This window comes from Cervus elaphus, chromosome 33, assembly GCF_910594005.1.
Source record: "Cervus elaphus chromosome 33, mCerEla1.1, whole genome shotgun sequence".
Lineage (NCBI taxonomy): Eukaryota > Metazoa > Chordata > Mammalia > Artiodactyla > Cervidae > Cervus > Cervus elaphus.
In genome coordinates, this window is record NC_057847.1 from 24,315,146 (window position 1) to 24,459,324 (window position 144,179).

General features: G+C 36.2%; 1 protein-coding gene and 2 non-coding genes across 5 annotated transcripts; 2 read left to right on the plus strand and 1 right to left on the minus strand.

The window, feature by feature from the left end:
- The first annotated feature begins 28,061 nt into the window (after window positions 1-28,061).
- On the plus strand, window positions 28,062-115,500 carry LNPK (lunapark, ER junction formation factor). 3 transcript variants are annotated; one of them, XM_043894142.1, is made up of 14 exons: window positions 28,062-28,198; window positions 33,411-33,499; window positions 35,059-35,100; window positions 35,851-36,038; window positions 49,932-49,990; window positions 53,837-53,877; window positions 64,910-64,993; window positions 65,073-65,124; window positions 96,275-96,487; window positions 104,421-104,526; window positions 105,954-106,024; window positions 106,792-106,962; window positions 108,513-108,595; window positions 114,485-114,616. In XM_043894142.1, exons 2-14 carry the CDS (start codon window positions 33,473-33,475, stop codon window positions 114,491-114,493), a joined length of 1,146 nt encoding a protein of 381 aa, XP_043750077.1. In that variant the 5' UTR covers window positions 28,062-28,198; window positions 33,411-33,472; the 3' UTR covers window positions 114,494-114,616. The 3 variants fall into 3 exon arrangements, with proteins under 3 accessions (XP_043750077.1, XP_043750075.1, XP_043750076.1); XM_043894141.1 differs by lacking the exon at window positions 108,513-108,595 and adding an exon at window positions 31,185-31,212 and having other exon boundaries at window positions 28,071-28,198; window positions 114,485-115,500; XM_043894140.1 differs by lacking the exon at window positions 108,513-108,595 and having other exon boundaries at window positions 114,485-115,500.
- TRNAG-UCC lies at window positions 66,471-66,543 on the plus strand. Its single transcript has one exon. It is a non-coding gene; the product is annotated as a tRNA-Gly (tRNA).
- LOC122688828 lies at window positions 100,032-100,138 on the minus strand. Its single transcript, XR_006339574.1, has one exon. It is a non-coding gene; the product is annotated as a U6 spliceosomal RNA (small nuclear RNA).
- Window positions 115,501-144,179: the final 28,679 nt, after the last annotated feature.

A 144,179-nucleotide genomic window follows, 5' to 3' on the forward strand; every position in this document is an offset into this window, starting at 1 on the left:
TTTTGGCTTGTGGGAGTGTTACCCAGGCTACTAGTCCTTCATTAGCAACCCAAGAACTTTGGTTTTACTACGTAGTTTTTCTTTCTGTGTTAGATGTATTTGTGATCATTTGTCAACTATTATAGGCGCGTATTACTTGAATCTGGTCAATCTGGACTAAACCTTTTTCCATGACAGGAAGTGAAGGTATAAAAAGAATGAGTGACTTGCCCAGAGCATTTTTCTATTCATATTCGATTTTTTCCCCCTTCTTGGAGCCTGGTTTTGGGGTATGAAATAAAAACCAGGTGAAATTAGCAATAAAACTTACCTCTAAAGATCCCAGAAAAGATGCCTGGATTCTATTGGTAGTGTTTGATTTATAATTTTTTGTTTTGGTTGCTAAGTGAAGTAAGGATTCACGCAAAGGACCCAGGATATTCCTGACTCCTCCAGTTGCCCCCTCCCACCCCACCAAAGTACTTGCTGGATTTCCTGAAGCTGGGACAGCAATTGGACCCATAAAATGAAGTTCATTAATGAAAACTAATTGAAAATTAATTCACCACAACTCCAGGGAAGAGCTTGCATTTAAAATGTTGTGTTGTTAGCGAGCAAGTCTCTAATCATCAGAGCATGGCAAAATACTTCAGAATGACATATAGGTTAATGAGGTGGTGAAGCATCAGAAGAACAAAGTCTTGTAATACTAAAATAGCCACCAGGCCTGAAAGGACTGCCATGCCCCTCCCTCTGACTTCCCTTTGTGCTTTATTCCACCTTCTTGTTTCATTGTCACTGGACAGAACAGACCCCATATTGTTATCCCTTCCCCCAAAAAGTCTTTCCTTGAGATGAAATCCCACAATAATCTCCAAGTTTTGGTTACTAAATATGAATTTTGTATATGCCACTTTACACTGCAAATCCTGAGGAATACACTTTTTCACTTTTTAAATATTTATTATGGAAGATTTCAAACCTATACAAGAGAGAAAAATGAAAAACTTTACCTGACTCTAATAGTTATCTACCATGTATCCATTGAAAAATACATTTTAGTAAACTTGAAAGAGCAAATATTTAGATTTATAGTATTTTCTTTCTCACAAAATAGATACTGTGCTGTAATAGACTTGCTTTTCTTCTTTCTTTCTCATTCATCTAACAAAATATTCGTTAATTATGTGCAAGATGAAACTAAGAAAGATTGGACAGTTATTCTTTAAAAATTCCACCCATATCTCTTCTAAAAAATCATCTAGGATCCTCTTGAAGCATCTTTACATGCAAATAGTTTCTAATCTTATATTTATATTTATGGATTTTTTTTCTCTGTTAGGTCTCAGTTCTCATTAACATTTTGTCATCTTTTGGGCACTCCAAGTGGGATTGTTGTCCACGAAAATATCTACATACATATTTTCATTTTGCTCTTAACACAATTCATAGTTATGCTGGTATTAAAAATATTGGTAAACTGGTATGTGAAAGAATCTGATGAATCACTGCCTTTCCTCTCTATAGTATTATTTTATTACTTTTGAAAATGATAAATTAAGGGAAGAATTTTGAAGATAAATCCTTTCTCTCCATTTGGTTGTTACTAGAGTCAATTTATATTTCCTTTATCGTTATTTCTTTCAGCAAATCTCATCTCTTAACTTGTCCAAAATTTATTATTCAAGTATTCTAGCTTCAATCTCAATCCAAAGAAGATAATAAATACAATCTCTTTGTTATATCTCTTAGAAAATTTTTAAGAAAGCTATTCAAAACTATCCAACTATTCTGGAATTCTTTCAAAGGATGGAGTTTACATGTACTTTCACAGTAGAGCACGGCCCTCTTAAAATTCCTTCTTCACATCCTCCTGTATATGAGTTTAATTTTTCACTTCTTACAATATTATTTCAGAACAATTCTGCTTTGGTATCTTCTTTTTCAGATTTCTTTTTATTTTTGTATTTCCTCCCATATCATATCATTCTGATTTTTCCAACTAAAGGGTTTAGGCAAACATATATTTGTGATATGGCTGTACTGTTATAATGTTTTGAAATAGGAACATTTTAAGTGGAGAAAAGGAAACTAGACAGTAAAAAGTTAACCAGCCTATGAAAACACCTAGCACTGCCCCAGGTGGCCAAAGAGGTTGGTATTGGGCTCTGTGATTTTGTTATTTATTTAATTACGAAGAAAAGGTCTTGTGTAATTCAGTTTTCAAAAGAAGGTTTGATATAAAACTAGCATCCACAACCTTATTAGTACTATAGCCAGTTTCAGAGGGAAAGTGGAGACATGAACCAGACACAGATTATCTCAATTTGAATACGTCAATTTAATATACTGGGTCAGGTATTTTCCTCCTTTGGCTGAATTTCTTCTGCATTTTCTAGTTATTGATTGAAAGGAGGATTACATAGTCTATTTTGGGTTCCTTCCTTGCTCTGCTATGCAAGTATACTAGGCTTAGTAAGAAACAATGTGATGAGTTAACAAGAATCCTGCAACCGGAAGAGAAGTAAACTGTTTAACTGAAGGGATCCATTATAAGAGAGGAGCCCAAGATCGGATGCAAGAAGCAGCACATAAACTTGTCTTCTCCTTCAGAGAAATACGCGCTTAACCACCCCATGTGTACTAAATGAAACACATGCACACAACATTTCTTGAATTTTTGCACTAGTCTTTAGTTTCTAAAAGTCATACCCATTTTCTGTCAAGTTCCTTGGCAGTGGCCAATGAGGGGAATTTTAGGATATGAGCAAAGTTTTTGAATGACGGTATCAAAGAAAGCTTGAGTGTTTTCCTTTATTAACAACTAGTTAATTAAATATCTCTAATTTTCCTTAGATAACTTACAGTGGAACTTATAGCTCAGACTTGATCTTGTAAAAAAAATTTTAACTGTAAAAAACAAAATAGAAAACAGCAAAAAAAGAATCCTTGGCTTAATTTGAGTTTGAGCATTTCAAAGCTGGTATTTGCAAACTCAGAAAAGAGCTTTTCATTAATCCATGATTTTGGAAACAGTTACTTTAACCCACAACCACATACAAATACAAAAATCCTAATGGGACTATTTTCTTACTAAGCCTGTAACAGTTTACATTCACCTAATGGCCTGGGGTTATGAGCAAACTACTCAATTAGAGAATTTAGGCTGGTTGCCCACATATTTTAGAGCAAATTATCCTTTCACAAATGCAGAACCCCCTATATAAAACGCCTAACCAGTATTTCCTGTAAAAAAATACTATTCCCTAAATTCCCACCTTGAACCTACTAAGAATTTCCCTTTTTGCTAGGGCAAAGATTTTATGGAAATATTTGTTTTTATATCACATACCTTACTGTCGGTCTTCCTGTGGGCTTGTGTTTTTGACCTTAAAGCAGTTAAGAATTTATAATCAAAACACTTCTAAATAAGATATTTCTTTTCTAAGTACTTTTGCTGAGTACTTAAGCTAAGAACCTTAAGTTGGAAGGTGTAGAATCCTGCCAATTCTTTGATAACAGATCTTCTGCTTGGGGGGTTAAATGAATTTCATGGTTATCCTTAACACTTACTATTTCTTCTTAGGCTTCTTTCATTTAAAAGGGGGTCGATGCTTCCAATCTATAAACACCTATTAAAAGTTCTCCACCCTTTTATACTTGGCTGCTGGTCTTAATTGTCTGCAGATGGGTGGATCACTGCATTTTTATTTCAAAGGTAGAGATTTGCAAAATGTAAACGAGCCTATTAAAAGTTCTAAATCAAGACTCTCAACATCCATTAAAGGGATCCATGTGTAAATGGGGATAGAACTCAGTCTGAAAGTGTCTTTTTGTAACAAATGTTTTCACCCACATCTAAGTAAGAGTGCCTGTTACCATCCGTGTGTCGCACATGTATTCAATACAAACAGTGCATCACTAGAGGGGTATTTAAAAATTTCCTGCAAAATTTGGAACTAAGGAAAATATGTCTGAAAATAATTTTCCCTTTTATAATAGTTGATAGATAAGAGATGCCATATAACTTATTCTACATTATAAGTTTTCACTGGGTTGAAAAGAAGCAAAAATACTTTTTACATTTTATTCAACAAAATAAAAAATCAATACCATATAAACCTATAGTACCAAGAAATATTTTATTGCCCTTACTATGAAATCTCAAAATATGACTGTTTTCAGTTCACCTACTAAATTATTATTATTTCCCCTCCTGGTAAAATTCTTTTTTAAAAATTGAACTTCAGTTCACAGTGTTGCTTGTGATGGAGAACTGAAACCTGAGCTAGCTGTTCTTGGCATTGTGGTGTTCTGGCTTATCTTGCCTAAGGGACTGACAGTTTATCTCAGATTCTACGGTTTCTTCCATCCTTCTTTCACTAGCATTTCCCCTTAGTCTTGCTTTTCATTAGCCCACCCTGATGGCCAGCCACTTCTAATCTATAAATTAAACAAAACAAAAACACAAAAGTATGCTTCTTTTATCTCTGGAAATCAAACCCATCACAAACGCGATTTAGTTGGAGTTCTTTAGGTCCAAAACAAGATATTACAAGTAGCACAAAATGTTGCTAGAAAGCCTGCACTTAAAAACCAGCCTGAGATACTAACCTTGCAATGGAGGATGTAATGAAATTGCTTTGGACTACTTTATTAACTTTGGCTTTGAGCCCCACAATCTGTATCCAGTAGTCAAATCAAGGTTTGAACATCTGACAACTATATTTCCTTCATACTTTCTCTAAATGCAAGACACAGTTTATTTAATTTTAGAAGAATGGTATTTTCCAGTTTTAATATACAGATTACAGTGACAATATTTCAGACACGGTCCAATCTTTAAAACTCCACTTTCTTTTCTTAATTGTTCTCTGTTACAAAAAGGGAAGCAGAAGTTGGGTATCTAAATAGAAACAATAAGACAATTCAACTCTTTCTCCTTCAACTTGCAAACATACATTTACAAGCTCTCAACAAAATTTTACTTTTAAAAGCCATTTTAATATTTGTTATCTTTTTCTGAGTAAAATAAGCTGATGCTTTTACATGTGGATCTTATTAAGTGAAAAGCTGTCTAAGTCTGCCATTGAACATAATCATATGAATTACGAACTGTGACTTTATTTCTTTTATAATCTTTGTAGTTTTTGCCATTACTTTTACATGTCTATGTCTGGCATTATGTAGCTTTGAAACTATGCCAAAAATATTTATTGTCGTATATCTGGCATTCTCATACTATGTGGCTGAGTTTGGTTTCCAAGCTAGGCAAAACTTACTAGCAGATACAGTTCTTGGCATTTGTTTGAAAAAAAATCATATGTAATTTAGTCCTGCTCCCCGCCCCCAATACAACCTTTGCACTCTTCAAACACATATGGAGTTGAAATTCCAGTTTGAGCTGTCTCTTTTTCCAATTTTGAAAATTCCTCAGTTTTAAAGTATATAACATGGAGCAAAATAATGACAACAAAAGAAAACAGAAAATAAAAGAACAAATTTAACTGCAAACCAGGACAAGTGTTTTGAAATACTTGTACGGATGATCTCTGTAAAATATTTTCCTAGTATGCAAATCCTAGGAAGCTAGGGAAGGGTCTGAATGATACACTGCAGTGCTGGTACTTTGTTACATGAACTAACAATAGTGATAAAAAGCAAAATAGTAATAAAAAAGCTCCTTTAGTACTCTCTTTGTAGCTTGACTAATAAAATTCTTTAAAGAAGTATAGTCAGTTCCTGCTTAGGCACAGCATACTGCTCATGTAGTTTATTCTCATATATCTTCATATACATAAATAGACTATTAGCTTTATTTAAGATGTTTTTAAGGTATTAAAGCATACTTTCTAGAAGAAAGTAGTCATGATTCATACAAATACAAATACCTATCAAATATTTAACGCATTGATTAGTGAAGGAAACTGTAGAAAGTTACAAGCGATTCAAAGAAGAATTCAAAGAACCACATACATGTGGGCAATATGGAAAGCTAAAATATATTTGCAAATGATGCAAAACTGGTCTATGCATAGGGTAATAATCAGTGGCATTCTATTGTATATAACTTATTTGCATTTCTAAGGATAAGAATCATTTGTATTATCCATTTTCTATAATTTACAGAGTAATGTATGAGAATTCTTACACCAGGTACATTAGATGGTAAAGACTCTATTATTTGAAATTTAATATAAATTATTTTTATTTATATATTTATTAATTGCTTTGGATCAACAAAGTTTTTTTTGAGTATCTATGATGTGTTAGGCATTGCATTTGATGCTGGAGATACAACAATGATCAAAAGTAGCCCTCATAGATCTACAGTTTAATGTGGAGATAGATAATTAATCAAATAAGCACAAAAATAGATATACAATTTTAACTTTGAGTAAAGCACAGAGTCTTAGAGGAGTCCAGAGGGCTCTGACAGGGTAGAACTTGTAGAATTTTACTCTAAGTAAAATTTCCTAATTTTTTTATTTATCAAAGGTGATGCTTTAACTTAGAAATCTATTCCTAAAAATTTTATCTTGTTGGGTTAATTACTCATACAAAACCTAGTAATTCGGCAATACACAAATAAGTCTAATATTTACATATTTTAATATTATTATAAAACTACTGTGTAACATAAACTTCTTGTTAATTTATTAATTAGGATCGTAGAAGAGATTCATAGATGGTAAGAATTAGTAAAGTCAAAACTAAATCAGTTCATCTTTTGCCAGTTGCTTCTTCTGCAGTCCTTCTTCCTCCTCACACCCAACACCCCCACCCCATTTTCCATATAGTTCGGCAATCATTACCCTTATTCAAAACAATGGCAGGCAATATATTTGGCCCCCCAAAAGAAGCCACTCTTCAGTGCTTTGGAATCCATGACATTCTGTATTTGGAAAGACTCTAAGTACCTGAGGGTTACCCAGTGCTGAAGTGTCACTGAGCACTTCTATTGCCCATTCTAGTAATTTTATTCCCTTTATCTTCAAAGATCCAATTCAAAGATTGCTTTTATGAAGCTCAAATTGATAATACACAAGATACAGATTCATTCACTTTTTGAACAGATTGTTCAAAAGCTAAATATGAATGTGCCCCTAGCAACAGAAATACACATTTTAGTTTTTCTTTTTTCCCATAGTAATAGTGATAGCTATGAGCTAAGTCATTCCTACTTTTCCAGATACTCCTTTTGATCTTATGTGTGAAGCCACTGAAAATGATCCAGCACCTTTAGCCCTTTACCTAGTGTCTTAGATCAGGCTTTCTAGAAGCAGACCATCAGATGAGGATTCGTGTGCAACTGATTCATAAAGAAAGTACTCCTGGGGGAAACTAAGAAGGGGATGTGGAAAGCAGGACAGGAAAGAGAAGACATACAAGCAAGGATGAATCTCAGGCCAACTCTGATAGAGAGTAGTTTCAGCCTGTGATTTGCAAGGGAATCTAGAATCTAAGTTATATCTCAGGATTGTCCTAATAGCAGAGGGTAAGGGGGCTGGTCTTTCATACTGTGGCACACATCAGTTCCCCCTGGGTGAGGTAGAGTGGGGGGAAGTAAATTCCTAAGACTTTCTAGTGTTCCTAGGACATCTTCTGAAAAATAGTCCAGTGTTTGACTTTGAAAGCAGAAACACATAAAGAGGTAAAACAGGATCTGAGGCTATTGGGGAGAAACATGGGCAGTGCTTACAACACCCTGTCTGGGCACTCCCCCCAAATCCATTCTCCTTTTCTTCATGAACACATAGTTAGCTGGTCTCCGTTGCCAAGCATGGCCCTGTAACTGTGTTCTCTTCAATGGTACAGAGTGCAAGTGGTATGTGCCACTTCTGGGCCTAGAATAGCTTCACCCATACTGTCTTTCTCCTCTCTGCTGGCTGGAACTCTGGGTGATCCAGCTTATACTATAAAAATAATGACAATGACCTAAGGTTTGATGATGCAATATGATGGAAGGGCTGGGGTCCCTGAACGACTTCTTGATGATCCAGAGCAGTCAGGGTGGACTGTTAGGTGAGAAACAAACCTCTTCTTCAAACCACTGAATTATTGTTGGGTCTTTATCACTGCGGGGGCTTTCTCTGGTGGCTCAGTGGTAAAGAATCTGCCTGCCAATGCAAGAGCTGTGTGTTCAATCCCTGGGTTGGGAAGATCCCCTAGAAAAGGAAATGGCAACCTACTCTAGCATTCTTGCTTGGGAAGTCACACAGACAGAGGAGCCTGACGGGCTATAGTCCATGGCGTCACGAAAGCATCAGACATGACTTATAGACTAAACAACAACAATAGCTCATCACAGCAGCCTAGCTATTTTCTAATTAATACAAGATGCTTTTTTCTTATCATAACATTATATTATAGATTCATTTTAATTGCTTATTCTTGATTTCTTCTATTAAAATACATATTATATGAGAGCAGGAGCTTTATCTTTTTCTTGCTGGCATAAAATACTCAGTAAGTATTTATTTAGTGAATAAGCAAAAGCATAGTTACTTTGTCCCATAATTATTAAAAAATTTAAAACTACATTACAATTACAGAACTTACTATAAAACTAAATTCAGTGATATAGAAGAAATGAAAAGAGTTTAAGGAAAAGTAATCAAAATTTTAATGAGATCAAAGTGATATGAAGATAAAAATACTGACATATTCAAAATGGATGGCAGATAAATCGTGTAAACTTGAAAAAACAAGGCTGAAGGGCACCTTGATAACTGTCTTTGCGTATTGGATAGGTGATTATAAAGAGGTTGCTGACCAACTGTTTTCCATGTCTGCAGAGGAAAAACTATCAGGAAAGAGCTTAAACTGACCTGACAGTAATAGTGATTAAACATTAGAAAAGGCTCCAGAGTAATATTGTAGAATCTCTGTCCCTGGTGAATTTTAAGAACAAACCATCTGTCTTAGACATTTCAGGCAGAGCCTTGCAGGAAGAGAGAGGTCTGGATTAAATGACTCCTTGAGCTGGCTCCCTTTCAATTCCAGGAGTCTGTGCCACTATACAAGGCATCAGGGGATCTGGCAGTGACATATTTCACTCCAGTGCCCAGCCAGATTGATTACCTGGCATCTCTTATCTGTAACTTGGGAGAACTATTTCTCTGGATGAGGATGATGGGGTGGGTTGAAAGTAGAGAATAAGAAAACTTATTTCCCCTTCCCCCAAAAAGATACGAAAAAGTATAGTTTGCACCTACAATTCTAAGATACTAAGTGATTTCCCTACTATCAATACAAACTAACTAGAAGAGTTCTAAGACTTTTATACCTTTCAAGTGCTAGATTTTATTTAGTAAGATTAACTTCTACAACGATTGAAAGATAATGGTTTACTACTATATATAAAATAGATAACTAATAATCACCTACTGTATAGCACAGGGAACTCTACTCAGTACTCTGTAGTGACTATATGGGAAAGGAATCTAAAAAAGAGTGGATATATGTGTAACTGATTCACTTTGCTATATAACAGAAACTAACACAACATTATAAATCAACTACATTCCAATAAAAATTTTTAAAAATTAAAAAATATAGTGGTTTAATACCAACAGTGAAATGACATAGAATAGAGAAAAATGTTACTTTTGACATTTCTTTATATTTATTTACATTGTTTTGCAATGCTAGCAACAATGTAGGAATGCTATTTATGATATTGTGTTGAATTTATACTATACTTGTGTTACTCATCAATAATAATGTTAGAAGGCCCCTAAAGATGAGCTTTCATTAGAAGAGGGATTTTCTGTTTCAGAAGTTGACTTTTTTATTACTGAATAATATCACGGCTACAAAAGCAATTCAATAATCTCAGTGAAATTTCACATTTTTGCTACAATCCAAAGATATACTTTTGAATTCTTCCAGAAAAGGTGGAAAACCCCTTTAAATTCTAAGGTGTTTTAGTGTTTATTTATTTATTTCTCTCTATGTATTTATTCATTTATTTTAATGGTAGCTGTTGTAAAGTTACAACTCAGTAGGAGTCTTTTTTTTCATTGAAAGCAAAAAAATCGAGTCAAATTTGGAAAGAAATATTGACTACTCTTTATGTAATGAGTTTTGAAAGTAAATGTTGCTCTTAAATACAAAAGTGATAATCCACCTCCCTCATAATTAGAAAACTACAAAATTACAATGAGATACCATTTAAAAAAATTTAATTATAGTTGACTTACAGTGCTATGAGATACCATTTTTATCATACACTGTGTTGGCCAGGGTTGGGGAGAAAGACATTTCTGGTGGGAATGTAACTTAGTGTAACCTCTATGGAGGATAATTTGGCAATATCTATTGAAAGTATAGTTGTCTAGACCCTTTAGCCCAGCAGTTCTACTTCTAAATATTCTTTCTTACAGATGTACATGATATAGAAAGAAATGGCACATGTAAATGATTACGGGCTTTTTCTTATTGCTTGTAACTGTTAAAAGATCAGAAGCAACCTAAGTATTGATGATGAAGAATGCTACATCCTTTTAATTGAATATAACACAGCTATTAAAAAGACTGTCATTCTTAAGATATATGCTTAATAGTGTATAGGATGAACTAATCTTTGTGCAAAAATAAAAACAGTGAGTGAAATATATCCTTATATTCACAAAAGACGTCTGAGAAGCTAACCAAGAACTGGCAATAGTGGTTGCTTCTAGGGAAGGGAACTGTAAGTGCTGAGAACAGGGTAGAAGAGAGACAATTTTCACCTATGCCCTTTTGCAATTTTTAATTTTGTATCGTATGCATGTGCTACCCATTCAAAAAGTAAACAAAATAATTAAAAAAGAAAAATATTGTGAATAATTCATTTATTCTGAGTTTGAGGATTTGTTTACATTAACACAAAATTATCTTTAATTTCAAAGTGTAGAATTATGGCAATATCAAACTTTTTTAGACTCTGCTTGTACTTTCTGTGTGGGCTATATTTATGGGTTATAATTGCTATTTATAATATGAAAACCCACTTTGAAACAGTTTTAATATATTGCCCTATGTAAAGACCAACATTATTCATTTCTCCTTCATCCTTAAAGTATGAGGTCCTTGAAGCCAGGGATCATGTACTCTTTTACCTAGAAAGATAAAACAAGACAAAATTGCTTTTTAAAAAATTATTATTTTAATTATAAAAGTAAGATATGCCATGCATATTTCAAATTTGGTGGTTATTTTAAAACTGACCTTAAGCAAGGGCTGAATTATACTTTCACCCACAGTGTATGAGAGTACACATTACAGAACTTGTGTCAGGTAGACTATGACACGTTTTACTCCATCACCCCAGCGCATGTGTGTGAGCTCAGTCGCTTCAGTCCTATCCGACTCTGCACCCCCATGGACCATAGCCCGCCAGGCTCCTCTGTCCATGGAATTCTCCAGGCAAGAATATTGGAGTGGGTTGTCATGCCCTTCTCCAATCACCTCAGAGAAATAAGGACAAATAAATAACTTTGGCTAAATAATTTAGATGGAAAATAAGAACAACTTACTGGTATAAAATAGAATTCCTAAAGGAAGCATAAGATCTCTGAAGTACTCTGAAATGAGTCATTTTGCAAAAGGTTGAGAGTGAAATTTAAATAGCTCCATTGTAGGAAAATATGGAGTAGATAATTCTAGAGTGAATTTATCTCTAATGGAAATTGATTTCCAAAGCAGTAACCTACTTTTCAATAATACAAACAATATTTCTAGGATAAAACAAAGATAATTTGCTCATAATAGTTTGTTGTGGAGGGTCAAAGTTTAATGCCAGAGAAATTAATACTGGAGGTGTTGAAAGATGGCATGTGTAAAAACAGCTGAATATAAAAACAATACATTTGCTATGAATAGTTATAAAAAGTAGTATTCTAAATTCTTTCATCAAGATTTGATCACCAGTACCAATATTAATCATATTGGAGCCTAAGGCAAAGGAAAAATCTGCAATAGTTACTCCATTAAAAATTTTTTTGACATTTTATTAATTACAGATTTTTTTTGCATTGATCTTAACAAGTATAAAGTTTATGTTGATTACAGAGTTTTTTGACACCTCCCTATAGTTTGGACTGGATGCAAATGCCTCATTCACTTCATCCAGTTCTTTTGAACACTCAAATCATAAAATAGTGTTAAAAGAAGAGAACAAAAATAATTTAAAGCCTCTCTTATGTACCATTTTCTCAATGTTCCCAATATTCTATGGAAAGATATTAAAATGAGAAAAAATAGAACTGATGAAATGCTAAATTTTTAAAAATTCTTACAATTCAGCAAGATATGTATATTTTCTCCATATTTTATATATGAAGAAACTGAGGCTCAAAGAAGTTAGTACTTTGCTTTGGACACACAAAAAAACATGTGGCTCAGCTAAGATTGAAACCATTTCTCTGTCATTTACCAGAGCCTAAAGTCTTTCCAATACACTGGGTTCTTTCTCAGGGAATTATTGCCATTTGAATTAAGCCTCAAAAGAAGAGTAGGGATTTGCTAGGAGTAGAAAAAGAGACAAGACATTTCAGGCAGTTGGGAAAATTGTGAAGAAAGCCTGGAAGTAATGTCCAGAGGCAGATTTACCAAGAAACCAAGGAGGTTGATAGGTCAAGACTCCTTGGAATAAAATGTTAATAAAGCTTCTTGATAGGGACTCTAGTGATGGTGCTTTTTCACTCTCCTCTTCCACTTTCATCAAGAGGCTTTTTAGTTTCTCTTTGCTTTCTGCCATAAGGGTGGTGTCATCTGCATATCTGAGGTTAGTGATATTTCCCTCTGCTATCTTGATTCCAGCTTGTGCTTCATCCAGTCCAGCATTTCACATGATGTACTTTGTGTATAAGTTAAATAAGCAAGGTGACAATATTCGGCCTTGACATATTCCTTTCCCAATATGGAACCAGTTCATTGTTCCATGTCCTGTTCTAACTGTTGCTTCTTGACCTGCATACAGGTTGCCCAGGAGGCAGGTCAGGTGGTCTGGTATTCCCATCTCTTAAAGAATTTTCCACAGTTTGTTGTGATCCACACAGTCAAAGAATTTAGGGTAGTCAGTGAAGCTGAAGTAGACATCTTTCTGGAATTCTCTTGCTTTTTGTATGATCCACTGGATGTTGGCAATTTGGTCTTTGGTTCCTCTGCTTTTTCTAAATCCAGCTTGAACATCTGGAGCTTCACAGTTCACGTACTGTTGAAGCCTGGCTTGGAGAATTTTGAGTATTACTTTGCTAGTGTGTGAAATGACTACAGTTGTCTGGTACTTTGAACATTCTTTGGCATTGCCTTGCTTTGGGATAGGATTGGAATGAAAACTGACCTTTTCCAGCCCTGTGGCCACTGCTGAGTTTTCCAGGTTTCCTGGCGTATTGAGAGCAGCACTTTCACAGCATCATCTTTTAGGATTTGAAATAGCTCAATCGGAATTCCATCACCTCCACTAACTTTGTTCATGGTGATGCTTTCTAAGGCCCACCTGACTTCCCGGGATGTCTGGCCCTAGGTGAGTGATCACACCATCGTGTTTATCTGGGTCATGAAGATCTTTTTTGTATAGTTCTTGTGTGTTTTCTGTTTGTGGGATATATTCACATGTTTCACAGCCACTCCTGTGCTTATTGCTAACCATCTCAGGGTAAGAATAACCTCTCAGCATACTTCAGTTGCCCTTTCTGCCAACTCACTTGGCATGGTGATATGAAGGTGCAAGGGCCAGGGGCTTCTGCCAGATGAGTGTTACCTGGATCATGGGAATAGCTTGCTAGTGGAGGAGAAACAAGGTTTTCAATGCATGGACTAGAAGACAGTTTGTGGAAAATTCTTTCAATCATCAGATGAGTAAAATTTTAAGTTGAAATTTGAGTTTTCATTAAGAAAGTGTCCTTCTTAGAAGCCAAAAATTTAAACTGAAGACTCACAAAAGCTTCAAAATACCAAAAGATTTCTTATTATCTTGGAATACATGCTAAAAATGCCAAAATCATAAAGAAAAGGGAGGATCCATTAGAGGCAAGAAAATATAGATGATTATAGTGACAGTGGAAGAGATAAAGATTATGAGAATCAGGGCACTCCCAAAGAGGAAATGAAAAATCTGGAGAAACAGAAAATAATCAAGCAAAATACAATTTGTATAGTCAGCAAATGTTGGCAGCAGCTTCATGTTTATGACTTCATTGACTTTAATAAGAACTGTGGTTTTTTTATTATGGCCCTATTGCTAAAAAGTAATAATGTCATTCAGTATTTTAATTAAAGACATTTTTTCCTTCAAAATTGTGAGTCCAATAATATTTATATAGAATCAAACAGAACATAAAATGAGCAAGAGAGATGTTTCTCAAAAAGATATTTTGAAAAAAAGTTTTAAAGAGTCATACTCTTAGGAGATTCTGGCTAGGTTATCCCAAGCAAAAAAAGATTATAAATATTGTTTCATTTGTAAATTATTTTCAACAAGACAGACATTACATGCACTGGATGGTTTTTCAGACTAAATGAATTTATTGATAGCCCTCAAAAGCTGTGACTATTCTATGGAGCACAAGACAACTATCTTTTCTTAGATTACCCATAAATCAAAAACCAGCTGCGTAAGAACATTCCAAATTATTCTGAAGTGCTGAAAAGAAGTAGTTGAGGTTATTGCATTTTTAAGGTGACTTTCAGAGGTCATGATGAAATATAACCATTCAAATAACGGAAATTTAATGGGAATCCTAGAAATAACTATTAAATTTAATTCATCTTTGCATGAGAGCTTGGAAAAATGCCCAAAATGGGGGGAAAAAAAGTAACAGTTTATGAAGAATGAGTAGAAGTAATGGGAAAATACATAATAGAAGGGTTAACAGATAAATAAACCAGAAACCAAATGTTACTCCATTTTTGTAGATTCTAGGCCAGATGTATCTGACACTGATTAGTTGGCCACTGTTGTGCTCTACTGCTGTGATCGAAAACTCTATATATGATTTTGACATTTTTCACCAACTGAAAACCAGCCTTTGGCTTTATCCAACAATGTGAAATAACTTTTGGAAATAGTAACCTGTGGTTGAAAACATTCATGGAGTGTTGTCTGTCTAGACATAGGTGAGGAAAAGGGCTCCCAGCACTCTTTAAAGATATTAATAAGTATGCAGGATGTATACCATGTGCAGTTTATTCCTTTAATCTATAAGAGAAAAAGCTGCTTCCACAGTTGTTAACCATGTTGGCATTTTACGACAGCTATTTTCATTTCAATTTCCTCTCATAAATGGAGTATTTTACATAAACATATCAACTTGGATTTAAAAAAAAGTCTAAGGGTAATACAATGGGTTATCTACTGTAAAGTTGTTCAAGCTCTGCAACATGGGTAAAGGAAATTTTATAGGCTCTAAAATACATTTTTCAAAGATTTGGAAGGAAACCCCCAACACAAAAGTAAACCAAAAAGCTTATTCAAAAAATTGACACCCAGCAAATACATCACTATAACTGTAATATAGAAAGACACTTTAAAATGTTTCTATAAGATATTTAAGAAATTGCAGTCACTATATTTGAATTATATAAAGGGGACCATTTTTCTTCATCTTTAAATCTATTTGTAAAAAAATTGAGAAAAAATTCAGATAAAAATTAATGGAATATGAAACAAAAGTGGAAAAGGTAAGCAATTAAGTCAATAGAAATTATTCTGACATCAAGATGTATTTGTAACAACAACAAAATGATTTGAAATCGTCACCAAAGGCAGGAATTAACCAAAGGAAGAGATACATTTCAAATAGAACTGATGAATAGGCTTCCTGTATAGTTTGATAATGCAGTTAATGAGAGGGAAGAATCATATGAACACAATAGAAAAGGATCTATAACTCTTTGATTTGACACAAAATGATTACATTGCAAAAAGTAATATAAAACTCATAGTATGCTATTGCAACAAAGACATCAAGAATGAGTAATAACTGTTATTGATTCAGACTATTTTTGATTAATTACTGCACAAAGAAATGTGAAAACTCTGACATTTTATGGTGCCTAGATGAAAAAAACTAGCAATCTGGTAGCACTTTTCCCACACTTGATATCCATTCTTGAAATTTACATATTAACAGAAAGCTGAAATGTTTTCCTAAACAATCAATAATGCAAACCATTTAAATCAACAAAAAACTGGATTATCTTTCTACTCTTTATAGAAAATGATATTATAAAATTATTGTCACATGAAGAGTCAATGAAAAACTAGCAGGCTGAACTGATGTGGTCAAATTATAAGCCTACTAAAGCCTATCTTTCTGCTGATTACATCTAAAAGCACTAGACGAAATGCAAAAAGCAACTCTCTGAGGATTTTGGAAAGTAAGGAAAAGCAGGAAGATTGGGGAAAGGAGTCAAAACCTGGAGAAGTGAGCTGTATGGCGGTGAATTTCCCATATTTTGCCTTTTTCTTGCTCATGGTGTTAAGTGTGGGCTCCTGGTACAACTGGCACATCAGTACTACAGATAGCTAAAACTCAGAGAAATCCCATCTTTCTGTCCATAAGACCAGAAAAGGGGACCCCTGTGGGCCAGAGAGTATGGGGGTAACACTCTTTTCTCTCTCTTCTTTTACTTCCTTTTTTGTTTGTGTCTTACAGAGGGCTGACCTATAGTGGAGTTAAAGCGTGGGTTTCCTGTCTTTCTGTCCAGAAGAGTTGAGAAAGGGGAGCTGAGGGCCAGAGAAGGTAGGGAGCATTCCCATTTTTTAAAAAATCTTTCTTCCCACCCACTGCCTTGCCCAGTGGGTCGCCCCAACTGTGGGGAACTGGCAGCAACATGGACATCTAGAAATCCAAGAGAAATCCCACCTTTCCGGCCAGAAGATCAGAAAACAAGGCTTCAGAGGGCTGGAGAATGGGAGGAAAATCCTGGAAGGGAGAGACTTAGAGAAGATGATTCCCCCAAATCTGTGATAAACCAGCATAATGCCAGCCGACATGATTGAATTGCACATGAGTGGGTGAGGTATTTTACTCACAATACATCTAACACCAACTGTTTGGGTTTTTTTTTCTTTACAATGAACCAATTTTCTCACTCTCTGGACATCAACTGAGTGCCCTACAATTCAATTCAATTCTGACACTAATTATCAGAAATTAGCATCAGATGCCACAGGGTTAAGGGCTAGGTCCCGGAAGATTGGACTTCACAATGGCTCAGCAGTAAAGAAGCTGCCTAGAATGTAGGAGCTACAGGAAATGTGGGTTCGATCACTGGGTCAGGAAGATCCCCTGGAGGAGAGCACGGCAACCCACTCCAGTATTCTTGCCTGGAGAATCCCACAGACAGAGGAGCCTGGCAGGCTACAGTCCATAGGGTCACAAGGAGTTGAACACAAGTGAAGCAACTTAGCATGCATGCACGCCTGGATGATTGTCCTCACTTCAGATGCCAGTCACAAAACTATTGGGTCCCCAGGTTACCCATGCTTCTGTCTTACAGCTACAAATCAGGGTTCCCACAACCTCCCTCCCTCAGGTTTAATAATTTGCTCAATCAACTCATAGAACTAAGGAAAATATTTCACTCACTAGTACCAGTTTATTTCTGCTTTATGGCAGAAAGTGAAGAGGAACTAAAGAGCCTCTGGATGAAAGTGAAAGAGAAGAGTGAAGAAGCTGGCTTAAAACTCAATATCCAAAAAACGAAGATCATGGCATCCGGTCCTATCACTTCATGGCAAATAGATGGGAAAACAGTGGAAATAGTGACAGACTTTATTTTCTTGGGTTTCAAAATCACTGCAGATGGTGACTGCAGCCATGAAATTAAAAGATGCTTGTTCCTTGAAAGAAAGGCTATGACCAACCTAGACAGCATATTAAAAAGCAGAGACGTTACTTTGCCAGCAAAGTTCTGTATAGTCAGAGCTATGGTTTTCCAGTAGTCACATATGGATGGAAGAGTTGAACCATAAAGAAGGCTGAGTGCAAAAGAATTGATGCTTTTGAACTGTGGTGTCGGAGAAGACTCTTGAGTCTGCAAGGAGTCTCCAAGGACTCTTGGACTGCAAGGAGATCCAACCAGTCAATCCTAACGGAAATCAATCCTGAATACTCACTGGAAGGACTGATGCTGAAGCAGAAACTACAATACTTTGGTCACCTGATGTGAAGGGCTGACTCATCAGAAAAGTCTCTGATGCTTGGAAGGATTGAAGGCAGGAGGAGAAGGGGATGACAGAGGATGAGATGGCTGGATGCCATCACTGACTCAATGGACATGAGTTTGAGCAAGCTCCTGGAGATGGTGAAGGACAGGGAAGACTGGCGTGCTACAGTCCATGGAGTCTCAAAGAGTCGGATGTGACCAAATGAGTGAACAACAACAGCAACTAGTTTATTATAAAGGAATAGCCGAATGAGAGAAATGCATATAAGGCAAGGTATGGGGAAAGTGGGTGGTTTGGAGCTCCCACACCCTCTCCAGGTGTACTCTCTTCCTAGTACAACATGTTTACCAATCTGGAAGATCTCTCAACTCATAGGTTTGAGATTTTTATGAAGGTTTCATTATGTAGGCATGATTGATTAAACCTTGGCCATTGGTGATTAACTCAATCTCCAGCCCTTATCCCTTCCCTGGAAGTTGGGAGATGGATCTGAATGTTCTAAGCTTCTAATCAAGGTTTGTCTTTCTGGTGATCTGCTCCCATTCTGAAATTATCTAGGAGCCCCTCAGCCAAGAATCATCTCATCAACATATCAAATGCATTTTTATCATATACAAGATTCCAAGGTTTTAGGAGTTCTATGACAAGAACCTGGAACAAAGCCCAAATATATATTTTATATTTTTTATTTTACCACAGTGGGACAGATCCAATTTATATAGCTAAGTCTTTGTAAATGGATCCACAAATCTCAAATCTCAGGCTAACATTTAAGTGGTACATGAAAAAATATAAAATAGCCTAGCAAATAAATTAAAAAAAATCAATCAATCAAAACAAAAGAAACCCCCAAACTAATATTGGGACCATGACCTACAGATAGTGAAGACAGAAGAAGAGATGAAACTTGTGTTCTTGAATGTAAATATGTTGATTGTATGCTACCTCAGTTCAGTTCAGTTCAGTTCAGTTGCTCAGTCGTGTCCAAACTCTTTGCGACCCCATGAATCGCAGCACGCCAGGCCTCCCTGTCCATCACCAACTCCCGGAGTCTACTCAAACTCATGCCCATCAAGTCAGTGATGCCATCCAGCCATCTCATCCTCTGTCGTCCCCTTCTCCTCCTGCCCCCAATTCCTCCCAGCATCAGGGTCTTTTCCAATGAGTTAACTCTTCGCATGAGGTGGCCAAAGTACTGGAGTTTCAGCTTCAGCATCAGTCCTTCCAATGAACACCCAGGACTGATCTCCTTCAGGATGGACTGGTTGGATCTCCTTGCAATCCAAGGGACTCTTAAGAGTCTTCTCCAACACCACAGTTCAAAAGCATCAATTTTTCGGCGCTCAGCCTTCTTCACAGTCCAACTCTCACATTCATACATGACCACTGGAAAAACCATAGCCTTGACCAAATGGACCTTTGTTGGCAAAGTAATGTCTCTGCTTTTTTTGCATGCTACCTAGAGTTAGTAAAAATGTGAAATTTGAGGGTTCAGTGCTCTAGACTTCTGACACCAATCTATATTCACATTCAATAATTCACTCAAAGCATTCAGAACTCATTGAGGATTATTATGCTTGTGGTTACAGCTTATTATAGGATTCAAGATTTGAAAATCAATATCACTCATCATATCGACTCACTAAAGAAGAAAAACTATGTGATCATCTCAATAGATGCAGAAAAAGTATTTGACAAAGTTCAACATTCAATCATACATTCGATATCAAACCATATTATCCCATCTATAACATTTGTATATATAAATAAAATTCCATACAAAAAATGGAATTCCTACAAAAAATAAAGGATTGATTTGATTGGTAAACCTCTGAAATTAGACAACTGGAAATCCTAACTACATAAACATTCAACATCATGATAAATACTTTCTGCAAACTAAGAAGGGACTTCCTTAATCTAATAAAAAGACTTACAAAATATTTACATCTATTATACTAAAATTGAAAGACTGAATGTTTCCCCTTAAGATTAGGAACAAAGCAAGGATGTCTGCTTTCAATACTTCTATTCAATATTGTACTAGAAGTACCATATAGTGCAAGAAAGCATGAGAAACAAATGAAAAACACAGATTAGAAAGGAAGAAAAAAAAAACTCTGTTAAAACTATGTGATTCTTCTACACAGAAAATACCAAGAAATTTATAAAAAACCTCCTAGTACTAATAAACCATTTTAGAGAAGTCACAGGATAAAAGGTCAAAATACAAAAATGTTTTATTTCTACATATTGCCAACAAATATTTGGGAATCAAATTTTAAAGCACAGTGTCATTTAAAATAGTACCAAAGCCATAAAATACTTAAACATAAATACAGCAAAAATAGGCAGGACATGTATGCTGAAAACTATAAGATAATGATGAAAGAAATCAAAGAATATCCAAGTAGATAGAAAGACATACTCTGTCTTTGGATTGGAAGACTCAGTATTGTTAATATGCCACTTTTCCTCAAGCTAATCTATGTATTCAATGCAATCCCAATAAAAATTGGAACAAAGTTTTTCCTAGAAATTGATACATTTACTTAAAACTTCATATAGAACTAGGATAGCCAAAACAATTTTCAAAAAGAGCGAAGTTGGAGGACTCACACCACCTCATTTGTTTACTGTAAAGGTATGTGAAAAAAAATGAAAGTGTTAGTTGCTCAATGTACTGGACTCTTTGGGACCGCATGGACTCTAGCCCGCCATGGAATTCTGTCCATGGAATTCTCCAGGCAAGAATACTGGAGTTGGTAGCCATTCCCTTCTAATAGGAGATCTTCCCGATGCAGGGATCAAACCCAGGTCTCCTGCATTGCAGGCAGATTCTTTACCACTAATCCACTGTAAAGGTATAGTAAACTTATTAATAAAAAGACAAATAATGCCATTTAAAAATCGGCAAATGTTTTGAACAGATAATTTCCTGAGTATGAACTATTTGGATAATAAAGAGAAAACTGTAGAGCTGCTGTGTCTAAAAAGGTAGCACAGGGAGGTGGTTTGTGCCCTGAATACACTACACAGTAAGTTTGCCCTTATCTTGGAGAGAAATATTGGGTCTGATATCAGTATTGCCATAGCACTCAGACTTTTCTAGAACATATGTATATGTTAAGAAAACTAGTGCTTTTGAATATATGTATTTTAACACGAAGTTTCTTGTGCATTATCAGCTCAGTTCAGTTCAGTTCAATCGCTCAGTCGTGTCTGACTCTTTCTAACCCCATGAACCGCAGCACGCCAGGCCTCCCTGTCCATCACCAACTCCTGGAGTCCACCCAAACCCATGTCCATTGAGTCAGTGTTACCATCCAGCCATCTCATCCTCTGTCGTCCCCTTCTCCTCCTGCCCCCAATCCCTGTTCATTATAGCGCAAAAATATTCATAAGCTTTGTTGGTTTTTTTTTTCATTTTTTTTCTTCTTTTTTCCTTTTTTTTTCCTTCTTTTTTCTTCTTTTTTTATTCATAAGCTTTGAAGTTGTTCACAATTCAGCTGCATATAGAGTTGTATGGAATTTTATTTATATATACAAATGTTACAGATGGAATAATATGGTTTGAGCAAGAAGTTTGGTTTAGGGTCTACTGTTTGGGAAATTTAGCTTTTAACCTTTCTAAGAAATGAATTGTATAGTTAGGATTTCTGGTTGTCTATTTTCAGAAGTTTCCCAAGCAAATCAACCCTACATTTTTTTCTCATGTATTTGCTCATGCCTCACAGCAGCAAGTCTTTTCTTCTATTTTTATCTTCAGTTTTTTCTCCTTCCTCATTTCTTAGAACTTTCTCTTTAATTTCTCACATCTTTCATTCTTCCTTCAAGCTTTTTTTTCAAATCCCTGAGATTTCCCAATTCTCTGTTTTCATAAGACATATTTTTTTTTATATACCCAGTCTCCCTTTGGTGATCACCTGTAAATCATCATGACTTAATATTTTTCCTGTTAGCTACCACCTACACGTGTTTTACTAAGCTCAAGGCAGAAAATTTGTCTTCTATATTTTATGATTTGTAAAATCCCATGTACTCTTATGACTCTTATTAAAAATAAATCTCAGTGTGAATTAGCGAAAGCTATATCTTCCTTGTTTTATGTGTAAGCTTTACATGCATACAAGAGAAGACTCAAGTTTCACCAGATCCCTGATTTGCCATGTGTACCCTCATTTTTCAGGAAGCATTAGAATGCCATCTTTTTTGGACTTACTGGACAGCAAGCCAATAATTTATTTTACCTTAGTTTATATATATTTTCCAGAACAAGCAAAGTTTTTTTTTCTTTTCATTTCAAGAAGGAAATGTTTCTTTCTTTTACGATAATTAGTTTGGACTCACATGGAATTATCTACATGCCAGAATACTTTGTATTCTAATTTTAAATTATGCCTTTCAGACACAATTGGTCTCTGGAATTATGCATTACTTATGATAGTAGGAATCTTTAGCGTTAGACTTGATGTCAATATTTACTTTCAGTTATTTCACTGCTATCTAGACTTTATGTCCCTTCTCTCTTATTGAAACACAGGAACCACATTTAGTGCTCATTTGCTTCTGGAGTGTGGGCTGGACTCATCTAAACGTGATATGAGCAAACAGGCTGAGGAGCTGTGGAGCTCCTTTTGTGGCATCCTAAGCGCTTGGCTTTTGGTGCTGTGCTTTCCCTGATTTGCCGTCCCTCTCCTCCCAAGTACTGTCTATCTATCAAACGTAGCTTCAGAGGCAGGTGTAGCTACAGGTGCATTTTTAGTCTGGATTCTAAATGGTGAAGCAGTCTCAGCTGCAGGTCTTGAGTAGTGTGACCTCTGTGGTTATCATCCTACTTCAAGTGAAGGCTTACTTGATAAGCCACCAAGAAGATTTCTGCTCAATAAGAAAGGTGCATATTAATTTTCTTTTGCTGCTGTAACACATTACCACAATGTTAGCATCTTAAAATAACACTCATTTATTATCTCACAGTTCTGTAGATCAGAAATCCAGGCACGCTGCAGCTAACGTGCAGTTAACAGCATGCGGTTTAGCCTGGTGCAGGGCCCAGCCATGGCAGCATCTGCCACCTGTGTCCACCAAGGATGCACCGAACAGCCTCAGGTCAGAAAGCTGATTCTAGAGGCTAGTTTTAGAGTGGAGCCTGCTCACCTCCTGGTCCACACATGGGCCCTCCAACACAAACACATCCTTCAAGGTGTAGTCCCTGGAGTCTGGATTCTCTGGAGCTCAGAGTTACCTCTTTTACATCTGCAGAAATCCTTCACAGCAGTACTTAGACTATCGTTTTATTGATTAATCAGGGGGTGGGAATCTTGGAGGGCCATTTTTAGAATTCTACCTACTATAAAGGTATGAGACTCATGTGATGAAAATGAAAAAATTTTTTGGAAAACACATGGGCACACCTGAACAAATGTGGAGTCATATCATAAGCCAGAAAGGGGAGGCTCATGTTGAAAGATATTATTCTCCCTGAAATTAATACCTACAATTACAGAAATGTGAATAAAAACCTACAGCCACATGGATGAATCTTAAAGACATAACTTTGGGTAAAAGAAATCAAGGCATGAAAAAAAAATTTACTCTATGATTCAATTTACATTGAGTTAAAAACCAGGCATGAAATATACTGTTTGAGTAATTAAGCAATACAACTATAAAGAAAAGCAAGGAAGTCAATATTTTAATAATCATGATAGTGTTTATTAACCCTAGGTACTTGGGGGATATAAAGGAAGGGGCACTTTGGGGCCTTTTAGGGTGTTGGTAATGTTCTACTTTTTGACCCAGTGTGGGTTACATGAGTGTTTGGGTTATAGTCTTTAAGTAGTATACATCTGTTTGCTATATTTCCTGTTCAAAAAATAATTCTAATCTCTTTTCCCCCCTTACTTTCTGATTATTCCTCTACATCTACAGTGCTTCATAGAGAAAAAGATGTTACAGTGAGACTACACAAACAATTCAGTCTTTAAAAAACAAAATGCTTACAAATTAAGTTCTTGAGAATTTGTTGAGAGTGAAACATAGCATTTGAACCTATTTCCCTCTCAACCCTGGCCAGATTAGCTAAAAGAAACCTCTGAATTGGTAGGAGTATATGGAGCATAACACCCATAACACCTTCCCCAGGGAGGGAAGGACAAGGTCTGATGGGAGTGGCAGAAAAAGAGAGCACTGGAGCAGGCTGAGCACCATGTCAGTGGAGAAGGCAGGAGTCCTGGGCTAGGAGCCAGGAAAGCTGGCACAGCAGCCTGTCAGGGCTGCCTGGTGCCCACATTTGCATCATTCAACAAAGGACACCAGCTTTCCTCTGAACTGCCTGATGGAGCACATAGGACACTTCTGTCAAAGATGGAGGGTGAAATCTTGGACTACCTGGTGCTGCATCATCTTTCTTTCTCCTGTCCTCGCATCCCTAGAGGGATGTGCTTTTAATAAGCACTTAGGATAACACTCCGGAGAAGGCAATGGCAACCCACTCCAGTACTCTTGCCTGTAAAATCCCATGGGCAGAGGGGCCTGGTGGGCTGCAGTCCATGGGGTCACACAGAGTCGGACACGACTGAAGTGACTTAGCAGCAGCAGCAGCAGGATAACTCTTATGCAGGTGGCCTCTGGCACTGCAGTACCACTGCCCAGAGAAACTCCCTGAGAAGAAGACTCGCTGGTGGCACTTGTTAAAATTCCAAAATTTGATGCCTCATACTAGAGAACTTTTTTTTTTTTTAAATGAAGGCCCCAGGTAATGTGAAAAGAAGTTTGGCAAACAGCTTTAGAGACTTATACTTTTTGTTTTTCCACAATACTTATAATAGTTGCATTTTGAAAAAATAAGTACTTTGTGAAAAAGAACACATTACAAACCTGAACACTTTTTCTCTAGCTCAGACTTCTCAGTGCTGCAGACCCATAGATCTGTTTATGTGACATCTCTCCCTGAAGTCATGAAAACATCTGAGACTCAACCTGTTGAAATCAATTGAAGCCACCGTCTCCCCCCAAATCTGACTCTCTCTCAGTGTTCTCCACACCTCAGTGAACACTGCTTTCCATCCACTGTGCCTGCCAGATATCCTGTCATGACTCCTTCCTCTCCTTCAATCCCCATTCGTTCCACTCTACCTAAATCCATTCCCTAGACCTATTTCACTTCCTAAATTGTTCCATTTTCCCCACTTGTCTCCATCTCCTTGTGCTCATCCCAATCCACTTGAACTACTTACTACCAACATTAGCCATGATTCAAAGATCCTAACTGGTCCAAGATGGACCCTGTTCATATCTCCACGCTGCAGCTGGAATAATCTTTTCCAAACACGGATCTGATCTGGTTAAATCTCTACCCCATTTTGTTTTCAGTATGGCCAAGCAAGTCCTGCTTTGTCTGCTCTCCCTGCAAACTATGCTCTAGTCACAATGACTCCTTTCAGACCCTTGGGCTTGCACTGTTCATTCCCGACAAAAGGCTGTACACATATTGTTCCCTGTTTTCTTTTCTCCTTTCTTCAGTTTCTCATCCTTCAGATCTGTATTCCAGGCGACCTCCTCAAGCATGCCTTACCTAACTTTCCTGACCAGATAAATGACTGACTCTAAGCTCTCAGAGCACCTATTTCTTGCAACTTTCACTTATCTATCTAAATAAATGTGGCTCACTTATTTGTTGAATTGCTGCTGCTGCTGCTGCTGCTAAGTCGCTTCAGTCGTGTCCGACTCTGTGCGACCCCATAGACGGCAGCCCACCAGGCTCCGCCGTCCCTGGGATTCTCCAGGCAGGAACACTGGAGTGGGATGCCATTGCCTTCTCCGGTCAGTGGCTTTAGGGAAGCTATTTTACTTATCTCTGTATTCTCAGCACTTAACACATGGTCTTGTCTTCAATAAATATTTGGAATGACTGTTGGAGCCTAGTTCAGCCATATAGTGCATATGCTGATCTTTCTGTTTCTAATATCTTTTCTCACTTTGCCTACAAACTCTTACCTCTTGATATAGAGGAGGCAGTGATATAGAGAAGGATAGCATTACTTTCAACAATATATGTATAATTTTTATTCAGTTCCTTTTTCTTTTCAATTTCATTTGAAAACTGATAATTACCTTAAAAGGTTATTGGGAGGGTTAAAAAAGTTAATGGTCTAATTAATACTCCTCTGTCTCCCCTTGTCAGGTCAAATTTCTCCTCTTTTATATCAACTACCTAAGGTATTTTGTCTCAGGATTAGGTTTTTGGAATTTCTTGCACCCAGTTAGCTCTTTTGTTTTTCCCCACCTATTTCTGTCCTCTTTTCAGTAAGTCTTGATGGATCAATTAAAACTAGAAAACAAATCATTAGCAAATAGAAAACATCTCTTCCTTGTTCTCTTAGGAAAAGAGATTGTCCTGAGGTGAGGAGCTGTATTTGCAAAACTGCACAGGCCTTTCAATTATTTATTTTAAATATATATACATATCCAAATTCTTTTCCCATTAGGCTGTTATATAATACGGAGCAGAGTTCCCTGTGCTATACATAGGTCCTTGGTGGTTATATATTTTAAATATAGCAGTGTGTACATGTCAGTCCCATACTGCCTAACCATCTCTCCCCACTACCCTTCCCCCATGGTAACCAAAAGTTCATTCTCTAAGTTGCTTTTTTTTTTTTTTAAAAACTTTAAAATAATAAAGGATGAAAAACAAAATGGTTAAATTTCCATACCAAAATAAGTGAAATGTTTCATTTTCTTTTAGATATGTAAAGTGTCTTACCCAGAGTATGAGAAGAAACTTTGGTTTCCTTCCCCTCACGTTTACAAAGCTGTAACTAAACATTTTAGCAGTTAAGCAACTCTACAATGAATTATCTGGTAGCTTCCAATATAATAAATTACTCTTACCAACTAAATATTATGCTTTCTTTTCATAATTTACCTGTTTGGTTGTCAAAGTTTAAACATAGCATAATACAACGATTATACTCTTTAAAATACCATGGGCACTTAAAATGTGTAACTGAACAAAATAGAAAAATTCCATGAAAAATGTTTGCACACAGGGGTAAATCGTGACAAGAACTTTTGCTGAAGTTTCTCTATGCTTCTCCAACATTACCTTGTGTGATTCAAGTACTATTTGTTATTGAGACTTGTCATTCTCAGTTGACTAGTAAATTTAATGCACTTTAGCCAACGTTTCAAATCTGAGGCAAATAAAACCTAGGTGGTTTATTCGTGGGCCTAGTACCAAGACCTGCCAAGGGAGTGTTCTTAAGCGTTTTAAGAGAGAAAACTCAGTTTATGTTGTTAAGCCACCGGTTTGAAAGCAACATCCTCGGGCAGTTGACGTTTACCACATAATGGTGAGGTAAGCGGCCCAGTCATCAAAGGACCCTTTTTGAAGTCCATGAGTCATAAAAGTCTCCAGCAGTCCTGGAGTCCAGGCTGAATTTCTTCACTCGCTTGTCTGAGAACCCGTCTCTCCTTAGCTGTGTAGTATTAACTGGCTCCGCTGCCGGCAGGATGACAGCTGATCCCGCACTCTTCAGGGCGGGCTCGTGTCCAGGTGCACCTATCTCCACCGTCAAACCCACTCCTCTCTCGCGCGGCGGTCTTGGGCCATCAGGACCAATTTCGGGGTTTTCTTTAGCCAGTGAGACTCTGCAGAACAGGTTCCAAAAGAAAAACAGGAGGCAGAGGAGGAGTAAGAAGTAACTATTGGTAAGAGTCAAAACAAATGACACTCCACCTGTAAGACGCGACGACGAGCACCCCACTTGGCTGCGGAAGCCACAGGGATGCACTGAACTCCTCCCGCCAACCGCCTGCCTCTTCCCCCAACTGCCCGCCCTAGTCACGGTCACGTGACGAGGGAGCGGCGCGCGCCGGCCGCGGCGCCGATTGGCCGGCGGCGGGAGCGCGGGGTTTGATGGGAAGGAGTTGGCCGGGCTCATCGCTCTGTCACTGGCTGCTGCTGTCCGCTCCGGAGGCGGACTGCGCGGTGGTGGCCGAAACTGGCCGAGGTGGACGCCAGCGCCGGGCTTTGCCCGTTTCTCCTTGAAGGTAGAGGGCTCAAAATGAGGGTCATTGGGACGGTTGGGCAGAAGGGAGGCGCGCTGAGCTTTTCCCTGGGAAATACGCTTCCGATTACCTCGCTTGCCTCTCCCAGGCGCCTCCGCCTCCCGCCGAGTGGCCTACCAGTTCGGCGGCGGCGGCTAGTCGGGCTCCTGCCTGGCTGAGCGCTGACCCCGTCTCACCGCCTGATCCCCTTGGTTTCCCGGTGCAGTGGCTGGGATGGCTCTGGAGTGCTGGAGACACCTTTTTGTCTCCGGAGGGGAGTTGGTTCCCCAGCCTTTTTTCGGAGATTCGAGGCGGGGGTGGTGGTGCGGTGACTGGGTTGAGCTGAGCACCGTTCGTTTGGCCCACCTCCCTGTCCGAGCGAAGGGTCAGAAGGTCCTACAGTAAGCCATCGCTTTGCGTGGGTTCTACCCTTGTCATCTTTTGCTGAGTTGTGTGCGGAGGCGCCGCGAGTTGGAGAGATCGGGAGGGACCGAAAACTGTCAGTGTCATACTGCTCGGCCCAGGCGTGTGGGCGTGGATTGTGTGCTGCTTAGAGAAGCCTCTTTTCTGCCGTTGTCCTTATTTGAGCGACGGTGGGGTGAAGGGAAGGGCGAGATTGCGTGGGTGTCATAGGCCTGGCAGAAGAAGAGCAAATCTAGACCGCATCAATAGTTTTAATATTTGAATATTGTGTTGGGGGATTAAGAGAAAGTTGGGATTGGTGCACTCAGTTTTGCTGATGGTGCGCTCGCTGTACTAAGTAAAATCTGTGACTCACTGAATTTTCCATGTTCCGTTTTTCCCAGTATGCTTCTGGTTTGTGGTTCCTATTGTCGACTGTTTTCTCCTTTCTCTGTGGCCTGGGTGTCACTGTTGACAAAATTGTTACCACACAAAATTCAACAGCAGTTTGTGTGGTTGTTGAGTAAGCTTGGTTTCAGGGATGTGTTCAAAGTGGCAGGGCATTGCTAATTTCTTGTCCTCAACAGCCCCCGTAGTTCAGTTTTAGGAGAATCAAGTTGGTTTTGAACACATTTTTAAACGAGTGATGCATTTACAATTAGAATTTCAGTTTTTCTGTCATCTACTGGGATGAGCACAATACTGTTAAAAACCTTAGTGTTCATATATTATTAACTTGAAAGAATATAAGGAAGAAATGGCTTACAACAGGTATGCTTTGTTATAGAAATCTTTCCAATCAAATAGTCATTTTTTGAGTAGTATTTAGTTTAGAATGACTATTGACTTACCGTGAAGACCAGAACTTAATCATTAAATAATAAAAGTGTTTTTAGAAGTGTACTTCTTTTCAGTAATTTTGTTTTTGAGCAATAAATGTGGTGATTTGAGATATTTCAGAATTGTCTTTTCAGTCAGGATATTTGGAAGTTAGAGTTCTAGAACAAACCTTTTTAATCTCAAGTTGAATAGTCCAGTGTATTATAGAGGTTTCTATTGGTGGTGGCTGAATGGTTTCTACTTAAGTTTGGAACTTGATAAAACTAAACTTCCTTTGCTGTTAAAGGCCCTACAGGGTTATTTTAATGAAAGAGTTATCAGAGTATTTTGCTTTATTTTTTATACTGGAGGAAACGAGGGCAATACAATTTCAGTTTAAAATGCAAGCTAATTTTGTTTTCCAATTTTAAAATTATGAAACAGTTTCTTTATAAGAAGGTAGAAAGAAATGTGTTCCATATGAGAAGTGTTGCTGTACTACATGTGTTTTCTGGTAATAGTAATAAGTTCTATAGTTTATTATACACTTCATTATTTGTTGAACACTGTGCCAAATGATGTATGATTTCATTTAACTCATGCAACAATTATGTGAAGTGTATTTTCACGGCTAAACAAATGCTGAACTGAGGCTTGGAGAGTTTATCCAAGATCACATAGTTAGTGTGTGGTTGAGTCATATTTTGAATCCAGACCTTTTTTATTCCGTTATGTCAATATGACTTGAAGTAAGCTGAAAATTTAAGAATAACATGTCCTGAGATTTTAAATTCTGACACCTAAACCTGAGTGTGAATAGCAGTTAGCAGAAAGCATTTGAATAATATGGTGGGCATCGTTATTTATTGAAAAACACATTAGATGCACCCAGCTCTTATGGTCATGTCAGGTCCCATTATATCAAAGTGGAAGGAGACTCTTTGTACATGTTCATAGAAGAGTTCTTGGAATAGGCCAGTTGAGATTGAACCATCTGTCCACTCAAGGGCAAGCAAATTGATTTATGCTTCAGAAAAAAATGCTAGTAGTCTGATTCTCATGTATTTTCCATGTGTTGAAAGGAAACAGAGATGGACTGGAGAAAGGGAACAGCCACAGCAGTAAAGACAATTTTTGTTGAGAAATTAGGATGTGTCCGACACTGCTGTAAATACTTGAGAATGCGTTATGTAAATACTTTAGAATGCTTTTTAACATTTGAGAGGGTTCTTATCTATCACTCTTTTGCACATGAAGATAATGAGTAACTGAGAGGTTAAGTAATTTATTTGCCCGAGGTTTCATAGTAATGTTAATGTTTCATTAATACCAAAACAATTCTCAAAGCAAATAATTGATGTGAAAGTTGGTATTAATTGTAGTATTATGCATATATTTCATATGACATGTATTTTAAAAGTGATATGCAGTAAACAAGTAGAGGCAGTACTTGCAGACTTCTAGTACCAGTTCTGCCCCTACCTGGAGGTACATGATTTTGGCACATCATTTAGCTTCTCTTCTATGTAGACTTAAGCATTCAAATTTAATCAGATAAAGGAATTGGGCTACATGATACACTGTACCAACTCTGGATCTTGTGTTTATAACTTTCCACTGCAGTAACCCCATTTACCAGATGTTTGAGAATGTCTGAGGTGCTTTTATGTACAAATAATTCAGTCTAATCTACAGAAAGATTTTATTTCTGATTTTGAGTTGCTGGAAATAACTTGGTTTTTTTTTGGCCTTTTTTATTGAACTATAGCTGATTTACAATATCATATAAATTGCAGGTATGTAACTTGGTGATTTACAATTTTTAAAGATTATTCTTGATTTATAGTTATAAAATGTTGGCTATATTCCCTTGCTGTACAATATATCCTTGTAACTTATTTGTTTTATACATAGTAGTTTGTAGTTCTTAATCCCCTATCCCTAACTTGTTGCTTTTTACAAAATCAAAACTAAAATACTGTGTCTGGCTCTTCTATTAGTACTTACTGTCTTTGGGAACTTAGCAAAATATTTCACTTCTGTAGCCTCAGTTTCCTCATTTGTAAAACAGATTGATAATAGTATCTATTTGACAAAATTTATGAAAAACATTTGTTTTAGGGCTTGCTAGAAGATTGAGTACTAAGTATTTAAATATTATTGTTGTCATTACTTTCAAATGTTAAAAAATCTAGTTTATGGTAGCTGTTAACTTGGAGGCACATCACTGTTTCAAACCAGAATGTGTAGGTCAGTTGTGTACAAATCACTGTCCTATACATCATGCATACGTGGGATAACGTATACTTTGAAAGTATACAAGTTAAGTGGTTCATCTGAATCTTCCCTCCTCAGTCACGTGTCTTGGTGATTTTTAGCATTTTATGGTTTTGAGATCTATTTAATGTCTTAGCTTAGAAATTTTAACTTTTATTCATTAAAGTTCCTGGGTTTCCTACAACCACATTTTAGAAATTTGAATACTGAGTTACTATTGAAGGATTAATAATAATATTTAGATTGCAACTTAAGTGTGACTTTATAGCATTGATTACATTTATAAACTGAAGAAATTGTTAGGATAGATGATAGATATTTCTGTCCATGAAAGTCACTTTGTAAGTTTTATAATTAGATTTTTTGTTACTTCTGTAACCAAGAAAGTCCAAGGTAGGCATGCCTTATGCTGATTCCAACCTAAAAGTAGTATCTCAGAGTGTATGTACTTACTTGGTGCTGGCATTATTTGGTGATTACATTTATAGGTTTTAAAAAATGTAAGAATTATGGCCTAACTTTTTTTTGGGTGGAAATGAAGCAGTTTTATGTTGGTAGTATGTAACTGTAACCTTGTAAAAATATGTAAGTTTGAAAATATACCTCCACTATTTCAATTTAAAAGAATTAAAAATTATATAATTATTGACTGGTAAATTGATTTAGGTTATAATATTGCTGATACATTTTTTAAATGTATGGTAATATTTAATATAGCTTCCCTTGTGGCTTAGTGGTAAAGAATCTACCAGCAATTCAGGAGACTGCCTGCAATGCAGGAGATGGCGGTTTGATCCCTGGGTTGGGAAGATCCTCTGGAGAATGAAATGGCAACCTACTCCAGTATTCTTGCCTGGAGAATTGCATACATTTGAGAGTCATAGAAAACCAACCAAAAGATGGGGCTAGGAGATGCAACTAACTGACATGACACTTTAACTGGAGGGACTCAAACAGAGTTTCAGAGAGAAGTGCTTATTTGGGTGTTGACTGGTTGTGGACAGACCAGGAGTCTGAAGATAGAGTTCCTTTGGGTAATGTTTCTTCTGAGTTATTGGGCAAATCACTTGATTTCTTTCCACTTAATTTTTTTATCTGTGAAATGGTAGTAATGAGGATTGTTCTGTGAAAAGTGGTAATATTATTAACTTTAATGTACAGAAAAGAAAATTATGGCTCAGAAACATTAAATGATATGCTCATTGTCACAGGTAGCCTTGTAACCCTTATTTTCTTACTTAGAATCCAGTTGGCTTTCTATTATTGTAAAGTGATGTTATTCTGAACATTGTAGAGCACCCCTAACTCCAAATAACTAGTTTAGTTGGGAGACAGCCAAATGATAGAAATGGCTGTATTTAAAACTGGAGAATAAAAGTATAGCAGAACTTTTCTTGCAAGAACAACATAGGGGACCTACTTTAAGGAACAGAAAATTGCAAAGTGGTATAAATATACACTTTTAAAATGCCTCGCTACTTAAAAAGTCCTTCCAGCTTTATTTTCACTTTTAAATATGTTCTGCCTTGGAAGAAAGATTTTTTAAAAGGTGGACTATCTGCAAGTCTATCTGAATTAAAATCTCACATAAGTGGAATCCAAGGAAATTAATATTTTATAGTACTTTATTTATTTTATAGTATTGCAACATTTAAATTTTATAGTGAGTATGCTGTATATTTAACTTAAACTTTAAAAATAATTGCTTTATTTCTAGCTGTGAATTCCTTTGGACAACTGATGATATTTATTATTGTGCCCAGTTTCTACAAATGAAAAATGGGTGGATTATTTTCTCGATGGAGGGTAAGTTAGTTTTCTTTACAATAGTTCCTAGTCTAATGTAAAAGTGTCCCATAAAGTTATTTGTAAAGGTCTCCTTTGTGGTGTAGACTTGAGTAGTAGTTTAATATTATCCCTAACTATTTAATTTTTTTTCCTTCTTGTGAATTTGTTTTTTATTTGGACTTTAATGGTTATACTTGCTTTATAGGTGTCTCATGTCTCTGTTTAACAGGATTATTTCACCTTGACTTATGAATTATTTTTATTTCTCTCTTTATACCTTCATGTGCAAATGGTTATCTTTTTTTGTTTTCATAGTACCTAAATTTAAATCTTACTTGAAAGATAGTTGAAATTATTCTATGCAGTACCTAATGTTTTTATAGGTTGTATCTTTTTGCTTAAAGCTTATCACAAATATTTACTGAAGTCATACTAGATGTACTTTTAGGAATTACTAGGTTAAACACAATTAAAAATAGAGTTTTATTTTATTGGCTAAGTCTTTAAATTTAGGGTTATAAAATATATTGGTAAATGCTCTTCTTCAATATAGGAGAAGGTAATGTAGTCTAGGACAAACTGCTTTGCCTATTTTTTTTACTCCTTTTTACCATAATAATGGAATCTAGCAGTACTTGATATGCAGTTTAGTTTTTAAACTATTGCTGGAACTGCTTTGCTTTGGATTGATGTTTTATTGATACTCTCCACCTCCCTCACCCCACCTTTAAAACCTGATAATTGAATTTATCTGTTTTTCCTTTGTCTTTCTTGTTAGGTTGAACCATATGAAATTACCGGTCTTCAGCAGTTTTGACTACATAAACAGCAATTTCATATGGTTTAATCTAATATTAATAATTCCTGTGGGCACTACAATGAATTGGTTATCACTACCCTGTTAGATGGTTGAGTATATTTTTTCAAGTGTTATGTGAGCCATTTTGGCTGATTTTTATTCTAGGTGATATAAAAAATGTCTCTGAAAAACAAGCTCTGTTGTAACGAAGTATTCTTAGATGCCCTTTAAAAATCTGATCTTCAGAAAAGTACTTTAGGAATTCAGAGTGAAGGTAGCTAATTGGTTTTTGACCCCCAGCGTCCTAAGTGAACTTTTAGCAATAGTAGATCAGAACAACTTTAGTTTTGAATTTTAAAATAGAATTTATAGTTATAATAATTTATTATAATTATTTAGAATTAATAATTTATAATAATTTAATATAATTCTTTTGAATAATCATATCTAAGAAAAGCAAATTATCTCTCAGTAGTTTCTGAGTATGTTTTATTGGGGTTAAGAAGGGTAAACATTGAGCTACAGAGTTGAAAGTACTTTTGGGCCTAAAAATAAGTTAAATAGGAGCATCTTATTTCTTATTTCGTTAGTCTTGTGTAATTTTGTTTATATTTATAATTTTTATTTAAATCTAAATCTCATCTGTAAATAAACAGGAATACATATTGCTTGATAATACTGAAAAAACTTAGTTTTGGATTAAAATGTTCTTTTATGATTAAAAAAGTCAAAGTGTTTCCAAGTTAGCAATAACAAGCTATTTCTATTTATATAACAGACGAAACCTTCCACTGTAGAGGTTCTGGAAAATATAGATAAGGTATGTTCTTTGGCTCTGGGGTGTTACATAAATATTATTTCAATATATATTACTTTGGAGACTAGATCTGGTATGGGAATTTAGAGGTGATATACAGTAAGCCTGAGAACTTTCATGTTAATGTCCAAAGTCTTATCAGTGACTTAAGAACTCTAATGACTGTTAGAATGAAATTAGATCTACGGCATGGTGTAAATCAATGTTACACCATTATAGATAAGTAGATTATAAAATAGTCTGCAACTATTTATATCAGTTTGCAAACTTCACAGCTTTTTACAGTTTCTATCATAAAAAATACTTATTCCTTGGGAATATTGAGAATGATGAATAGATTGAGGGAATCTAGTATGGATCATTGTTTCAATTTTTATTAATCCTTTTTATAGTCACTTTTTTTTTGGCCTTATACAAGGAGAATTACTACTTGTTTGTTTTAACAAATACTGTTTATTGATGCCAATTTTATACCTCTGAGCTTTGCTAGTTTGATAGGTTATCAAATATCATTTTTAAATATCTTGCATAAAAAGATGTGTCAAATCATTTTAGGCATTTTAATATATTTTAAACTTCATTTTTAATTGTCTTTTCATATTATGTTCTGTTTCAAATATCAGGGTATTATATTTCATTGAATTTTTTTTTTTATTTCATTGAATTTTAAGGGTGGTTTCTCTATAACTTCTCTATCATGTTAAATGTTTTTTTTAAACAGTTTATTTTCTTTATGAATTTTTCTCTTCACAGGAAATCCAAGCATTGGAAGAATTTAGGGAAAAAAATCAGAGATTACAAAAATTATGGGTTGGAAGATTAATTTTGTACTCTTCAGTCCTCTATCTGTTTACATGTTTAATTGTATACTTATGGTATCTTCCGGATGAACTTACAGCAAGACTTGCCATGACACTCCCATTTTTTGCTTTTCCGTTAATGTAAGTAAAATATTCTTTTTGTTGACTTTTCTTCTTTCTGACTAGATAGTTTTAATATAGTCAGTTTCTTTTTATTATGAAATATAGTACTGTGGCAGATTGAATAAATTTCCTTTTTTTTTGCAGTTTGAAAACTATTTCTTTAAAAAAGTAGAACAGTTGTTCTAAACCTTTATTTACAGTCCAGTATACTTGACGAATATGACCCAGTGACATTTGTAATAATGGTTCTATGTGGTAAGCTTTTTGTGATTCTCTAATAGATGGTCATGCTCCCTAGGAGTATTGGGCATGGAGTGGGCATTTCTGATTGTGGGTAATAGTAAGTGAGGGAACGCTTATAAAACAAAAAGAACAATTCCCCCAGTGATTCCGAATGTATTCCATTCTCCCACTATTCCCCTCTTTTTTGTAACTGCTATAAAGCAATTGACCCTTATTATAGAAATATTTTGTAATATAGTACTTTACAGGAGGTGTGTCATGATTGAAAATTTTGACAGAAAGTTGAGTGAAAAATTTGTTAAGTCAGCAAATGTTTATAGGTACCAATTGTGTAGATGTTGGATTATTGTGGTTTATGGTATACAAAAATACTAAACCTTTGTCCATAGATCTTAGACTGCATACATTAAGTATAATGAGTATTATGAGAGTGTCAAATGGTCTGGGAGCATTTGACAGGGTCCCTAACACAGTCTGGAGTGGAGGTGGGGGTCAGTCCTTTGTTTTTTACTACTGCTGCCACAAATTTAGTGATTTAAAGTAATACCCATTTATTATATCACAGAAGTAAGTCAGAAGTCCAGGTAGTTTGGGCTTTTTGCTTAGGGTCTTGTGGGTTTAAATCAGTTATCAGCTGGCCTGGAGTCTCTGGTGGGGAGAATCTGCTTCTAGGCCCAAACGAGGTGTTGGCTGACTTCTTTTGTCTCTCTCTGATTTCCTATTTTGTCCTTGATTGGGAGAAACTTCTGCATTAAGGGCTTAGCTGATTATATTAGATCCACCAGAATAATCCAGGTTAATCTTCCTATCTTAAAATCAATTGAGTAATAATTATATCTGCAAAGCCCCTTTATAGCAGTACCTAGATAATTGTTTGTATAACCAGAGAATGGAAATCTTGGGGAGAGAGAGGGAGGATATCTTTAGAATCCTGCCTACTGCAGCCTTTCGGAGGAAGTGATGTTTGAGTTTGAGATCTGAAGGTTGAATATGTGTAGCAAGGGTGGTGTGATATGGGTAGGTAGTGTAGTAGACAGAAGGAACGGCATATGTGAAGACGCCGAGGGAAGATAGAGCATGTAGGTTAAAGAACTGAAAGAAAGCTGAATACTGGATTATGGAGAAAAATCTGGTTAGGTGAAGGATATTTCTTGTGGGCCTTATAGTCCATGATAAGGATTTTAGCTTTTAATCTAAGAATAGTGGGCAGCCACTGAAGACTTTTAAGAAGTATGACGTGATTGTATTGTTATCTTGAAAATACCACTGAGGCTACAGCATGGAGAGTAAATTAGAGGGGGTAAGAGTGGATCTGGAGCAGCAAGGTAAAAGGTTATTGTAGCTGTCCAGGAGAGAAATAACGGTAATTTGCACTTGAATGGTGGTAGCAACGTTGGAGAGGAACAGATGGTCTGAATGAAGTGGATGGGTTGAAGAGATTTAGGAGGTAGAATTGAGGTAATATGGAGAGGTTCTTCGTGATTGGTTGGATATGGGGTGAGGGGGAAGAATTGCATCAAGGATAAAATTGAAGTTCGTAGCTTGGGCAATTTGGTTGATGGTAGTGTCATTCATCTGAATAAGCAACAACATGAGGGGGAGCAGGTAGGTGACCCACTGAGACCGCAATACTTGTGTTCTATCCAGATAGAGCTGCTGAGTGGGATGGTTGAAATTTGAATAGAAGGTACAAATTTAGGATTTGGCAGTATGTAAATATTAGTCAAAGCCATCACTTGTTCATTCAGTAAATATTGAGTACCTGCAGTGTATTAGGTTTGGAGCTAGCCCCCAGAGATAATATCTTTGTCGTCATGGAGCTTGCATTCTTTGGGGGTTGGACAGACAAAAAATGAGAGCCAAGTAAACAAACACAGTTAATTTAGAGAAAGATAAATACAATGAGGGAAATAAACAGGTGATGTCATAGAGAGGAGTGGTTCAAAAGGCCTCTTTTGAGGACCTGGTATTTGAGGTGAGAACTAAAGTATGAGACAGAACCAGTATGGAAAGAGTTGGAATATATGGAAGATTATTTATATATACAATGTAGAATAGCACGTATACCTACAGAGAGATATAGGAAAGGATTATCCTCAAATTAATTATCCTCAAAATTATCCTCAAAATAATGTAATTTTCTCTAGGCTTTGGAATTTTAAGTAATCATTTCTTTCCATTTGCTTTTTTGGTGTTATTTGAATTTTTAATATCAATGTATTCTTCAAATTAACAAAATTCCAAGAAGATCTTTCCAAAAGAAAATGCAAAGGCTGTGAAGTATGAGAGTGTTACTTAGGCAAGGGTCAAAAACATAGGTATATCTGGAATGTGTGAGGAGAGGGTGAGCAATGGAGAGGAAGAGCAATACAAGGTAAGCTTGCACAATCTAGATCATGGAGATCACAGAGAGGAGTCTGAATTTCATTTTGGGTGAAATGGTAAATGTGTAAAGGTTTAGGAGAAGATGGCATGATGATATCTAAGTTAAGATCATATGCGCTGTCTTAGGGAGATGGAGTAAGAGGAGGACAAAAGTAGAAGCCAGGAGATCAGCTCAGAGGCTGTTATAGAAGTTTAATTTAAAAATGAATTGGATTGGACTTCCCAGTGACAGTAGAGATGAACAAATGATTTGGAAATATTTTGGAAGTAAAACTGAGACAACTTGATGGGAAGAAATGGAAGGTAAGGGAAAAGGAGGAATCAGGGTGATAAGTTTTTTGCTTTGACATTGGTGGGTAGGATCTTTTCCTTTGGGACTTCTATAGTAAACATTTTTTGTTTAGTCTTTAGGAACTCCTGGAGCTGATACAATTTTAACTTTGTGTGTAGGTTAAAGAGCCAAAAATCAAGTGCATGCATATTACAAAATAACTGTTTCTGCCACTTAAAAGTTTTTTCTTCTCTTTTGAAATCTGTTGGAATGCTTCTTAACCCCACATGTAGTCACAGATTTCATAATGCTGAGCTGCTTTCCCTTGTTTCCTTCCTATTTTTTTTTCCTTTAAATGAAGAGAGAAAAATTCAGAAAGCGAGTAAGTGGGAATATTATTTAAGTGTCTTTACATACTTAAACTTCACTTGACATCCATTTCCGTATAAAAATTAATTTTCTGATTATAAAAGATTTTTTATCTAGTTGTAAAAGAACACCTGTCAGGAAACGCTACTGTGTTAATTCCAGTGCCTATCCACAGATTGTCATCAGCTATTTTGACTCAAGAAGACTTTTTTTCCCCCAAATAAATCATACACTGTTTTTAAAAGTAAAAAATACTTAGTTTCTTTAAAAATGTTTGTTATTTCTTCCGTTTGATCTTTCTACTCTTTTGAGTATGAAACTTTGTTATCCTTACTGTGTCCTTCTGCTTGTTCTGCATCAGCTACATCTAGTATTTCTCGGCATGTTACACTTCAGAGCTGTTTCTCGGCCTCTCATTCACATCTGTGACCTGATTCTCTGCTGCAGCTTCTATTTCAATGTGCTCGTCACTTTTGGGAGCATAGCCCAGTTATCCAACAAAGAATAGAATTGTCCTTCTGATTGATGACAGTCAAAAGCGTGAAATAAAATATAGCAACCTGAGAGGGAATGTGGTAAATAGAAAGAAGACTCACCACAGGACATTTTCTTTTGCGTGTAATGTGAGCTGTTGCCCAAGCTTACCCCTGGGCTGTTTTTCATTGGAAACTTTTTTTTTTTTTGAGGTTTTTTTTCCCTTTGGAAACTTTTTTTTTTTTTGAGGTCTTAGCCAGGTTTTGCTTAAAGAAATGGAGGCAGAAGAAGCAATAAAATACTTTGCTTCACTCTCATCACTGTCTACATTGTTAAAGTTTAGACATCTACCTCATAACTACAAGAAGTGACTGCTGTCTCTGCATTCCAAGTTTCCCAAATGCTTTTACTGGCAGAGAAGTTATAGATTTAGGACTGAGCATATATTGCCTAATCATAACTATTCCAAAATTATCTTTTATGATAGAATATCAGTACTCAAGATTTTATTATGTCTTCTTTTTAGGATGTAATATGGAGGAACTTGGTGAGATTCCAATCTATTGTTTTTCTGTTTTTCAGATTTGATAATATATTTATATTTTTCTGATCTCTCCAACTGTTACTAAAACTGAAATTATGGTGAACTGATTTCATAGGAATTATTAAGACTGCATGCTCCATAGTGAGGGAAGTTCTGGGTTACAATTAAATTTTTATATTTCTGCATTATGCTGGCTGATAAATGCATTACTTTGGGAGCTGGCTCATTTTTTGGGTGAACAACCATAAAGTTCATCTCTATCCTTAACTAACTCTTGGAGCAATCTTATAAACTTTTATTTCTGGATACCTTATTCTTACAAGTTATACGTTTCTAGAAATTCCATTCAAAGATCATTTCAGAGACCAATTAGCATAAAATATTGACTTCCCCATAGGATTTAACCATGTTTTCTTACCTTGTATGTGTGTTTTCCTCTTAAAATGAGTTTATGAGGGGGAGAATTTAAGCAAAGTAACTGAGGCAGGTGGTTTTGTTCTGTTTCATATGTTTTCTTACTTTTCTGCTTGAAAGCTGTTTGAGGATAGAGCTTTGATCTTATATTGATACAATTTTTATGCCTCTTTCCCACTTTCTCTTCTCCCAACCAGCTTGTGATATGTATTTCCTCAATCCCTCTAGATAGCTAATGGACATAATTTGTAGCCTTTTGAGGAAAGTTAAAAGTTTGTTTCATGGACTCTAATAATAAAGTATCAAGTATAATAAAGTATCTCTCATCAACTATAGTTGTAAAGAAGAAGGTATCTGAACATCTCTTGATATTTACTCAAGGAGACTACTTAGTTTTTGTAGGTAAGAAAATAGTTTTGCAAGCATCCCTTTTATAATATTGATAGCTATTAAAACATAGATATTCACTTGATATAAATTTGTATTTAAAGAATTATGTACTGAGACATAATTGAGACAAATCCTGTTCTTGGATAGGGAGATTCAGTATTGTAATGAGATTGGTTCTCCCTAAATTAATCTAAAAATGTGTAATCACAATAAAAATACTAATGATACTTTAAAAATCTTGGTACACTTATTCCATAATTTTTAATGGAAAAATAAGCACATAAGAATGTCTTGGAAAATCTAGAAAAGGAGTAGAGGTCTACCAGGCTTCAGATGCATTATAAAATTTCATTAAGTAAAAGTTTGGTCTAAATAGAGACACAGACCAAAGGAAGAGAGACACAAGAATCCAGAAATAAATCTCCAAAGGAATTTTTATTGCATATGGATTTTATACATGATAAAGATAACATTTGAACTCATTGGGGGAAAATGGTGTTGAGTTATATCTCCCTTTCCATTATAAAATAAAATTAAAAAAATAAAGCTTGTATATATATGGAATTTAGAAAGATGGTAACAATGACCCTATATATGAGACAGCAAAAGAGACACAGATAAAAAGAACAGCCTTTGGACTCTGTGGGAGAAGTCGAGGGTGGGATGATTTGAAAGAATAGCATTGAAACATGTATATTACCATGTGTGAAATAGATGACCTGTCCAAGTTCGGTGTATGAAACAGGGCACTCAAAGCTGGGCACTGGGACAACCCAGAGGGATGGGATGGGGAGGGAGGGGGGAAGGGAGTTTGGGACTGGGGGACACATGTACACCCATGGCTGATTCATGTCAATGTATGGCAAAAACCACCTCAATATTGTAATTAGTCTCCAATTAAATTGATTAATTAAAAAATAATTCTACTCAACATTGTGTAATAAAAATTATTTTCTTAAAAAAATAAAGCTTGTTCATTATACCAAAATAAATTATTTTCATTTGTCTGAATGTGAAAATAATTTTTGCTAAAGCCTTTGATGATTAAATAAACTGACAAAATAGTCAGTTGAGTTCAGTTCAGTCGCTCAGTCGTGTCCAACTCTTTGCGACCCCATGAGTCACAGCACGCCAGGCCTCCCTGTCCATCACCAACTCCCGGAGTTTACCCAAACTCATGCCTATCGAGTCGGTGATGCCATCCAGCCATCTCATCCTCTGTTGTCCCCTTCTCCTCCTGCCCCCAATCCCTCCCAGCATCAGGGTCTTTTCCAGTGAGTTAACTCTTCGCATGAGGTGGCCAAAATATTGGAGTTTCAACTTCAGCATCAGTCCTTCCAATGAACACCCAGGACTGATCTCCTTTAGGATGGACTGGCTGGATCTCCTTGCAGTCCAAGGGACTCTCAAGAGTCTTCTCCAACACCACAGTTCAAAAGCATCAATTTTTTGGTGCTCAGCTTTCTGCACAGTCCAACTCTCACATTCATACATGACCACTGGAAAAACTATAGCCTTGATTAGTTATATATACCGAGACCTGTATTTTTTCACTTTTAGCTTTATGTATTGCTAAGTCTCATCTTAAAACGTTTCAATAAATTGGATGGGTTTTATGTAGTTGTTAGAAAGCACTTAAATTTGGCAGAAAGGTCCAAATAAGTAAAAACTCCTTTGTATATGATGATTGCTGAAAAATCATCAGAGATTATGGAATGTTAATCCTTCAGTAAAAATGAGGAAGGTTTATGTTGCTAAGTTTTAGACATTCTGATGCATTTAACTTTTATCATTTTTAACTTTAATACAATAAAAACACTTAATATGAAGGATTTAAAATGTTTACTGAATCTAGGATATAATTCTGTTTTATTGAAACTCCAATTTTTCATGTTAGAGCACCTTTATAAATTTACAGTGCAAGTCACTGATAATATTCAACAGAAAATCATGCTGACTGACTTTTCAAATAACATCAAGTTCATTCAGAAAGGAATAACAGAAATAATTTAATGAATGTGAGTTAAGGGTTTTTAGTATGTCTTAGTATTACTATCTTGGAACTGATTGTATATATGAACTTAACTGATTTTCTATACTAATTTTGTATTGAACCATAATAATTGTCTTATTGTTTCTTTTTAAAATTTTACTTTTTGACCCTTTTAATTTTGTATTAGAGTGTAGCTGACTAACAATATAGTGATAGTTTCAGGTGAACAGTTTCTAATAAGTATTTTAGTTGATTCTCTGAGAGTTTACAAGTATGCAATCTTATTATTTGTACATAGCAATAATTTTACCACCTCCTTTTAGATTTTTTGGCTCTTTTCAGATCTTTTTTCCCCTCTTTGCTAATTGTGTTGGCTAATACTTGCAGGACAGTGTTAACTTACAGAGAAAATAATTGTCATCCTTGACTTGTTCTTTGGGAATGTTTCTAATTTCCCCATTGGGCATTATTCTGACTTTTGGTTTGAGACATATATTTTATGTTAAAGAATTTTCTAGCTTTCTGTATTTCATTTAGCTTTTTTTAAGAAACATAATTGAATTTTGTTAAATGCTGTTTCATCATCTATGGAGATAGCCAGATAATTTTTCATCTTACACCTCTATATATGATAGATTATATTAAATACTGAATTCAAATGCTAAAATCTAGGTTTCTAGGAAAATTTCTACTTTCTTAGTTGCAGTCATTTTATGAAAAATTAGAAAGCTTTTCTTTCTTTTTAAATGGTCTGTAACAGTTTAAATAGTATTGGCATTATCTGTCCTTTATAGATTTAGTAGTATTCCATTTGAAATCTTTTTGGCTTAGTGTTTTTTAATAGTGGCGAGCTCTTAAGAACTTTTTAAAATTCAATAGTAGTTAATTTTTTAGGCTTTCTTTCTCTCCCAAGTTTAGTTTTGTTAATCATTCTGCAGTTTTAAAATATATTTGCAGTGTTGTAATAGTAGTAATCACTGGCTCTAGTTGATTTTTAAAATCTTCCTTGTAGCTATGATTGTTGCTTCCTTATTGTTTCTTATTTTGTATATTTATAATTCTTTTTTGATTGGATTGTTTTTATTAGCTATTTTATTCCAAACAACCAGCTTAAAAAATGACTTCTTTTTATTAATTATTTTTTCACACTTAGATTTACTTTATTCTTGTAACTCAAAATTGATGCTTTAATATATTTATTTTCATTCTTACTTCTTAAAACAATACACAGTGCATATATTTGAGGCCATGGTATTTTCTGACTTTTAGTTTTATCCCACAGGACTTAATATGTAGTGATGTATATTTACTTTGGTTATTTTAAGACATCATTGCATTTTTTTTTAGTTTTTTCTTTTTTAAGTTTTTGTAATTTAAGAGTTATTTCTAGATGGCAGGGTGTGTTTGTATGTTTGGTTTTTTGGCTTTGTTATTATTTCTGTTTTTTTTCCACAATAATAAAAGATATTTATCAGTTTTCACAATCAATAGACAAAAAAATAAAAGATAGTCACAGTTGCAAGCCATAATAGGAACATGATTAATCTAACAGTATAAAATAATTGCAAACAATTTGGAAGATCAAGCAGTGATGTAAGTGAAAGTGTATACATGCACATGTTTTCATCCACCCAGCCAGTCTGTGTCTTTTGGTTGATAACGTTTAATCCATTTACATTTAAGGTAATTATTGATCTGTATGATCCTGTTACCATTTTCTTAATTGTTTTGGATTTATTTTCTGTAGGTCTTTTCCTTCTCTTGTGTTTCCTGCCTGGAGAAGTTCCTTTAGCATTTGTTGTAAAGCTGGTTTGGTGGTGCTGAAATCTCATAACTTTTTTGGAATTGGCTTTTTAAACTCAGCATATTCTTGATATCCACCCAAAATGTTATATTCTTGTGATCCATTCAAAATGTTAAGTATAACAGTAATGCCTTTTTATTGCTGAGTAGCCTTTCATGGCACTAATGTAGCACAGTTTGTTAGTCATATACTTGTTGAAGGACAGTTGGATGTTTTCTAGTTTTTGGCTCTTACAAATGAGGCTTCCATGAATATATGTGTACAGGTTTTTTCTGAATGTAAGTTTTCATTTCTCTGGTGTATATGCCTGAGTGTAATGTCAGAGGCACATGTAAATACATGTTTACTTTTATAAGAAATTGCTGAACTTTTTTTTCAGAGTGTGTGTGTGTGTATTCAGTCGCTCAGTTGTGTCCGACTCTTTACAATTCCATGGACTGTAGCCCGCTGGGTTCCTCTGTCCATGGAATTCTTCAGGCAAGGATGCTGAAGTGAGTTGCCATTCCCTTCTCTAGGGTATCTTCCCAACCCAGGGACTGAATCTGGGTCTCCTGCATTGCAGGCAGATTCTTTTCCATCTGAGCCAACAGGTTTTTTTTTTTTTTTTCCAGAGTGGAGGTACCTTTTTACACTTCCACTATAATGTTTAAGTGATCTAGTTTCTCTGCATCCTTGCCAGCATTTGGTATTATCACTATTTTCTAATTTGATCATTCTGATAGGTGTGTATTGATAGATCACTGTGGTTTTAACTTACATTTCCCTGATGGCTGTGATGTTGAACATCTTTTCATGTGTTTATTTTCGATTTGTATTATCTTCTCAGTGAAATGTCTATTCATGTCTGCTGTCTGATTTTCTAATTGAATTATTAGTCTTTTTGCTGTTGAGTTTTGAAAGTTCTTTATATATTTTAGATAGAAGTTTTTTGTTGGATATATGGTTTGTAAATACTTTTTTCCAGTCTGTAGTTTGTCTTTTCATCCTTATAAAGGATTTTTCACAGAGCCAAGTGTGTTATTTACAATTTTCCTTTTATGGATTGTGCTTTTGTTATCAAGAACCCCTCTGTAACAGGCTCACAGACTTAGGCAATGAGCTTATGTTTGACAGGGGGAAGGATGGGGAGGGATACCTAGGGAGTTTGGGATGGACATGTACACATTGCTATATTTAAAATGGATAACCAACAAGGACCTACTGTATAGCACGTAGAACTCTGCTCAATGTTACGTGGCAGCCTGGATGGGAAGGGTGGATTTGGGGGAGAGTGGATATGTGTATGTGTGTGGTGGAGTCCTTTCACAGTTCACCTGAATGTATCACAACACTGTTAATGGCTATACCTCAATGCAAAATAAAAAGTTTAAAAAAAAACCTCCCCTGTAGCTGTAGGTCTTGAAGATTTTCTTCTTTATTTGCTGTACTTTTTTCCTTCTAACATTTTACATTTGAGTTCATAACCCATTTTGAGCCTGTTTTTAAATATAAGATGTGAGGTTACATTGAGATCCTGTCTGTCGCTTTCTTTCTTTGCCTGTGGATGCCCATTGCTTCAGCTGTATTTGTTGGAAAGAAGCTTCATCCTTTTTAATGCTATAAAATGACCTTTTTCTAGTTTAAAGCTTTGTTTGGTTGGGGGAGGTAGTCTTGAATTTAATTTTGTATCATATTATGATCAAACCTTATTTTGTGTGTATTTGCCTACTATATTTTTTGTCCATTGTTTTATTTTCAACCTTCAAAAAACTTAGTTTTAGGTGTCAGTTTACGTTATAGGGTTGTTTTTTATTTTATGATATAGCCTGAAAGTCGTTTTCTTTCGCTCTGGTGAGCTTAGCTCATTTACATTCATTTAAATGAAAGATGTTGGTCTAAGTTTTGAAACATAATTTTCTATTTTGATTTTGGTTTTTATAACTTAGAAACAAAATATCTAGGTATGTGGTATGTTTACCTTTCGTCCAGTTATTTGTAAGAGGTTTATGTGAGAGTATGGGAGAAGGCGATGGCACCCCACTCCAGTCCCCTTGCCTGGAAAATCCCACGGACGGAGGAGCCTGGTAGGCTGCAGTCCATGGGGTTGCGAAGAGTCAGACACGACTGAGCAACTTCACTTTCACTTTTTACTTTTATGCATTGGAGAAGGAAATGGCAACCCACTGCAGTTTTCTTGCCTGGAGAATCCCAGGGATGGGGTCGCACAGAGTCAGACACGACTGAAGTGACTTAGCAGCAGCAGTAGCAGTATGTGAGAGTATAGAGGCAAATCTTCCTACATTTTAGGCTATCTGTAATTTTCCTTATGATCCAGGGTTTAGTATGTTAGTTTATTCAGCTTTTATTTGTCTCTGGCTAATAAGGTTAGGCAACTGTATATAAAATTTTTCATAATACAAAACTCTGCCCTGCTGCCATAGAAACAGAGTATTCTTTGTATATAGGGCATTTATGAGTGATTTCTCTTTAAGCCCTGATTTTTCTGTTTCATTGTTGGAACCAAACTGGGGAATTTCTGCCTGCAGCATGTGTATCTTGTTCTCACTGTAATAAACAGGAGTTCTAACCTTTACACTTTGAGAAGTTTATCTTCCTGTCTTTTAGTGAGATAAGCAGTTTTCCTTCTCTGCTTTTATTCTTTTGAGCCCCTGCATGATCTCTATTGTTTTGGGGAACTCTTTCACGTATTTTGAGAGATGAGTTTTAGCTTATCTTAATTTTATCAGAAAATGAATTTGTGTTTTTGTTTTTGTTTCCCTGCTGTTGTGGATGATTTCCAAGAAGAGAAGGGGGAAATGGAGACTATGCCACTATTCTACAAGTAGGAGTCGGTAGAAATATCCTTAATATCTTGACAAACATGTTACTGTATTGTCATAAATTATGTTTAATTATTGGGAGAACAACATCTTTGTTGGGATAACTAGAACACATATTCCTGAAGTACTTTAGTTCTTTTCCTAAATTTTATTTTAAAGAATTATCTATTTAAAAGAATTTCATTTAACTCCTTAAAAAATAGCTAACTCTATTACAGTCTGTCTTTTTAAGTCTTGAAGACTTGACACTTAAAAATGTGTATTGTTTGACAGCTCCTTTTCTCCACCAGTTGTTCTGATAAAAACCAAAAGAAGAATTTGTTGTTCAGAAAGGGGTATTAGTAAGTTTTATTGTGAAATAAGGGACTGTATTTTCATTCTTATAACTTTTACACTTTGAAAATTACATATACTTTAACAAATATCTACCATTTAAGAAAATTAATAGGTTTCCTACAGAGTTTTAGTCTTTATCTCTGCAGTTCCTTCTCTTGTTTTCTCCTTATATTTTTGTTTTCACCCCCAAATCATCTGTCAGTTTGCCACTGTTTCAGTGGGTTTCCAGCGGGGAAATACTGTGGGACTTTTCTACTTTGTAGAATATTTGAGGGTTGTCAGTTGTGTGTTTAACCTTTTTTTTCATCTCCCTTCCCTTGATAAAGAAGGCCGATGTCCTTTTTTTTCAGTATGAGGGTAGTTGTCCAAGAACCATGTAGGAATCTGCTGCTGGTTATTTTGGTGTTTTCATGTCATAAAAATGAACTGTCATAATACAAAAAACATGGACAAGTTATCTGTTGCTCTGTAACAAATTGCCCTAGAACTTTAGAGCTTAACAAATGTTTATTCTCTCTTTCAGTTCTTGAGGGGCAGAATGTGGGAGCAGCTTATTAGCTGGATGGTTCTGGCCCAGGGTCTTTTTTCATATATAAATTGCAGTTAAGCTATTGGCTGGGGCTACAATCATCTCAAGGCTTAACTAAGGCTGGAGAATTTACTTCTAAGCTCACGCGTGTAGTTGTTGGCAGGCCTCAGCTCCTTCCTGGCTGTTTGCCAGAGACCTCTGTTCTCATGAAATGGGCTTTTCTATAGAGTTCCCTGAAGGTCTTCATGTCATAGCAGCTGGCTTCTCTCAGAGTGAGTAATCTGAGAGAGAGAAAGATAGCAAGCTGAAGAGGAGGCCTGAGATGGAAACTGTATTTTTATAACCTAATCTTGAAGTGACATACTATGACTTCTGTCATATGCTATTGGTCACAGAGACCAACACTGGTGAGAGAGGGCTACACAAAGTTCAGAGTTGTGAATACCAGGAGACAGAGTTCTCTGGTGATGACCCTGTAGGCTGATTCCTAAGAAGAGCAATGATATATTTCAGAGTGAAGAACTAGTTTTCATACATATTATTTGAATTTACATTTAGATACAATGTATTTCTTTTATAAAATGATGGATAATGTTTGTATACTTATTCTGATATGTTCTATGGAGAAAGGAATTTTGGTTTATTTACATTGAATTTAAGAGATGACCTGGACCAGTCTGTGATTAGGATCATTCTTCGATTTTCTTTTAATTCTCTTAATATCATTTGATGTCTTACTAATGTAAAACCTAAAGAATAACTCACAAAATTTATGAAAGGAGATGTTTAGCTAAATTTACTTGTCAATTATTTATTTGATTGTACTATTTTGGTTTTTTCTCAAGATAGCTTAACTTGTTTGGTAAAGTTCCCTCTAATATTCAATAACGGGGAAGGAGTATCAACTTACATTTGTATAATGCTCTGGATTTGTAAAATGTGTTTTTCCTAATGTATAGAAATAGATTTAGGGTTCTTATTTACCTAGTAAGAAGGAATTTTATAATTTGTTCTTAATCTTTTGGAGGATTCATAGATCCCTCTGAGAATGATAAGGGCAATGGTCTCTCCAGAGAAATGCACTTAGGTGCACAAAGGCAATTTCGTAATTTGGAGGGACCGTCGGGAGGTTCATGAATTTTGGATTGAGAATTCCTCCTTTGAAAACACAGGTAGATTTCTGGTGGCTTCTGAAAGGAGTGCTTTTTTATTTTCAAAATACAAAGGAAAACATTGTCTCTGACTGTAATTAGAAATGTGTATTTGTTTTCATTTAATGTGGCTTCTAATTCATGTATCCTAATTATGGTTTTTGTTTCTGATTTTTGCTTCTTGTATAGCATCTGGAGCATAAGAACAGTGCTTATTTTCTTCTTTTCCAAGAGAACAGAAAGAAATAGTAAGTTTAATTTTGAAGTTTTTATAAATACATTAAAAAAACCCATCTTCTATGGTGTGTTGGTTTGTAACTGAATGACAGGTTATGAAATGGTATACTGAAATGACAGTGTGGTAAATATTGAGAAGTTGTTCACTTTAAAGCATCAGAAAGTTTATGAATGATCAAACTGGTTCTATTTTTCAGTTGTGTTATTTCTGTCTTGTCCATTTAGAATTTTTTTTACTCAATACACAAAATAAGTCATTTCTTTAGGTGAAGAGAAATCATACTGCTTATCTTTATAGGAAATTTATGTTATTAGGGGGTAAAATATAGTTAAACATCTTGTGATTTATTCCATTAGTTGCATCTATTCCTTTCAGTCTCACAGTGGTGTGGAATGTATTATTACCAAAACATAAAGCATGGTGCTTTTTATGCATTGATGGTATAATTGTACTAAAGAATACACATATATACTGACTACCATGTTAAGTATTCATCATGATAGTCCCAACACTCAGAAAAGCAATGTTAAAAAAATTAGAACATTTAAAATAGGATATCTCATCATAGCAGAATTTCTTTGTAAAACTAAAAAGTGAAAATGGATCTTCAAAGTAAGTTTCTGAGTGGCTTATTTCTGAAGTAAAGATAGCTATTTACCAGTTGTGAGTTAATTAAATTATGTAATTGCAGCTGATGAAAAAATGTATTTAGGGAAGATGCTTGCTTGGCTAGTAGCCTTTTTAGCAAGAACAATTGGTTGAAGAGTTAAGAACACTGGAAGCAACGTAGTTCATTTAAAAACAAGACAGATGATTTCAAGTGATTGTCAGCTGGCTCTTTTTTTTTTTTTGGCCACACTGTTTGGCTTGTGGGATCAGTTCCCTGATCAGAGACTGAACCTGGAAAGTGAAAGTGCTGTGTCCTAACCACTGGACTGCTAGGGAATTCCCTGTCATTGGTTCTTGATGAGTTGACAGATGTTACTGATACAGCTCAATTGTAGTTTATTTGAGGCGTCAGTACTGAACTTGAAGTGACTAAAGACTTAGCTTCTGTAAACAGTCTGTGTAGAGCATGCTGGGAGAGAATATTTTTAAAGAAGTTGAAAAAGCACTAATTTAATACAACCAGAAGTGGACTCTGCCGAGATTCATTTACAACTGTTGGTGGTAAAAATATGTGTGAAGCAGAAAAAGGCTTAGTGGATTAATTTACAAAGCTCATGAAACTGTAAGGTGTTTAAATTCTGTGGTTATTCACTGTGTTACTCAACAGAAGATAGCAATACTTGCAGAGCATATTTGAACTTGTCATGGGTTATTGAACTCATAGTCAATGGGGAACTTCATTTGCTTTCACAGACTTAATCATCATCAGTTATGTGATCTTTTATCAGAAATAGAAGTGGGGGTACTTCCCTGGTAGCCCAGTGGTTAAGAATCTGCCTTGTAATGCCTTGTAATGCAAGGGGTGCAGGTTCAATCCCTAGTTGGGAAACTAAGATCCTGTTTGCCATGGAGCAATTAAGCCCATGCACTGCAACTAGGGAGTTGTGTGCCTCAAAAAAGGATCCTGCATGATGCAATGAAGATCCTGCGTGCCACAACTAAGACCTGACACAGTCAAATAAATAAAAGAAATAGAAGCAGTTGGATGGATTAGTAATAGTAGTAAAGTTTTATTATGATATTTTGAGCTCAGCCAGGACTGACATGTTTCTGAGGCAGACTGCCTTCAATCACTGTGAATGAACTGGCTTTGGAAATTAGGTCTTGTAGACTTGATAATGGTTCTTAATGAACTCAGCCTAAGATTGCAAGGTGAAACAATCCTCATATGTGAAACCTACAGTGCTATAAAGTGATTTAGAAAGCAAATAACAATTTAATGACAAAAAGTACTTTTTTAAAAAGTGCTATGAAAAGTTAAGAAGCAAGATCTCCATTCCCACACAGATTTGTAACAGATAGGTTATATGAGCTCAAACTGCAGTTCCAGCAGTGTTTTTCACACCTCATGCAAGTACAAAGAAAATTTCCATATTTCAAAATCCATTTAACTGAAAGTGATTAATTTGCAGTGACATAATAAAGACAAATATCAAGAGAAGGATCTAAAGAATTTTATAAATGCCTTTCACACAGTGAATATGCTCAATTAAAATCATGTGGTTATTGATTAATTTAAATATTTAGCAGCACCTATCTGTGTGAAAAAGTTTTTTTTTTGTTTGGTGAAAAAGTTTTCAAAAATAAAATGTGTGAAAAACTACAGATAAACTAACAGATTGACTTTTGCAATCAGTTTTGGTGGTAGGGGATACTAATTTTGAATCTCAATTAAGTGAAATGTTATCCCCCACCTACCTCCTAAAATTTTTCTTTTCATTGGTAGACCTGCGTTATGAACAATTGACCACAACAATTATTATTATATTTGAATTTTGTCATTAAAAGTTTTGTGGAAATTCATTTACTATTTTGCTTTAAACCAATTTAACTTTGGCTTTTGGCCCATAAAGCCATTTGTTGTCTGGCCCTTTATAGAAAAAGTCTGCTCATCTCTGCATTAGAGGCTAAATATTTGGCTTGGTCTTATCTGAGTAAAGATGATTGTTCTCTTTAAAGATGTCAGCAGTTCTTTTCTCCTTTCAGTAATAAATCAGCTATAACATTAAAGACTACTTAATACATTTTGGAAAAAATATAGTAAAATCATCTTTTCTGAAGTTTATATTTCTTTGAATTTTTATGTAAATAATATTATTTGAATTGATATTTAGATGTTTGCTACTCCAAAACTTCAATGAAGAGATAATTTTGTAAGTAAATTTAATGAAAAATTAAGAACAATTATTTAAATTCTATTTGGTAAAAGTTTTAAAAATCTAGTTTTTAATTGAAGGATAATTGCTTTACAGAATTTCGTTGTTTTCTGTCAAACCTCAACCTAAATCAGCCATAGCTATACATATATCCCCTCCCTTCTGAACCTCCCTCCCATCTCCCTCCCCATCCCACCCCTCTAGGTTGATACAGAGCCCTGTTTGAGTTTCCTGAGCCATACAGCAAATTCCTGTTGGCTATCTATTTTGCATATGGTGGTAAAATGTTTAAATCAAGTTTTATGTCTCTTCTTTCTTGCTGAGATAGTACTCCTATTTATGCTAGTTCAATATTTCTAGAGAAAAACTAGAAACCTAAAATAAATTTGTAAAGCAGATACTGATGTTCATAAATTACGTAAATTATATACTTTGAAATGATTCTTTATGTTTTACCAGTGCAACCTAACTAAGCATGCAAATCTTGGGAAAGTTTAATTTTGAAAAGTAATTAGTAACATCTTTCTTTCCAAGTCCCTCCTCAGGTGTAATACTGTAGGTTTTCAAAGGTTTTCTTTTTACTGCTCATTTTCTTGAAGATCAAATAGCTTAATAAAATGTTCTTTCCTTATAAATAAAGAGAACATTTTTATTACCAATGTATAAAAAGAGAATCAGTTTTAATTTTGTAAATTAACATGGGTGGAATGTTGAAAGGAAGGAGAAATTATAAAAAGTGATGTGTCTGAAAATATTTAAAAATACATATTTTTTTACATTTGGGAAAAGTGTTTTATCCTATGTAAAGTCCATTTATTTCCAGCTGAGCTTGTAGTATATAATATAGGCAAATATATAAAATATATGTGGGTAAAGATGAGATAACTTCTGTCAGTACACATCAATGAGAAATCCTAAAATGAGAACGTTTTCTTGCAGTTGCTTAATGTATATCATTTGACATGATTTTTTTCTTGTATCTTAAGCATCTTAGTATCTGATTTACTTTTGGTTTAAATCTTGTTTTCTAGATGAAGCATTGGATGATTTAAAATCCCAGAAGAAAAAAATAGTAAGTTAACTTTTATTTAAGTTAATTTGTATAAAGCTAATAAATTAAGGACTGAATAATTAATGTTTATATGCTGTAAGTAATGACTCTCTAAGGAACACATATGCTTTTAAATAGCAATTTAATGGTGAAGCTAAATTATGAATATTTTTGCTAGTAAATAATGATTGACAGGAAGAAGTAGTTAGATGGACTTATGAGCTTCTGAGAGTCCATGTCAGTTGGAAACTGAGAAGTTAGTAAATGAATTATTTTGGAGCACTAAATGAGCAGAGGGGTAAAAAGGTGAGTATCTAGTTTTATTATTGGGGCCAAAAAAGGACCAAACATCATATGTCAGTTCTCAGATTTTTTTGACATAGTAAGACTAAGAGAGAGGGGAATCAAGAGGATTGGCTATAAAAGAAATTTAACAGTGAAAAAAGAAAAATAACCCTAAAGAAAAGGTGGGGGTGGGGAAGAGAATATTTCTTATTTGATTTCTTCCATTGTCTATCAGCAGTTCTAATTATATGGGCATCTTTTGTGGGGCCAGTTAAATGCATCCTTCAGATGACTTGGAAAGATGAGGACCAAGAGAGAAGAAGGACTTCAGATATTTAGAGATTGATATTTAGTAGTTTTACTAAGTGAATTGAACTTGGTGTTTGACTTGAATTTACATATACTTTTTTCACATAATTATTTTTGAAATATAAAAATGATAGTTGACAGGAGTATCATGTTATATGGAAACTTATTTAGTGATATTTAATCATATGCAAAGTCAGTTTAATGTAGTTTAGTCTAACATCCCATCTGAGCTATTTAAAATCCTAAAAGCTGACGCTATTAAAGTGCTGCATTCAATACGCCAGCAAATTTGGAAAACTCAGCAGTGGTCACAGTACTGGAAAAGGTCCTTTTTCATTCCAATCCCAAGAAGGACAGTGCCAAAGAATGTTCAAACTACCATACAGTTGCACTTTTTTCACATGCTTGCAAGATAATGCTCAAAATCCCTCAGGCTAGACTTCAGCAGTATGTCAACCGAGAACTTGCAGTTGTACAAGCTGGATTTAGAAAAGGCAGAAGAACCAGCAATCAAATCTACAGCATCCGTTGGATCATAGAGAAAGCAAAGTAATTTTAGAAGAGCATCTATTTCTGCGTCATTGACTTTGCTAAAGCCTTTGACTGTGTGGATCACAACAAACTGTGGAAAATTCTTAAAGAGATAGGAGTACCAGACCACCTTACCTGCCTCCTGAGAAACCTGTATGCAGGTCAAGAAGCAATAGTTAGAACTGACTGGTTCAGAATTGGGAAAGGAGTAAGACAGGCTGTATATTGTCACCCTCCTTATTTAACTTATATGCAGAGTACATCATGTGAAATGCTGGGCTGGATAAATCAGAAGTTGGAATCAAGATTGCCAGGAGAAATATCAGCAGCATCAGATATGCAGATGATACCACTCTAATGGCAGAAGTTTAAGAAGAACTAAAGACCATCTTGATGAGGATGAAAGAGGTGAGTAACAAAGGTGGCTTGAAACTCAACGTTGAGAAAAGTTAAGATCATGGCATCTGGTCCCATCACTTCACGGTAAATAAAAGGGGAGAAAGTGGAAGCAGTAACAAATTTTATTTTCTTGAGCTCCAAAATCACCGTGGATGGTGACTTCAGCCATGAAATTAAAAAATGCTTGCTCCTTGGAAGAAAAGCTGTGACAAACCTAGATAGCCTGTTAAGGAGCAGAGACATAACTTTGCTGACAAAGGTCTGTATAGTAAAAGCTATGGTTTTTCTAGTAGTCACGTACTGATGTGAGAGTTGGACCAAAAAGAGGACTGAGCACTGAAAAATTGATGCTTTCAAACTGTTGCTGAAGAAGACTCTTGAGAGTCCCTTAAACTGCAAGGAGACCAAACCAGTCAATTCTAAAGGAAATCAACCCTAAATATTCATTGAAAGGACTGAGGCTGAAGCCGAAGCTCCAATACTTTGGCCGCCTGATACGAAGAACCGACTCATTGGAGAAGACCCTGACTGAGGGAAAGATTGAAGGCAAAAGGAGAAGAGAGAGGGTGTCAGAGGAGAAGATGGTTGGATGATATCACTGACTCAATGGACATGAATTTTAGCAAACTCAGGGAGATAGTGGATGACAGAGGAGCCTAGAGGAGCCTGGTGTGCTGTAGTCCATGGAGTGGCAAAGAGTCAGATAGTACTTAAGAGACTGAACAACAACAATGTAATAAGTAACAATTATGGGTGAAACTAATAAAAGTTATGAAGGTTAAGATTAATGTTAAAAATTGTTCTGTGAACTGATAAGATACTAGTCAAGGGATTTAAGTACCTGAAAAATAAAGAAGCTTTAATTTTGAAAGGATTCCTTAATCTTTTTTTGTTTGATGTCCCTCAGTATTCTGTGAGGTATTTATCAAAATTGCATTGACATTTTTGATGGTCGTAAATTGAGTTGTAAACATATTCCCATTGTATCTTATTATATTTCTGGCATTTTACATGTTATGGAACAGCCAGAAGTTCAAAATGAGGAAATGCCAACAATTCTCAATAATATAAAAGTTGTGATATGATTGGTTTGGTTTGCTGGTGTGATGAAGAAGATCTGATAGTGTTGATGAAAGCCAAGCCCTACTTGTACCAAAATGGAGAAATACTGATTAACATAGAAAAGGCAAAGAGGAAGACAAAAAAGGAAAAAAGAAAAGTTCCAAGTGATGAGAAGCTGATTCAATGTCAGTGGAATTACATGACTAGAAAACAGAATCTTAGAGAACATATATGATTGGGGAAAAATTCTCAGTAGAGGAACAGAACAGACTTAGAAAATTCTGTGAGAGAGCAAACTAAGCTATTTACTTCTTAAATAGCCCTTGATGGAATTGCAAAATAGAAAATGTGCATCTAGGTCTGCCAGTTGGGAAATTCAGTTCAAAGTTCTATTGTTTTGTATGTATAAATGGTTTATGAGGCATCAGTGTTAAAGAATAGTTTAGAATGGCATTTCTCTTGCAGTATGATTAGAAAAAAATAAGTTGGCTGCACTCTTAAGGGAACACAATTTGCATTGAATTGATTGTTGCAGGTTACAGTACTGTTGCTATTAGGAACTAGTCCCTTGTCTTTAATGCTCAAGCCCTCAACAGAGCTGCTTTGTTTCAGAAGTACTTTATACTTTGTTTAGAACAATGGGTGTTAAAAGGTGAATTTATAAGGAGTACAGTGTTAGCTAATGATTGTACTGGTAATGAGAGGAAAAAGAAGGGACATTGCTTTTCAGCGAAAACAAAATGTAATCAAAACTGATATTGTTCATTGATATTTTACCCTACATTTAAAGCTTTAAATATACTGACATGACAAATAACTATTAGTTTAAAATTACCCAACTCTTAATTCTTTCATTAAAAAAATTAATATAAATTGTATTTACTACTTGATGTTTTATTGAAGGTGGTTTCCTCAGGGATGCATCTCTTTAATCTGGATAGATCTGTAATGTAATTTGTAATTTGAGAACGTGTAATTTGTAACAGTAAACATGAATTATCAATTGATTAAAACATTACTTAGAAAGGAAAATGAGTAAGAACAATCTTTTAAAACAATGTTTTAAATCTAAGAACTTAATATAAGTATTTACTTACTAAAATAAAACTAGGAATTAATCTTTAGTTACCTAAAAAGTCTCCCAAGTCTAGATGTGAACATTTTGCCACTCACATATTTTGTGGTCTTTTTTTTTTTTAAACTTTTAGTTTTAAAAAATATCACTGTTCAACAGATAATCTGTCTCTATCCATGAGCATTCCATTAAAACAGTTCAAAGTCAAAATCCATCAAAACACGAGTCAAAATGACCTCTTTAAGTGGCTTCATGAAAATTCTGTGCTTTTTTCTGAGTAGTACAGGTATTTCTGTGTGGTAAGTCCTTCCTGCCATTTCTCAGGCAATTTATATTTTTCCAAGTCCTGAGGAGAATTGTTTGAAAAATTGGGAACATGGGAAGAAGTATTATAACTCTCTGAGAATTAAAACTTAACAATCACTACAAATGTTACTGGTTCAAAAGAATCTACTGCCAATTGAAAGCAGGAGCTAAAAACTGCTGACATGCTTGCTGCTAAGTCGCTTCAGTCGTGTCCGACTCTGCGTGACCCCTTAGACGGCAGCCCACCAGGCTCCCCCGTCCCTGGGATTCTTCAGGCAAGAACCCTGGAGTGGGCTGCCATTTCCTTCTCTAATGCATGAAAGAGAAAAGTGAAAGTGAAGTCACTCAGTCGTGTCCGACTCTTTGTGACCCTATGGACTGCAGCCCACCAGGCTCCTCTGCCCATGGGATTTTCCAGGCAAGAGTAGCTGTCAGTTAATGTGGACATTTCAGGTAACAGGACAGAAGCACATAGAAGAGAAGTGGCACAATCTACTTAGTCTTGCTTTTGTGGCCGTGTTCGAAGTACGTTTTGGGCCTTGTCTCTTATAATAGTGAGTTATTCTTACGAATTAATGTTAGTAAGTTTATTTATTATTTTTTTAAGGACTTCTTTTGCTTCTACAGTTTATTCCATGGAATGTCACTCACAGTATACTGTAGTATACTCTGTACAGAATCCTGTGCAAAGTGACATTCCATAAAATAAATTTTGGAAGCAAGAGAAGTCTTTAAATTGACAATTTTAGCATATGATTCTGTGTGGGGCTATTAACCACACTAGAAGTTTCAAATGTTACATTTTTATATTACCCAATAATATTTTCTGGCATTTTCCAGTGTTTGAATATTCACTATAGGCTACAGATCTTTGTAAATACTTTAACAGAAGAAATGCAGAGAAGTTAGTGTTATTGTGGACTATGCCTATGTGAAATCAAAAAATAATTTAAAATCTGAATTGTTAAAAAAATATTGATTTCAACAGCAATACTAAAATCAGGGTGAGCAGACAATATTTTCTGGTTCAAAATTGGGAAAGAAGTATGTCAAGGCTGTATATTGTCACCCTGCTTTTTCAGCTTATATGCAGGGTACATCATGTGAAATGTCAGGCTGGATGAAGCTCAACCTGGAATCACGATCCAGAAGAAATATCAATTACCTCAAATAGGCAGATGACACCCACCCTAATGGCAGAAAGCAAAGAGGAACTGAAAAGCCTCTTGATGAAGGTGAAAGAGGAGTGAAAAAACTGGCTTAAAACTCAACATTCAAAAAATGAAGATTGTGGCAACTGGTCTCATCACTTCATGGCAGATAGATCAGGAAACAACGGAAACAGTGAGAGACTTTATTTTCTTGGGCTCCAAAATCACTGCTGATGGTGACCGCAGCCATGAAATTAAAAGATGCTTGCTCCTTGAAATATAAGCTATGACAAACCTAGAAGTGTATTAAAAAGCAGAGACATCAGTTTGCTGACAAAGGTGCATATAGGCAAAGCTATGATTTTTCTAGTGGTCATGTGTGGATGTGAGAGTTGTACCATAAAGAAGGATAAGCGCAGAAGAATTGATACTTTTGAACTGTGGTGCTGGAGAAGACTCTTTAGAGTTCCTTGGACAGCAAGGAGATCAAATCAGTCAATCCTAAAGGAAATCAGCCTGGAATATTCATTGGTAGGACTGATGCTGAAGCTCCGATACTTTGGCCATCTGCTGAGAAGAGCAAACTCATTGGAAAGGACCCTGATGCTGGGAAAGATTGAAGGCAGGAGGAGAAAGGGACGACAGAGGATGAGATAGCTGGATGGTGTCACTGATTCAATGGCCATTAGTTTGAGCAAACTCTGGGAGATGATGAAGGACAGAATCCTGGCATGCTGCAGTCCATGGAGTTGCAAAGAGTCAGTCATGCCTGAGTGACTGAACAACAACAGCAAGACATTATTTTATCAGTTTAAAAATATGTGTTTAAATGGTGAAACATGTACCCTGATGCTGTGAATTGAAGATGTTTTGGGGCACACTCTTAATAATTTGACCAAAGTCAATGCAAAACAGAAGACATTTTTAAAGAAAATGTTATGTATTTATTTTCTGCTGCACTGAATCTTCCTTGCTGTGTGTGCACTTTCTCTAGTTTCAGTGATCAGGGGCTGCTCTTCATTGTGGTGTGTGGGCTTCTCGTTGCAGTAGCTTCTCTTGTTATGTCGCGTGGGCTCTTGGGCATGCAGTCTTCAGTAACTGCAGTTTGTGGGCTTCATTGGTTGTGGTTGCTCTGTAGCATGTGGGATGTCCCAGACCAGGGATCAAACTGGTGTCCCCTGCATTGGCAGGTGGATTCTTAATGAATGGAGCACCAGGGAAGTCCAAAAGACATTTTTCTCTTTTTAAAAATTTTATTTTTTAATATATTTTTGGCTGCGTTGGGTCTTTGTTGCTGTGTGGGCTTTTCTCTAGTTATGGCGAGCCAGGGCTACTCTCCAGTTGCAGTGTGCAGGCTTCTCATTGCAGTGGCTTCTCTTGTTACGGAGCATGGGCTATAAGGCATGTGGGCTCAGTAGTTGTGGCTCCTGGGCTCTAGAACACAGCCTCAGTAGTTGTAGTGCATGGTCTTAGTTGCTCTGAGGCCTGTGGGATCTTCCCGACTCAGGGATAGAATCTGTGTCTCCTGCATTGGTAGGTGGATTCTTTACCACTGAGCCACCAGGGAAACCCCAAAAGATGGTTTTCTACATGTGGAATATTCATTATGAGACAGGGAACAAGAATATTGGATAGGGCAATTAATGCTTTCTGTGTTTTAAAATTTTATTTCAAGAATTATTATTTAAATATTGTAGAATTTTCTCTCAAAATTAAAAAAAATTGACATTTATTTTGTGTTAGTGTTCCCTTCTTTTAGTGTTCTCTGATGAAATTCTATATCAGGTAGAAATAATTTTTATATGTTCTCAAAGTATATAAGCTTGCCAAAATAATGTTGATTCATAATAAGCAATCATGTGTTTATTTTTCTCTTTTTTATATCATGTATTTAAATTTTTGGCTGTGCCGGATCTTTGTTGCTGCCCAGGCTTTTTTCTAGTTGCAGCAAGTGGAGGCTGCTCTCTGCTTGCAGTACGAAGGCTTCTCATTGCTGAGGCTTCTCTTGTTGAGGAGCACAGGCTCGGCCTTTAGTGTTTGTGGTGCACGGGCTCCGTAGTTGCAGCTCCTGGCTCTACAGCCCAGGTTCCGTTCTTACGGTGCACGGGCTTAGCTACCCCGTGGCATGTGGAAGCTTCCCGCACCAGGGATCAAACCCGTATCTCCTGCATTGGTAGGTGGATTCTGTACCACAGGGTATCAGGGATGGGGAAACAGTGACAGACTATTTTTTGGGGCTCCAAAATCACTGCAGATGGTGACTGCAGCCATAAAGTTAAAAGACACTTGCTCCTTGGAAGAAAAGCTATGACCAACCTAGACAGCATATTAAAAAGCAGAAACATTACTTTGCCAACAAAGGTCCATCTAGTCAAAGCTGTGGTTTTTCCAGTGATCATGTATGAATGTGAGAGTTGGACTGTGAAGAAAGCTGTGCACCAAAGACTTGATGCTTTTGAACTGTGGTGTTGGAGAAGACTTTTGAGAGTCCCTTGGACAGCAGGGAGATCCAACCAGTCCATCCTAAAGGAGATCAGACCTGAATATTCATTGGAAGACTGATGTTGAAGCTGAAACTCCAATACTTTGGTCACCTAATGTGAAGAGCTGACTCATTGGAAAAGACCTGATGCTGGGAAAGATTGAAGGCAGGAGGAGAAGGGAACAACAGAGGATGAGATGGTTGGATGGCATCACCGACTCAATGGACATGAGTTTGAATAAACTCCGGGAGTTGGTGATGGACAGGGAGGCCTGGCGTGCTGCAGTCCGTGGGGTCACAAAGAGTCGGACACGACTGAGCGACTGAACTGAACTGAACCAGTGGCTCCCTCTCTATATTAAATAAAAAACTCTGGAACTTTCAATGTAATCATATCACAGAAAAGCAATCCATTCTTTGTTACATCATTCATTATTATCTAAAGTATGTAAAATATTTTGAAGAATACAGAGTAATTTATAATTTCGGGTATTCTGAGAATTCAATTTCTCATTCCTGAGTCCTGGTATTAATATGTTGGGTAGTTGAAAATGTGTTTGAAAACTTGTTTCAGTTCCACTATGAAAAATTGAAGGTAATCTCTGAAGATCGTGTGTTTTGTGTTAGGTACTATTGTAGACTCTCCTATATTATTTAAATTGCACAACAGTATTATGAGAAAGTAGTAGTATTTTTTCAGCTCTACAAAAGGAGAAACTGAGGCTAACAGATTAGTTTAAAGTCTTTCTACAGCTAATTAAGAATGGAGATGTACTTTGAACCTAGGTCTTTTCTGATGCTGTGGTTTCAAGTTTGTATTCTTCCCACTGATCAGATGTCTCCCTATATGAAAGAGATTATTCACTTAAAATGTGGTAGGAATAAATGTGTGAATTAAGCTATTACCTGAAAAAAGATTTTTGATGCAAAGAGCTGACTCATTTGAAAAGACCCTGATGATGCTGGGAAAGATCGAGGGCAGGAGAAGAAGGGGCGACAGAGGATAAGATGGTTGAATGGCATCACCAACTCAATGGACGTGGGTTTGGGTGGACTCCGGGAGTTGATGATGGACAGGGAGGCCCGACGTTCTGCGGTTCATGGGGTCGAAAAGAGTCGGACACGACTGAGCGACTGAACTGAACTGAAGTGCAAAAGAGAATGGATTTGTATTTTTTGCTTTTTAAAATGATTTTAAGGTACTTTACATGTACATAGACATAAACATGAATATTTGCTGAATGATGTACTAGGAGTGACAGTCGTTTGTTAAAGTGGCATTTTAGTTTTTAGTTTTGTGTATTGTTTTATAGATCACAGTTATATCTAATCTTTTTAAACCTAGCTATAGTCTTACTCTCGGAGAAGGCAATGGCACCCCACTCCAGTACTCTTGCCTGGAAAATCCCATGGATGGAGGAGCCTGGTAGGCTGCGGTCCATGGGGTCACTACGAGTCGGACACAACTGAGCGACTTCACTTTCACACATTGGAGAAGGAAATGGCAACCCACTCCAGTGTTCTTGCCTGGAGAATCCCAGGGACGGGGGAGCCTGGTGGGCTGCCATCTATGGGATCACACAGAGTCAGACACGACTGAAGTGACTTAGCAGCAGCAGCATAGTCTTACTCTAGAATTGTGCTGTCCAAATCAGCCACTAGACCCACGTAGCTTTTAAAATTTACGTTATTTGAAGTAGGATAAAGAGGCTTCCTAGGTGGTCCTAGTGGTAAAGAAGCCACCTGCCAGTGCAGAAGATGCTGGAGATGTGGGTTCTATCCCTGGTGAGGAAGAAGATCCCCTGGAGGAGGAGATGGCAACCCATTCCAGTACTCTTGCCTGGAGAATTCCATGGACAGAGGAGCCTGGCGGGCTGCAGTACATGGGGTCCCAAAGAGTTGGACATGACTGAGTGATTGAGTACAAAGTAGAATACAAGCTACAGTTGGGTTCCTTAGTTGTACAAGCAATATTTTAAGTGATCATTTATCACATACTGTATTGTAGCTATTGTATTATGTGCATATAAACCACTTTCATTATTACATATAATTCTGTTGTTATAACTGGTCTGGACTATCAAAAATTAATTTGTAGAGGTCAGGGATTCAGTTCTCTGCTATTTCATGTAGATTATGTTCATTTGGGGATAGATCATATCTTGCCTTCTGTCCCCACTCCCAGTTTTTCCCCAACCCTAAAGAAATAATGTTACAAACATTTTCTTTACATCAGAAATTTAGATGTGCTTGTTTTAAGACTTTATGAAGATTTTGAAATAATTAGAAAAATGTTTTAGTTTCACTAAACCAAGATTAATAAATCATTCATCTAAGCACTTTAACTTCTTAAATATTATATTGAGTTTTTAATGAGAAATCTATTAACTACTATTGTGGCAGCGTATTTTAATTATAGTTTAACTTGGTAAATGTGCTCTGCTTTGCGTTTTAAAATAAATGGCCTTTGTAATAAACATGACATTTAATGAATCTAAGTGGCTGTCAGTGGTCACTGAAAAGGAAGTTCCTCTTCCAGGTTTTGCAAAAGCATTTTCATTCTGTATATTAGCTATCTGTCATAATTATGACTGTCTTGCATTAAAGTAAAACTTTTTCTGATATTGGGCTTTAACTGCTAAGATGATGCTTTACTAGTGATTGCTTTTGAAATTAAACCCACATATTAAGCCATAAAGCGACTTGAGTGCATTGTAAATAAAATGCTATAATAATGAAGTGCTTTAATTATAGTCACTAGTGTGAGCATAGAACTCAGTAAGATTTTTACTTAAATTCTTACTGTGTTCTCTTTTTTTCCCTCTAAAGTTGTTTGAATCTAAGTAAAAAAGGGAGAGCTTCACCTTGTAAAGTCATTTGAGCAAATTCCATGAGAGAGCATGGCTGTTCTCCCAGTTACTGAGTTTTCACTGCATTTTGCAGCAAGCTAATTGCTTCTGCTAATAAATAATCTAAAATCGATGCTGACAGCAGTTAATTGGCACAGAGATTTTATTTTGTAAAGCTCTTGGCTAACGACCTTCTTTAAATTAATAGCATTAAGTGCTATGAGGAAATAAATCTGAGGAATTGCCTGTCATTTGCTTGTCATGTCTAATAACTTCCAATAATGATGGCTGATAGATTTTTGCACATTCCATTATTGAAGTTGGTGCATGTAATTATTCTCCTCATTATACATAAACAATTAGCAATATTTGGTATTTCCTTGTAGTAAAGCTGTTAACTACAAGTAGCATATTACAGGTTAGAAGCCATTTTAAATTCTGAATTTTATTATTTGAATGTAGGAAGTCTTTCATGCTATCTGGATGTATTATGTGCTATTTATTTTAAGCCTTGTACTTGAATACTTTTTGAATAGGGTTTATAAAAATATGTAGTGTATGAGTGTTTTAAAATGTGACAATTTGTGGAAATTCTTGTTTGCAGCTTGAAGAAGTCATGGAAAAAGAAACTTATAAAACAGCTAAATTAATTCTTGAAAGGTTTGATCCAGATTCAAAGAAAGCAAAGGTAAGGCTGTGATATCACCATTTCATTATAAATTGCTCATTGTAGTAGGACACTGTAATAACATTTCTGTATTTGATAGGAGTTTGAGCCACCATCTGCTGGAGCAACTGCAACTCCCAGACCTGGACAAGGTAAATAAACTTTGTAGAAACTGCTGCTGCTGTTGGAAAGATCCCTGTTTACCCAAGTGAGTTCAAAAGTGTGATAGAGGTGTGAAAAACTTAATGTAAAATGCTTTTATATTAATTTGTATTGGTTATTTGGGATATGACTTAAAGTAGATGGCAGTAAGTTTATTTCATTTTCATTAAAGATGTTATCTATTGAGATTAAATATATAATTGGTTACAGTCTTTTGAAATTTAAGTGATTTCACCAGTATTTTGTAATCCCCCCCCCCCCCCCCTTTAAATAAGAGCCTCCTGGAATATCTGCTATTATGAAAATTCCTACATCTTTATGATTTATTTTTGAGGAAATTAAATGAAGATTTCTGTCAAATTTGAGTTTCTTCTAAAATAACACTTTTAGTTAGGAAGAGGAAAATAATTTAGAAATGAGAAGAATATTGAATTACTGCTATATAAAAGCATTAACTCTTGCTTTTTGAGGTTGTATTGCCAGATTACTAGTGAAACCATTACTATTATATCATTAAATATTTTGTAATTTAAAAGTTATTAATTTAAGTGATTATATAGAGAATTCCCATGACTAGTGTGTGAAAAGATATTTTTGAGTTTGCTTTGGCTTCCCTTTTTGTTCTTGTCTCTAGAATATAATAATACATAGGCATACCTCAGAGATATTGCAGGTTTGGTTCCAGACCATCCCCAAAAGTAAATATCGTAATAAAGTGAGTCACATGAATTTTTTGGTTTCCTGGTATATATTAAAGTTATCTTTACACCATACTGTAGTCTATTAAGTGTGCAACAGCATTATGTCAAGAAAAAAATGTATATCCCTTAATTAAAAAATACTTTGTTGCTAAAAAATGCTAATCATCATCTGATAATGCAGAGTTGCCATAAACCTTCAATTTGTATAGTTTATTTTGTAAAAAAAGAAAAAAAGAATTCAGTATGCATAAAACACAATAAAGTGAAGCACCGTAGAATGAGGTATGCCTGTAGTTTGTAAGGCTTTTGTTGCAATACAGAATATACTGTATTTAATTTTTACTCTTATAAATCATCAGAATTGGAGCTGGTTTATAAAGTTAGGGTGATATTTAGAACTTTGAGAAGTCAGTACTTTTATTAGTTTCCCCGGTGACCAGGGGTATTAATAAGCCGTAATAGTTTTAGGTATTCTAATTGGTGGAGATATGTGGATAGAATCTCATCTCTGCCATCTTTTATAAGTAGAATTCTGGTTAATAGAAATATTAGCCTGCTCTTTCAATGAATATAGAAGTTTATCAAAAGTTATGTTAAAGTTTAAAGATGATTAAAATAAATTAGTTTTAGGGAATTCCCTGGTGGTCCAGTGGTTAGGACTCTGTACTTCCACTGCAGGGGGTTCGGGTTCAATCCCTGGCTGGGGAACTAAGATCCAGCAAGTTGCATGGCATGGCCGAAGAAAAGAAAATTATTTGCAGTATAACACCTACTTTCATAATCAGTTTAAATTTTTCTACAATTTATACTTCTTACTAGTAATTATAAGAAATATTGTGGCCTGCAGGCCAGGTTTCTATACTTTTTACTTATATAACTGGTACTAACTTCACAAAAGTACTTTTTAAATAACCTTCGTGAATATATTTTTAAAATGTGATATTTTGCAGAAAGCTGGTGCTGTTACTTTAAAAAAATCTATTTTCTCTCATTATAAAAGAACAGATGTATGACTTTCTTAAGCATTTATTAATAATTAGGCAGCATTAATTCATTTAGGAATCTGAACTTATCTTTCCTTAGAAACTTTTGAAACTCCAACTTTTTTTCTTCTGATGTCATATTGTAACTATAGAAAAACCATCTCTGGTCTCTCTGATTTGGATTCCTGAGGCACTACTTTTGGATATTCTTTTAGGGAGAATTAACATTTAGCTATAATACAAATGAATTATTCACTTAAAAAATGTACTAAGTTACTCTTATGTGTAGACACCAGGGGGAATAAAGAGATGAATATAGTATAGCTTTTGACCTTAAGAAGCTTATAATCTATTTTTTGAAATATTTTTTCTGGAGTACACTATTCTAGTATTCCTAACTTTTCCAGATCTGTAGATATTAATTACTATTTGGAATTTTTTCCTCTATTTGAAAAAAATTCTAAACTATATCTCAACTTTATTCTCCTTATTGAGAATTACAGTTTTCTTGTTAATTTGATCTTGTTACTATTATTTTGATAGGTGACTTAGTCATACATTTTATTTATGTTTAAGTTCTGTGTTTCTGTGTGTTTAAAATTGTCTTTATTTCTTTGCTTTAAACCATTGTTGGTCCCTTCCTCCCTTCCTCCCCATTACTCCCTCCCTCCCCATTACTCTTTTCTCTCCCTCCTTTTTTTTGCTTTTGTTTCTTTCACCTATTTCTGAGCTTATATAATAGGAAAGGGGAAAAACTACTAAAGGGTGTTTGTATGTACATTATATGGCCCTTGAACAAATCTGCTCTCCAAACTGAATCTAATTGGGGTGTCCTTATTTTACTAGCTTTCTTTAATGTTTAGTAAACCGGAACTTAGATTCATGTATAATAGATAGTTTTCTCTCATTTTTTATTATTTAGATGTAAATGATATATATTATGGACTTCCCAGGAGGCGCTAGTGGTAAAGAACCTGCATGCCCTTGCAGAAGATGTAAGAGATGTGGGTTCAATCCTTGGGTTGGGAGGATCCCCTGGAGGAGTGCGTGGCAACTCACTACAGTAGTCTTGCCTGGAGAATCCCATGGATAGAGAAGCCTGGTGGGCTATAGTCCATAGGGTCGAAAAGAGTTGAACATAATTGAAGTGATGGGAGGGATTGGGGACAGGAGGAGAAGGGGACGACAGAGGATGAGATGGCTGGATGGCATCACTGACTTGATGGGCATGAGTTTGAGTAAACTCCGGGAGTTGGTGATGGATAGGGAGGCCTGGCGTGCTGCGATTCATGGGGTCGCAAAGAGTCGGACACGACTGAGTGACTGAACTGAACTGAACACAATGTATATTATACTCAGATTTATTATGAAATTTGTGAATAGTTTTTATTAATTTGTTTAGGTTTTAGCACTAAAAGGAATATAGTATTTACTGACATAATACTAACCCGACTGCCAGCCTCCTACCCCCCTTTTTATCTCTTGTATTTAATTTTTAAAAAATTATTGTAGTATAGTTGACATACAGTATTGGTTTCAGGTGTACAACATAGTGATTCATCATTTATATGCATTAAAAAATGCTCTCCTTGGAAAGTATAGCAACCATCTGTCACCATACAAAGTTATTATAATACTATTGACTACATTCCTCATGCCGTACATTATATTATATCCTCAAAACTTATTTATTATGTGACTGGAAGTTTGTACCTTTTAATCTCTTTCACCTATTTTGACCATTTGCCAACTCCCCATTTCTCTGGCAACTACTAGTTTGTTCTCTGTATCTGAGTCTGTTTCTGTTTTGTTTGTTCGTTTTGGTTTTTAGGTATGACGTATAAGTAAAATCATCTGGTTTTTTTTTACCTTTCTTTGCCTGACTTACTTCACTTACCAGAATAACCCATAGGTCCATTCATGTTGTTGCGTATGGCAAGATTTCATTCTGTTTTATGGCTGAGTAGTAGTCCATTGTATACATAAATGTATACCATATTTTCTTTATCTATTTATGGGTGAACACTTAGTTTGCTTCCATATCTTGCTATTTGACATAATGTTGCAGTGAACATAGGTGTGCATATATCTTTTCAAATTAGTATTTTGTTTTCTTCTCAAATAGAAACCCAGGACTGGAATTGCTGGATCTTCTGGTAGTTCTTTTTATTATTTGAGCAACCTTCATATTGTTTTCTGTAGTGGCTGCACCAGTTTATCCCACCAACATGTGAGGGTTCGTTTTTCCTTTGCCAACACTTTTTATTTGTTGTCTTCTTGGTAATAGCCATTTTGACACGTGTGAGGTGATACCTCATCATGATTTTGATTTGCATTTCCCTGATAATTAGTGATATTAAGCAACTTTTCATGTTTCTGTTGGTCATGTGTGTGTCATCTTTGGAAGAATGTCTCTTCTGTTCCTCTGCCCATTTTTTAATCAGATTCCTTGGTTTTTTGATATTGAGTTGTGTATATTATTTTTATATTTTGTATATTAGCCCTTTGTTGGCTATATCACTTGCAAATATCTTTTCCCAATAAAAAGGTTGGCTTTTTCTTTTGTTGTTGTTTTTCTTTACTATGCAAAAGCTTTTAGTTTGATTAGTCCTGTTTGTTTATTCTTGCTTTTGTTTCTCTTGCTTGAGGAGATAGATGCAAAAAGATACTGTTGTCAGGATTTATTGCCTATGTTTTCTTACAGGGGTTTTATATTTTTAGTCTTTAATCCATTTTTGAGTTTATTTTTGTATATCGTATAAGAAAGTGGTCTAGTTTGATTCTTTTGCGTTTAACTGTCCAATTTTCCCAACACTATTTATTGAAGAGACTTTCACCACTTGATATTTTTGCCTCCTTTGTCATAGATTAATTGATTATAATCATGGCTTATTCCTGAGCTTTGTTCCTTTCTGTTGATCTATGTGACTGCTTTTGTGAGTACTACACTGTTTTGATTAGTATGTGTGCATGCATGCTCAGTCACTTTGTTGTGTCTGGCTCTTTGTGACTCCACGGACTTCAGCCTGTCAGTCTCCTCTGTCCATAGGATTTTCCAGGCAAGAATACTACAGTGGATTGTCATTTCCTCCTCCAAGAGATCTTCCCAGCCCAGAGACTGAACCTGTGTCTCCTGCATTGGCATGCATGCTAAGTTGCTTCAGTTGTGTCTGACTGTTTGCTACCTCATGGACTGTAGCCCACCAGGCTCCTCTGTCCATGGGATTCTGCAGGCAGGAATATTGGAGTGGGTTGCCATGCCCTCCTCCAGGGGATCTTCCTGACCCAGGGATCAAACTGATGTCTCTTATGTCTCCTGCATTGGTAGGTGGGTTCTTTACCACTAGTGCCATCTGGGAAGCCCTTTGATTATTATAGCTCTGTAGTATAATTTGAACTCTGGGAGTATGCTAACTCTGTCTTTGTTCTTCTTTACTTATTTGGAGTCTTTTGTGGTTCCATATCAATTTTAGGATTATTTGTTCTAGTTTTGTGTAAACTGCCATTAATATTTTGATAGAGATTGCACTGATGTAGTATGGACATTTTGAGTGTTAATTCTTCCAACCCATGAGCAAGGTATATCTTTCCATTTATTTGTTTCATTATCAATTTTTTTCATTAGTATCTTACAGTTTTCAGAGTACAGGTCTTTCACCATCTTACTTAAATTTATTTCTAGTTATTTTATTCTTTTTGATACAATTATAAATGGGATTGTTTTCTTAATTTTTTTCCTTTCTGATAGTACATTATTAGTGTATAGAAATGAAACAGACTTCCATATATTAAATTTGTATCCTTCAACTTTATTGAATTCATAAGTTGGTTTGAAAGTTTTTTTGTGATGTCTTTAGGGTTTTGTATATTCAATATCATGTTCTCTGCAAATAATGACAGTTTTATTTCTTCTCTTCCAATTTGGATTCTTTTTCTTGTCTGATGGCTGTGGCTGGGACTTCCAATACATGTTGAATAAATGTGGTGAGAGTGGGCATTTTTGTCTCTTTCCTGATCTTAGAGGAAAAGGTTTCAGCTTTCTCTGCTGAGTCTTAGCTGTGGGTTTGTCATCAGTTCAGTTCAGTCACTGAGTAGTGTCCAACTCTTTGTGACCCCATGGATTGCAGCATGCCAGACCTCCCTGTCCATCACCAGTTCCCGGAGTTTACTCAAACTCATGTCCATTGAGTCAGTGATGCCATCCAACCATCTCATCCCATCTCATCTTCACATCAGGTGACCAAAGTATTGGCGTTTCAGCTTCAACATCAGTCCTTCCAGTGAATATTCAGGACTGATTTCCTTTAGCATTGACTGGTTGGATCTCCTTGCAGTCCAATGGACTCTCAAGAGTCTTCTCCAATATCACAGTTCAAAAGCATCAATTCTTCAGCACTCAGCTTTCTTTACAGTCCTACTCTCACATCCACACACAACTACTGGAAAAATCAGAACTTTGACTAGGCAGACCTTTGTTGGCAAAGTAATGTTTCTGCTTTTTAATATGCTGTCTAGGTTGGTCATAACTTTTCTTCCAAGGAGCAAGCATCTTTTAATTTCATGGTTGCAGTCACTATCTGTAGTGATTTTGAAGCCCTGAGAAGTCGTCATTGTTTCCACTATTTCCCCATCTATTTGCCATGAAGTGATGGGACCAGACCATGATCTTAGTTTTCTGAATGTTGAGTTTTAAGCCAACTTTTTCACTCTCCTCTTTCACTTTCATCAAGAGGCTCCTTCGCTTTCTCCCATAAGGGTGGTATCATCTGCATATCTTGAGATTATTGATATTTCTCCCAGCAGTCTTGATTCCAGCTTGCGCTTCATCAAGCCCAGCATTTCTCGTGATATACTCTGCATGTAAGTTAAATAAGCAAGGTGTCATATATGGACTTTATTATATTGAGGTGTATTTCCACCATACCCATTTTGTTGAGAGTTTTTATCATAAATGGATGTTGGATTTTTTGTCAAATGCTTTTTTGACATCTATTGAGATAATCGTGATTTTTATCTTTTGTCTTGTTAACATGATATATAACATTAATTGATTTTTGGATATTGAACCATCCTTGCAACCTTGGGATAAACCCCACTTGATTGTGGTGTATGATCCTTTTAATGTATTGTTCAATTTGGTTTGCTAGTATTTTATTGAAGATTTTTGCATCTTTGTTTATCCAGGGGTATTGGCTTATAATCTTTTTACAATGTCTTTATCTGATTTTGGTATAAGGGTAAAGGGGACACTGTTGGAATGCATTTGGGTGTGATCCTTCTTTTTTTGGGATAGTTTGCGAAAGGTAGATATTTACTCTTCTTTAAATGTTTGATAGAATTCTCTTGTGAAGCCATTTGGTCCTGGACTTTTGTTGGGGTTTTTGTTTGATTACCAATTCAGTTTCATTATTGATAACTATAGTCTGTTCATCTTTGCTGTTTCTTTATGGTTCAGTCTTGGGAGATTGTATGTTTCTGGGAGTTCATCCATTTCTCCTGCTTTGTGCATTTTGTGGTGGTGGTGGGGGGTTAGTTGCTAAGTTGTGTCTGACTCTTGCAACACCATGAACTGTAGTTTGCCATGCTCCTCTGTTCATGGGATTTTCCAAGCACGAATACTGGAGTGGGTTGCCATTTCCTTCTCCAGGGCATATTCCCAACCTAGGGATCGAACCCGGGTCTTCTACATTCCAGGTGGTCTCCTGCATTGCCGGTGGAATCTTTACCAACTGAACCACCGGGGTAGCCTTTGTGTATTTTATTGGCTTATAATTATTCATAGAAATCTTTTATGATTCTTTCTGTGGTATTTCTGTTGTGTTGATTGTAACTTCTTTTATTTCTGATTTTATTTATTTGGGTCCTGTCTTTTTTTTTCTTGATGAGTCTGGATAAAGTTTTATCAATTTTGTTTATCTTTTCAAAGAATCAGTTTTTAGTTTCACTGATCTTTATTATTTTTTAGTTTCTGTTTGATTTATTTCTGCTCTGATCTTTATTAGTTTCTTCCTTCTGCTAACTTTGGGGTTTTGTTTATTCTTTTTTCCCCCAGTTTCTTTAGGTGTAATGTTAAATGGTTTACTTGAGATTTTTCTCATTTCTTAAGTAGGCTTGTATCACTGTAAACTTAGCTGTTAGAACTGCTTTTGCTGTGCCCCATAGATTTGATGTGTTGTATTTCTGTTTTTGTTTATCTCAAGGTATTTTTAAATTTCCCCTTTGATTTCTTCATTGACCAGTTTGTTGTTTAGTAGCATATTGCTTAGCCTCTGTGTGTTTGTATTTTTCTATTTTTTTCTTGTAACTGTTTTCTAGTCTTATACTGTTGTGATCAGAAAAGATGCTTGATATAATTTCAGTCTTCTTAATTTATTGGGACTTGTTTTGTGGCCAAGCATGTGATCTATCTTGGAGAATGTTCGATATGCAATTGAAAAGAATGTATTCTGCTGCTTTTGGATGGAATGTTTAGTGTATTTATATATAAAGTCTTTCTGGTATAATGTGTCATGTAAGGCCAATGTTTTAAATTGATTTTTGCCTGGCTAATCTATCTATTGATGTAATTGGGGCATTAATGGTCCCTACTATTATTGTGTTATTGTCTCTTTCTCCCTTTATGTCTGTTAATATTTGCTTTATATTTTTAGATGCTTTTACGTTGGTACATAGATATTTATAAGTGATATGACTTGTAAGATTCATCCATTTATCCTTGTGTAATGCCCTTTGTTTCTTGTTATAATTTTTGCTTTAAAGTCTGTAGTTTAAAGTTTTCTCATGTAAGTATTGCTGCCCCAGCTTTCTTTTTGTTTCCATTTGTATGAAATATCTTTCCCTATTCCACTGCTTTCCATCTGTAAGTATCTTTAAATCTGAAGTGTCTTGTAGACAGTGTATGTATGGGTCTTGATATTGTAACCCATTCAGCCACCCATTGTCTTTGGATTACGGTATTTTGGTCCATTTATATATAAAGTAATTATTGCCATTTTGTTATTTGTTTCTGGTGTTTTTGTAGTTCTTCTCTGTTTCTTCTTCTCTTGCGATCTTATGAATATCTTTAGCATTATGTTTGGATTCTTTTTTTGTTCTGTGTGTATGTTTTGTACTTTTATTTGTTTCTGTATATGTATTATATATTGCTGTCTGTTTTAAGTGATGATCTTCTTTAAGTTCAAATGCTTTCTTAAAGCCCTACATTTTTACCCACCACATCATATTTTATGTTTTTGATGTCATATTTCACATTTTTAATTTTGTGTATTCCTTAACTACTTGTTGTAGATAAGATGATTTTACTACTTTTGCCTTTCATCCTTTCTACTAGCTTTATAAGTGACTGATCCACTTCCTCCATTATATATTTACCATTACAAGTGAGACTTTTCCTTCATAATTTTCTTATTTCTAGTTTTTTTTTTTCCCTTTCCCCCTAGAGAAGTGGCTTTAACTTTACTTGTCAGTTCAGTCACTCAGTCGTGTCTGACTCTTTGCAACTCCATGGACTGTAGCTCGCCAGGCTTCCCCATTCATCACGAATTCCCAGAGCTTGCTCAAACTCATGTCCATTGTGTCGGTCATGCCATCCAAATATCTCATCCTCTGTCATCCCCTTCTGCTTTTGATCTTTCCCAGTCAGGTTCTTTTCAAATGAGTCAGCTCTTCGCATCAGGTGGCTAAAGTATTGGAGTTTCAGCTTCAACATCAGTCTTTCCAATGAATATTCAGGACTGATTTCCTTTAGGATTGACTGGTTGGATCTCCTTGCAGTCTAATGGACTCTCAAGAGTCTTCTCCAACACAACAGTTCAAAAGCATCAATTCTCTGGCGCTCAGCTTTCTTTATCGTCCAACTCTCACATCCATACTTGACTATTGGAAAAACCATAGCTTTGACTAGATGGACCTTTGTTGGTGAAGTAATATTTCTGCTTTTTAATATGCTGTCTAGGTTGGTCATAGCTTTTCTTCCAAGGAGCAAGCATCTTTTAATTTCATGGCTGCAGTCACCATTTGCAGTGATTTTGGAGCCCAAGAAAATAAAGTCTTTCATTGTTTCTATTGTTTCCCCATCTGCTTGCCATGAAGTGATGGGACCAGATGCTGTGATCTTAGTTTTCTGAATGTTGAGTTTTAAGCCAACTTTTCACTCTCCTCTTTCACGTTCATCAAGAGGCTCTTTAGTTTTTTGCTTTCTGCCATAAGGGTAGTGTCATCTGTGTATCTGAGGTTATTGCTATTTCTCCTGGCAATCTTGATTCCAGCTTGTGCTTCCTCCAGCCCAGCATTTCTCATGATGAACTCTGCATAGAAGTTAAGTAAGGAGGGTGACAATATACAGCCTTGACGTACTCCTTCCCCAATTTGGAACCCGTCTGTTGTTCCATGTCTGGTTCTAACTGGTGCTTCTTGGTCTGCATACAGGTTGCTCAGGAGATAGGTAAAGGTCTGGTATTCCCATCTCTTTAAGAATTTTCCAGTTTGTCATGATCCACACATTCAAAAGTTTTGACATAGTCAATAAAGCAGAAGTAGATATTTTTCTGGAACTCTCTTGCTTTTTCAATGATCCAACGGATGTTGGGAATTTGATCTCTGGTTTCTCTGCCTTTTCTGAATCCAGCTTGAACACCTGGAAGTTCATGGTTCACATACTGTTGAAGCCTGGCTTGGAGAATTTTGAGCATTACTTTGCTAGTGTGCGAGAGGAGTGCAATTGTGTGGTAATTTGAGTGTTGTTTGGCATTGCCTTTCTTTGGGATTGAAACTGACCAAATTCCTTTCATTTCTTTGGGAATGACAACTGACGTTTTCCAGTCCTGTGGCCACTGATGAGTTTTCCAAATTTGCTGGGATATTGAGTGCAACACTTTCACAGCATCATCTTTTATGATTTGAAATAGCTCAGCTGGAATTCCATCACCTCCACTAGCTTTGTTGGTAGTGATGATTCCTAAGGCCCACTTGACTTTGCCTTCTAGGATATTTGGCTCTAGGTGGGTGGTCACACCATTCTGGTTACCTGGGTCATGAGGATTTTTTTTGGTATAGTTATTCTGTATAATCTGCCATCTCTTCTTAATATCTTCTTCTTCTGTTAGGTACATACCATTTCTGCCCTTTATTATGCCCATCTTTGCATGAAATGTTCCCTTGGTATCTCTAATTTTCTTGAAGAGATCTCTAGTCTTTCCCATTCCATTCTATTCTCTAGTCTATCCCATTCTTTTCCTCCTTTTCTTTGCATTGATCACTGAGGAAGGCTTTCTTACCTTGCCTTGCTATTCTTTGGAAATCTGCCTTCAAATGTGTATATCTTTCCTTTTCTCTTTTGCCTTTAGCTTGTCTTCTTTTCTCAGCTAACTTGTAAGGCCTCCTCAGACAACCTTTTGCATTTCTTTTTCTTGGGGATGGTCTTGATCTCTGCCTCCTGTACAGTGTTACGAACCTCTGTCCATAGTTCTTCAGGGACTCTGTCTATCAGATATAATCCCTTGAATCTATTTCTCACTTCTAGTGTATAGTTGTAAGGGATTTGATTTAGGTCATACTTGAGTGGTCTAGTGGTTTTCCCTACTTTCTTCAATTTAAGTCTGACTTTTGCAATAAGTTCTCGATCTGATCTACAATCAGCTCCTAGCCTCTTTTTTGCTGACCAAATAGAGCTTCTCCATCTTTGGCTGCAAAGAATGTAGTCAGTCTGATTTTGGTATTGACTGTCTGGTGATGTTCATGTGTAGAGTCTTCTCTTTTGTTGTTGGAAGAGGGTGGTTGCTATGACCAGTGCGTTCTCTTGGCAAAACTCTGTTAGCCTTTGCCTTGCTTCATTTTGTACTGCAAAGCCAAATCTGCCCATTACTCCAGGTATCTCTTGTCTTCCTACTTTTGCATTCCAGTCCCCTATAATGAAAAGATATCTTTTTTGGGTGTTTATTCTAGAGGGTTTTGTAGGTCTTCATAGACCTGTTCAGCTTCAGCTTCTTCAGCATTACTGGCTGGAGCATAGACTTGAATTACTGTGATATTGAATGGTTTGCCTTGGAAATGAACAGAGATCATTCTGTCATTTTTGAGATTGCACCCAAGCACTGCATTTTGGACTCTTGTTGACTATAGGGCTATTCCATTTCTTCTAAGGGATTCTTGCCCACAGTAGTAGATATAATGGTCATCTGAGTTAAATTCTCCCATTCTAGTCCATTTTAGTTCACTGATTCCTCAAATTTTGTTGTTCACTCTTGCCATCTTCTGTTTGACCACTTCCAATTTACCTTGATTCATGGACCTAACATTTCAGGTTCCTATGCAGTATTGTACTTTACAGCATTGGACTTTTTTCCATCACCAGGCACATCCACAACTGGGTGGTGTTTTCTCTTTGGCTCTGTCTCTTCATTCTTTTTGGTTATTTCTCCACTATTCTCCAGTAGCATATTGGGTACCTACTGACCTGGGAAGTTCATCTTTCCATATCCCATCCTTTTGCCTTTTCATACTGCTCATGGTGTTCTCAAGGCAAGAATACTGAATGGTTTGCCATTGCCTTCTCCAGTGGACCAACACCCCAACAGTGTTCATGGGGTTCTCAATACTGAAGTATTCTTGCCTTGAGAACTCCATGAACAGTATGAACTTTCCTTGTAAGGTTGGTTTAATGGTGGTGATCTCCTCCAGCTTTTTGTTGTCTAAAACTCTACCTCTCCTTCAATTCTGAATGATAACCTTGCTGGGCAGTTTTCTTGATTGAAGCTTCTTTTTTTCCCTCCATTACTTTGATTATATTTTGCCACTCTTTTCTGACCTGCGAAGTTTCTGCTGATAGTCTTATGGGTGACTAGTTGTTTTTCTCCTGTTGGTTTTAAGATTTTCTGTTTATCTTTTGACATTTTAAATATAATGTGTCTTGGTGTGGACCTCATTGGGTTTATCTTTTTTGGGACTGTCTGTTCTTCCAGGACCTGGATGTTTGTTTCCTTCCTCACACTGGAGCGGTTTTAGGCCATTATTTCTTCAAATAACTTCTCTACCCTTTTGTCTGTCTCTTCCTTCTGAATCCCTGTAATGCGAATGTTAGTGCACTTACTTGATGTTGTCCCCCAGGCCCCTTACCAGTGGTCCCCAGTGTTTTTGGCCCCTGGGATCGGTTTTGCAGAAGACAGTTTTTTCACGGACTGGGGAGGAGAGGTGGTTTCAGGATGATTCAAGCACATTACACTTAACTGTACACTTTCTTTCTTTTATTATTACATCAGCTTCACCTCACATCATCAGACATTAGATCCCAAACGTTTGAGACCCCTGCCTTAAACTTTCTCATTTTTCTGAGTTCTTTATCTTTTTTTCTGTTCAGCATGTGTAGTTTCCCACTTCTGTGTCTTTCAGATAACCAGTCTGTTCTTCTGTATCATCTAATCTCCCATTGATTCCCTCTCGTATGTTTTCCATTTGGGTTATTGTACTTCAGCTCTGATATTAAGCATATTTTCCATCTCTGTGAAGTTCTCATTGTGGTCATCCATTCTTATTCTGAGTTTGGTGAGCATCTTTATAATTATTACCTTCAATTCTTTATCAGATAGATTGTTTATTTCCATTTCATGTAGTCATTTTTCTGAGAGTGTCTTGTTCTTTCATTTGGATCATTCTCATTTGGCCTAATTCTCTGTGTTTGTTTCTTTGTGTTAGGTGGGCCCATTACATTTCTTGATTTTGGAGAAGTGGTCTTATGTAGGAGGTGTCCAGGTACATGCTTTCCTCTGTCCATCAAAAGATGCTTCAGGGGTGTACCCTTTGTGGACTGTATGCACCTTTCTATTGTTGCAGGACCAACCAATATGGGTTTGCTGGTATGTGGAGCTGGCCCCTGGGCCAGGTAGCTGAGATGAACTGCTTCATGTTATTTATTAGGGGTACTTTGGTGGACAATGCAGGCTCTTCACATCTGGCTCTGAGGCCTGCTGCCATGCAATTTCTGTTAGCACAGTGGTAGGTGAGGCAGGCCCCTGGTGTTAATAAGCTCAAGAAAGGATTCCAAAATGGCACCTGCCACTTTTAGTGTCATCAAGGTAATATGAGATCACAAAAGTGGCTGCTTGACAGCATGTCAGTCCTCAGGGGGAGTCCCAGCAGAATGTTTTTTAAAATCAGCAGGTAGGTTTGACCCTGGCATGTTTCACACTGCTGCCTTGTGCTTAATTTCAGATTGTGTGTGTTTTTTCCTGCACCTTTAAAGAGGTGTGTCTCAGTTTCCTACACCCTTCTGGCTCTCCCAAGTGTGAGCCCTGTTGATTTTCAAAGTCAGACATTTTGGGGGCTTATCATGGTGCAGGACTCATGGGCTGGGGAGCCCAGTGTGTAGATTGGACTCCTCAGTCCTTGAGGAGGACCTCTATAGTTGTGATTTTCCTCCCCCTTGTGGGTTGCCACACTGGGGTGGTGGGGTGGGTCCTGAATAGACTGTGTCTCTGCCCCTCCTACCTGCTTTTTGTGGCTTCTTTATATCTTAGTTATGGAAAATCTTTTCTTCTTGTCTTCTGGTCATTCTCAGAGACGGTTGCTCTCTAAGTAGTTGTAATTTTGGTGTGCCTTTGGGAGGACGTGAGCTCATGCTCATCCTACTCTGTAATCTTGATATAGGCCCTCTTCCCCCCTTTTAGTCGATTGAATCTTTTTGAACATTTTTAGATTTACAGAAAATTTACAAAGCAGTAGCTTTGTAAAGAGTTCCTATATACCTTTGCACTGCCTTTTCCTTATTATTAATGTCTTACGTTAATGTAGTGCATTTGTTAAAATTGATGGACCAGTAACAAAATTGATGAACCAATAATTCACTATTATTAACCTAAAGTCCATGGTTTATAATAATTTCCTTAGTTTTTCCCTAATGTTCTTTCTCTGTTCCAGGATCTCACCCAGGATATCACATCATATTTAGTTGTTATGTTTATTAGGTTTTATTTGGCTGTGCCAGTTTCTCAGACTTTTCTTTGGTTTTGATAATCTTAACTGTTTGAACCTGACCCTTTTTTTTTTATAAGGAATTTTAATCAGTGAGTACTTAATTTTAGAAAATCAATATTGTCATTTGATATGAAATTATTGAGTTGGCCAAAAAGTTCCATAATATCTTATGGAAATGAACATGTTGGCCAATCCAATATAACTGACAGAAAAATAGATATATGTGCATATATGTGTGTGTGCTCAGTGGCTCAGCTCTGTGAGCTCGTTGACTGTAACCCACTAGGCTCCTCTGTCCATGAAATTTTCCAGGCAAATTTTGAGTGGGTTGCCATTTTCTACTCCAAGGGACCCTCTCAACCCAGGGATTGAACTCATGTCTCTTGCATCTCCTGCATTGGCAGGCAGATTCTTTACCACTCTGCCACCTGGGGAGCCCGTGTGTATATATACATATATGTATTAAATAGAGTGATATGGTTACTAGATGTGCAGCATTTATTTTAGTTCTATAGAAATAATGGGCTGAAAAATGGAAGAATTTTATATCCTTACTGGATTAAAAAGTAATGAAGTTTGGATTTAGTGAAAACTGAATTTGCCATAGTGGGAATTCCTGAATAGCTTCTGTGCTACTGCTGCTAAGTCACTTCAGTTGTGTCCGACTCTGTGCGACCCCATAGACGGCACCCCACCAGGCTCCTCTGTCCCTGGGATTCTCAAGGCAAGAACACTGGAGTGGGTTGCCATTTCCTTCTCCAGTGCATGAAAGTGAAAAGTGAAAGTGAAGTCGATCAGTCGTGTCTGACTCTCCGCAACCCCATGGACTGCAGCCTACCAGGCTCCTCTGTCCATGGGATTTTCCAGGCGAGAGTACTGGAGTGGGGTGCCCTTGCCTTCTCTGGAATAGCTTCTCTAGGATAAATTAATATAGATATTTGGGGTTAGTGAAAAATTAAATTTCTTTTTAAGGTTTTAATTGGTATAGCAGAATAAATTTGACCTGTATGTGCTAATCTGATTTTTTATTTGTTTTGTTTTGTAGTGAGTATGTACTGCCAGGCATTGTTTTAGGCCCTGAGTTCATAGCAGTGAACAAAAGATAGTAAAAAAATCACCTTTTGTGCATTTGGTGGGGGTAGACAATTTTATTTATCAATTTATTTGTATAATGTTGGAGGAAAATGATAAAAGGATAATGCATAGGTAGTGTCTTGATTGAGAATGGAGTTTTAATGTTACATAGGGTTGTCAGGGAATGCCACATTGATGAGGTAACATTTGATCAAAGTTATGAAAGAGGGTTTCCCTAGTAGCTCAGATGGTAAAGAATCTGCCAGCAATGTGGGAGACCTGGGTTTGACCCCTGGGTCAGGAAAATCCCCTGGAGAAGGAACTGGCAACCCACTCTGGTATTATTGCCTAGAGAATCCCATGGACAGAGAAGCCTGGCGGACTACAGTCCATGGGGTCACAAAGAGTCAGACATGAGTGAGCAGCTAACACACATACATACATACACACATGAAAGAGGTGAGGGGATGAGTCATGCAGATATCTGAGGGAAGTTACATTCCAGACAGAGGGATCATTAAGTGCAAAAATTGAATACAAAGCATGCCTGGATTACTCTAGAAATAGCGTGGAGGCCAGTATGGCTGGGACTGGGTTGAACAATTGGGAGAATAGTAAGAGAGGCAATAAAAGAGGCAGCAAAGGATCGTATCACATGGGATCTTGTAGAATGCAGACCATTTTAAGAACTTCAGTTTTTAGTTTTTAAAAAAGTTTGTTTTGTCTTTTGAGCTGAGGTTTGACATGATTTAAATTATATTTTAAAAGAAAGGTGATTGTGTTGGGGCTGCAAAGGAAACAAAAGTGGAGTTGCAGTTACCTAGGAAAGCATTGATGTGACCTGAACCTTTTAGTAACATAGGAGTGGTTTAAGATTCTGCATACGTTTTAAAGTTGAAACCCAAAAGAGTTCCTGATGGATTGGGTATGGTTGGGGTCAGAGACAGAGAAGTCAGAGATAACTTCAGGATTTTGGCCTGAGTAACTGGTAAGGTATTTACTGAGATGGTAAGTAAATAAGTAAGTGTTAGTCGCCCAGTCATGCCTGACTCTTTGCGATCCCATGGACTGTAGCCCACAGGCTCTTCTGTCCATGAGATTTTCCTGGCAAGGATACTGGAGTGGGTTGCCTTTTCCTTCTCCAAGGGATCTTCCTGACCCAGGGATCGAACCCAGGTCTCCTGCACCGCAGGCAGATTCTTTACCAACTGAGCTACAAGGGAAGCCCCACTGAGATGGCAGAAATTACAAAAGAAGCACTTTTTGAGGGGTTCAGATGAGGTGATGAAGAACAGGGTTTGATTTTGGATATGTATCTTTGAGATGCCTATTAGACAGATGTCCAAGTGGGGATTCTAAGGAAGTAGTTGAATATGAGTCTGGTAAATAGGAATTATCTGGATTAGAGGTACAAATTTGGGTGTCATCAGTTTGTAGATTGTTTTAAAACCATGAAACTAGATGAGATTATCAAGGATGTAAACGTGGAGAAAGAAGAGAAAAGGACCAAGGCCACCCTTGGGTACTCTAACATTAAGGTATTTGGAGTAACAAAGAAGAACCAGAAAAAGAAACTGAGCAATGGTCAGTGAGATAGGAAACCCAAAAGTATGTGATGTCCTGAACACTAATTGAAGAGTTTCTAGGTAGTGATCATTTGTGATAAATACCGCTGCCAAATAAGTTGAGGGTCTAGAATTGGCCATTGATTTTAGCAATTTTGAGGAACTTGATGACCTTGAAAAGAATAGTTTTGGTGGAGGAATGGATTCATTAGAGTAGATTTAAGAAAGTAAGGGAGTAGAGAAGTTGTAAACAATGAGAAGAGACAAGTCTTTTGCGTAAAGAGACTTGAAAAACATGGGTAGCTGGAGGGGGAAGCATTTTGTATGTATGGGTGAACATGATGTGTGAAAGAAATGATAGCATGTTTATGTGCTACTTGGAATGGCCTAGAAGACATAGATGATGATGGAGAGAGTGCGACAGTTGGTGGAGAACCATCCATGAGGAGACAAGAAGGAATAGGATTTAGTGTACAAGTTTGGAGTTGGCTCTTGATAGGAGTGTGCTTACTTCGTCTGTATTAGGAAGGCAGGCAGAGAACTTAGGCAGTTATAGGTAGGTGATTGGAATTGTTTTCTGATTGTGTTTATTTTCTTAATGAGAGTGAGGATGAGGACGATGTTGTTGAGGGACCTGAAGAGAAGGAATAAAATAATTCTCAGAATGTAGGATACCAGGGGACATTTATGTCCACTGAAAGTTAATGGTTATGTATTTAAAGCATAGTTGTCTGAATGTTTTCCAGTTGAATTTAGCTGTATGAATGCAGGCTTGGAGTAGGCAGAGAGTTGATTTTAAGCAGGGTTGGGGTTTAGTATAATGGATTATCAAAGGGCAAGGAGGTGAAGTTGTATGCAAGGAGGTAATTATAATGATGTGTTATTGAATCTGAAATGGTCATAAAGGAAATGATATAACAGGGGGATGATGGACAGTCAAAAGGTTGATAGTATTATTAATAATACAGGGATTTGCAGTCTTCAGTCTGCAAATTTGGGCCAAGATCTGTTTTCTGTGGTGCTTGAGCTTACAGTTAAACATTTTAAAGTGTTCCAAGGGACTTCCCTGGCCATTGAATGGTTAAGACTCTGTGCTCCCAATGCAGGGTGCATGGGTTTAATCCCTAGTTGAGGAAAGGAACTAAGATCCCCATGCCATACACCAAAAAAAAAAAAAAAAGTGTTCCAGAAAAAAAGAAAAAAACCAAAGAATTAAGAATATGCAACAGAAATTCATATGTGATCTACAAAGTCTTAAATATTTGCTATGTGATCTTTTACCAAAAAAAGTTTGCTGACCTCTTTAATAGTTAATGGATTATAGATCCCCTTATTCTGGAAGAGATGGGAACACCAGACTACCTGATCTGCTTCCTAAGAAATCTGTATGCAGGTCAGGAAACAACAGTTAGAACTGGACATAGAACAACAGACTGGTTCCAAATTGGGAAAGGAGTACATCAAGGCTGTATATTGTCACCCTGCTTATTTAACTTATATGCAGAGTACATCATGAGAAATGCTGGGCTGGATGAAGCAGAAGCTGGAATCAAGATTGCCGGGAGAAATATCGATAACCTCAGATAAGCAGATAACACCACCCTTATGGCAGAAAGTGAAGAAGAACTAAAGAGCCTCTTGAAAGTGAAAAAGGAGAGTGAAAAAGTGGGCTTAAAGCTCAACATTCAGAAAACTAAGATCATGGCATCCGGTTCCATCACTTCATGGCAAATAGATGGGGAAACAGTGGCTGACTTTATTTTCTTGGGCTCCAAAATCACTGCAGATTGTGACCACAACCATGAAATTAAAAGACACTTGCTCCTTGGAAGAAAAGTTATAACTAACCTAGACAGCATAGTAAAAAGCAGAGACATTACTGTGCCAACAAAGGTCCATCTAGTCAAGGTTCTGGTTTCTCCAGTAGTCATGTATGGATGTGAGAGTTGGACTGTAAAGAAAGCTGAGCACTGAAGAATTGAACACTGAGCACTGAAGAATTGAACACCAAAACTATGGTGTTGGAGAAGACTCTTGAGAGTCTGTTGGACTGCAAGGAGATTCAACCAGTCAGTCCTGTGTATTCATTGGAAGGACTGATGCTGAAGCTGAAACTCCAGTACTGTGGACACCTGATGTGAAGAACTGACTCATTTGAAAAGACCCTGATGCTGGGAAAAATTGAAGGTGGGAGGAGAAGGGGACAACAGAGGAGGAGATGGTTGGATGGCATCACTGACTCAATGGACATGAGTTTGAGTAAACTCCGGGAGTTGGTGATGGACAGGGAAGCCTGGCTTGCTATGGTCCATGGGGTTGAAAAGAATCTGACACTACTGAGCAACTGAACTGAACTGAGAGCCCCTTGGAATTGGAAGAGTCATAGAGGAAGGAAGTAGGAAATGTAAGTGTGGTTTGAGAGTGGTATGCTTGAACTTGAGTGGAGTTCAGTTATCTTTAATGGCAAGGTTCTAGAACTAGGTTATGACCGTAACAATGAATGACTGAAGTAGGAAGGCTGATAAGATTTTTGGAGGATGTCATCTGATAGCTGAAAATAACCCCCTTAACAGATCGTCTAATATTTGCTTTAAAAGGAAGGCACTCATACATTCTCTTTTACCTTTGTATATAACCCTGCATCTCTACTAGTGAAGTTAATAAAAGGAAGGTCAATCAAAAGTCAAAATCGTGCCACAGCTAAGTTTGAAATCAAGAAGTTTTGAAAAAAAATTTAATGGTTCTGGCAAATGGATTACAACTTATTTAAGTAGGTTTTTACAGTTTACTCACTTGTGTTCCATGACATACATGGAAGTTTAAAGTAGAAATCATTAATCTTTTTTGCTTTTGTTAGCAAACATAATGATATTTCATATTTTGATGTTTCAGGGGTCATACATTTGATTAAGAAAATCTGGGAAGACATAAAATAGCAAATTCACTTTTTTGGGTGTTCTTACATGTTACAGCTGTGCTTTTATTTATTGTATTACAAACCATTCCACAACTTAGTGGCTTAAAACAACATTTATTTGTTTTGCTCATGAATTTACAATTTTGGCAGAGTTTGGTAGAAATATCTCATCTCTACTCAACATGGGTTGGAACTACCTGATTGGGGATGGAGGAACTACCTGATTGGGGATGGAGGAACTACTACCAGGATGGCTTACTCACATGACTGACAAGTTGGTGCTGGCCGTTGGTTCCTCTCTGCATGGATCTCTTTAGTGGAGCCACTTGAACTTTCCTAATATGATGGCTGGATTCTAAGAGCAAGCTGCCCAAGAGACAGAAAGTAGTTTTGAAAACCAGAACCTATATTCTCTTGGTCAAACAGCAGTAGTACAGATTCAAGGGAGGAGACATAGACATTCTCTTTCTTCCATTTTAATGGAGGCAACTCAGATAATTTTGGACTTTTAAAAATGCCACATATACCTTAATACAGGTAACGAAAACATTTCTTCCCCCAGTGTTTATCTTAAATGTTTATCACCATTACCACAAAACCTTTCTTCAGCCCATCCCTGAGTTTAATATCATCCTTCCTGAACCCTCCATAGTACCTTATTAGTTCCTTTTTTTGTGGCACTTACCTTGAGTTAGTGTAATTTGTAACTTTGTGTTATCTTTGCTTGCCACTTTTATACACAGCTCTGAATCCCATTCTGAAGTGTCTTACTCATAGTGGTTGCTTGGTAAATGTGTTGTTAAAGGAAATACGAAGAAATTTTTTTTTAAAAGAACTCACAAATTTTGTATGAATGTTATAAAAAGTGTGACTAACCAAATGAGACCTTGACAAACTGCAAGGTGCGGGTTTTTAACGCTGAGAGATAAGAGAGAACTAGAAATAAATTATCAAGGTGATGAAGAAAAGTAAATGTTTAGATAAATTGAAAGTACATTTTGCTTTATAGTTCTTTAAAAAGCAGAGCAACAAAAAAGTGAACTCAACTAAATTTTGGCATGTCATATATACTATTAGAAAATAATAGTATTTGAAAATGTTTGAAAAAGAAAGCTTTTTTGTGTGGTCTCTTGAAATTAGGCTGAAATTCTCAATGTAGCAGGCAACAAATTGGACATGACTGAGCAACTAATACTTTCACTTTCACTATGTAAGTTAAATAAGCAGGGTGACAATATACAGCCTTGACGTACTCCTTTCCCGAGTGCAATTGTGCGGTAGTTTGAACATTCTTTGGCCTTGCCCTTCTTTGGACTTGGAATAAAAACAGGTTGCACAAGCTATCGCACAGTTCCGCTTATTTCACATGCTAGCAAGGTAATGCTCAAAATCCTTCAAGCTGGACTTCAACAGTACATGAACTTAGAACTTTCAGATGTACTGGCTAGATTTAGAAAAGGCAGAAGAACCAGAGACCAAATTGCTGACATCCATTAGATCGTAGAGAAAGCAAGGGAATTCCAGAAAAACATCTACTTCTGCCTCATTGACTATGCTAAAGCCTTTGTGTTGATAATAGCAAACTGGAAAATTCTGAAAGAGATGGGAATTCCAGACCACCTTACCTGCCTCCCGAGAAACTTGTATGCAGGTCAAGAAGCAACTGGACATGGAACAACAGACTGGTTCAAAATCGGGAAAGGAGTACATCAAGGCTGTATATTGTCACCCTGCTTATTTAACTTACATACAGAGTGAAAGTGAAAGTGTTAGTTGCTCAGTCATGTCGACCTTTTACAACCCCATGGACAATAGCCCACTAGAGTCCTCTGCCCGTGGAATTCTCCAGGCAAGAATACTAGAGTGGGTTGCCATTCCTTTCTCCAGGGGCCTTCCCGACCCAGGGATCGAACCCAGGTCTCTTGCATTGCAGACAGATTCTGTACCAACTGAGCCACTAGGGAAGCCCTATATACAGAGTACATCATGCAAAACTGCCAAGTTGGATGAATCATGAGTTGGAATCAAGGTTGTCGGGAGAAATATCAGCAACCTCAGATATGCAGATGATACCACCCTAATGGCAGAAAGCAAAGAGGAACTAAAGAGCCTTTTGATGAAGCTGAAAGAGGACAGTGGAAAAGCTGGCTTAAAACTCAACGTTCAGAAAACTAAGATCATGGCATCTAGTCCCATCACTTCATAACTAATAGATGGGGAAACAATGGAAATAGTGAGAGACTTTATTTTCTTGGGCTTCAAAATCACTGCAGGTGGTAATTGCAACCATGAAATTAAAAGACGCTTGCTCCTTGGAAGAAAAGCTATGTCAAACCTAGACAGTGTATTAAAAAGCAGAGACATCACTTTGCTGGCAAAGGTCCATATAATCAAAGCTGTTTTTTCCAGTAGTCATGTACCAATGTGAGAGTTGGACCATAAAGAAGGCTGAGCGCTGAAGAATTGATGCTTTTGAATGCGGTGTTGGAGAAGACTCTTGAGAGTCCCTTGGACTGCAGGGTGATAAAGCCAGTCAATCCTAAAGGAAGTCAACCCTGAGTATTCATTGGAAGGACTGATGCTGAAGCTGAAGCTCCAATACTTGGGCCACCTGATGAGAAGAGCTGACTCACTGGAAAGACCCTGATGCTGGGAAAGATTGAAGGCAGGAGGAGAAGGGGACGACAGAGGATGAAATGGTTGTATGGCATCACTGACTTAATGGACATGAGTTTGAGCAAACTCCAGGAGATGGTGAAGGATAGGGAAGCCTGGCGTGCTGCAGTCCATGGGATCACAAAGAGCTGGACACGACTTAGGGACTGAATAACAACAGCAACAAAGGGATAATTATGAAAGATTTTGTATGCAACATTACAGAGCTTGGGACTTTATTTTATATGCAACATGGAAAGCCACTGGAGGCTTTGTGTTTTAGAAACAACAGCCTTTTTGTTTGTTTTTGGTTTTTTTGGTAACATGGATAATGGATTCCAGAATGCCAGGCTGAACACATGGAGATGAATTAGGATACCAGCTAATATAGGTAAAAGATAAGGGCCTGCACTAGATAGATTATTGCAACAATGTTGGAAGAGATTTAAAAGAGAATTCAGACTTAAGAGTAGATTGACAGGAATTGTTGGATTAGATTTTAAAAGTGTGGAGTGGAAGGAGGAGTAAAGGTTTTTGGCTTGGGCAACTGTTTAGATGTTAGTATTTTAAGCAAGATAAGGAACATAAGAGTTGAAGTCATAGATTTGTGTCAAAGATAATGAATTTGCTTTTGTATCTGTTGAGTGGGAGTTAAATCCAGGTGATATAACGTATAGATAGTTAATTATTTCAAGTGGAGCATAGAAAAAAGTTGAGTTTATAGATACAGATTAGGAGTCATTGGGAAGTATAAGTGATATTTGTTGAAACAATGTGATCAAGTGAAATTTTCTCTCCAGGGAGAGAAAATGAAGGGTAGATGGAGAAAGGGGAAAAGAAAATGATCAGAGTTAAAAGTAGAACTAAATTGGCATCTAGAAAGTTGAAGTATAATTAGGGATGATACCCACTGCCATATTCTGCAAAGGGTCAAGTGGGTAGAAGAGAAGTGAGTCCATTGAATCTGGCAGGATATATAACAGAGTGAGGGTATCTGTCATGAAACCTTGGATTTGAATCCTGGCTCCATCTCTTATTTTACTGTAAGACTTCTGGGAGGGTACTTGACTTCTAAGCTTTGGTTTCTTTTGAAAACAGGATAGGAGTTATCACAAAAAGTTGGTCTGAGTACTGTATGAAATTAGTAAACACAAACAAAATGCCTCATATAGTTCCTAGCAAATAGTAGGGATTTGATAAAATGTATATATAATAACGAAAATCCCATGGACAGAGGAGCCTGGCAAACTGTAGTCAATGGGATCACAAGAGTTGGATACGACTTAGTGACTAAACCACTGCCACCATATGTAATAACAGTAATGATGATGTTATAAGTTGGTAACCAAAGCAATAGTACTCCGAGTGGTAGGTGATACTTTGGTTGCTAAGGAGGAGGACAAAAACTATATTGCGTTAGGTTGAAGAATGAACTCTTAGGAAAGTTTTTCTTCTTTCTTTTCTTTTTTCCCTTAAAGCTTTGCCTCTATGGGAAGAGAAAGGTTATGGAGTCTCTTTTGTTAATAAAAGGCCATTGACCTATTGAGAAAACAAATCAGATAGAAAAGCAGGGCAGAAGCTGAATTTAAAGGAGCTTAGTATGAGTAGGATGTGAAGAAGATGATACAGTGATTGTAGACTTTAGATCATTTAGAAAGTAAAAGGAGGAGATATCAGATGCATAATCTTTATTATTTTATTTAAAGGAATCATATAAATTTAAATAAGAGAGACCTGAATTTATATAAATTCAAAAATAGAAACTCTCCTGAAAATATATCTCCATGTTCCACCTAACTACATGTCATGATCACATTTATAAAGAACCAAATTCCCCTAAATTTAAGTGTCCACATCTGCATATGCTAATCGTTCATAGACTTAAAGACCTTTTTGTTTGTTGCTAAAATCCTAGTCATTGAAATTTCTTCGTATGACGCTTGGAACTGAACACGATAGTTCAAAAAGCCTTTAACCAGTATTAGGGAAAATATGAGGATTGTCTTTGTAGTTCTGCCAACACTCTTTTAAAGAAATTTGAAACCCAGAGTGGATAAAAGACTTTTAGTTCACATAAGGAAGTGGTGGTATCAGCTAGGATGAAAATATAGGCCTCCTAACTATTGTATGATGTTTTTGCTACTACAGCTTAATACCAAAACAAAGACAAAACCTTCTACCTGTATGTATAAGGAATCATTATTTAAGAATCTGATAAATTAAGCGATAATTATTGGTATTATAGAACATTCATCTCAAGAAGTATTTAATAGCAAGCTAGAGTAATAGATTTAAGTTTTATATAATGCATTTAAACAATTAAACAAGTTCACAAATAACTCTAGGAAAACATTTAATTTGCAAATTAATATATATTTTGTTTTAATAATTACTTTAGAACTTCTAGATTGCTTAGCTTTAGATTTATTGTCCAAGTTGGAACCTTTAGATGTATACCACTTCTAATAGTTATTAGTTATTAACTACTTTTCTTGTGCTCTGGCCAGGCTCTTTGTGTTGATTATCTCATTTATTCTTTATAACAACCGTAAGAGGTAAGTATTCTCATTATGAGGAAACTGAGAGATGTCATCAACTTGGAAAAGCCTTCCTGCACATCTAATAAACAGGGTGGAGATGAAATTTAAATCCAGACAATTTGATTCCATAATTTATGTTTTTAACAACTAGTTTGTTTCATTACTTTAAAGTTTGTTTTCTTCCTTTTGTTTATCATAAAATAGTAGTTTTCAATCTCATTTTGATTCTGTTTGACTCATTTTGAATTTAAAATTGGGCTTCCCAAGTGGTGCTAGTGGTAAAGAACCTGCCTGCTCATGCAGAAAACATTAAGAGATGCTGGTTCAATCCCTGGTTCAGGAAGATCCCCTGGAGGAGGGCATGGCAACCCACTCCAATATTCTTGCCTGGAGAATCCCATGGACAGTGGGGCCTAGCAGGCTACAGTCCATAGGGTCTCAGAGAGTCGGACATGGCTGAAGCGAATGTCCTCATACTTAGTGTGATTTTTCATTGAATTATTGATCGGTCATTGATAAGGATATCCTCTAGTCAGGAGGTAATTTTATGGGATAGTCCTTGTACCTAACGAGACTTATGGAGAGTGCTTGGTAAATGTTGTTAGGGGATGGTATTTTACGTTTGAATGTGGGAAATGTTCAGTATGTCCAATATGACTATTTTGTTGAATGCAAAAAACTTTTTAAGAGATTTAATAATACAAAGCATTTGTAAATGGCACATAGCTAAAAGTAGATAAATCTTAGCTATTTTTCATTGAGACTACCAGAATATTCTATAGTACTTTACCAAATATAGATTTGGCATTGTATTGCTAGCTGTTTTCAACCATAGTCATTGTAACTCTTTGTTACCTTCTTTTCCTTTGTAAATACTGAAACTATGTTTTCTCCCTTTCCTGACTCTTTTATATCAGTTTTCACTTTTGTCTGCCTAATTTTGGATTTAGAAATAATATGAAGCCAAGTCTCTTTTATGGAATGCTGGATATGGTGTCCTTTTAGTTATAGACCTTACCTTTCAGTAGCATATGAGCAACGTTAAAAGTGTCTTTAGTTAATTTTCGCTGGGTAAACGCACACTCAGAGGAAGCAGTCTCAAGTCTTTGTTCAAGAAGTTAAAGACTTTTAAGATAGTATAATAAATGCTAAGCATTTATCTGAAGAAAAATACCATTTTTGAGTTGAAAGTGAAGTGAAAGTCACATAGTCGTGTCCTACTCTTTGTTATGCCATGGACTGTATCTTGCCCAGCTCTTCTGTCCATGGAATTCTCCAGGCAAGGATACCCTTCTCCAGAGAATTTTCCCGACCCAGGGATGGAACCTGGGTCTCTTGCATTGCAGGCAGATTCTTTACCAACTAAGCCACTAGGGAAGCCCATTTTGGAGTTATGTTTTACCTAAAAATCTAAAGATAAAGACCAATACAGTATACTAACACGTATATATGGAATTTAGAAAGATGGTAACGATAACCCTATATGCAAAACAGAAAAAGAGACACAGATATACAGAACAGACTTTTGGACTCTGTGGGAGAAGGCGAGGGTGGGATGTTTCGAGAGAACAGCATTGAAACATGTATATTATCTAGGGTGAAACAGATCACCAGCCCAGGTTGGATGCGTGAGACAAGTGCTCAGGGCTGGTGCACTGGGAAGACCCAGAGGGATGGGATGGGGAGGGAGGTGGGAGGGGGGATCGGGATGGGGAATACATGTAAATCCATGGCTGATTCATGTCAATGTATGACAAAAACCACTACAATATTGTAAAGTAATTAGCCCCCAACTAATTAAAATAAATGAAAAAAAAATGTTGATGCCTTGTATTTTAAATTAATTCCAGTAATCAGATCCTTATATGATTTCACTGATCTCAGTACCTTTTGTAGAATTTAATGGCTTTCCTAATGTGTAACCATCTTTTAAGAAGTTCCTTGTGAATAAAAGATAATTAAATGACCAGTTAATTTGCTAGAATTAATTAGGAAATAATTAGTCTAGGGTAAAATTCAAAATTTTCTATAAACTGTAAGGAAAATAGCCAAATATAAGGACATTTCCATTTATGTAATGATGACATGCTTGTAATTTATTATTGCAGTGGCTGGGTTAGAGACTAAATTAAGAACCTATGGAAAGTTTGTTGGTCCTGGTAATTACAGCTAAATGGTGATTTGAAAATACTTAATTGTATGAAAGCACTGTCATCTGAAATTTGTATTCAATAAATGTGAGCTGTCAACTTAAAGACATTATCTTATTTAATTCTCATAACAATTCTGAGTTAGGATATTATTATCCTAATTTTGCAAATAAATAGAGGCTTAACAAAGTTAACCCATCTGGGGTCATGGAGCTGTAGCTGGGATTCTAACCAAACCTTTTTGACCGCAGGACCCAGGTTCTTTTTTTTTTTTTTTTTTTTTTTATTTTATTTTTTTTTAATTTATATATATTTTTTTTCCAGTGGGTTTTGTCATACATTGATATGAATCAGCCATAGATTTACACTTATTCCCCATCCCGATCCCCCCTCCCATCTCCCTCTCCACCCGATTCCTCTGGGTCTTCCCAGTGCACCAGGCCGGAGCACTTGTCTCATGCATCCCACCTGGGCTGGTGATCTGTTTCACCATAGATAGTATACATGCTGTTCTTTTGAAACATCCCACCCTCACCTTCTCCCACAGAGTTCAAAAGTCTGTTCTGTATTTCTGTGTCTCTTTTTCTGTTTTGCATATAGGGTTATCGTTACCATCTTTCTAAATTCCATATATATGTGTTAGTATGCTGTAATGTTCTTTATCTTTCTGGCTTACTTCACTCTGTATAAGGGGCTCCAGTTTCATCCATCTCATTAGGACTGGTTCAAATGAATTCTTTTTGACGGCTGAGTAAAATTCCATGGTGTATATGTACCACAGCTTCCTTATCCATTCATCTGCTGATGGGCATCTAGGTTGCTTCCATGTCCTGGCTATTATAAACAGTGCTGCGATGAACATTGGGGTGCATGTGTCTCTTTCAGATCTGGTTTCCTCAGTGTGTATGCCCAGAAGTGGTATTGCTGGGTCATATGGCAGTTCAATAAGTGACCGTCCAAAAGCCTCCATACCTACACTGAAACCAACCACCACCCAAGAGCCAGTAAGTTTTAGAGCAAGACATACCACGCAAATTCTCCAGCAACACGGGAACATAGCCCCGAATGTCAACATACAGGCTGCCCAAGGTGACACCTAACACATAGACCCATCTCAAAACTCATTACTGGGCACTCCATTGCTCTCCAAAAAGAAGAAATCAAGTTCCACGCGCCAGTACACTGACGCAAGCTTCCCTAAGCGGGAAACCTTGACAAGCCAATCGTCTAACCCCACCCACTGGGTAAATCCTCCACAATAAAAAGGAACCACAGACCTCCAGAATACAGAAAGTCCACTCCAGACACAGCAATCTAAACAAGATGAAAAGGCAAAGAAATACCCAACAGGTAAAGGAACATGAAAAATGCCCACCAAGTCAAACAAAAGAGGAGGAGATAGGGAATCTACCTGAAAAAGAATTTAGAATAATGATAATAAAAATGATCCAAAATCTTGAAAACAAAATGGAGTTACAGATAAATAGCCTGGAGACAAAGATTGAAAAGATACAAGAATTGTTTAATAAAGACCTAGAAGAAATAAAAAAGAGTCAATTAAAAATGAACAATGCAATGAATGAGATCAAAAACACTTTGGAGGGAACCAAGAGTAGAATAACGGAGGCAGAAGATAGGATAAGTGAGGTAGAAGATAAAATGGTGGAAATAAATGAAGCAGAGAGGAAAAAAGAAAAAAGGATCAAAAGAAATGAGGACAACCTCAGGGACCTCTGGGACACTGTGAAACGCCCCAACATTCGAATCATAGGAGTCCCAGAAGAAGAAGACAAAAAGAAAGGCCATGAGAAAATACTCGAGGAGATAATAGCTGAAAACTTCCCTAAAATGGGGAAGGAAATAGCCACTCAAGTCCAAGAAACCCAGAGAGTCCCAAACAGGATAAACCCAAGGCGAAACACCCCAAGACACATATTAATCAAACTAACAAAGATCAAACACAAAGAACAAATATTAAAAGCAGCAAGGGAAAAACAACAAATAACACACAAAGGGATTCCCATAAGGATAACAGCTGACCTATCAATAGAAACCCTCCAGGCCAGAAGGGAATGGCAGGACGTCCTGAAAGTAATGAAAGAGAATAACCTACAACCTAGATTACTGTATCCAGCAAGGATCTCATTCAGATATGAAGGAGAACTCAAAAGCTTTACAGATAAGCAAAAGCTGAGAGAATTCAGCACCACCAAACCAGCTCTTCAACAAATGCTAAAGGATCTTCTCTAGACAGGAAATGCAGAAAGGTTGTATAAACATGAACCCAAAACAACAAAGTAAATGGCAACGGGACCACACCTATCAATAATTACCTTAAATGTAAATGGGTTGAATGCCCCAACCAAAAGACAAAGATTGGCTGAATGGATACAAAAACAGGACCCAGGTTCTTAATAGTTGACGAGATTATAGTAAACTGAAATCTGGTGTTCAAGTTGTACTTTTGATTGCAGTGAGCTTTTTATGAAAATCTTTAACTGTCAAATGAGTCCAAATCTAAAGTATTTTGCTTCTGAAACTGCATTTTTTACCAATCATGCTAATTAAAATTTATTAATAACTTCTTTAGTTTTAGCTTACCATTTCAGGATTTGTAATAATTTAAGGTGATATGTAGAATTACAAAGTTAGAAGTGCATCTTTATTTGAGATCGTACCGTCAACATTCAAGTAAGATATTGGTGAGAATGGGGAATGATAGAATTGAATTTTATGTTACTGAGTACAGAGGGGGATCATGAAACTTTCTGTAAAGGAATAGATAGTAAATATAGTGAATGACTTTGAGAGCCATGTGGTCTCTTGTATTTACTCAAACTTTTCTAAAACAGCCATAGACAGTATGTAAAGAACTGTGTTATTGTGTTTCAGTGAAAAACTACAAAAAGAGGCGGCAGCCTGGATTTGACTCATTTACCAACTTCTTGTAATTTCTGCAACAAAAAGATAAAATTTGTTATTCTATTGTGTTATTTGTGCAGAGTAAAAGTTTTCCTCTGTTGAATGTATTGACAAAAAAAATTTACCCCAAAAGATAGTAGAATAAAGGAGAATAGGAATGGTACCTTTCTTCAGCATTTCTATGACTACTTAGATTAATTACTTCATAAATTACATGACAATTCCAGATACACTTATTTGCTCATTTCTTAGCATTACCATTTTTTATCTTGAAAAAACAATTCTGCAGTTTTCACTGGTGTTTTCTCTGATTCTGATAAACTTTCTTTATCATAACTTGGGAGGGATTTATTATAAAAAGATATAATGCATAATTGGGTGATGATTCTATTTTATTTGAATTTATTTTGAAAAATAGTATCAGTAGGTAGACTTAGATCAAGACTTATGTAAATATATACATGTAGTTGAATTTTAGGTTCAGAAATGGAGTACTCTAGTCAGTTTTCAGTGTTACATTGTACAGATTTTTTATTCACAAGCAGTTTGATCTTGTAGATGATTTCTAGTGCTGCAAAGCTTTATTGAATGTAAGTCATTTGTGATATTGACTAATGGTGGTAGCTAAATATTAAACCTAATATATACTTTTTATTCTTATTTTCAGAGATTCGTCAGCGAACTGCTGCTCAAAGAAACCTTTCTCCAACACCAGCAGGCTCCAGCCAGGGCCCTCCTCCGCAAATTCCAGTTTCTCCTGGACCACCAAAGGACACTTCAGCCCCTGGTGGACCCCCAGAAAGAACTGTTACTCCAGCCTTATCATCAAATGTGTTACCAAGACGTTTTGGATCCCCTGCTACTTCAGTGCCTGGAATGGGTAAACAGAGCACTTAATGTTATTTACAGTTTATATTGTTTTCTCTGGTTACCAATAAAACAGGCCATTTTCAGACAGTGTGGAAATGGCATTTCATTTGGAAATAGCAGAGCAGTTATCTGATTAAGCAGGAGTTCCATATTCAATTAGCCATAACTCTTTACAGCTGGCACCTTGTGATACTGAAACCTATTTCTTGAGCTCATTTAACTGTTATGGCTTCTTTGTTTAAATGGCAATAAAACTTTGTAGTATTCTGTAGTCAACAGTATAGCATATCTTTTTATATTCGGCTTTAGAGTGGCTCCAGATTTATATAAAATGAGGATAGAAGAGAACATTTTGGGAATGTATTCATGCTTTTTGCTAAACCCTTCGTATATATTTTTAAACTTGACAGATTAACATTTCAGGAATATTCATGTGCTGTAGTGTGTAATACTACTAATGTTAATGTGAGCTTGGTAGATTTTTCTTTTTTTAAGCCGTAGAGCCTCAATATTTTCTGACAGATACTTTAATATAAAGTCCTATTGAATTAACATACTGCCTTTACTACTGTTTCGTCTCTTTGGATTCTCCTTTTTCAGTTTTGTAGAACTCTAGGGGAAGATCCCATTTTAGGAGTGTAGTAGACTATATTACCCTGGAACTTTCTTTTGGACTGTGATTGGGACATAAAAGCCTTCTTCTTCAGCAGATCACATTATTGTATGTAGAGTCCCATGTCAGATTCTTAAATATGATAATAAATTATTTATTTTATTTTAGGATATTTAATTTTAATTTAGATTAATTTCATATTTCATGACTAATTACATATAATTTATGACTTTGAGCCTCATCAGAAGTTGATATCAGATATTCAGGGCATTTACATAGTCTTAATAAAATCAGTAAGGAATCTAAATGTTACTAATACAGTAGATTTTTTTCCCCCTCCTTTTTCTTCGAAAACAGTGTAAGATTTTAGGAAACTTAAAAACTATTTATTTATAAATATATTAATAACGCTAACTACAAATGAAATGAATACAAATCATAACTTTTAATTGTTGGTTATTGAAAAATACTTTTAAACTTAACATATAATGATGCCACTCAGGGCAACTGTATATTTTGTGAAATTGAGTAAGTTAAACTGGTTGAAAATTTTTCATCTTTCAGTTGTTACTGGTTGATTTGAGATACCCATGACTTGTAAAGTAAAGCTCTTAGTTGTTTAATGGAAGAACTATTTTGTGAGAATGCGTTTTGTATATCTAACTATTTGTAAAGAAATTAGTTTATCAACTTATACAGAGTAATAAAAACTATATAATAGCACATGTAAGAACAAGGTTTCAATAACCTACCATTTCATGATCATGTAAACATAATATATTTTACTAAAGTTTTTAATTAGTTTCTGTGTAAAAGACTTTGTATTTAAGTTGTACATTGCCAAAAATGTGAGTGAGCTAAGTGATTTCTTATAGAGAAGATTAATAATTCATTTTTTCATTACGCCATATTTGTGAAAGAGAATCAATTTAATGTGTATTACCACAGGGCTCCCATATGTTTGAAAATTAATAACCAGCAGGTACTTGATAATTTGCCAAGCTGTGTAAAAATGACCAATATTCCTACAATGATTGCTCTTGATGTTTGTATTAATTACTGTTACCCATAATAGCGTGAATACAAAGATGTGTTATTTTAAAAGTTATTAGTATGAAGGAAGTTAAAATGTTTTTATGAAATCTGTTGTTTTATTTATCCAGATTCCTTTATGGACATTTTCATTTTAAGCATGTAGAAGTAAAATACTCCAGCAAAAGTTAAGCTGGCTTAAATGCTTTCAAAATTTAATTTGGCATGCTTATTTAAGTTGAAAATTTCATAACGAGGAATGACATTTAATGTCTGCATTCAAGTTTATTTTTTGATGCTAATGATTGGATGTTAAGTATGACTCTACTTAACATTAGCCAAAGAAATGCCAATAGCCAATGAAATGTGAAAAATGCACTTGATTCCTAATACTGAAAACTTATTTTAGAACCTAATTTCGTTTACTAGCTATAATTCTATATCATTTTCCCCTTTTTAAGGTGGTAACAGCCTTAAGATTTGTGACTATTTACAAAGCAAATCTCTTATCTTTTAGAATATTAATATCATATTTCTGCCTTAAAGCCATTTTTTAATGCTTTAAAGGTTTTGTCACATTTTGAAGACCTTTAATCTATGTATTGCAGGGCTTGTTTCAACAAGACCTCATTTTGTTTGAAAGTCTTCTACAAGGTCTCCATGTAAACGTCCCTTGCTGCCTGTCTTCCTCTTATCTGGCCTTGTTTTACGAAGGCCAGCGTCACATCTCGTTTATTTTATTCTCTCGCTTTCTTCCCAGTGCCTTCTGTGTGGTCTCTCGTTTTAGAATATCTCCTGCAAACAGGCCTCTTTCAGTTTTCAGAGATCGTGGAGTCACAATTCATAATTTTGAAAGTGTAACTTTATTTTTGTTACTGTTTTTATATGATGTAATCATTAACTAAATTCCAAGTTATTCTTCTACTCCTGACTCTCCATTCATCATCTCTGATACTGGCTAATTTATTATAGGAATACAGTGTATCGCTCCATTTATTTAGATCTTCTCTAGTTTCTCTTAGCAATGTTTGGCAGTGTTCATAGCTTTTTTACCTTTTTTGATTAAATGTACATCTTATTATTTCATGTTTTTATCCTAGTTTAAATACTTTATTACCTGTTTCCATTGTTCATTGGTAACATACATAGAAATTGATTTTTGTATAGTGATCTTACATCCTGTAATATTGCTAAAGTCACTGGTTCTTATAACTTTTATATAGATTCCATAATATATCCTAAACAGGCTGTCAGATTGTTGGTGACTGAATACAATTCTACTTCTTCCTTTTAAATCTAGATTCCTTTCATTTCTTTTTCTTGCCTTATTACACTAGCTAGAATTTTCAGTGCAGTGTTAAATAGAAGTGGTGAGAGCAGACATCATTGTCTTATTGCTGATCTTAGGAGGAAAGCATTTACATTTTTACCATTCAACTCAGTGTAAGCTATAGGGTTTTTTTTTTTTTTTTCTTTGAATAGATAGCCTCTATCAGATTGAGGAGAAGTACCCTTCCATTCCTAGTTAGCGGAAGGTTTTTATCAGTAACAGATAATGGATTTTTTTGAATCCTTTTTTTACATCTATTGAGATGCTCTTATCGGGTTTTAGTTTAGTTTTTTTTTTAATATCACTATTTCATATGGTGAAATACATTGATTTTTTTTTTAACATTGACTTTTTTTAGACATTAAACCACCATGCTTTTGTGAGGTAAATTTGACTTGGTCGTGATGTTTTATTTTTGTATATATTATTGGGTTCAGTTTGTTAAAATTTTTTTAGAAATGTGTACATCAGTTTTCCTTAGAGATACTGGTCTGTTTTGTTTTTGCTTTTTGGTTTTTTTCTTGTAATTTTGTTTTGTCTGTTTTCTTATTTTCTCTCTTTTTCTCTTTTTTTTTTAAAAAAAATATGGAACGCTTCACGAATTCGCGTGTCATCCTTGCGCAGGGGCCATGCTAATCTTCTCTGTATCGTTCCAATTTTAGTATACGTGCCGCCGAAGCGAGCACTTGTCTGTTTTCTTTATTTGTTTTCTTGTAATTTTTTTGGTCTGGTTTTGGTATAAGAGTATTGTTGGCCTCAGTATGAGAAAGCATTTTCTTGTCTTTAGTTTTATGGACAAGTTTGTATAGAATTGGTATTATTTCTTAGTAATAAATTTAAATGTTACAGGTTGAAGTGGCTAGGCATGGTGTTTTCTTTGTGGAAGGATTTTTCTTTTTTAAAAAAGCATTCAACTTGTTTTAAAAAAAGAAAACTACAGACTAATATCCCTATAAATATAGATGCAAAAATTCTTAACAAAATTTTAGCAAGTTGAAGTTTCTGTTTCTTGTTGAGGAAGTTGTGGTAGTTTGGTAGTCTTTTGAGGAATTTCTTTCTCTTAACTTACAGAATTTATTGGCATAAAGTTATTCATAATATACCCTTATTATTCTTTTAATATCTTTACTATCTGGATTTATGTCATTCCTCTCATTGTTAATATTTTGTATCTTTCCTTTTTATCCTGATTAGTCTGACTAGAGCTTTATCAGTTTTGTCTTTATCAGTTTGGTCTTCTCAAAGAACCAGCTTTTCTCTATTATTACAGTATATTTTTATTAATTTCCATTCTGACCTTTATTATTTCATTTATTCTGTTTACTTTGGGTTTCATTTGCTCTTTCCTTTTAGGTTCTTAATGTAGAAACTGAATTCATGGATTTTAGATCTATCCTCTTTTGTAGGTGTTTAGCAGTATAGGTGTTTAGTGTTATAGATTTTCCTCTAAGTATTGTTTTAGTTGCATATCATAAATTTGATCTGTGTTTTTGTTCTTTCAGTTAAAAATACTTTCTAATTTCTTTATTTTTCTTTAAAAGCTTGGATTATTTAGTTATATATTATTGAGTCTTCAAATATTTGGATATTTTCCTGATGTCTTTTTGTTGCTGATTTCTAGTTTAATTCTGTTGTGGTCAGAAAACATACTTTGTAATATTGAATCTTCTTGAATGTATTGAGATTTGGTTTATGTTTCAGACTATCATTTATCTTGGTATATGCTTTACGTTCACTTGGAAAGAATATATGTTTTGTTCCTATTGGGTAGAATGGCTATAAATGTTGATTGCATCAAGTTGGTTAAGTAGATAGTATTATGTATCATTAATGATTTTTTGCTGTTTATTCTGTTAGTGCTTGAGAGAGTGCTGTTGATATCTCCAGCTGTAATTGTGTACTTACTTCTTTTTGTATTACTTTTAGTTTTTGCATAATGTGTTTTGAAAACTCTATTATAATGCACATACATCATAGGTTTAGGATTATTATGTCCTCTTGATGAATTGGCTCCTTGTCATTATGAAATTACATTTTTATTCCTGTTTATATTCTTTGCTCCAGAATCTACTTTGATTGCTATTAATACAGATGCTCTCGGTTTCTTTTGATTAGTGTCAGCATATTTATGTAGTTTTCCCTATCATTTATGTTTAGTCTGTTTGTGTTTTTATATTTAAAATGGATCTTTTGTAAGCAACATCTGTTGGGTCTTGCTTTTTTATCCATTCTGACAATCTTTACCTTACAGTGAGGCTGCTCAGGCCACTTATATTTAATGTAATGATTGGTATGTTTAGGTTTGAGTTTAAATCTTTTATTGTGCTAGTTTTCTCTTTGTCCCATCTGTTCTGCTACCTTTCTTGTTTTCTGCCTCTTGTGGGTTGAGTATCTTTTGTGATTGCTTTTAATAATTTTTTTGTTGTTGCCTTATTAGCTATAGTGCTTTTTTGTTGTTATTTTAGTGGGTACTTTAGAGTTTGCAGTATGTATCATTAATTTATCATAGCTCATGTCAAATGGTATGACACCAGTTCTCATACAGATTAAGAATCAAATTACAGTATTCTTAATGTTTCTCTCCCCTTGGCCTTTGTGGTATTGTTGTCATACATTTTACTTATACATGTGTTATAAACCCCACAAGGAATTACAGATATCCTCTGCAGTTTGAAAGTTCACTTTACACCACTTTGATTTTATGAAAGACCTACATTAGTGCCTGTTTCCACTAATTGAAAGAATCAGAAGAAGGTTTTCGCTTTTAGAAAAAAAGATGAAAAGCGAAAATAGCGTTCAGCATTTGTTTTGCAGCGAGCCGTTGTAGAGGCAGCGTGCATCCCGAGCAGCAAGAGTGGCACCGCCAAGCTCCTTCCCTGGGAACTACACTCGGCATCTCATCATCGAGCCGCCATAGCTTTGAACTTTGTCTGTGAGCATCTGTGCTTTGTCTCAATTTATTTTGTGCATCCGTTAGCAAGATGTGTCCTAAGGTAATTGCTTCTTCACTTTATGCCATTTTGGCTTACGAAAGCTTTCATGGGAACTTATGGATAGCAAGGGAAACCTGTATTACTTTTTCTTTAAGCCATCAATTGTTTTTTAAAGCAATATAAATAATGTTTTATATATTTACCCACATGGTAACCATTTCAAGTACTCTTTCTTTTGTGTGATCCAGCTTTCTTTATGGTGTCAGTTTCCTTCTGCGTGAAGGATTTCTTTTAACATTTCTTATAGTACAGTTCTGTTAGTTATGAATTCTTTCAGTTTTGTATGTCTGAAAAAAGTCTTCATTTTGCCTTCATTTTTAAAAGATGTCTTCACTAATACAGGTAGTTTCACTAATTTGATAGTTTTTCTTTCAGAACTTTAAAGATACTGTTTCATTGTCTTCTCCCTTGCTTATTTTCTGATGAGTAATCTGTCATTCTTATCTTTGTTTCTCTGTACTAATGTATCTTTTTCTGACTGCTTTTAAGATTTTCTGTCACTGGTTTTAAGAAGGTTGATTATGCTGTATCTTGGTGCGAAATTGTTTCTTGTACTTAGGGTTTGTTGATATTCTTGGGTCTGTATGTTTACAGTTTTCATCAGGTTTTGAAATTTTGTGCATTATTTCTTTGAGTCAATTTTTCTTCCTCTCTTCTTCTGAACTCCAATTATGTGTATACTAGATGCTTGAGGTTATTACACAGCTCACTGAAGATTTGTTCATTTAAAAATCTTTTTAGTCTTTGTGTTTCATTTTGCATGGCTTCTATTGCTGTCTTCAGATTTACTAATTTTTTTGTAATGTCAAAACTGCTGTTCATTTCATCTGTGAATTTTTAAATCTAAGACATTGTAGATTTCATCTGTAGAGGTTCAGTTTGGATCTTTTATAAATTCTTTTCATGTCTCTGCTTAACATATTACAGTTTTCGCCTAGATTCTCAAGCATATGGAATATAGTCATAATAAGTGTTTTAATATGTTTGTCTCTTAATGCTATCATCTTCATCATTTCTGGGTCACTTTTGATTGATTCTTCTCATTATGGGTTTTATTTTCTTGCCAATTTGCATGACTAATAATTTTTTATCTGATGTCAGACGTTGTAAATTTTGCCATATTGGGTACAGGATATTTTTAAATTACTGTACAGGGCCTCTCTGAATATTTACCCAGTGACCTGTGAGTTACGAAGTTTTCCATCCTGGCTGGTGGGAACGTGTGATATTTTTGGCCCCATGTGAGCGCTGGTACCTTTAGTATTTTGGGGGCAGTTCTTCCTCTGTCCTCAGGTGGTTTTTCTCATTTGCATCCTGGGCATATCTTTGGTGTTCTGGCTTTCTGCATTCCCTCCTCTCTGGTACTGTTCCCAGTGAACTCAGCCTGCCTTGTCCTCTCCAGCGTTCCAGCTTTCTCTCTTCAACTCAGGGAGACTAATGAACTTCACCTGGATTTACTCTGCCTGAGTTGCTATCTGGAAAACTCTCCAGGCAATAAGTTGGGGCAGTTGTAGGGCTCATCTTATTTGCTTTATGTGTCTCAGGGGTCTTTATCCTACATTACTTGATATCCAGTGTCTCTAAAACCATTGCATAATATATTTTACATGGTATTTTAGTTGTTTTAAGTGGGAGATTAAATCTGACTCTGATTACTGTATTACGGTACAAAGTGTAAGTTTCCTAGTTTATTATTACATAAACTTTTAAGAGTCTGAGCATTGAAAAAATTAATTTGTACAGAACTCAACATAGTTTTATTCCTTAATAGATTATGTTGCTGGTTCTAATATAGCACATATATAAATATATTTTTGTAGTGTAGTATTTTTAATGAAAATTTGAATACAGAGATGATAATATCATTTTTGTTTTGTTAACATTTAAAAACTCTTAATGAGCATAGGTAGTTCTTGGCAACTGAATTGAAGTTTAAATGTATTTTACACATATAAATTTTGTGTATATTTACTAGGTCTTCATCCTCCGGGTCCACCTTTAGCAAGACCCATTCTGCCTCGAGAACGAGGTGCTCTGGATAGAATTGTTGAATATTTAGTTGGTGATGGTCCGCAGAACAGGTAATGTTTACTAGGGTGTAGCTAAATGAAAATGAAGAAAGTTTATTGGTCAGAGTGGGGGGATGTGTGTGTGTACGCACATGTGCACATGTACTAAATGTTCTATGATTTTTTGGTTCTTGTCTCCTGACTTTAGAACATAATGGAGTATTTTATGGCCCTGCAAAAGAGTACATACTCAGTTATATTTCAGTAGTAGATTAGATAAAGTATTTGGATAAAATATTTTAAAACATATTATATATAACAAAACAATATTGTAACTGCTGTTATAACCCTGCTATAACATTATTTTTAGAGGATTTGAATCACTTTGTTGCATCTTTTGAACTTGAAGAGTTTGTAAATAGTGAAAAGTTGGTAGGTTATAAGAAATGGAGTTTTATAGATGTGAGTACTGGGCTTAATGATGCTGGTAATTTTAATAACAGTGAGGACAGTTTCATGTATTTGACACTTACAGTTCCAAAATGCTTCTCCAGTTATTTTAATTGATCCTTATAATAACTCTAGGATTATAAGTATGATATGAACAGAGCAAACATCATAGTATAGACTTTTAAATAATTCTTAAGGTATTTTAAGAATAGATATTTGACAAGGTTATTGGTTAATATTATTGTATTTTTTTTTTCATTTATTTTTATTAGTTGGAGGCTAATTACTTTACAATATAGTAGTGGTTTTTGCCATACATTGACATGAATCAGCCATGGATTTACATGTGTTCCCCATCCTGATCCCCGCTCCTGCCTCCCTCCCCATCCCATCCCTCTGGGTCTTAATAAAGAGACTAGAATTTAATGTTAATGTGAAAAATTATATGTTCTTCAAAACAGATAGAATGTTGTTTGATAGGGCCAGGTATTTATTAAGTACCTACTTGGAGAACAGAAAGGGTATATAAATAGAAAATGTGGAAGATGTTTAAGTGTAACTGGGATAGCTAAGAAATCATGATATACAGAAATTAACCTTTGGACTGGACTAAACAAAATTAAATAAATTTCTTTACTACAGAGGTTTTAATAATACTCATTTGTGAATCTCTAAGAGGCTTCATCTTTTCTACTCTTTATCTGACCACAGATTTGGGGTCTATCATCCCCAGGAATATAAGTTAGGAAACGTTAAAATTTAAGTGTTCTGTTACCAAATACATTTCTGCTTACTTAGTAAGAAAATTCTATTTGTTTCTTAGTTTATTTTTAATTTGATATATAATATTTTAAAATAATTGAAATTTTGACTGTTGTCATAAAGAGTGTTGTTTATTGTTTACAAAGTAATATCTGTTATGGCACATCTAGCTACATTAAATGCTATGTAATCTAACTGTGTACTTTAGCTGTGATGGCTAAAGTAGCTTCTCCTGCTTGTTTTGTCTGCATTTGTAACTGATCTGTTCATTTTTCCTTTCGCTGTAGGTATGCTCTTATATGTCAGCAGTGTTTTTCTCACAATGGCATGGCTTTGAAAGAAGAATTTGAGTACATTGGTAAGAATTATTTGGCAGTTAGATTTTAAATATTTTACTCTTAAATATTTCATTCTGTGCCAATTCCCATGTAATGCCATTTTGTTTTAGGTATCGCTGTGTATATGTTGTTCAGGCATATTATAGAACACAGAGCAAAGTAGAAAAGACAGCTCAGGTTTTTTCTTCATACAATATACAACTTCTAGGCTAGCTATTCTTAAACTTTCACTGTGCATCAGAATTATCCTGGAGAGCTTTTAAACATTGTGATGCCCAGATTCCACCTACAAATAATCTGCTTTAGTTGATCTGAGGTGGGGCCCAGGCATCAGCATTTTTTTAAAGCTCTTCAGAGTATTTTCATGTGCAGCTACTGTTTAAAAATACTGAACTAAATTAATCATGCTTCTCAAATATAATATGCAGCATTTCGGGGGGCAGATGAGTAAAGTTCTGGCTTTTAAGATACCTAGTGGTGACTAGAAATGTAATCTCTGTAATACATTTAGATCATTATTATTGTTTTGCTATTAGTTAACCTGCTATGTAACTTATTATCTTTGCTGCTTTAAATTGATATTATAATTCTAATAATAATTTTAAAATATGCTTTAAAATAAACTTTGGTTAGAACACCTGCCATAATATTATTAAAACTATGTGTTATTTCACAAGGAATAAATGGCTTTTGAAAAGTTCTTTGTAAAAATAACCGTGAGGGTTACTTGATTAGTCCTTAAAGTTTCTTTGGTTAATGGTATTTTTTTTTTTTTAATTCTCTACAGCTTTTCGTTGTGCCTACTGTTTTTTCTTGAATCCTGCAAGAAAAACCAGACCCCAGGCTCCAAGACTTCCAGAATTTAGTTTTGAAAAGAGGCAGGCATTGGAAGGCTCAAGTACAGTTGGCGCCTTGCCCTCAGGAAGCGTAATTTCATCAGAGGACCAGATCAATGATGGTATGAATATGTTAATTAAAAAGTTTTGTCTCTTGATAATGTTTGCTTTCATCAATAAAGGCATAAATGTTTTAGACAAAAATGGATCAGATTTTGCAGCATGCATATATCAGGTATTGCTCTGATATTATGGGCTCCTATGCAATTGGTTTGATGTGTTTGAGTTTTAAAATATATATTGTATTAAGCAGGATCTAGAAATAGCTTGGTAAATATTATTTATGGAGTTATCTTTTTAATTAACTGTTGGGAGATTTAACTAGTAGTACTTTCATGGAATTGTTTTTCAATTTATGTAAATGAAGCAGATTTAAGACAATTATGAAGCCACTACTCATAAGGGTCAATTTCTTATAATAATTGTAGTTAACACTGATAAATATAGGTTTGTGCCTTACCATTTCTATGACTAGAAGTTACTTGAAAACAGGAAACTCTGAAGTTGAAAAATCAGCCTTATATTCTTTGGATGACTATATTAACAGGACTGGTGTTCCTTTGAAATACGCAATTTATCGAGGTCCACAGGATTTAATATTGCTGATGAATGCCTTTGTTGTAAAGCAACCTTATTTTAAAGGAATGGAAGTTATCAGGATTCATTGAGTTTTAGAACTTATCTTTCAGTTCTGTTTTAGGAATTCCTGAGGAAGTTTCATGAAAAAATGGAAAAGATGAGATGGAAGATCTGACTATTAATTGCCAACTATTTCTTGTTATTAATATTGGGTGAGGAACTATTTGTTAAGCAGCTCTGAATTATGAAGATTGCTAAAGTTATGACACAGTCCCTGATGTTTTGGTGCTTCACCCATACAGAAAAAAAAAAAAATCCATATGGGAAATTTCGTTCACATAGTTTAAGGTAGCAGTCAGTATTCATTCTTTTAACTTCTAGAAGTTATCATTTACATATATTTGATTTCTTTATAAAATCACTGAGTAGTGAAAAAAGTGCTTTAACTGAGAATAATATACAAGGCAGTGAATTTTCACATATCTGATGTTTAGTATGAGAATTTGACTGTATTTGTTTTTTTAAACTTTGAAGAATGAACCTAAAATATGTGTGTTGACTTGGGCTTGGCTTTTGGCTTACTAACAAATATCAAAATGAATTTGAATACAGATAGCCATGACAGGAGGCCTGTGTACTTCAATGCTGAATCATTATATTTGTCTTCTCCATGTCTGCAACATCAACTCCAAACACAATGTCAGACTTTTTTCTTTTGCTTAAGTCATGCTCTGAGCTGCATGCTGTCACATGCAAATCATCTGCCTTGCCATTGCAGCCTCTTGGAACTGAAAATTAAAGAATTTCAACCTGAAGATGCCTAGAGGAAAAATTGGAGTCCCTGCCATGAGTAACTTTGCTTATGAAAGCTAAAGTGAATATTTGAAAGCCAGTAGTTGGGACAAAAAAAGAAAAAACAGCCAACAAAATAGATATCTTTGATAGAGGCCCATGCTTTGTATCTTCTGCTAAGGTCAAGATGCAAAGTTAGCAAACCACACCCAGCTATACCTTTCCTTCTCATCTAATCTAGGAGGAGCAATACCCCAGATGTCTCATTTTCTGTCAGAAACCTCCGGAATGAAGTCTAACTGGCTCAAACTCAACCCTAATAAGGTAACGTTAATAGGTGAAGACATTGAGGCAAGGTACGATAGCTCCACAATGCTAGACACTGAAGCAACAATTCCATTTGGTTAAGATAGTCACTATAGTAGCAACTTCTTCATTCTTCTCTTTGGATTCATCAAAATGGCTATTATGAGCATCGTTTTACTTCTTTGGTTTGTCAGAAGACAAAATTTTTTCCAAGACTCTTGTCTCAACACTGTGATATACCGTTATCAATTTCAAGCTGGATTCCATTAGTAAATGGCGGGAAGTATTTCTGATGAAGAGATGAAGCTACATTTATTTAAACACTGGTGGCATACCTTTATGATTAAATTGAACTGTGAAATAAGGAGCATATCATCTCAATCAGCTACTCCCTCTGTTGACAGCCAGTGTGATTAAGAGCTTAGATTGCTGATTTCTACACTTTTGTGTAGAAAAATTACACAAAACTTAGTGTCTGAAAGAAAAACTTTTCCTGTTTTAATTTTTATATGTTTTTTAAAGTGTTGAACCAGCTTCTTGAAATTGCATTACTGAATTTACAGCTGGAACCAAAAGGTAACTTTCTTTCGTCTGAATGTTTTTTCCAAAGAATAATTCATAACTGTTTATGTGAATCTAGAATTAATACAAGAAATCCTTTTTTCAATTTATGATGCAAGACTTTACATTTTGTCTTCATTCTACTGGAATATTTTGCATTTAGGATGAGGCATAAGGCTTTTGAAATTTTTGGATCACTCTTGGAACAACACATGAAACCTTGGAAAGTTTTCATCAAAGAAGGAACGCTAGAAGAAAGAAATTCCTCCTGTTAAAAAAAAAAAAAAAAAGAAATTCCTCCTGTTAACTGCTCATTTGAATTCCTAAAATTTTTTCTAAAACTATGTACACAGATGTTTTGGTAATAAACTATTAGAGAAAACAAAAAAATTAAGATTGTCACTTTATCCTAAGAGCATACTAGATATGGTATGCCAAAGTAATGAGCTGGTTTTTAGTTTCCTTGGTTTCTTTTATTGTGAAATGAATAGTACAGTAATATTTGAGTGTCTGCTAAGCCATGTTAAAATCAGTTTATCACTTTTTCTTCTTTTTTAAATGTGTTTTTCAAAATAATTGATTCATAGCATTCTTTTTGTTAGATATGGTAATAGTTAGAGTACAAGGGTACTACACTGTTAATATTCCAGTATAGTGATTTGGAGTTAGCATGTTTAAAAAATGTTAATATTGTTTTCATTGTTCAGTTATATTTAGTTAGATTTTATGTAATTCTTTTAGTAGAATATAGCTTTTATTCACTGGAAATAACTTACTAGTAATAAAACTCATGGCATCTACTTAGTACTATCAAAAATAGCAAGTAAAATTTATATAAGGTAAAATTTATCTTGATAGTCTGATTTTTGCTCTTCCCTTTCTTTTGTTTAAGCAATGTACTGTTACCATTAGGTTACGTTGAACTAGGGAAAGTTCTGTTTTTAGTTTTGCTTACTAGGTGCTTTAGGAAATTGTACTATTTGATAATGTAGATTTTATTGAATTCTATGTATCAGATCAGAAAAACTTATGTCTATTTTTAGCTATGTATAGCTTACCCAAGATGTAAACTTGCCTATAATATGTTTTTTTCATGCTTGTTTTAGACATAGAGATCTTTTAGCCTTTTGATTTCCTTTTCTGAAACACCTTCACCTAATAGTTTTACATTATTGCTCAATAATGACATTCTAATGATTCATCTAATGGATTTGTTCACACATGGTAAATAATTACACAGCATTTTTATGTCTAAAATGAGCTATTTTCTCATAGGTGGTTATCATTTATTTGAATTTTAGTCATTGAGCCATTAAGTTGCATTGTGGGATGAAATTCATGTCTTTAGTCCTTGAATATAAGTTGGCTGTTTTTCTTAAGGCAGAAAAATCTTTAAAAAACTTTAAAATCTTGAGTTAGAGACAAATTGTCCATTTTAATTTAACAAATTTCTTTTGGGTAAGTTTTATAGTCTGTACATATAGTAGGTACTGATGTGTTAGCAAGGCAAAATTTTTTTAAAGTTATTGTAAAAAGGAATAAGAAGTAAGAATCTAAATTACCAAAATATTAGGAGTTTTGGAATACATAATATAAATAGAATCATGTATTTTGCTGCAGAAATTATGTGTTTCTTTTGGAGATGTATGAAATTGTTTTGTTAACTATTCTTTAATTTTTTTAGAGAATTATTGTTTCAAGAGCTAGAAGAAAAACCTAAAGGGACGATGGTCTTCTTAAATGATTTGCATGTTTGTGGTTTATAGGTGAGGCAGTGGTGGTGTTCATTATACAGTTACATTCAGTTTTATGAGGTTGAGCTATCTAGGTGAATTGAAGTTTTACCCAAACAACCAGAAGCCAATTGTTACAATTTGGTGGGAAAAGCTTTTCTCTCAAGAATATTGGGGTAGGATAGTAGAAGGGAAAGGATCAGGTAAGGAACAAATCCCATGGGTCATTTTTGTTTTATCACATTGTGATAGATTGTTTTCTTGGCATTACAGTTGTCAAAGGTGATTTTAAAAATTTTCTTACAGATGGAATTAGGTCATTTGGGTAACCTTGTATTAATTTTAGTCTTAAGCTGGTGCTGAACAGGGGAGAGTAGACCTGTTTAATTAGTGTGAACATGAAATACGGTTTCTCTTTTGGTATTTTATGCCCAAATATTGACATCTACTGTAATGAATTTTATACCACCAAGCTATTATATATAAACTACAGCTTCACAGAAAAAATTTACTGTTTTTATTAGAACAGGCAAATGATACTCTCCCACAGAAATAAAGTAAGTACTTTTGGAATATATTTAATAATCTTTTTTATAAAGTTCTGTGGTTTAGTTATTAAACTGGTATGTAATTAAATCTCTGTTAATCTTGTGCACCTAGTTCACTTAAAGCTTGTTGGGATGACCTCTCACGAAATGACATTGACATCCATACATTGAATATCTATGTTGTTTAGACTAGCTAATATCTGCATTATATCATGACACATACCAAATTTTTATAGCATTAACTGCTATTAATATTACTTTTCTACAGATTAACCTGGGGGAAGAAAAGTAGTCATTAATAGGCTTTTTGTTTTCAAACCCTATTCATCATTTCACCATTTTGTAGTCTCTTGTATATTTTCTGAAATACAGTATTGATGAGCAAGTTTTGTATATAATGCTATTTTCTGATTATGAAAATAATTGACTTTCATAGAATTCACATGGTATTTCTTAGAATTCACCTCTATAGACATTAAAAAAAAATTTTCTCTTTGTATTAACTGCTTCTTTAAGATCCCAGAATTTTTAAATTTGCATTGTATTTGACTGGGGATGTGTCTGTTTCTGAAAAGAATTACATTACAAAGCTTTAATATGATAAATCATAAACTTTGATACCTCTACTGTTTAATACTGAGTTAATCTGTCAAACAGATAACAAACTATGTGGGCCCATGTTCACTGAAGCATGTTTATTGATGAGTTGAGTCCTGAGTTCTGAGCTTTTTATTTTTTTCATTTCATGTAACTTTATTGGAGGGTTTACTAAATCATAACAACTTGTAAAATTCTTGGCAAGTAAGTATTGCTCTATGGCCAGAGAGTCGTAGAAAACCGTGACTCTTAAAATTCTACCCTGGATAAATTCTGTGAAGGTAGAATTACAAATGGTTATTGACTTCCCTTATGGCTCAGCTGGTAAAGAATCTGCCTGCAATGCAGGAGACCTGGGTTCAATCCCTGGGTTGGGAAGATCCCCTGGAGAAGGGAAGGGCTATCCACTCCAGTATTCTCCATGGGGCTGCAAAGGGTTGGACATGACTGAGTGACTTTCACTTATTGACTCCTGAAGGTATCCACTGAAGAGTTTGCTTGCCCTTGTAGCAGAAATGGTCTGTACATGTCCATAGAGTTTCATTTCACTTTCTGCTTTTCCTTTGACCACTGGATATAACACAACTTCATATAACACAACTCGACCTACTGCTTTTCAACTTTGGATTTTTGTAAGATTTCAAGTGGTGCACAGTGCCATTTTATGTTCCTTTTACAATAAAAATAGCATTTTTGTGACACGTGAACATTCCTCATCTTTTTGTGAGCATATGAATTTTCCATACAGTAAACCTCATTAACTTGGATGTCCCTAGCTATGCAGTTTTGGCTTTTTGTTCTATATATAAAAAGAGAGAAAGAGATTGTAATTAATTCCATAAACTAGAGTCTAAAATATCTGTTTAAAAATAAGTTAAAAAATTCTTTTCAACTCCACATAGAGTATGTTATATAGATAATTTGTATTTATTAAAACTGATATGATAAAACCATGAATTTATAAAACCTCCATGTCAACAGGTGTGCATATTTTCTTTAAAAAGTATTAATTTTGTTATCAAAATACTGGCATTTACTATGTGCTAAGTTACTTTAGTTGTGTCTGACTCTTTGCGACTCTGTGGATTATAGCCCACCTGATTCCTCTGTCCATGGGATTCTCCAGCAAGAATACTGGAGTGGGTTACTATTCTACAAGGAGCAAAACTAGAACATTTTACTAGTGTAAACTGGCCTGTCCTCCAGATTTTTGAATCAATAGCATTTGTAATGTATTATAAGGGATCATCTGTGAGGGTATGAAAATCTCCTTATTTGCTTTGCTGATGTAGTTTAACCATATTTCTCCTAGCAGTAATATTAGTTGCTATTACAGAAACAAAACAAAGAAACACCTCAAAGTTAGGTGTTTATCTTTGATTTGGAAATTGAGTGGCCCAAAACTCTGCTCCTGTCATTTCCTTCCCTATCCTATTCTTTAAACTTTGAAGAATTAAATTATTATTATTCAATTATTATTAAGAGATTTGAGATTAATGAAACTCAAAAGAGAGTTTGAAGGGAGTAAACTTTCAGGTTAGGAACCAATGCCCTTACTTGGCCTCTGCTAATGGAGTCAGAGGCAAAAGACTCTTCCCTGTCTCTCCCTAGCATTCAAGGTATGTAGCATATTCTGACCCAGAGGTTTAAATCCCAAGGACTTGTCTTGCACAGGGATGAAGGAAGACTTGTCTTGACTTTGGAAAAGGTGAATCCAGACCCCCACAGTCATGGATAATAGAGATGTAAATCAGTGTGGGAAATCATACCCACCTATACACACACATGCACACATACAAAGGTACACATTTACACATTGGTCACAGTGTTGCCTGGACGCAAGAGAGACTCGTTCCTTCAGGAAACATAATCTGGGAGTTAGTGCATTTGCTGTTTTTGCTGGGCTGTTGTCTTATAATACATAATTCTGTTGGAATTTTGATGTATTCGGACATTCAGCTTTCAAATCCATCTTTAGGAAAGTTCTGAAAGTTCATTTATTTTGTGAACGATGGAGCTTTAGGTAAAATTATTTTAGGGGTATGTTTCCCCCAAATTGTTTTTTCCTTACCATTTTTCCATACCATTTCATATATGGTATGCTATAGGGATAGGCTTCCAAAGTGGCTCAGTGGTAAAGAATCTGCCTGCCAATGCAGGAGATGTGGGTTTGATCCTTGGGTTGGGAATATCCCCTGGAGAAGGGCATGGCAACCCACGCCAGTATTCTTGCCTGGAAGATCCCATGAACAGAAGAGTCTGGTGAGCTACAGTCCATGGGATAGCAGAAGAATCTACATGACTTGGCGACTTGAGTATGCATGCGTGATGTACTTAAGTACATTAAAAAGATATATTTTAAGGATAATGTTAGACTATTCTTCTGTTTCTTAGTCTCTGTTTGCATGTGCTTATCTTATTTAGTAGTTATTGGCTATTCCTAAAGTCTTTACTCTTTATCTTTTCAGAATCTTTAGAAGAACAAGATGTTCTAGATAATAGTACAGAACAGACAGATGGCAAAATACCAGATACGGAGCAGACAAACCCAGTGATTGAACAAGCATCTGGCATAGAGGAACCAGAGGAGAAACAAGAGACCGAGAATGAAGAAACCTCAATGAGTGAGGACAAGCCAACAGTTCCCAGAGCTGATGCTGTTCCTGATCCTGGACTAAGTGGAGAATCTTTGACAATGTAGTAGATGCTTCCATGTGCCTTCAGCTGGACATTTGTAGTCTTGCTGATGTCAGTTATTGCTTTTTTAGGTGGTGCTTTCTTTTTTTGCCCCTTCAAAGACATGCTTGGTATCGTTTGAATTTCAGATTGCCTAGCTATTTCATATATCAAAGTTACGTCTACTCGGTAGTAAAAGTAAAAGCACGTGGTGTCAGTAAAGTAAAATCCTTTTGAATGTACAGAAACCCACACTGTTTAGGCAACGTTTAGGTATTTTTTTCTGTTCTAAAAGTAAACAAATATAAGAGAAGTTTTGTTTTCTACTTGTGACCTGTAAATACATTTGGCATAGGAAGAACTTTGGTTAGGAAAAAGTTCTAATAGCATTTGTTTTAAGGAATGAAACTCAATTAAGATTTTTAATACTTCATTATTAAAATGGATAGAATTTTAACTCTTGAGATATTTGCCAGGGGGTAAAATATCTATTTAGGCATTTACATTAAGAGGTATGAAAGTTACTACAGTGACAATATAGGCATTTGTGTGAATTCTTAGTAAGAATGCAGTTGAACAGTCAAGTGCAGTGTTACTTTTGATGTCTCTTATTTTGCAGCTGGGCCAGAGGTACCTGATGTATATAATTAGCTTATGTTTACATATTAACATATAGGAAATATCTCTGCACTTGACTGTACTTGAATTTTGAACATTATTTATATTTGTAAAATAATGATGATATTATAAGTGAATTTTGTGCTCTTATGTGTATTTTGTTAAGGAAAATAAAGATGATCTGGCAGCAGTTTCTTTTTGTTAAATATCTAGACTTCTTCAGACAATGATGACATAGCTACCTGAAAAGTCTTAGGAAGAGCTCACAATTCAGTAAATGTATAGATTATGCTGAGAAAAATTATGATCTTTTTTTCAAATTTTAACTTTCAAGTTCAGAGAATTAGTGACATTTAGAGGTTCTAATCAGAGGTTAGATTTTTTTGATTCAGGAAAACCTTAGACCATTTGTAGTTTTTAATTTTGAGAGACATAGTTTTGTGAGATTAGGCAGTTAATTGCTAGTAGTTCATTGGACTTAATATGTGTATTAAGGATTAACTGTCAGTTTTTTGGACCCAGAATAGTAATTCTTGTTGTTATCTTTTCTATCTTCTTTTTATCTGTTACTAAGAAAAAACTATCAAGTTATGCCAAAGGAAGGAATATACAGGAATGGTGTATATGGCAAGTATTTCTAAGTTATATATGGTTTGTTAAAAATTAAATAAAATACCATTTGTTATCATTTAAAAATTCATCTTTATGATTTAATATCTCATATATGATAGGGTTTTTTAAGGAACCCAAATCTGTTAATGGTCTGAGAGTTTTTAAGATTATAGGATTGGGCTAGCTCTGCAGTCTCGGGCAAGTCACCTGACCTCACTGAGGTCATGTTTTTTCATTTTAAAATTGAAAGAATACCTACTTTTTGGAGTATGAGGACAATAAAAAGTAATTTATGTAGTGGGCCTAGCTGACTATCTGACAATAGATATTAAGTGGTAGCATTTTATACTCTTGATGTCTTTGTGAAATATGGAAGGGCTCTGAATTCTCCTTCTTGCAGATAAAGAAATGAAAAAACAATATGAAATATAATTTGGCTGTTCAGAATCAAGCCAAAGTTTCCTGCATCAGGTTTTCTTTATCATATACATGTATATAAATGCATAGATTAAGGAAATAGGAACCTGAAACTGTGGAATATAATAATACTACAGAATATAGTCTCCTTTTTTTCTTTTTTGATGAAGCCCATCAGTTTTTTTGGTGTGTGTGTTATTGGCCCATAACAATTTAGTAACACTTTGCAGAGTCTTCTTGTTATAAAACATTCAAATTCTGAAAAATGAGTAATCTCAGATTGATCTCAGTAATCTCAGATAATCTCAAATTAAATTATATTTTAATTTAGTGATAGAATTAAGTAGATATCAGAAGTATCTATGGAAGAAGGTTAAAATAGGTAAATTAATGTAACGGGTAACATGCTATAATCATGTAGTACCTATTAAAATAGAAAAGTTTCTTCTGATATTGTAATAAACAGTTAATGGTTGAAGAGTGGTATAATGTCCTATTTCTGATTATTAAGACTAGTATAAATGAGGAAAAGCAAACTAATCAGTGCTGTTAGCTAGAGTAACCTTCACTTCCCTACTACTAATGCTCAACAGGTCATCATCTAAACTTCTCACTATGCCCTGAGCATAATCTGCAAACATGTCTGGCTTTTCTCTCCATCTCTCTTCCACCATTATGCTGTAGCCTTAGGGTGTCTTTCAATTTTCTGACTAAGCTAAACCCTTTCCCACCTTAGGTCTCTTCTTTCCTCAGAGAGATGCCCTCCCAAGCTCCGTATCTAAAGCTGGTCTCTGCCTTTTATTCGATCCTGTCACTCTATCTGTTATTACAATCTGTGAGTATTTTGTCTGTATATTAGTTTACTGTATTTCTTCAAGACTTAAGAGTCTTTGTTTGCAAGGTTCTGTCTTATTTACCTTTGTATCTCCAGAGCCTGGCACAATGTTTGACACATTTATTATTTATTATGTGAATGAATAGCTTTGTTGCTAAATCCAGCAAAAACTCAGTTCTTACCTTATTCCATTGACACTCTTGGGTGCTCCCTTTAGTTTGAAACACTTTTTTTCTTTTGGCTTTTAAGTTCTGACACTATTTTTCTCTTATTCCTCTGCCCCTTTTCTCTCAGTGTCCTTTGCAGGTTTCTCTTCCTCTGCCCATCATTTACATGTTGGTGTTTCACCTTTCTACCTTGTCAGCATTTCTTTGCTCTATGTCTTCTCTCTCTAAAGGCTCTCATCAACCCCCATGGACTTAATTACCATCTGTCTCTCTCATTCTCAGATCTTCAGCCTTGATCTCTTTCCTTCACTTCAGAGTGATAGATACACCTGCCTACTGGAATCTCCCAATCAATTTATTAAAAAGTGAACACTGTTTTCTCCTTCAAAACCTTCAAAAAGTTTCTGTGTTTCAGTTTAATTTCTGTGTTTCTTATCTTATCAAATAGTGCTATTATGCAAGCTAGAAACTATAGAGTTTGTCCACTCTTTCCTTTCCCCTTTTTCTGTACCCTAACTGTCAATTTCTGTTTCCTAAGCATCTTTCGGTTATATTCTAATTTCTCCATCCCCATTAATGTTACATTAATGATAGTAAACATTTGCATTCTTCCTATGTACCAAGCAACATGCTAACTGTTGTGTGAGTATTGTTTGTTCCTTGGCAACAACCCTGTGAGGATTTTCCCCCCTGGATTATAGATAGGGAAACATGTATAGGTAGTAAGCAACTGGATAAGTGAAAAATCTGAGGTTTGAATGCAGGCAAGTGACTTCAGGTGGCTCAGACCGTAAAGAATCTGCCTGCAATGCAGGAAACCCAGGTTCAATCCCTGGGTCAGGAAAATTCCCTGGAGAAGAGAATGGCTACCCACTCCAGTATTCTTGTCTGGAGAATTCCATGGATGGAGCAGCCTGGTGGGCTACAGTCCATGGTGTTGCAAAGAGTCAGATACAACTGAGCAACTAACACATATACACACAAATGACTTTAGAAGTCTTACTTCTTATTACGGTTGTACTGCCTTCTAATTCAGGCCTCCTTCGTCTCAGAACTGTTTCTTAACTGGTTTCCTTGTCTCCAGTCTTGTCCATGGCTGTCTATTCTATCCACTTCAGCCTGAAAGAGTTTTCATAACTGGAAAACAAATCGTGTCGTACCATTGCTTAAACCCTTTAATTATTCCTCACTGTTCTTAGAATGAGGTCCAAAGTTACCCATACGGCTTACAAAGCCTGTGTAACTTTGCTCCTAGTTTCTTCTGGCATTTCTCACTACAACTGTTGGCACTGTTCCTCTGCCCCTGTACCCCCACACTTTTAATATAGCTATACTGTTTTCTCTGTTTGGAAATGCAGTGTTTTTTCCCTAATCCCCCGGTCTCCTGGTGCTCTTTCTCTGCTTGGGATATCTTCCCACTTGCACAGACAGGAGGACACTCAGTTGTTGGATTCAATTGAAATAGTTCCAGTCAGAATCCAAGTTTAGAAATCTTGCTAATTATTAAGCTATGCTCTTTATTCTTGTACTTGGTCTTTCTCATTACCAGGCAAGAATACTGGAGTGGGTAGCCGTTCCCTTCTCTGGGGGTTCTTCCCAACCCAGGGATCAAACCTGGGTCTTCGGCATCACAGGCATATTCTTTACTGTCTGAGCCACTGGGGAAGCCCAATGCATTGGACACACAATCACTATTGTTTGCTGAACATAACTGAATCTGAAGAGCTATCGTTTCATGTAGTGAGGGGAGAGGTTCTAATTATATAATGATTTTCATTAAACATTGTATGCTGAGTGCTGGAAATACTAAATGTCTTACATGAAGTCATGGGGAGAGTTAGCACCTAAGCAAGTCAAAACTCGAATCTTAGCTCTTAGTGTAGGATGCTTTATATTGAACCACTATTTTTATACTGCCAGTCATTATTGGTGTTAGAGTTTATGTATTTAAAATATGTAACATGTTTATTTCTATTTTCAGCTGACAGTAACTACTTAACTATCTTAAAACTTCTTTTCTTATTTTTTCCCTTATATTACCTTATAGTATTACTCTACAGTATTGCCTGTTGGATTGCACTCAAATCAGTGGAAGGGTCAAAGAATGAGGATAATTTGTGGAATTATAGCAATTTTGAGACAATTATGGAGACAGATCTGCTTTAGAAAATTGAAAGAAAATAATGTGGTGTCATTATCTAGTATAACATGAATTCACTGTAAGAATTATAGAAGAGATTTACATATAGTTTATGAACTCTTAGGCTATTAAAATAATAAAAGTATTTACATGAAGACGGACCAAGAATGATGATTGTGAATTGATGATCTGCCAAATCTTACAGTTTGTAATTTGACTTGTTTTAGAATTATTAAAGACCTAAATATATTGACTCTACCAAATTAGTGTATTGTCACCCTTGTTATTTAACTTGTATGCAGAGTACATCATGTGAAACACTGGGCTGGATGAAGCACAGGCTGGAATCAAGATTGCTGGGAGGAATACCAATAGCCTCAGATATGCAGATGACACCACCCTCATAGCAGAAAGCAAAGAGGAACTAAAGAGCCTCTTGGTGAAAGTGAAAGAGGAGAGTGAAAAAGCTGGCTTCAAACTCAACATTCAAAAAATAGATCATGGCATCTGATCCTGTCACTTCATGGCAAATAGAGGGGAAAAAAATGGAAACTGACAGGTGACTTCATTTTCTTGGGCTCCAAAATCACTGCAGATGGTGACTGCAGCCATGAAACTAAAAGATGCTTGCTCCTTGGAAGAAAAGCTATGACCAACCTGGACAGCATATTAAAAAGCAGAGACATTACTTTGCCAACAAAGGTCCATCTGGTCAAAGCTCTGGTTTTTCCAGTAGTCATGTGTGGATGGGAGAGTTGGACTATAAAGAAGGAAGGCTGAGTGCCAGAGAGTTGATTTTTTTTTAAACTGTGGTGTTGGAGAAGACTTTTGAGAGTCCGTTGGACTGCAAGGAGATCAAACCAGTAAATTCTAAAGGAAATCAGTCCTGAATATTCATTGGAAGGACTGATGCTGAAGCTGAAGCTCCAATACTTTGGCCACCTGATGCGAAGAGCCACCTCATTGGAAAAGATCCTGATACTGGGAAAGTTTGAAGGCAGGAGGAGAAGGCGATGAGAGAGGATGAGATGATTGGATGGCATCACCGACTCGATGGACATGAGTTTGAGCACACTTTGGGAGATAATGAAGGATAGGGAAGTCTGGTGTGCTACAGTCCATGGGGTTGCAGAAAGTTGGACACAACTGCGTAACTGAACAGCACCACCAAATTAGTAAAGCAATAAAGAGTTTTTGTTTAAATAGTTCACTACTAGAGCTTCAGTTTCTGTCTCAGTGAAACGCAGTTGAGATAATCATACAGTAACATGGTCAGTGATAATGAGGAACAGCTGCTAGAAAAAAAAAAAACAGGAACCCTAGTTGGTCCTCCTCATGGTCACTTGGTCAGATGACTTTATTATGCACACACAGAAAAACAGAAGCAGATGAGACTGGTTAACAGGTGTGCTGGTGACCTTCTTTAAAGTGTTTGATTTATACCCACAGATTCAGGCTCTGAGTTTAGCCTGATAAACATATAAATATAGAAAAGTACATTTATTAGAATATAACCATAAGAATACAAATAAAGTGAAGAATTAAAATTATTAATGAGTACAGAATTTGTATCAATCCATAAACTATCTATTTGTATCAGCCTAATTTCTTTCCTCCTTGGAAACTAGTCTCATTTTCTACTTTAATACTATTTAAAAATGCCTTTAAAAATTATTTAATTTATTAGAGAGTAGGTGTCCCCCCAGTTACCTTTATCAGTTTACCTTTGTATGAAACTTAGATTGCATTCAATTTCCTATTCTTTTCCCTCCAAAGCTCCTTTTATATGTAGTTTAATTTATACTACTCATGGGTTTTAGGAAAAGAAAATACTATCCACTTTCATAGCTCTATATTATTTGATGTTTTTTAAAACCTAGATTTTCTGTTTTATGCATTTTTCTCTTTTTTAAAAAAATATTTATGCCTTCCTTTTTTTTTTTTTTTTGTTTTGGCAGCAAAATTGATAGAATCTGGAAGCACTCTGAGAAGATTAAAAAGAGTTCTCAAAATCTCCCTCATAAATTAGTTTAAGTTCTTATTCCAGGATTATATGAGAATAGGCCAAATTTTCAACTGCCAAAGACGTTTACCAGATCCCTGGCACTTGATTTAGGAAAACTGGGAAAAATTTATTTTTGTGAAAATAAATATTTCTATCTTAAGTTTGGTTTTGAAGGATGAAGAAAGTGGGGAATTGAACATTTTTTTTTTTTTTGGAATACCTGTTCTTGGTCAGGCCATGTGCCCTGGATACTCTCATATACATTCTCATATAGTCTCACACAGCCATGTGAGGGGCTGGAATCCTGTCAAGCAGGGATTAAATGAATTCCCCAAGATCACTTAATTTATGGATATTGTAAATGGAATTGAAACCTAGGATCTCTAAGTTCTGTCCTTTTCACTACCTATGAGCTTTTTCTTCCTCTTTTGGCTGAAAGAAGTAGACTCAGGCTCTTGGGTTTCTCATTTTTGTGGTAACTCAATTGTTACTTCTTCAGGGCGGTCTTCTCTTAACCTAACACCTGTCAGACTTTCCACTCAGACATACCCTCCTCTTGAAATTCTTTCATAATATTATCTTTTGCAGCAAACTATGAACTCGTTGAAGTCAAGGCCATATCTGGTTTTGCTTATTATGTTCCCAGTGCCTGGTGTATAGAAGAGACAGTAAATTATCTGTTGAATAGTAGTTAGTATGCGTGAACCTACACATATACACAATGGGAAATACTGCTGTAGTCTTTAGTGCAGATTTTATAGTGAAGAATTTTGCAAATCTCAAATTATTTGAATTATTGAGAAGGGAAAGGGCCAAAAAGTTTGTTCCTCACAACTTAGGAAAGGATTCATTTGTTTTGAATTCTTAATGTCTGAGATAGGTGCTTAATAACTGTGAATGAACCGAGCTGAAGATGGCCTAAGAGCTGGTGTGCTGAGGGGTACCAGAGTCAGAGCTCTTCCTTGATTCACGTGAGTCCGTTATCTCGGTATGATTTCTAAATTGGGTTCTTTAGCAAACTTCCATTCTTGAAGATCCCTACTCTCCCCACCCTCGATCCCATATTTTACTTACCTATGAAATGGCATTTTAAAAAAATCTCATTTTTATGTTTATTTTCTCATTTCTGACCATTTAATGTTGCATCTGACATTAAGTTAGAATTTTCTGGATTAAGCAGCTGGTTTTGGACATTGTATCTGTTGGAGCCCAGATACACAAACATCTTAAAGTTGAATACTTTGCTCAAAAAAATCATTAAACATGAGGTAAACTGTACATAGCAAATATAATTAAAACTTGGTTATTGCGTTATATTTTATGAATTATAGTCAGCTAAGTTATTTTTTTTTTCTGAAAATGAGAAAGGCTACTTCTGCCTTAATGTCTATAGCAAGAATTATAAAGGCTTTGCCTACCTGCCAAGAGTTGACATATTTTATTAAATTATAAGTGGTAGGGTTAAAAAAAAAACCTTTCCTAGGAACAGACAAAATCAAATTTTGGAATGAACTTGTATTCTCAATTATGAGTCTTCATAGAGCCAAAGAATACATGACTTTTCAGAATAGGATGTTGTGAATTTTATAACATGAACTGAGTATTGACTGAAATAAAATTTATACACTTGAAACATGTTTTGGGTGGATGTTGTAGACACTTTTCAACACGATTTTTTTCTTTTGGTTTTTAAAGACCTGGATTCTTTTTGATGTTTGTATGATCTTTCTTCAACAGGGCACTCTCCTGTAGTTGGGCTTGATGAAAGTAAATGGTATTTTATTTATTTAATACAGCCACAGTCCTTACTGAAGAGTGGGGATTTTTCTCCTGCTGTCATTTCCCCCCTTCCCCTACCCTCCGCCCTGCCACACCTCCTCTCCTCCTCCAACCAGCAAAGGCAAGGGCAGCAGGTTTTAGTAGATTCTGAGATGGGTGAAACTGGAGCCCATTATACAGAGTGAAGTAAGCCAGAAAGATAAAGACCAATACAGTATACTAAAGCATATATATGGAATTTAAAAAGATGGTAACGATAACCCTATATGCAAAACAGAAAAAGAGACACAGATGTACAGAACAGACTTTGGGACTCTGTGGGAGGAGGCGAGGGTGGGATGATCTGAGAGAATAGCATCGAAACAAGTATACTATCAAGGGTGAAACAGATCACCAGCCCAGGTTGGAGGCATGAGACAAGTGCTCGGGGCTTGTGCACTGGGAAGACCCAGAGGGATGGGATGGGGAGGGAGGTGGGAGGGGGGTTCAGGATGGGGAACACACGTAAATCCATGGCTGATTCATGTCAATGTATGGCAAAAACCACTACAATATTGTAAAGTAATTAGCCCCCAACTAATAAAAATAAATGGAAAAAAAAAGACCAATTTATCATAGCAAACAATTGTTAGCAATAGTTTGAAGCAAGCATGAATGTTCAGCACTCCTTTTAGGACAGGATGGCACAAGACTGCTAAATTGAGAGGACAGTAGTGCTGTGAGCTTTGAGTGGGTAGAGGAAAAGGGGAGCAGATGACTTGCCTCCTAATGAAGAAGCAGAATTCGGGTCTGCCTTGTGCAGATGAGTAAAAAGAGGTATATGGCTGACACTTCTGTTTTCAACCGTGCCTCCTCCAATAGACATGTAAACAATTCTGTTTGTGCATTATAGGTTTTGTTGTCTTTAAAGTGATTTATGTCCTTATCTCTGCATTATTGCCCACAAGATACTGCCCTCTGTCAGAAGGGCTGTACTATCTAATTTTTTAGACCTTTGTCTTTATTAGTACAGCAATTTTAGCTTGTGATCATTGTACTAGCCCTCACTGATAAGCTAAGACACTGCAAGATTCATGGTACTGACATCTAACCTTGCCACTGGCTTCTTGACCCTTCTGCTTCTGAAACATGGGTTCATTTTTTTTTTTTAAACCCAAGGTAGAACTCCATCTATTTTTCACACTCATTGTGGGCAGTTTAAAGGTTGGTCAGAATCAAATATTGTGCTTTCAAATTTGATAATGTATGAGTACAGAAGGATGACCTTTGATACATGGTTATACATCAACATGACATGAGCAGTAAATGCAGCAATTACCTTTACCTCATTGAAATGGTACTTTAGTTTTCATCTTCAGAGCAATTAACATTAATGTTTAATAATATAAAAAATGCAAAAACAAAAAAATGCATTTAAGTTCTCATTACAACATTTGCAAAATAAGTATCTTTGGAAACAGTCCTAATTTATGAACTTATTTTCAATATGAGTTTGGTGTTCATAGGATGAAATAGTTCACTAGCCAAAGATCTTGACATGATAATGTTAGGCAGTTTTCTGTAAATCTACTTTGTGTTTTATAAATATGTGATTTTTCAAAAGGATTAAATGCTGCTTCTGTACAAGAGATTTACCATTTGTGATTTGAAACATATTGAAGTCTGTGCCCGGTGGTCATCTAAAAGGAGTATTTAGTGGTGATAAGGATCTTTATGATATGATCATACACAGCTGCATATAGCTTCTATCACTGTTTATGGGATTGTTGCCCCAGTGAATTAATTTAAATATTCATTTCTCCATTAATGAGTGCCTCCTGTGTGTCAGGCACTGGAGATGTAGAATGAGTGTGACATGGACCCTACTTTCAGGGACTTCATTGTCTACTCAGTGGTTAATCTAATAGGTCAGTTCTATCTTAAGTCCCAAGATGAAGAAGCAGTAAGTTAACTTAGTAAGTTCTAAGTGAAGTATTCACAGGACTTAAAAAGTCAGGAGACCAGGTTTGCATTTTGACTCAGCCAATTTCCAGTAGTATGAGCTTGTGGGGAAGTTAGGTAATCTCTCTAAACCTTGGTTTGCGTGACTACCGAGAAATGACATGTAATGCACGGAGCTGCTGTGAAAATTAAATAGGGAAAGTAGACTAGAATGGGAAACTTCCTTTTCTACTTCCCACCCTTTATCTCCTCTTCCACCTCTCATCCTGTTTACTGTCTCTCTATAAATTCCTCTCTTTCTGGTATAGAGGTTGTTAACAAGAATCCAGGGAGTCCAAGGGCCTCTGGAAATTTTCTGCAGAGGTTTATGTGTGTATGTGCACATTTTTCTAGGAAGAGAATACATAACTTTCATCTAATTTTCAAAGGGGATCACAAGTCAGTAGAGCAGGAATGCTGCAGCTCTCTCCTAAGAGAATAGCTAACTACCAAAGATACTAATTAACATTAATGTTTAATAATATAAAAAAAAAACCGATTGAATCTCAAGATCCTTTTTTTCAGGCATTAAAGAATCCATCAAATTATCCCCATGGCCAGAAGCTATATGTGTGGTACAAAGCAACAGTGCCACAGTAGTGGCAAAATTAGTATAAAAATGGAACTGAAGTTCAGTGTATGAGTCTGGCATGTTTTTAGATTGCTGATAGCTTTATCAGCGATCACTTTTAGACATGAGGATTGCTTAAAACTCATCAGGTTAGTGAGATTGCATTTTGAAAATAAGATAGGGGTATTGTAAGGAATCACAAGGTATCTTACTGGGTTTGATGTTATAAATAAAGTTTCACCACCCTACCCCAAATACCTACTTGTTCCCTCCCCTCAACCCAGGAACTTCCTGCTCATGAAATGATGTCTTAAAATTAGCTTTTCACCAACACTTGTCTGTCTCCCTCTCTCAATTTTTAATATAGGAAATCTAAGGTACAACAATCAAAATTTTAAAAGCTATTCACTGCATTCTATCACTGTAACACATTAACTGCTTTCTCTTCCTTAGGTTCCCTTTCAGTCTTTAGACCTTTTAGCTTATGTATGTGCTTTATAAATTGATAGAAACACAGTTGCATTCTTTATTGTTTTTTGTCTGTGCTGGGTGTTCACAGCCTTTTCTCTAGTTGTGGTGAGCAGGGGCTGCTCTCTAGTTGCAGTGCGCAGGCTTCTCATTGCAGTGGCTTCTCTTCTTGTGGAGTATGGGCTCTAGGGTGCACAGGCTTCGACAGTTGTGGCTCCTGAGCTCCAGAGCATAGGCTCAGTAGTAGTGGCACACGAGCTTAGTTGCTCTGTGGCATTTGGGATCTTCCTGGATGGATAAGGGATGGAACCTGCATCTCCTGCATTGGCAGGTGGATTCTTTAGCGCTGAGCCACCAGGGAAGCCCCCCCCGCACCCCGCCCCCGCGCAGCTGTATCCTTAAACCAAACTGTGAGCAGGAGGCTCTCTGGGGGGTCCCACTTGTTCCTGTAGCTTTTCTCACTCGAACTGTTACCAAAATCGTGAGTCCATTATTGACCATTCCATAGTGCCTGAAGCCGTGGGTGTTTGGTCACTGGGAGGAGGTTTGAACCCTTAACACTTTACAGGCCGTGAAACAGCTGTCAAGTGGTAATGAAGTTTCCTTTACACTCAAGCAAAAGCAGGCCAAAGGCTGGGATGCCTGGTTTTACTCCTTTCCCTGACATCTCTGCTTCCATTTCTCCTTCAGAATATACCTTAAGTTTGAGTCTGTACCTTTGCTTTGTAGATCTAAACCTACACTTGCATTTTCAAGTGAGGTTCATCCCAGAATTAATTATGACAGTGAAAAAAAGTAGATGATCAAAATGTTCAGGAGTGGGCAAGTTTTTAAATAATGCATTTTAAAATATTTTTGAAGTATTTTTAATAATGAAAGAAAATACTCAAGATTTGATATTAAGAGAAACATGGATATAAAGTTACATGGTGTATATACAGTCTGGTCTCATATACAAGTATATGAAACTAATTATAAATATAGATCTATCTATAAATAGATGCAGACATATGAGAGGGAGGGGTTTATACAAATATAACAAATTTTAACTAATCATATTGGGTTGTAGTATATGTGTTACTCTGTTTTTTCATCTTTTCCCCCAAAACTTTCCCAAACTGAATATCAAGAATGTGCATTACTTTTAGAGTCTAATTTTTAAATTAAAAATCTGGAGTAATGAGCTCCAACAAATCACCATGTTACAGAAAGATTTTTAATTCAAGTTAATAGTTCTGTTATTCCCACATTCAGAACATTTTTGTATGTGCAAATTCTGGCGAAACAGTTCATTCTCAAAAAAGGCAGAGAAAAAAGTGAGTTTATCTGGGCAGTAAGAATATAGAGACCTCTGTTAAGTTATTTTGGAATAAAGAATAAAAGTGAATGTTTTATTAAAAATATGGAGTTAGAAATTAGGAAGGAATCTGAGAAACAGATTTTTTTTCTTTCAGCAGCTTGAATAAAGTGCTCTAAGCCTATGTAGAATGGTTTGGAAGCCCTGGTACATCTACATACTTTCTCCTCCTTCCTTTATTTGCACAAAGCCATACACAGCTCATTAATTCCTTTAATTAAGAGGAATGAATCAAAAGGTTTTTGTCTTCTAATAAGTAGTTGCTTCATTTTTATGTAATATGACACCACAATCTTTAATCTTCCCTTAATATATTTCTTTGGAAATCTCACAAGTTACGGAGACTGCTTCTTATGGATGGTTAAATAAGTTCCTAAAACTGGGTTCTGATAAACATTTAGAAATAATCACAAATACAGTATATAGTGATGTATCTTAGTGCAGATTGCTCTAGAATCATTCTATGATAGCAGTTATAGCAAAATCTGACTTAAGCTTCCCAAATTGAGAATTTGTGGCAATTTGTGAGAGAGATGAGAATGAATTTCATGATTTAGAGAATTAGATAGGTAAATTTACAATACATTTAGAGCTGTGTAGAAATATTTACTTTTGGGGTAGTTATTTTAAATGTCTGTTTATGTACAGCAGTGTACCTGATGTGCTGGTTTTCTATTAGGGAAACCGTAATTGACTAAAAGTTTAATATATACCCAACCTGCTATAAGACATCTTATATATACAGTATAATTTGATCTTTAAAAGAATTCTTTGAAGTAGGAAATTATTTATCTCCTTTCTTTAGATAAGGAAATTGAAGTTCCAGGAAATTCAGTAATGCATCCACGGTCACACAGCTGATAAGTGGCAAACACAGGATTGGAACCTAGGTTGGTCCATAAATGAACCTTCCCTCGTGGCTCATAGAGTAAAGAGTCTGCCTGCAGTGTGGGAGACCTGGGTTCGATTCCTGGGTTGGGAAGATCTCCTGGAGAAGGAAATGGCAACCCACTCCAGTATCCTTGCCTGGAAAATTCTGTGGACAGAGGAGCCTGGCAGGCTACAGTCCATGCGGTCACAAAGAGTCAGACATGACTGAGCAACTTCACTTGATCCACAAATGTTTCACTATATTGCACCACCTCCAGTCTTACCTATTTGTTCAAACTGACTTTTTAACAGCAATATTTCTTTCCCTTGTATACATTAAAATGATTAAAATATCCTGTAAAAATGTTCCATAGTAATACTCTGAGGGAAATCTTGAAGAGTTCTTTTGGTAAGATGAGCACTCCTTGCATTGCCCAGATTTTGTGAAACAGTATTGGAGATGTTACTATTATTTTAGAAGCTAAAAAAGAATATGGTACTGCTTGCTGGCTCCTCCTCTGCTTAGTTACGGGCAGTATGGATTCTTTCTGCTTTCACTGTTAGCTCTATCTCTTTTGTGCTACCATACAGAGTGGAGTTGATTCATGACAAAAGCAGAAAAGGTGATTATTAGTTGCTCTGTACATAAATTACCTTTCTATTCTTGGTATTAAGTGAATTTCTAAAACCAACATTCAAATTCTTTGATTCTGTGCCATTTAAAAAATTGTCTTCCCATTGAGATCTTTACTGAAAGCACTGAGAAATATTAAAAAAAGATGTCTATCAGAATCTTTCTGAATACATGTCAGATGCTTGTTTGATTTATACAAAGGATGAATATTTCTTCCTGGATCTCACTATCACTGAGGGACTAATTGTCTCTTACATAACTTCAACTCTCACTTACAGTGGTGCTTGGCAAACAATATGTTCTTCATGAGTGTTTGCTGAACTAGAATTGTTTCTTAGCAGGACACTGTGCCTCTGATATAGATTATCTTCTTATCATGTCTGAAAATTAATATTTTTGAATGAAATGAAGATACCTTGATTTTGAATTCCTTTATGCCTCTAGGTCTTCAACTGATGCCAGGGAGGGAAGGGTATGAACTGCTGCTGTCCACAGCTCCCACACCTTGGATTTTACCTAGAGGTCTAGGCATTGATGACCGGCTGCCTTTCTCTATTTAACCTTTGGTTACATGCACTGGCCTCATGAAGGACCTCACACTAGTCAGCTGCCTTTCTAGGCCCTTTCACCTTCCTTCCTCTCCCTTCCTTCTTCTGTGATCATCCTTTGCTGACCTGCACCCCCAGGACTTTGCATGTCCTTCTATTGAATTTGGGGTATCAGCTTTCCCCTAGTCCTTTATGGATTTTGCATGTAGTTTCCATGACTCTGATTCTTACGTGTAATTCATGCACTGTGATGTTCCTATTCACAAAGAATATATTTTCTACAAACTTCTACTAACACATGTTGCTGTCAGAAATTATCACCAGATGTTTGAGAAGGCAGGTAAGGAAATAGTTCTGGGCTGTAAGACTCAGGCCCTCCCAGGAGAGTTAGGAGGAAGTGGGACGTCCTATTGCTTCCAGTCACTTTAACAGGCCCGGCCTCTCTTGATGTTACCCAAGGGTAGTCTGAGGCCACCTCCATCAGCTTTCACAGGATGTAACATCTCTCCTAGCAGCCCAGGGAGTGCTGGTTTTCATGCTGTATTCCACAGATCCCCCAGACTCCACAAGTCCTGTCATTCCTCAAACATTTGACTTATCTTCTAATGTGGATGTGTAGTACCTTTAAAAAATGTATACACAGTGTATTTAACAATTTTTAACACTGAAGGCCACTAATTTGTGTTCTCAGTGATGGATTTCATAATACATAAATGTTGTGAATTAGAATTTATAAAATAAATTCATTTGTAACAGATATTGGCTGTCTCTGTGGGCAGTCTTTAATCTCACTCCATGCTGTTCAGACATGAGCTCTATACTTCTCTCAGATTGCAGCCCCTCTCATCTCTCCTCTGGGTTATTTGTAACAGGCACTCATTCTCTCTCCTCATAATCCATTTCCAGCAGCAGCCAAAGTAAGCCTGTTAGGAGGGTGTGATGACTCCTCTACTCAAAAACCTTCCCATAGTTTCCCATCCTTTTGTCCCAGGTGGCGCTAGTGGTGAAGAACCTGCCTGCCAATGCAGGAGTTCGATCCCTGGGTTGGCAAGATCCCGTGGAGGCAGGGATGGCAACCCACTCCAGTATTCTTGCCTGGAGAATCCCTTGGACAGAGGAGCCTGGTGGGGTACATAGGGTTGCAAGGAGTCAGACACAACTGAAGTGACTTACCATGCATGTTATTGTTTTGTTTTTTAATTGAGATATAATTGACATATAGTATTGTATAAGTTTAAGATATACAATGTGTTGATTTGTTATAAATTGTAAAATGATTACCACTATAGTATTAGCTACTTTTCCATCCTGTCAAATGGTTACCATTTCTTTTTGTGGTGAGAAAGTTAAGATTTACTCTCTTAGCAATGTTCTAGCATATGAGACAGCATCATTAGCTACAATCACCATGCTGTGTATTAGATCCCCCAAATTGTTAATCTATCACTGGAAGTTTATAACCTTTGACCATTATCTCCTCATTTCTCCCACCATCCCCAAACCCTGGTAACAACCACTCTACTCTCTGTTTCTCTGAGTTTGTCTTTTTAAGACTGTCTATATAAGTGATATCATACAGTATTTGTCTTTCTCTGGCTTATTTCACTTAGAACAGTGCCCTCAGGGTCCATTCATGTTGTTGTAAAGGGCAGGATTTCTTCCCATTTATGGCTGGATGATATTTCATTGTGTATATAACACATCATCTTTTTCCGTTCATCTGTGACAGGCATTTAGGTCTATAGTTTAGGTTCACAGTTCCCCATATTACCTAGAGTAAAAGCTCAAGACATTGCAATGGCTTATAAAGTCCCTCACTACCTACCCTCACCCCCTGCTTGATGTTCCTGTTCTAATTATCCCATCTCTCTTTGGCTTTGCTGTCCTCCTTGGTCTTCCTCCAACATGCCAGCCATACTCCTGCCTCAAAGCCTTTTTTTCTGAATGGTCCTTCTGTCTTAAACATTTTTGCTTAGCTGGACACTCCAGCCCCAGGTCTTTACTCAAATATCAACCTGCCTTCCCTAACCTGACAACACCTCCTTAAAATATCCCTCCATTCCCTTTCCTGCTTTTTTCTTCTCTTAAAATTGTCTAAAACTTCTCTATTGTCAGTAACATTCAATAGCAGTATTATCACCATCGAATGTACTATATACTTGGCATCTTCATTTTGCACTTCTTCCCCCTGTAGAAAGTAATTCATGTTGCCAGAAATTTCTGAATGTTTTGTTCCCTGCTATATTCCCTGTAGATAGCAGTTGGTAGGTTATCAATAAATATTTGCATTCTCTAGGACTAATCCACAAGCCCCAGATCATTAGTAAATAAGCTAGATTTTTCTGGGAATTTTGCAGGGGGAGATGGACAAGATGGTTTATGTCCAAGGGGAGTGTCTCCTTTCAGTTACTCCTTTGCTGAGAATAGAGACCAAATTGTTTTGACTTGAGAGATGCTCTCCCTGGATATCTATATAAACAGATGTTTTTTAGGTCAGTACAACATATAATCAAGCAGATTAAGTGATAATGTTTATGAGGATCTGAGAGTGAGATGTGCCATAATGCAAAAGTCAACTGGATTTTGGAGGAAAAAGGATTTATGAAAATTCTTTTTAACATTACCTCAAATGCAATGATCTAGATAAGCTAAATAAGTATTTTCCCTCTATTTTTCCTAACCTCCAACCACTACCTCCCTCCCCCCTCCTCTCCATCCCCATCCCCCAGCTGATGAAGTAAAGCCAAACGTATTGGCCAAATGGTGGATTACCTAAGTCATTTGCTTTTACCTCATGCCTTTTCTTGGAGAAGGAAATGGCAACCCACTCTACTATTCTTGCCTAGAGAATCCTTTGGACACAGGAGCCTGGTGGGCTGCCGTCTATGGGGTCGCACAGAGTCGGACACGACTGAAGTGACTTAGCAGCAGCAGCAGCAGCAGCATGCCTTTTCTGTTTATAGGCTTTTGGCCAATTCTGTTGTTTCTCACCTGGAATGGCAATATGAAAACAATTAAGGTAATTAGCATTATCACTTATGGTAAAAAGGTTGGTGGGGAAGAAAACTATTGACTAAAAGGAAATTTGAAGGGTCTGCTTGGATTGTCTCTCCATGTATTTTCTTAGCACATATAATTGATAGCAATATTAAGGCATTAAAAATATTATTTACTTCCTGGTTTGCATTATTAGCTCACATGTATTTCATTAACACACATGAGCAAGAGTGATACATAGCAACAGGTGAGCTTTCTTTACCAGCCATTATGCAAAGTTAGCATGTGGCTATTTTTAAGGCTGATCTACTAGTATATGTAAATGCAAACACCTCTGTATGCTATGGTGACATCTTTAAGTAACTGAAAGTTCAGCATGAAAGTTGTGTCCAGCCTAAAGACCACTCTCAGTTAAAAGGTTAATCCTTTTAATAGTTAAATAGGCTGCCCTCTCAGACACATCTCAGAGAATTTATTATATTAGGTATAATCTCATTGGGTATGCAAGGTAAATAACCTCCTTAAAACTAAAATGTGAAGGAGATGCAGTACTATTCAAATAGGACAAAAAGAGGCCAACGAGGTAAAACAAAAAGCAGTTATGGAAAGTCAACCACTGCTTTATTTTGTGTTTCATATTTTGTGCTGAATAAGCAGATTAAAAGGGTGAACTGCTTAGCATCAAGAAGAGCCTAAAGGAAAAAGGCCTGGATAAATTCTTTTGGTGAAAAAGCAACAGATTGGCCATTTTGTTGGCCATGCATTAGCTGAATAATCTCAAAGAGTGGAAATGCTGGTTTCTACAAGTGTGTCTTCAAAGGGCTATAAATGAAGTGATCCTTCCTGGATCTAAAACCTTAATAGACCTTGGACATTCGTTTTACCAAAGCAAGGGTACCCCTGATGGATGACTTGACTAACTGTCTTTTTATTTGACTAATCTCCTTTGTTATGCTGGGATTTCAAGATCATTATTTCTCTATGAAAAATTCCTCTTCCACGTAAGGTACTGGGCAACACCCTAGAACTAGAATATCTCTCAGTTGTGTCTGACTCTGCAGCCCCATGGACTGTAGCTGCCAGGTTCCTCTGCCATGGAATTTACCAGGCAAGAATACTGAATGGCACAGGGGTGCCATTTCCTACTCCAGGGCATCTTCCCGACCCAGGGATTGAAACTGCGTCTCTTGCATCTCCTGCATTGGCAGGTGGATTCTTTACCACTAGCACCACCTGGGAAACCCTTTGGTCTCCTGCCTATCAGTATCTATATTTATTGTCATCTACATCTATTTCATCTGTTTTGTTGTTTAGTTGCTCAGTCATATCCGACTCTCTTACACCATGGACTGTAGCCCTTCAGGCTCCGTGGGATTTCCAATGGAGAAATTTCCCATGGAGTGGTCCATGGGGTTTCCTAGGCAAGAACACTGGAGTGGGTTGCCATTTCCTTCTCCAGGGGATCTTTCTGACCCAGGGATTGAACCCGCATCTCCTACATTGGCAGGTGGATTCTTTACCACTGAGCCACCAGGGAAGCCCTATTGTAGTTTACCTACAGTTTTTCCAGGGGAATCTGTAGTGTTTCTAAAATAGGAATTAGCTTTTATGTAACTGGTATTTAGGACAATGAGGCCAGTATAACTCAGAAGTCATATTGATTATACATGATTTCCCTCAGATGATTAATGTTTTGCATCACCAAACAATATCAGTTGAATGCAGCAAGTTAGAAGAACATAGAATATAGAAAGTAAAAGTGTTAGTTGCTCAATTGTGTCTGACTCTTTGTGACCCCGCGGACTGTAGCCTGCCAGGCTCCTCTGTCCATGGAAATCTTCAAGGCAAGTATACTGGAGTGGGGAACCATTCCTTTCTCCAGGGGATCTTCTCGACCCAAGGATCTAACATTGGTCTCTTACATTGCAGGCAGATTCTTTACCGTCTGAGCCACCAGGGAAGCCCCATAGAAATAGGACCTACAGCCAAACTCTGTTGAAAAGAAGACCAACCTGTGAACAGCTTGGCTATGTGCTTTATCTTCGAAGTGCTGAGTGTGTGGTTCTCTCTGATCCTTGGGTATTTTGCTCTTGTCTTCTCAAATAAGCAGCCTCTGTCTTTTTTTTTTTTTTCATTTATTTTTATTAGTTGGAGGCTAATTACTTCACAACATTGCAGTGGGTTTTGTCATACATTGACATGAATCAGCCATGGAGTTACATGTATTCCCCATCCCGATCCCCCCTCCCACCTCCCTCTCCACCCGATTCCTCTGGGTCTTCCCAGTGCACCAGGCCCGAGCACTTGTCTCATGCATCCCACCTGGGCTGCTGATCTGTTTCACTATAGATAACATACATGCTGTTCTCTCAAAACATCCCACCCTCGCCTTCTCCCACAGAGTTCAAAAGTCTGTTCTGTACATCTGTGTCTCTTTTTCTGTTTTGCATATAGGGTTATCATTACCATCTTTCTAAATTCCATATATATGTGTTAGTATGCTGTAATGTTCTTTATCTTTCTGGCTTACTTCACTCTGTATAATGGGCTCCAGTTTCATCCATCTCATTAGAACTGATTCAAATGAATTCTTTTTAATGGCTGAGTAATATTCCATGGTGTATATGTACCACAGCTTCCTTATCCACTCATCTGCTGATGGGCATCTAGGTTGCTTCCATGTCCTAGCTATTGTAAACAGTGCTGCGATGAACATTGGGGTGCACGTGTCTCTTTCAGATCTGGTTTCCTCAGTGTGTATGCCCAGAAGTGGTATTGCTGGGTCATATGGCAGTTCTATTTCCAGTTTTTTAAGAAATCTCCACACTGTTCTCTGTAGTGGCTGTACTAGTTTGCATTCCCACCAACAGTGTAAGAGGGTTCCCTTTTCTCCACACCCTCTCCAGCATTTATTGCTTGTAGACTTTTGGATAGCAGCCATCCTGACTGGCGTGTAATGGTACCTCATTGTGGTTTTGATTTGCATTTCTCTGATAATGAGTGATGTTGAGCATCTTTTCATGTGTTTGTTAGCCATCTGTATGTCTTCTTTGGAGAAATGTCTGTCTAGTTCTTTGGCCCATTTTTTTATTGGGTCATTAATTTTTCTGGAATTGAGCTTCAGGAGTTGCTTGTATATTTTTGAGATTAATCCTTTGTCTGTTGCTTCATTTGCTATTATTTTCTCCCAATCTGAGGGCTGTCTTTTCACCTTACTTATAGTTTCCTTTGTTGTGCAAAAGCTTTTAAGTTTCATTAGGTCCCATTTGTTTATTTTTGCTTTTATTTCCAATATTCTGGGAGGTGGGGCATAGAGAATCCTGCCGTGATTTATGTTGGAGAGTGTTTTGCCTATGTTCTCCTCTAGGAGTTTTATAGTTTCTGGTCTTACATTTAGATCTTTAATCCATTTGGAGTTTATTTTTGTGTATGGTGTTAGAAAGTGTTCTAGTTTCATTCTTTTACAAGTGGTTGACCAGTTTTCCCAGCACCACTTGTTAAAGAGGTTGTCTTTTTTCCATTGTGTATCCTTGCCTCCTTTGTCGAAGATAAGGTGTCCATAGGTTCGTGGATTTATCTCTGGGCTTTCTATTCTGTTCCATTGATCTATATTTCCGTCTTTGTGCCAGTACCATACTGTCTTGATGACTGTGGCTTTGTAGTATAGCCTGAAGTCAGGCAGGTTGATTCCTCCAGTTCCATTCTTCTTTCTCAAGATTGCTTTGGCTATTCGAGGTGTTTTGTATTTCCATACAAATTGTGAAATTATTTGTTCTAGTTCTGTGAAAAATACCGTTGGTAGCTTGATAGGGATTGCCTTGAATCTATAGATTGCTTTGGGTAGAATAGCCATTTTGACAATATTGGTTCTTCCAATCCATGAACGCGGTATGTTTCTCCATCTGTTTGTGTCCTCTGTCTTTTAATTTATCTCTTCTAGCAAGCTGTCTAGTTTCTCTCTCTCTCTTTTATTGTGGTAAAAAAGTATATATCTTTTTTTTAAAAGAGGTAAAAATTCCTGTGTTTACAGTAGTCTTTTAGGAAGTTAACTTGAGCTTTAAAAAAACTGAAAATATTTTTATTAAGTTTATTATTCTTTGTGTTGGTATTTTTGTTACAAAGTTGCTTAAATTTGGAGTGGTTTGCTACTACTTTTTTCCCTGTAAATCCTGTGACTTTGCAGAATGCAAGTATCTTTTGAAACACATATATTTCTTATAGCAAAAGAGCCTGTATTTCATTTTCTTAATGCATGTTGCATGGATGTCATAACTGATCATGTTCAGGACTTGTCCTAGGACCCTAAGGTTGGAGTAGGATCATCTATTAAGAACATAACAGGAAGAAGTTCCAAAATCAGCCAGGAGACTTGCTGAAGTTTTTTTTTTTTTTTTTTTTAATTTTTAAATTGAAGGATAATTGCTTTACAGAATTGTGTTGGTTTCTGCCAAACATCAACATGAATCTTGCTGAAGTTTTATGGGTTCACAAGTGTCAAAGTTCAGAAGCCTCACAACTATCATTCTTGGTGCAATGTTCTTATTCCTCTGGCCTCTCCTACTTCCAGCAAATCAGTTCAGTTCAGTTGCTCAGTCGTGTGCAACTCTTTGTGACCCCATGGACTGGAGCATGGCAGGCCTCCCTGTCCATCACCAACTCCCGGAGTTTACTCAAAATCATGTCCACTGAGTCAGTGATGCCATCCAACCATCTCATCCTCTGTCGTCCCCTTCTCCTCCTGCCTTCAATCTTTCCTAGCATCAGGGTCTTTTCCAATGAGTCATTTCTTCGTATCAGGTGACCAAAGTATTGGAGTTTGAGCTTCAACATCAGTCCTTCCAATAAATATTCAGGACTGACTTCCTTTAGGATGGACTGGTTGGATCTCCTTGCAGTCCAAGGGACTCTCAAGAGCCTTCTCCAACACCACAGTTCAAAAGCATCAATTCTTTGGCACTCAGCTTTCTTTATAGTCCAACTGTCACATCCATACTTGACTACTGGAAAAACTAGAGCTTTGACTAGATGGACCTTTGTTGGCAAAGTAACGTCTCTGCTTTTTAATATGCTGTCTAGGTTGTTCATAACTTTTCTTCCAAGGAGCAAGCATCTTTTAATTCCATGGCTGCAGCCACCATCTGCAGTGATTTTGGAGCCCCCAAAATAAAGTCTGTCCCTGTTTCCATTGTTTCCCCATCTATTTGCCATAAAGTAATGGGACTAAATGCCATGCTTTTAGTTTTCTGAATGTCGAGTTTAAAGCCAACATTTTCACTCTCCTCTTTCACTTTCATCAAGAGGCTCTTTAGTTCTTCTTCACTTTCTGCCATAAGGGTGGTGTCATCTGCATATCTGAGGTTATTGATATTTCTCCCGGCAACCTTGATTCCAGCTTGTGCTTCATCCAGCCCATTGTTTCTCATGATGTACTCTCATAAGTTTCTCATAAGTTAAATAAGCAGGGTGACAATATACAGTCTTGATGTACTCCTTTCCCCATTTGCAACAAGTCCGTTGTTCCATGTCCAGTTCTAACTATTGCTTCCTGACCTGCATATAGATTTCTCAGGAGGCAGGTAAGGTGGTCTGGTATTCACATCTCTAAGAATTTCCCACAGTTTGTTGTGATTCACACAAAGGCTTTGACATAGTCAAAAAAACAGTAGATGTATTTCTGGAACTCTGTTGCTTTTTCGATGATCCAACATATGTTGGCAATTTGATCTCTGGTTCCTCTGCCTTTTCTAAATCTAGCTTGAACATCTGGAAGTTCATGGTTTACGTACTGTTGAAGCCTAGCTTGGAGAATTTTGAGCATTATTTTGCTAGTGTGTGAGATGAGTGCAATTGTGTGGTCTCATCCAGTGAATGAGAATATATAAAACACTGCTTAAACTTATAGGGTGACTTCTCTGAACTTTCCTGCAACCAGTAAAAATATTTTTTGGTGTCAAGAATATAGTTTGCTTAACACACAATGAAGCTCTTTTCTAAACCCTTTTCAGTTGCAAAATAATTCTGTATTTACCAAGTGGGATTTTTATTTCCATCTCCCCACCCCCAGCCCTCCGCTGCACTCAGGTCTCTTGCTCTGTCCTGTGATGCTTTCACTCATTACTAACTGGGCAGGTCACATGGACATGATCTCATGGATGCTATTTCAGTTCAATAAACATATATTGAACACCTATGACATGTAGGGCATACTGCTGAGGAGTTTCTGTTAAGTCTCCCAGATCAGAAATTGGTATCTTCGAGACCTTCTAAAAGGCAATGCCTTAACCCAAGACAGCAACCAGATGAAATAGGGCCTCAAGTATGCTGAAACATCTCCTTAAATCTCTTCAGGGACCAACCCTGGTATTTTCCTGGATGACCTACTCACTATAGTGTCTGCAAACAAGCTAGGAGCCAAGAGAAGAAAAGTGGGGAGCTGATGGGCATCCATACTTCAGAAGCTATTCCTTTATTCAATAACTGGTTTCATCCATGACATTAGTTTAATGACTTGTGTGTGCTGGGCAAGTATGTGTTCAATTATTCCACAAAGGGCCATGAAAACTTCAGTGTCCCAACAACTAAAATTCCCTGTGTTGCAAAGCCACTAAGCTGGCCTGGAATAATGAAATTCCCATGAAATTGAATTGATCCTCAAATTATTGCTTAAATGATGAGACAGTAGAACTTAAGAGAATATTAATGCTAATGAGAATTCTTCAGCTAATGCTATGAGACCAGTTGCAAAGTGGATTAGGCATACTATGAAAAAAGCCATTATGCTCATCTTTTCATAGATGCATGATTTGTTTTACTCTTAACACATTTGAGGTTTAAAGTTTTTATACCATGCTCTATGAATAGAAGTGTAATAAGGTTGAAAACCAAAATAGTACTCACCACTATTAGAAAAAGAAAAAAGAAGCTCTGGTTGAATGCTGCCCACTTGAATCCCCTTTTCTAAAAATCTAATTTTTTTTATTCTTGTCTCATTAACCCCAAGATTTAGACAATTGAATGGTGTCTGAGTAAAATGAGTGACAGTGAAAAATATTTTTAAAGGGCTAGTCTTTCTGTTGATCTTCTCTTAAACATTTTAAAATTAAAATGTTCTTACATGATAAAACTATTTGGATATGTATGTGATTTATCCCTAAGTTTGAATCTACCTGTCTTAAATGTATACTGAGCTTTTATTTATGCTTTGAAAATATAGTAGATAAAAAGCATAAGTGTTTCTGATATTATGTTTTGTCATCTCCAGAAAAGAAGATTGAAATCTTGAGAAACAATTTTCTGAAGAAATGAAATCGTATGCCCTCCTGAACCCTTGGGGGAAAATAGCCTCTCTGTTTGCTCAGAATATGAAACAGTAAAACAGTGCAAGTAAAACAGACAGCCATGCCATGCGTGTCACATTTCCATTTGTATTGTTTGAGATGGTGTTTTAAAAAGATTTTCTGGGGTTTTATTTATTTATTTAAGAAATAACTGGTACAAATAATATTTGCACAATCTCGCTGGTATAAGAATTTCCAAATCAGATGTATTTATTTTCTGGGACCAGAAGAAATTGCTTTGTAACCCTTGTGATCTACGACTAAACTGAGAGCATGTAAAAAAGGTTTTAGAAGTGCTCTATAGTAGTAAAATTTCTGAAAAAATGAAGAGAAGCTTCTAACATCCTTGTCTCCTAGACTGTTAGGGGAGTCCTCAGTAGACTCAGTGACCTCATAGGGTAGGCAGAAAGAATAACTTACAGAGGAAGGAAACTTTTTAAAAGGCAAAAAATGAAAAAAATTTAACTGCTATGCTCCTCAAAGAAGATCATCACATTTAGAGGGAAGAATTTAGAGTGAAGAATTGTCCCTTCTCATCCTTCAAAGTCATAAATGTCCCCCTTGGGCCTGATAATAATCTAGATAATTCAGTACAGTTGAGGCTGGAATGGAAGATTCTGTAAAAGTCTAAAGTAATATTTTTTGCTTTTTAAACAAGTTGACATAATATACCCAAACACTTCTGGAGAACATCCCTTATTATCAGATCTTGGACTTAGGGGGAGGAGATTTTCTTCTCCTTATAAATTTAAAAGATTTAAAAATTTTACTTTGCAGTTAAACTGTATTGTAAAATTATAACAGTACATAACTGAGGAAAATCGCTTGTCAGAAGTGGTTTGTCAATAATGAAGAACTCCATCTCCATATTTATATTCAAATATTATTTCTGGTGCCAAGTAGTTTTTTAAGCTGCATCATTCACCTTAATCAACAATCTTGGCTCCAGATATTTTGATCATTCCAAAACTCTAGATCTACCTCCAGTGATAAATGTTTAGTACCATTAGGAATATTTAGAGGATAGGTAGGTGGTAAGCTGTGAAGGGCATCTCCCTAATGGAGTTCCAATGCTGCCTTGAGACAGCCTCACAGACTAAGTGTGTGGTCCTAGGTTGATGGCTTTAAATGAAAAAGCACACATTTGGGCTTTAGACTCTGGTATATTTATTTAAAAATCAGTTGCTTTACTGTGGAGTCAAAACTTGTGTACCATTTGACTTAGAAATGCATCTCCTCCAGATTCTTTGAGTGCTCAGAAAGCTGCCATGCTTTAAAGCACATAGGATCACCTAGCCCTAAAATTTCTGGCATCAGAGAGGGAAGGTCTCAATAAGAGTCTATGAAGTTGAACCACTTGGCAACATGAACTAAATTATCTGTTGCCAATCACTACCTTTAGAAAAGGGTCCCCGCTCACACTTTTCCTACTATGTGTATATGTAAATGATATTTTACATAGTGACACAGCAGCCCTTGTTTGCCAGTTGTTTATAAAGGGTTTCTGAGTATTTTTATGTAAATTAATTCTTTATGCTTGTGTTAATAACTTTTTGATTGCAAGTGGTAGAACTCCAGCTGGTTTGAGAAAGAGGGGAATGTTTTGGAAGGTTATAGGTTTATCTTATATAACCTAAATTCAGGTGGGGGAGCTATGTGGCTAGACCTTAGGGACAACAGGATCTAGACATTCAAATGCCCTCAGAGCTCCTGCTCTCTCCAGCTGTCAAACGTGTTTCTTTCTGACTGTTGGTTTTGCCCTCCACTGCTGTAGAGCAATGTCTTCCGTGTGGCTGAGAACACATGGCTGATGATGCCAAGTCTTGTATCTCATAGCTCCTGCCATTAGTTTTATCAGCTGTCACTTCTCAGCTGTAGTTCAGTCAAGCCCACAGACAGGCACACCTCTAGATCCATCAGTAGTGACCAAACGTCTCATGCAAGAACATGGCAGTCTCCACTAGGTAGCGGTGGGGAGAGAGGTTCTCAAGACAAGGGAGGTTTGCAGAAGAAAATATGATAGCAGTCCATCACAGTTTCCAGCCAGAAATAGAAGAGCCCTAAGGACAGAGGTGGTAGTATGTCGAGTAGAATGTTTTAAGGGCTCAATGCATGTTCAAGGATGGCTGCTATCCAGATAACTTTTAGGGCTTGAAAACTACAGCTGTTCCAACTATAGAATTGGTTAGAGCAAATCTCCCACATTTCCTTGACCTCACAACATAGGTTATCTGTGGTGACACTGCAGTTAAGCATGTGGGCTCTGGAGCCAGACGTCCTGAGTTGAAATCCTCCTATCTGGCTCTGTGCCCATGGGCAAGTTACTTATCCCCTGTATCTCAATTTCCTCATCTGTTAAACGGAGTTAGTACCTTCATCAGAGGCATGGCTAAAGACTCAGTGAGGTTTTAATACCTGTACCTGACAAATGTAATGAGTTAGATGTTGTTATTCTTCTCCTCACAGTTACATAATTGGAAACAGAAACTACAGGAAAAATGTCTGTGTGTCTGCATATGCTGTTCTTTCTGCTGGGATGGCCTTTCTCCTGCTCTCCTGACATGCCAATCTCTAACAAAGCCAGAGCTCCGGCTTCTTTCTTCTGGTTGCTCAAAGCACACGAAAGGCAGAAAACACAGACCTACCGCTGTGGGCTGTGGGGTTGCTGATGCTGCTCTTCCTGTGTCCCGGGGGCAACTTTGAGAGTTTGTGCTGTTTGTTTCATTTACATATTTTAGAGGTTAGCAGATGACAGAAGACCAGCTTTTGGTAGGATGACTAAAAACATGCACATTTCAATTTTCTCTCATTGGCATTGCCTCTGCCATTCTACTTGGCGTTTCTTCCTTCAACTCTTGTTTTGTTGAAATCCTATCAACCCTTTAAATTGCAGTTCAAATGCTGTATTTAGAATCAGGCATTCTCTGAACAGGCCAGGTCTCTGCAATCTCTTAATACACCTTCCTCCCCAGTCAGTTCGCACTTTTGTGTTTTGAACATGTTGGTTTGCCTGAAAACAAACAAGACATAGAAATTTTGCTCTTATAGTTGCCTAAGAAAATTATTTAGTCAAATAAACGTAACTTTTTGCTTATGTGTAGACCATATGTAATCAGTTCTGACTTTAAAAATATCAGTTTGATATATTTTTAAATATAGCTGTGGGTCTAGTAACCAGGAAAGAGTCCTTTTATTTCCTGAATTCTTATACTTAATTTTAAAACATATCTTTGCATTATTGGCAAAATTGAGCCTATTAAACTATTAATTTTATTATAAGATGAACTGGAAATTCTGATTTCCTGATTCTATTAGATTTTAACTTAAATTGTTAAGGATAGAGAATCCAAACGATCTTAAGAAGTCAAAAGAAAATTTGAAAACAGGAAGAAATGTGTGGAATTTATGCTATTTCCTAGTAGGTGTCAGTGATAAGATTAAAAAGCAGTGAGGCTTTTATGGATAAAGACCAGCTGCCTATTTTGGAACTGAGGACAGCTGATGTCCTAGGTACCTTCATTGTGAGTGTGTGTCTGTGTGTACATGTGTGCCCGCAGTCGCTTCAGTCATGTCTGACTCTGCTACCCTGGAGACCATAGCCCACCAGGCTCCACTGTCCACGGGATTTTCTGGGCAAGAATACTGTAGTGGGCTGCTGTTTCCTCCTCCAGAGGATCTTCCCGACCCAGGGATCAAACTGAACCTCCTGCATTGCAGGCAGATTCTTCACCATTTGAGCCATCAAGGAAGTCCCTTCATTGTGAATAATCATAGACAAAAGTATTTACAATATCAAGTTGCATAAAAGTGCTTATTTTCCCTGCACACTTTTTATGATTCAGGTGGTCATTTTTTTTTCCAACAGGAGGTGCCATATGAGATGGATGTGGGCACAACTTGGAATTGTTTCTAGTTTCAGCTTGAGTCCCTTGTCCATGAACACAGAGGACATAATACCTGTGTGGAGAGGATCTGAAGGCATGAGATCTGGAAGTGCATGTCTGGGAGTCCCAGTGTTCATTGTTGGCAAACCTTTATTTTTCCACCCTACAAATAGTAAGTATTCATTCATGGAATATTTTATCTAAGTATTCATTAGTATTAAAAAAAGAATGTGTTTTTAATACTTTAATGGTTACATCAAAACAGGAA

What these genes read in the sequence shown, in the direction of transcription:
- LNPK (XM_043894140.1), top strand. Translation starts at nt 33,473, where the DNA reads ATGGGTGGATTATTTTCTCGATGGAGG. An exon ending in TTCTGGAAAATATAGATAAG is followed by an intron (nt 35,101 to 35,850) that starts GTATGTTCTTTG and finishes TTCTCTTCACAG; the next exon opens with GAAATCCAAGCATTGGAAGA. An exon ending in TTTTTTGCTTTTCCGTTAAT is followed by an intron (nt 36,039 to 49,931) that starts GTAAGTAAAATA and finishes CTTCTTGTATAG; the next exon opens with CATCTGGAGCATAAGAACAG.